The 144,179-nt window shown below is 39.7% G+C and overlaps 2 protein-coding genes across 2 annotated transcripts; both read right to left on the reverse strand.

Moving 5' to 3' along the window:
• Window positions 1–11,689: 11,689 nt before the first annotated feature.
• Window positions 11,690–82,045, reverse strand: LOC112865216 (beta-galactosidase-1-like protein 3). The gene is made up of 20 exons (XM_086676432.1): window positions 81,978–82,045; window positions 81,034–81,165; window positions 80,672–80,887; window positions 75,588–75,656; window positions 74,927–75,022; window positions 73,636–73,744; window positions 70,311–70,403; window positions 68,795–68,873; window positions 67,140–67,204; window positions 37,836–37,920; window positions 36,168–36,305; window positions 35,480–35,560; window positions 34,703–34,809; window positions 33,707–33,847; window positions 33,309–33,380; window positions 32,598–32,676; window positions 32,076–32,166; window positions 31,680–31,809; window positions 12,204–12,320; window positions 11,690–12,062 (listed from the first exon to the last, which is right to left on the reverse strand). Exons 1-20 carry the CDS (start codon window positions 82,043–82,045, stop codon window positions 11,997–11,999), a joined length of 2,034 nt encoding a protein of 677 aa, XP_086532558.1. The 3' UTR covers window positions 11,690–11,996.
• A 24,227-nt stretch (window positions 82,046–106,272) lies between these two features.
• Window positions 106,273–107,341, reverse strand: LOC147576847 (uncharacterized). The gene has a single exon (XM_086676433.1). The coding sequence runs from the start codon at window positions 107,311–107,313 to the stop codon at window positions 106,273–106,275; it is 1,041 nt and encodes a 346-aa protein (XP_086532559.1). The 5' UTR covers window positions 107,314–107,341.
• Between the last annotated feature and the right edge of the window lie 36,838 nt (window positions 107,342–144,179).

Here is a 144,179-nt window from a genome sequence, read left to right on the forward strand (position 1 = left end):
CAAATTTGTGTGTGCATGTTCATAGCAGTATTACTCACAATAGCCAAATAAGTGGAAATAACTCAAATATTCACCCACTGATGGATGGATAAACAAATGTGGTATCCATATAACGAAATTTTAATTAATCCCTAAGGAATGAAGTACTGATACATGCTATGACATGAATGATTTTTATAAGCCTTATGCCAAATGAAAGAAGCCAGTCACAGAGGGCCACATATTATATGATTCTATGTAAGTGAAATGTTCAGAATAGGTGAGCACATAGAGATAGAAAGTAGATTAGTGTTGCTAGGAGCTGGGAATGAGGGCAGGGGGGTAACAATGGGTACATGTTCAGAATGATGAAATATTCTGGATTTAGATGATGGTTTCACAACACACTACACTATGAACTTACTACATATTACACTAAAAACTACTGAGCTGTAAATTTTAAAAGGGTAGATATTCTAGTATATGAACCATATCTCAACTTCAAAAATTTTCTCAAGTGTAAAGTACTTCTATTTGTCTTTTTTTATGTATAGAACTAGAAATATTTGCTTTATATATTCTGAGGCTAAATTTTTAGGAACATACAACTCTAGAAACATATCTTTCTCGTGAATTTAATCTTTTATTACTCTTAGTATTCCTCTATACCTAGTAACACCTATTGCCATTCAGTCTGCTTGCCTGATATTAATATGGTTACTCTAGGTTTTTTTTTTATAAGAATTTGCATGATATGTATACATTTTTATTCCTAGTTAAAGTATAGTTGACATATTTTGTATTAGTTTCAGGTGGACAACACAGTAATTCAGCAATTATATACATTACAAAATGCTCACCACAATAAATATAGTTAACCATCCATCATACAAAGTTATTACAATATCATTGACTATATTCCCTATGCTGTGCTTTTCATCCCTATGTTTTATTTATTTTGTGACTAGAAGTTTGTGCCTCTTAATGCCTTTTACCTATTTTACCCTATACCTTCAGCCCCCTCTCCTCTAGCAACTACCAATTTGTTCTCTGTATTTATGAGTCTGTTTCTGTTTGTGCACTTATTTTGTTTTTTAGATTCCACATGTACATGAAATCATATGGCATTTGTCTTTCTTTGTCTTATTTCACTTAGCATAATACCCTCTAGGTCTATCTATGACATTGTGACTGGCAAGATTTCAACCTTTTATGGCTGCATAATACTCCATTGTATATTTACACCACTTCTTCTTTATACATTCATCTATCCATGGACATGTGCTGCTTCCATATCCTGGCTATTGTAAATAGTGTTGCAATAAACGCAAAGGTGCACATATTTCTTTCAAATTACTGTTTTTGTTTTCTTCAGGTAAATACCAAGTAGTGGAACTGCTGGATCATATGGTATTTCTATTTTAAATTTTTTTTTGAGGAGAGGGAAGATGGCGGCGTAGGAGGACGCTGGGCTCACCGCGCGTCCTGCTGATCACTTAGATTCCACCTACACCTGCCTAAATAACCCAGAAAACCGCCAGAGGATTAGCAGAATGGAGTCGCCGGAGCCAAGCACAGACGAGAGGCCCACGGAGGAGGGTGGGAAGGGCGGCGAGGCGGTGCGCGCTCCACGGACTGGCAGGAGGGAGCCGGGGCGGAGGGGCGGCTCGCCGGCCAAGCAGAGCCCCCGAGTCTGACTTGCAAAAAGCGGAGGGGCCTGACGGACTGTGTTCCAACAGCAAGCGCGACTTAGCGTCTGGGAGGTCATAAGTTAACAGCTCTGCTCAGAAAGCGGGAAGGCTGGAGGACAAAGGGAAGGAGAGCTGCTGAGCCCCCAGACAACAGAGCTCAGTTTGGTGGGGAACAAAGGCGCTCGCCAGTGCCATCTCCCCCGCCCATCCCCCAGCCAAAATCCCAAAGAGAACCAGTTCCTGCCAGGGAACTTGCTCGCTCCGCGCAAACACCCAACTCTGCGCTTCTGTGGAGCCAAACCTCCAGCAGCGGATCTGACTCCCTCCTGCTGCCACAGGGCCCCTCCTGAAGTGGATCACCTAAGGAGAAGCAAGCTAAGCCTGCCCCTCCTGCCCCTGTGCACCTTGCCTACCCACCCCAGCTAAGACGCCAGATCCCCAGCATCACAAGCCTGGCAGTGTGCAAGTAGCCCACACAGGCCACCCCACCCCACAGTGAATCCCGCCCCTAGGAGAGGGGAACAGAAGGCACGCACCAGTCTGACTGTGGCCCCAGCGGTGGGCTGGGGGCAGACATCAGGTCTGACTGTGGCTTCACCCACCAACTCCAGTTATACACCACAGCACAGGGGAAGTGCCCTGCAGGTCCTCCCCACGCCAGGGACTATCCAAAATGACCAAGCGGAAGAATTCCCCTCCGAAGAATCTCCAGGAAATAACAACAGCTAATGAGCTGATCAAAAAGGATTTAAATAATATAACAGAAAGTGAATTTAGAATAATAGTCATAAAATGAATCGCTGGGCTTGAAAACAGTATAGCTGACAGCAGAGAATCTCTTGCTACAGAGATCAAGGGACTAAGGAACAGTCACGAGGAGCTGAAAAACGCTTTAAATGAAATGCATAACAAAATGGAAACCACCACGGCTCAGATTGAAGAGGCAGAGGAGAGAATAGGTGAACTAGAAGATAAAGTTATGGAAAAAGAGGAAGCTGAGAAAAAGAGAGATAAAAAAATCCAGGAGTATGAGCGGAAAATTAGAGAACTAAGTGATACACTAAAAAGAAATAATATACGCATAATTGGTATCCCAGAGGAGGAAGAGAGAGGGAAAGGTGCTGAAGGGGTACTTGAAAAAATAATAGCTGAGAACTTCCCTGAACTGGGGAAGGAAAAAGGCACTGAAATCCAAGAGGCACAGAGAACTCCCCTCAGACGTAACTTGAATCGATCTTCTGCACGACATATCATAGTGAAACTGGCAAAATACAAGGATAAAGAGAAAATTCTGAAAGCAGCAAGGGGTAAACGTGCCCTCACATATAAAGGGAGACCTATAAGACTCGTGACTGATCTCTCTTTTGAAACTTGGCAGGCCAGAAAGAATTGGCACGAGATTTTCAGTGTGCTAGACAGAAAAAATATGCAGCCGAGAATCCTTTATCCAGCAAGTCTGTCATTTAGAATAGAAGGAGAGATAAAGGTCTTCCCAAACAAACAAAAACTGAAGGAATTTGTCACCACTAAACCAGCCCTACAAGAGATCCTAAGGGGGACCCTGTGAGACAAAGTACCAGAGACATCACTACAAGCATAAAACATACAGACATCACAATGACTCTAAACCCATATCTTTCTATAATAACACTGAATGTAAATGGATTAAATGCGCCAACCAAAAGACATAGGGTATCAGAAAGGATAAAAAAACAAGACCCATCCATTTGCTGTCTACAAGAGACTCATTTTAGACCTGAGGACACCTTTAGATTGAGAGTGAGGGGATGGAGAACTATTTATCATGCTACTGGAAGCCAAAAGAAAGCTGGAGTAGCCATACTTCTATCAGACAAACTAGACTTTAAATTAAAGGCTGTAACAAGAGATGAAGAAGGACATTATATAATAGTGACAGGGTCTATCCATCAGGAAGAGCTAACAATTATAAATGTCTATGCGCCGAATACCAGAGCGCCCAAATATATAAAACAATTACTCATAAACATAAGCAACCTTATTGAGAAGAATGTGGTAATTGCAGGGGACTTTAACACCCCACTTACAGGAATGGATAGATCATCTAGACACACGGTCAATAAAGAAACAAGGGCCCTGAATGAGACATTGGATCAGATGGACTTGACAGATATATTTAGAACCCTGCATCCCAAAGCAACAGAATATACTTTCTTCTCGAGTGCACATGGAACATTCTCCAAGATAGATCATATACTGGGTCACAAAACAGCCCTTCATAAGTTTACAAGAATTGAAATCATACCATGCATACTTTCAGACCACAATGCTATGAAGCTTGAAATCAACCACAGAAAAAAGTCTGGAAAACCTCCAAAAGCATGGAGGTTAAAGAACACCCTACTAACGAATGAGTGGGTCAACCAGGCAATTAGAGAAGAAATTAAAAAATATATGGAAACAAACGAAAATGAAAATACAACAATCCAAACGCTTTGGGACGCAGCGAAGGCAGTCCTGAGAGGAAAATACATTGCAATCCAGGCCTACCTCAAGAAACAAGAAAAATCCCAAATACAAAATCTAACAGCACACCTAAAGGAAATAGAAGCAGAACAGCAAAGGCAGCCTAAACCCAGCAGAAGAAGAGAAATAATAAAGATCAGAGCAGAAATAAACAATATAGAATCTAAAAAAACTGTAGAGCACATCGACGAAACCAAGAGTTGGTTTTTTGAAAAAATAAACAAAATTGACAAACCTCTAGCCAGGCTTCTCAAAAAGAAAAGGGAGATGACCCAAATAGATAAAATCATGAATGAAAATGGAATTATTACAACCAATCCCTCAGAGATACAAACAATTATCAGGGAATACTATGAAAAATTATATGCCAACAAATTGGACAACCTGGAAGAAATGGACAAATTCCTGAACACCCACACTCTTCCAAAACTCAATCAGGAGGAAATAGAAAGCTTGAACAGACCCATCACCAGCGAAGAAATTGAATCGGTTATCAAAAATCTCCCAACAAATAAGAGTCCAGGACCAGATGGCTTCCCAGGGGAGTTGTACCAGACGTTTAAAGCAGAGATAATACCTATCCTTCTCAAGCTATTCCAAGAAATAGAAAGGGAAGGAAAACTTCCAGACTCATTCCATGAAGCCAGTATTACGTTGATTCCTAAACCAGACAGAGACCCAGTAAAAAAAGAGAACTACAGGCCAATATCCCTGATGAATATGGATGCAAAAATTCTCAATAAGATACTAGCAAATCGAATTCAACGGCATATAAAAAGAATTATTCACCATGATCAAGTGGGATTCATTCCTGGGATGCAGGGCTGGTTCAACATTCGCAAATCAATCAACGTGATACATCACATTAACAAACAAAAAGAGAAGAACCATATGATCCTGTCAACCGATGCAGAAAAGGCCTTTGACAAAATCCAGCACCCTTTCTTAATAAAAACCCTTGAGAAAGTCGGGATAGAAGGAACGTACTTAAAGATCATAAAAGCCATTTATGAAAAGCCCACAGCTAACATCATCCTCAACGGGGAAAAACTGAGAGCTTTTTCCCTGAGATCAGGAACACGACAGGGATGCCCACTCTCACCGCTGTTGTTTAACATAGTGCTGGAAGTTCTAGCATCAGCAATCAGACAACAAAAGGAAATCAAAGGCATCAAAATTGGCAAAGATGAAATCAAGCTTTCGCTTTTTTGCAGATGACATGATATTATACATGGAAAATCCGATAGACTCCACCAAAAGTCTGCTAGAACTGATACATGAATTCAGCAAAGTTGCAGGATACAAAATCAATGTACAGAAATCAGTTGCATTCTTATACACTAACAATGAAGCAACAGAAAGACAAATAAAGAAACTGATCCCATTCACAATTGCACCAAGAAGCATAAAATACCTAGGAATAAATCTAACCAAAGATGTAAAGGATCTGTATGCTGAAAACTATAGAAAGCTTATGAAGGTAATTGAAGAAGATTTAAAGAAATGGAAAGACATTCCCTGCTCATGGATTGGAAGAATAAATATTGTCAAAATGTCAATACTACCCAAAGCTATCTACACATTCAATGCAATCCCAATCAAAATTGCACCAGCATTCTTCTCGAAACTAGAACAAGCAATCCTAAAATTCATATGGAACCACAAAAGGCCCCGAATAGCCAAAGTAATTTTGAAGAAGAAGACCAAAGCAGGAGGCATCACAATCCCAGACATTAGCCTCTACTACAAAGCTGTCATCATCAAGACAGCATGGTATTGGCACAAAAACAGACACATAGACCAATGGAATAGAATAGAAACCCCAGAACAAGACCCACAAATGTATGGCCAACTCATCTTTGACAAAGCAGGAAAGAACATCCAATGGAAAAAAGACAGTCTCTTTAACAAATGGTGCTGGGAGAATTGGACAGCAACATGCAGAAGGTTGAAACTAGACCACTTTCTCACACCATTCACAAAAATAAACTCAAAATGGATAAAGGACCTGAATGTGAGACAGGAAACCATCAAAACCCTAGAGGACAAAGCAGGAAAAGACCTCTCTGACCTCAGCCGTAGCAATCTCTTACTCGACACATCCCCAAAGGCAAGGGAATTAAAAGCAAAAGTGAATTACTGGGACCTTATGAAGATAAAAAGCTTCTGCACAGCAAAGGAAACAACCAACAAAACTAAAAGGCAACCAACGGAATGGGAAAAGATATTTGCACATGACATATCGGACAAAGGGCTAGTATCCAAAATCTATAAAGAGCTCACCAAACTCCACACCCGACAAACAAATAACCCAGTGAAGAAATGGGCAGAAAACATGAATAGACACTTCTCTAAAGAAGACATCCGGATGGCCAACAGGCACATGAAAAGATGTTCAGCGTCGCTCCTTATCAGGGAAATACAAATCAAAACCACACTCAGATATCACCTCACGCCAGTCAGAGTGGCCAAAATGAACAAATCAGGAGACTATAGATGCTGGAGAGGATGTGGAGAAACGGGAACCCTCTTGCACTGTTGGTGGGAATGCAAATTGGTGCAGCCGCTCTGGAAAGCAGTGTGGAGGTTCCTCAGAAAATTAAAAATAGACCTACCCTATGACCCAGCAATAGCACTGCTAGGAATTTATCCAAGGGACACAGGAGTACTGATGCATAGGGGCACTTGTACCCCAATGTTCATAGCAGCACTCTCAACAATAGCCAAATGATGGAAAGAGCCTAAATGTCCATCAACTGATGAATGGATAAAGAAATTGTGGTTTATATACACAATGGAATACTACGTGGCAATGAGAAAAAATGAAATATGGCCTTTTGTAGCAACGTGGATGGAACTGGAGAGTGTGATGCTAAGTGAAATAAGCCATACAGAGAAAGACAGATCCCATATGGTTTCACTCTTATGTGGATCCTGAGAAACTTAACAGGAACCCATGGGGGAGGGGAAGGAAAAAAAAAAAAAGAGGTTAGAGTGGAAGAGAGCCAAAGCATAAGAGACTGTTGAGAACTGAGAACAAACTAAGGGTTGATGGGGGGTGGGAGGGAGGAGAGGGTGGGTGATGGATATTGAGGAGGGCACCTTTTGGGATGAACACTGGGTGTTGTATGGAAACCAATTTGACAATAAATTTCATATATAAATAAAAAAAAATAAAAAAAAAATAAATTGAGATAGAATTGCAAAAAAAATAAATAAAAAAAATAAACTTTTTTTTGAGGAACCTCCATACTGTTTTCATAGTAGCTGCAAGAAATTCACCCTCCCATCAAAAATGCACGAAGGTTCCCTTTTCTCCACATCCTCACTGACACTTGGTACTTCTTGTTTTGTTTGTTTTTGATGCTAGCCATTCTGACTGTTGTAAAGTGATATCTCATCATGGTTTTGATTTGCATTTCCCTTGTGATTAATGATATTGAGCATCTTTTCATGTGTCTGTTGGCCATCTGTATCTTTCTTTGGCAAAACACTTATTTATGGTCCTCTGCCCATTTTTAAATCAGATCATTTGGTTTCTTGGTGTTAAGTTGTGTGAGTTCTTTATATATTTTGCAAATTAACTCCTTATCAGCTATATAATTTGCAAATACTTTCTCCCATTTAGTAGGTTGCCTTTTTTTTTTTTTTTTTTTTTTTGTCGTTTCCTTTGTTGTGCAAAAGTGTTTACTTTGGTAAAGTCCTGGTTGTTTATGTTTGCTTTTGTTTCCCTCACTTGGGGAGACATCTAGAAAGTTTACAACCTATGTTTTCTTTTAGTTTTATGATTTCAGGTCTTACATTTACATCTTTAATCCATTTTGCATTTACTTTTATATGTGGTGTAAGACAATGGTCCAGTTTCATTCTTTTGCAAGAAGCTGTCCAACTTTTCCAACATCATTTATAGAAGAGACTGTCTTTTCCCCATTGTATATTTTTGTTACCTTTGTTGTAAATTAATTGGCCATACAAGCGTGAGTTTATCTCTGGGCTCTCTATTTTATTCTATTGGTCTGTGTGTTTATTTTTGTGCCAGTTCCATTCAGATTACTATAGCTTTGTAATATAGTCTGAAATCTTGGATTGTGATATCTCCATCTTTGTTCTTCTTTCTCAAGATTGCTTTGGCTAGTTGGGGGTCTTTGTGGTTTCATAAAAATTTTGGGATTCTTGGTTCTAGTTCTGTGAAAAATGCTATCGGTATTTTGATAGGGACTGCATTGAATTTGTAGATTGGGCAGTAAGGACATTTAATATTAATTCTTCCAATTCATGAGCATGGTATATTTTTCCATTTATTTGTCTTCAATTTCTTTCATCAATGTCTTATAGTTTTCACAGTTCAGGTTTTTTGTTTCCATGGTTAAATTTATTCTTGGTATTTTATTCTTTTCAATGTCATTGTAAATGGGATCATTTAATTTTTCTCTCTGCTAATTCATGCATGGTATGTTTTTATCTTAACTTTCTATCATTTTGTGTACCAGGTTAAAGGTGTATCTCTTATAAATCTATTTATTTCATTTTTATTGTGTCTTACAACTTTTACCTTTTAGTTAGAGGATTTAGTACACTTACAAAATTTGCTGTGGTTGCTAATGTATTTGTATTTATTTCTACTATCTTAATATGTACTTTCTATTTGTACCTATTTGTTAATTTTTGTTTATCTTTGGGAGAAAGAGAGACAGAGGACAAGCAGGGGAGGGGCAGAGAAAGAGAGGGAGACAGAGAATCCTAAGTGGGCTCTGCACTGACAGCAGAGAGCCCTGTGTGGAGCTCACAAACCATGGGATCATGACCTGAGCTGAAGTTGGATGCTTAACCCACTGAGCCACGCAGGTGTCCCTCGTACTTAACTTTATTCACTCCTTTTTACCTTTTATTGGTTACATTTTTAGTTTTTTTCCCCTCATTCTATTTATACCCTTTAGATTTTTTTAAAGTAGGGTCCATGTCCAATATGGGGCTTAAACTCATGACTCTGAGACCAAGAGTCACATGCTTTACTGACTAAACCAGCCAGGCAGCCCCTAGATAATAAAGTCTAAAGTTAAGATCTGAGCATTACAGAAACTTTAGCGCTGTCTTTCTCTCTCTCTCTCTCTCTCTTTCTCTTTTTTGCAGTCACAGCATCTCACCTTAGATACTTTCTCCTGGTCTTATAATTTATATAGATTTTGCCCTCAAATTAGACATTAGTATATTTTTTTATTCAATTAATGTTTGTTTACATGTATTTGAATATTTGTCAACATCTTTCCTTACTTCACATTTTTTCTTGAACCTCAAACATTCCCACTGGGGTTATTTTCTTTCTGCTGACAGAACATGCCTTAGAATATCTTTTCTTAGCTGAGGTTCCCAGAGAGACTTAAGCTGTAATGCCCTAAGGCACCTGTGGTCTGTAAAGAATTAACTTTCCTAACATGCATCGATAAGAAATAAGAAATGATAAGGAACTAGTCATTGAAAACATTTTCTGTAAGGTGTTATGGAACCCCAATTGAGAAAATCTGCCTCAGAATTCCCTTTAGCACATGGCTTTTTCTTTTTTTTTTATGTTTACTTATTCTTGAGTGAGGGATGTGGGGGGCTGGGCCCCGGTGCCAGGCTGAGACCGGGTCGAGCAATGTTCCCCGTTGACTCAAGCCAACCCGGTGGTTCCCCCTCCCATTCATGTGGGAGGCCGCCCCGGCCCCAGGCTGAGACCGGGTCAAGCAACGTTCCCTGTTGACTCAAGCCAACCTGGTGGTTCCCCCTCCCATTCCTCCACTTTCAAGGGCATACGAAAGCCTTGTCAAGGCTGAGAAAGTTAATTCCTGAACCCTGTGGTCTGCAGGTGTTGGCAGTAATGCTACCTCCCTTTTTCTACCCCGAGTCAGATAGAAACAAACATGGGAATTGTGTTTTGCTAGCAATCTTATCAACAAGATCTTGTTGTGACCTGTCTAGAAAATGCACAAGAAACACAGAACTAAATGTTTTGGTTGGCAGCGATTATGTGAAACCTGTTTATTCTTAGAATGGCCTGACCCATAAGAGTCTGGATATAAAAGATTGTGTACAGCAACAAAGCCGTCACTTGGGCCATCAGCCCAGGGGACCCTCCTGTTCCCAAACTTTCTCTTCTCTTCTCTTTTCTTGCATTCCCCTACCCTCAGGACCCTGACCTCGGTGTTTGTCGCGCCGGTCGCGACAGAGGGAGAGAGTGTGAGCAGGGGAGGGGCAGAGAGAGAGACACACACGCAGAATTTGGAACAGCCTCCAGGCTATGAGCTGTCAGCACAGAGCCTGATGCAGGGCTCAAACTCACAAACCGTGAGATCATGACCTAAGCCGAAGTAGGATGATTAACCCACTGAGCCATTCTGGTGCCCAAATGGATCTTTTGATGATAAAACCTTTTGGCACTTGTCTAAAAGGTTTAAATTCTGTTTTGTTTTTCTTGGACAGTTTTGCTGGGTAAAGTGTTCTAAGCTGTGAGCACTTTTCTGTAAGCACACTGAAAAGATTACATCTTCTGGATAGTATTGTTGCATTAATATTTGGAAAAGACTGATGTAGATATGAGGCTGAGGTATAATAACAGAAGAACAGATGTAAATAGAGAGACATGTATTCAAACACTTCTTTGAACCTTGGTTTCTCCATATACAAAGTGGAAAAGCTACATGGTTGCTAAGATTAGAAATAATGTATATACCTCATCTGACATATAACACATACTATGATCTTCATGATTATTATTTCTGTTTTTCTCTCTTGGTCTATAGTATATCCACAGATTTTATGAGTTTGAGTTGACAGCCCAGAGAATAAAGTTTTATGTAGAAATTGTGTGGGTGCATGATAGAATTCTCCTTCAGTGAGCCAACCAGTCAGATTATTGAGAAAGAAAATCATCTGGCTCCTCTGTCCTCATCCCAAGTAAGCAGGTTCCTTTCTTCCTTTTGACACCAGATTATTTGCTAAATTTCTTAGAGGCCTTAGGCACCATATCTAAGTGATCAGATATTATTATAGTGCAATGGTTTGAATTTAGGTTTAGTGCTATAAGTTGATTATAAAAAATGTGATTAGTTTCCAATGGTATCATTTGAGGAAATTCACTGGACTAATATTTGTTCACTATGAGTAAGAGGTTTGACTATATACATATAGCTGAGGAATAAAAAGACACAGAGTACTCAATTCCAGGCTTTGCTGTCATACCCATGAGTACCCAGGAACCAAATTGCTATACCTTCTCTGGTTGGATGTGATCTACCATATCACCTTGGAGACACACAGGATGTAGGGAAATGCCTGAAGACATTGTTCCTGGTGCCTTGTATTCCTCCCACCTACATGCACACACACACACACACACACACACACACACACACACACCAGGAATTTGCCCATCAGCATATACAGTACTTTCTCTGACATAGAGCAGTAATCCTTATTCTCTCTTAGGCCAGAGACTCTTTTTTTTTCCCTCCCACCTGAGTAGGAACAAACATAAATAAAATTTTGTGCTATTTTATTCATATATGCCTAAAAGCACACTTGATTAGAGAATAAGAATATGCTAAGGATTAGGCATCTAACTGGGTCATTGAAGATGTTGAAGACTTGTTAAAGCCTAAAATAGGCATGACATGGATATAGTATAATACTTATAACAATTTCCCTGTTGAGTTTCTAGGTTCTTTTTACATTTCTGCTATTGTAGGCAACACTGATTTTCTCAAAATCAGTTTTTCTTCCTACAAAAAAAAAACTGCTTGTAGATGAGTTCCAACAATCTAAGAAATGTGTCATAACACAGTATTACAGCTTGGGTTCATCTATAGTTTGGATGTATGAACCACTCTTCCTTTTCTCAAACAGGATGATCTATGAAGAAAAGAAATGTTGACAGTAAGAAAGGGTAAGCCTATTCAGTACAGAATGGAAAAAAAACCCCGAATTGCATTCTGGGCATGAAGGCATATTTTAATGTTTATAAAACATAAAAGTAGGGATGGGGGGACTCACCTCATTGTCTCTTGGATGAAGCCAGGTACCAGGGAGGTAAAGTGTTTCCTGAGGTCCAATAATTGAATATCGCCCAAGGTTATGTCCATTGATGAACACAAACCCATAATTCCAGTTCTGAAAAGGATGGAATCTTGAGACATAGGAACAAATTCACAGCGATAAGGGAAAACCTAAGGCACTTTTGGGAGCGAGAGCAAGACTCAATGCTTTGTGGCACTGAAAGTGGAAGTGAGTTTAGACTGGGATATGTTCTAGCAAGCTGTAACTAGTTTAGTGATGACAGAGAAAAACACGAACCAACCCTTTAATGCCCCATGATATATTTTGCTGCAGTTTTGTTTTAAGCTGTTGTTCTGTTTCCAGAGGTAACTACTAGGTCGTAAAGATGAATACTAATGCTAAGAACAGTTATAAAAGCTACACATTTTTAAAAATCGGCTTGCAATACAATGATGAATGACAGAACTAACATCTAGGAAAAGAAAACTGAGAGACAAGAAGATATTGAGACAATTTTTCCACTAGAGGCATCTGCTTATTTAGAAAGAGGTGGCTGAGAAGCTGAGCAGAACCTTTCACAGCCTCACAAGTTTAGGGGAACAAAAGCTAGATACCATGGAATCTTACTAAGTAATTTACACTCTGGATTGTGATCCTGAGGGGCTACACCTGAGGAGAAGAATAAACAAGAAATAGTCCAGCCATTGGATGGAAGCCTTGATTCAAATCATTTCAGTCCTCATAATTTTAGTAAGGTGATTACTAGTGTAACTAATCAATACAGAGGTGGATGTAAACCCTCTAACATCATTTTAGGCTTTGAATTATTTTTAGCATTTTTCATATATAATTTCTGGAACTCAACAAAAAATAATCAAGCAGATGATGTGGGGAAGACAACAAAATAAAATAAAATAAAATAAAATAAAATAAAATACTATAAATACAACACAATACAAAAGAGGAACAAAAGACAATAAGAATAGATGCACAGGTGATGCAGATAATGGATTTACAAGTCACAGGCTTTAAAATAATTATACTTATTAAATTAGTATTTTCGTAGAGTTCAAAGAAACGACCTAGAATTTTGTAAAAAAAGGAAGCTATAAAAAACATCTAAAATTATATAATGAAAATTCTAGAACTAAAAATTATAATGATTAAAATTAAGGATTTAACAGATGTTTTGAATAGCAGATTAGATACAGTAAATAGAGAATATAGCTAAATATAGAATTACTAAACTGAATAATAGGAGAGAAAGTTTTCAAAATTAAGCTGAGAGGAAAGAAGAATGAGAAGCACACAAGACAGGAAGAGGCAAAAGGTATATGGCAAAATGGTCCAACATATAAAATTAGGGCCTCCGAAATGCTCCAGTTAAAAAAACTAAGATTTCTGGACTGCATGTTAAATAAAGCAGTTATATGATATTTATAAGAAAACAATCTAAACTATAAAGACATCAAACAAAATAAAAGAAAAAACATAAAAAGATAGAATAGATAAACCATAAGCAAAATGAAGTTGCTATGTCAGAAAATGTTGACCTTTAAGGTAAGGAGCACTACTAGAGGTAAAGTGAAACACCTCCTGATGATAAAAATCTTAATCTACTCTGAATGATAATGATATATTAAGAAGGTAAAAGTATAGATTCAGAATATATAAGCAAAATTGATGAAATAACAGGAGAAATAAAATTCACAACCATAGTCTAAAACATTCACACAATGTTTCAATAGCTAATAGGTAAAGTACACAGGAATCAATAAAGACACAATATTTAAAATAAGGTGATTAATAAAGTTGAACTAATTGACACATGTAGAAAATTGATCCAAAATACATGCAGAATATACATGTTCTTTCAAGTATACATAATAATCTTTATAAATTTTACCCCATGGTGGACTAAACAAGTGTTGTATTTTAAAGTTCTCAGACCACAATGCAAAAAAAAAACAATAGATAACAAAAAATAGTATAAAGTAGCCAAATATTTGGAAATTATGAAACATGTACACTTCTAAGTAACCCAGAGGCCAAAGCAAAAATCATGAGGGAAATTAGAACATATTTGAATTCATTGGTGTTGAAAATAAAACATATAAAAACTTAAAGCATATATATCCAGAATAGACAAATCCATTGACACAAGGAGATTATTGTTTTTCAGGGGCTGAGGGGAGGGGAAGATGGGGAAGTAACTGCTTAATGGGTACAGGGTTTCCTTTTAGGGTTATAAAAGTGTTTTGGAACTAGATGAGGAATGGTTGCATTCATTGTAAATGTACTAAATGCCTCTGAATTGTTCACTTTAAAATGGTTAATTTTAGGGGCACCTGGTTGGCTCAGTTGGTTGTCTGACTCTTGATTTTGGCTCAGGTCATGATCTCATGGTTTGTGAGTTCAATCTCTGCATCAGGCTCTGTATTGACAGTGTGGAGCCTGCTTGGGATTCTCTCTAACCCTCTCTCCTTGCCCCTCCCCTGCTTACACACATGCACTCATTTATCTATCTCTGAAAATAACTAAACTTAAAATAACTTTTAAAATGGTTAAACTTATGGGATACAGCCAGATTCATATTTAAATGAAAAATAATTTCAATTCATATGTTAAAAAAGAATAAAAAGAAAGAAGATAACTACTAAGATAAAAAGTAGAACAAACAAAACACTTTACACTTTCAGAATGGCTATTATCAAAAAATTTAAAAAACAAACAAGAAATAGCAAGTGTTGCCAAGGATGTGGATAAAACAAAACCCTCATGCACTGTTGGCAGGAATGCAAATTGGTATAGCTACTCTGGAAATCAGTATGGAGTTTCCTCCAAAAATTTAAAATGGAGGGGCACCTGGGTGGCTCAGTGGGTTAAGCATACAGCTCTCGATATTGACTCATGTCATGATCTCACACTTTGTGGGTATAAGTCCCCTGTCTGGTTCAGTGCTGGCAGTATGGAACCTGCTTAGGATTCTCTCTCTTCCCTCTCTCTTTCTGCCCCTCTCCCACTTGCACTGTCTGTCTCTCTCAAAATAAATAAATAAACTTTTTTAAAAAAGATTTAAAATAGAATTACTATATGATCCAGTAATTGCACTACTAGGTATTTACCCAAAGAAGACAAAAAATTAATTAAAAAAATATATGCATCTCTATGTTTATTACAGCATTATTTATAATAGCCAAGATATGATAGCAACCCAAGTACCCATGGATAGGTGAATGGATAAGGAAGTTGAGTAAATGGAATATTACTCAGCCATAAAAAAGAATGATATCTTACAATTTGCATCAACATGGATGGACCTAGAAGGTATTAATGCTAAGTGAAATAAGTAATACAGAAAGATACCGTATGATGTCGTTCATATGTGAAATTTAAATAACAAAACAAATTAACAAAGAAAAATAGATACAAGTGAGAAAACAGACTATTACATACAGAGAACAAACTAGTGGTTGCCAGAAGGAAGGTGAGTGGAGGAATGGGTGAAATAGGTGATGGGGATTAAGAATACTCTCATCTTCATGAGCACTGAGAAATGTATCTAATTGGTGAATCATTATATTGTACATCTAAAACTAACATGACACTGGATGTTAATTATACTTGAATAAAAATCTTTAAAAAGCAAAACAATAGAACTAGGTGATGGGAAATTATTAGTATTTAGAATTTGGAACATTAAAGTAATATATGTTAGAAAAATATTTTTAAATGCTTAATATTTTATTTTATTTTATTTTATTTAGGTTTATTTATTTTTATCATGTGAGTGGGGGAGAGGCAGAGTGAGAGGGGGACAGAGGATCCAAAGTGGGCTCTTTGTTGACAGCAGACATCCTGACATGGGGCTTGAACCCATGAACTGCAAGATCATGACCTGAGCCAAAGTCAGATGCTTAACTGACTGAGGCACCTAGATGCCCCAATATATTTTTATTTTAAAATAGTTTCAGATTGGTTTCCTGGGTGGCTCCATCGGTTAAATGTCTGACTTTGGCTCAGGTCATGACCTCATGGTTCGTGAGCTTGAGCCCCACATTAGGCTCTGTGCTGACAGCTCAGAGCCTGGAGCCTGCTTCAGATTCTGTGTCTTCCTCTCTGCTCTTCCCCCACTCATGCTCTGTCTCTCTCTCTCTCTCTCTCTCTCTCTCTCTCTCTCTCAAAAATAAATAAACATTAACAAAAATTAAAAAATTAAATAGTTTCAGATCTATAAGAAATTTGCAGATAGTACAGGATTTCACAAAAGAACAAAATAATAATAATAATAATAATAATAATAAAGGTAATGGAAGAAATGAAACAGAAAAGAACTATATAATACAGTAAAAGTCACAGCCAACCATTGATTCTTTGAAAGATTAATAAATTGGTAATATTCCAGTGAAACATAAAAAGGAACAATCAAACATAATACATTGAAAATTCAGATGAAATGGAAAAATTCCCAGAAAAACAAATTTTATGAAAGCCAACTTTTAAAGAAGCAAAAATCTGAATAGTACTTTAATCTTGAAGGATTTTAATTCACACTTACAAACCTTCCCGCACACACACAAAAATGTTAGCCCTACATGGTTCAACTAAGGAAATCTACCAAACATGTAAGAAATAATACCAGGCTTACACAAACTTTACTTCCCAAATCATTTCTGGGGGTCTTAAAACTTGGTACCAAAATATGACTAAGATATTTCAGTCATGAATATAAACACAAAAGTAGTCTTAATATTTATAGTAGTCAGAGATAGAAGATAGAGGCATAGGAAGACGCTGGGCTCACCTCGTCCAGCTGATCACTTAGATTCCATCCACATCTGCCTAAATAACCCAGAAAATCGCCAGAACACTAGCAGAACGGACTCCGCTGAGCCAAGAGGCCGACAGAAGAGGGTAGGAAGGGCAGAGAGGCAGTGTATGCTACACAGACTGGCAGTAGGGAACCAGGGCAGTGGAGGGGCAGTCCGCCCAGCAAGGCAGAGCCCCAAAGTCTGGCTCACAAAGGTGGAGGGGCTGGATTCTGTGGGTCTGACAGCCAGCGGGACTTAACATCTGGAATGTTAAAAGTCAATAGCTCTGCTCTCAGAGAGTGGGGAGGGCGAGAGGATACCAGGAGGGAAAGTTGTTGAGTCCTGGAAGACAGAGCTCAGTTTGGCAGGTGAACAAAGGCGCTGGCAAGTGCAATCTCCCTCTCCCATCCCCCAGCCTAAATTCCAAAGGGAACCAGTTCCCATCACTGAACTTGCTTGCACTGCAAAAATGCCCAACACTGTGCTTCTGTGGATCCATCCCTCCGACCAGCCTGCCTCTCTCCGAATGCTGCAGGGCTCCTCATGCAGGGGACCACCAACAGCAAAGCCAGCTGTGCCTGCCCCTCCCACCCCTGTGCACCTTGCGGACCCACCCCGGCTAATACACCAGATCCCATAGAAGCAGCACCACAAGCCTGGCAGTGGGCAAGTGGCTCAGACAGGAGCCACACCACTCCACAGTGAGTCCTTGCCCCTGGGAGAGGGGAAGATAAGGTACACACCAGTCTGACTGTGGACACAGCGGTGGGCTGGGGGCAGACATCGGATCTGACTGTGCCCCACCCACCAACACAAGTTACTCTGGACAGCACAGGGGAAGTGCCCAGCAGTTCGGAGCCACAGCAGGGACTACCCCAAATAGTGAAACGGAAGAATTCTCCTAAAAAGAAACTCCAGGAAGTAGCGACAGCTAATGAATTGATAAAAAACGATTTAGGCAATATAACAGAACAAAAATTTAGAATAATAGTCATAAAATTAATCGCTGGGCTTGAAAAAAGCACAGAGGACAGCAGAGAGTCTATTACTACAGAGATCAAGGGACTAAGAAATAGTCATGAGCTAAAAAATGCTATAAATGAGATGCAAAATAAAATGGAGGCAGCCGTAGCATGGATTGAAGAGGCAGAGGAGAGAATAGGTGAATTAGAAGATAAAATTATGGAAAAGAGGAAGCTGAGAAAAAGAGATAAAAAAATCCAGAGTATGAGGGGAGAACTAGAGAACTAAGTGATGCAATCAAATGGAACAATATCCATATCATACGAATTCCAGAAGAAGAGAGACAGAAAGGGGCTGAAGGTGTACTCAAAAAAATCATAGCTGAGAACTTCCCTATCTGGGGAAGAAAACAGGCATTGAAATCCAAGAGGCACAGAGAACATCGTTCAGACATAACTTGAATCGATCTTCTGCATGACATATCATAGTGAAACTGGCAAAATACAAGGATAAAGAGAAAATTCTGAAATCAGGTATGGGGGATCCTGGGAAATGGCGGCATAGGAGGATTCTAGGCTCACTGCACGTCCTGCTTATCACTTAGATTCCACCTACACCTGCCTAAATAACCCAGAAAACCACCAGAAGACTAGCAGAATGGAATCTCCGGAGCCAAGCACAGATGAGAGGCCCACAGAAGAGGGTAGGAAGGGCGGCGAGGCTGTGCATGCTCCAGGGACTGGTGGGAGGGAGCCGGGGCAGAGGGGCAGCCCGCCAGCCAAGCAAAGCCCCCGAGTCTGGCTTGCAAAATCTGGCCAGAAGTCTGGCCAGATGGAGTGTGTTCCGACAGCAAGCGGGACTTGACATCTGGAAGGTTATAAGCTAACAGCTCTGCTCAGAGAACGGGAGGGCTGGAGGACAACAGGAGAGAGAGTTGTTGAGCCCCAGACGACAGAGCTCAGCTTGGCAGGGAACAAAGGCGCTTGCCAGCGCCATCTCCCTTGCCCATCCCCCAGCCAAAATCCCAAAGGGAACCAGTTCTTTCCAGGGAACTTGCTTGCACCACACAAACACCCAATGCTGTGCTTCTGCAGATCCATCCCTCTGGCGGGTCTGACTCCCTCTTGGTGCCCCAGGGCCCCTACCAAAGCGGATCTCCGAAGGAAAAGCCAGCTGAGCCTGCCCCTCCGCCCCTGTGCACCATGTCGATCCACCCCAGGTAATACGCCAGATCCCCAGCACCACAAGCCTGGCAGTGTGCAAGTAGCCCAGATGGGCCACACCACCCCACAGTGAATCACGCCCCTAGGAGCGTCTGACTGTGACCCCAGTGGTGGGCTGGGGGCAGACATCAGGTCTGACTGTGGCCCTGCCCACCATCGCAAGTTATTCAAGACAGCACAGGGGAAGGGCCCTGCAGTCCTGCACCACTCCAAGGATTATCCAAAATGACAAAACGGAAGAATTTCTCTCACAAAAACGTCCAGGGAATAACAACAGCTAACAAACTGATCAAAAAATGATTTAAACAATATAACAGAAAGTGAATTTAGAAAAATAGTCATAAAATTAATCACTGGGCTTGAAAACAGTATAAAGGACAGCAGAGAATCTCTTGCTAAAGAGATCAAGGGGCTAAGGAACAGCCAGGAGGAGCTAAAAAATGCTATCAATGAACTGCAAAATAAAATGGAGACAACTACGGCTCGGATTCAAGAGGCAGAGGAGAGAATAGGTGAACTAGAAGAAAAAATTATGGAAAAAGAAGCTGAGAAAAAGAGAGATAAAAAAATCCAGGAGTATGAGGGGAAAATTAGAGAACTAAGTGATGCACTAAAGAGAAATAATCTACGCATAATTGGTATTCCAGAGGAGGAAGAGAGAGGGAAAGGTGCTGAAGGTGTACTTGAAGAAATAAGAGCTGAGAACTTCCCGGATCTGGGGAAGGAAAAAGGCATTGAAATCCAAGAGGCACAGAGAACTCCCTTCAGATGTAACTTGAATCAATCTTTTGCATGACATATCATAGTGAAACTGGCAAAATACAAGGATAAAGAGAAAACTCTGAAAGCCGCTAGAGATAAACGTGCTATAACATATAAAGGGAGACCTATAAGACTCGTGACCAATCTCTCTACTGAAACTTGGCGGGCCAGAAAGGAATGGCAGGAGATCTTTAATGTGATGAACAGAAAAAATATGCAGCTGAGAATCCTTTATCCAGCAAATCTGTCATTTAGAATAGAAGGAGAGATAAAGGTCTTCCCAAACAACAAAAACTGAAGGAATTCATCACCACTAAACCAGCCCTACAAGAGATCCTAAGGGGGATCCTGTGAGACAAAGTTCCAGAGACATCACTACAAGCATGAAACCTAGGGATATCGCAATGACTCTAAACCCATATCTTTCTATAATAACACTGAATGTAAATGGATTAAATGCGCTAACTAAAAGACAAGGGTATCAGAATGGATAAAAAAAACAAGACCCATCTATTTGCTGTCTACAAGACACTCATTTTAGACCTGGGGACAACTTCAGATTGAGAGGGAGGGGATGGAGAACTATTTATCATGCCACTGGAAGTCAAAAGAAAGCTGGAGTAGCCATACTTATATCAGACAAACTAGACTTTATTTATTTTTTTATTTTATATATGAAATTTATTGTCAAATTGGTTTCCATACAAGACCCAGTGCTCATCCCAAAAGGTGCCCTCTTCAATACCCATCACCCACCCTCTCCTCCCTCCCACCCCCCATCAACCCTCAGTTTGTTCTCAGATTTTAACACTCTCTTATGCTTTGGCTCTCTCCCACTCTAACCTCTTTTTTTTTCCTTCCCCTCCCCCATGGGTTCCTGTTAAGTTTCTCAGGATCCACATAAGAGTGAAACCATATGGGATCTGTCTTTCTCTGTATGGCTTATTTCACTTAGCATCACACTCTCCAGTTCCATCCACGTTGCTACAAAAGGCCATATTTCATTTTTTCTCATTGCCACGTGGTATTCCATTGTGTATATAAACCACAATTTCTTTATCCATTCATCAGTTGATGGACATTTAGGCTCTTTCCATAATTTGGCTATTGTTGAGAGTGCTGCTATGAACATTGGGGTACACGTGCCCCTATGGATCAGTACTCCTGTGTCCCTTGGATAAATTCCTAGCAGTGCTATTGCTGGGTCATAGGGTAGGTCTATTTTTAATTTTTCGAGGAACCTCCACACTGCTTTCCAGAGCGGCTGCACCAATTTGCATTCCCACCAACAGTGCAAGAGGGTTCCCGTTTCTCCACATCCTCTCCAGCATCTATAGTCTCCTGATTTGTTCATTTTGGCCACTCTGACTGGCGTGAGGTGATACCTGAGTGTGGTTTTGATTTGTATTTCCCTGATAAGGAGCGACGCTGAACATCTTTTCATGTGCCTGTTGGCCATCCGGATGTCTTCTTTAGAGAAGTGTCTATTCATGTTTTCTGCCCATTTCTTCACTGGGTTATTTGTTTGTCGGGTGTGGAGTTTGGTGAGCTCTTTATAGATTTTGGATACTAGCCCTTTGTCCGATATGTCATTTGCAAATATCTTTTCCCATTCCGTCGGTTGCCTTTTAGTTTTGTTGGTTGTTTCCTTTGCTGTGCAGAAGCTTTTTATCTTCATAAGGTCCCAGTAATTCACTTTTGCTTTTAATTCCCTTGCCTTTGGGGATGTGTCGAGTAAGAGATTGCTACGGCTGAGGTCAGAGAGGTCTTTTCCTGCTTTCTCCTCTAAGGTTTTGATGGTTTCCTGTCTCACATTCAGGTCCTTTATCCATTTTGAGTTTGTTTTTGTGTATGGTGTGAGAAAGTGGTCTAGTTTCAACCTTCTGCATGTTGCTGTCCAGTTTTCCCAGCACCATTTGTTAAAGAGGCTCAGACAAACTAGACTTTAAATTAAAGGCTATAACAAGAGATGAAGAAGGGCATTATATAATAATCACAGGGTCTATCCATCAGGAAGAGCTAACAATTATAAACGTCTATGCGCCGAATACAGGAGCCCCCAAATATATAAAACAATTATTCACAAACATAAGCAACCTTATTGATAAGAATGTGGTAATTGCAGGGGACTTTAACACTCCACTTACAGAAATGGATAGATCATCTAGACACACGGTCAGTAAAGAAACAAGGGCCCTGAATGATACATTGGATCAGATAGACGTGACAGATATATTTGGAACTCTGCATCCCAAAGCAACAGAATATACTTTCTTCTCAAGTGCACATGGAACATTCTCCAAGATAGATCACATACTGGGTCACAAAACAGACCTTCATACGTATACAAGAATTGAAATCATACCATGCCTACTTTCAGACCACAATGCTATGAAGCTTGAAATCAACCACAGAAAAAAGTCTGGAAAACCTCCAAAAGCATGGAGGTTAAAGAACACCCTACTAACAAATGAGTGGGTCAAACAGGCAATTAGAGAAGATATTAAAAAATATATGGAAATAAATGAAAATGAAAATACAACAATCCAAACGCTTTGGGATGCAGCAAAGGCAGTCCTGAGAGGAAAATACGTTGCAATCCAGGCCTATCTCCAGAAACAAGAAAAATCCCAAATACAAAATCTAACAGCACACCTAAAGGAAATAGAAGCAGAACAGCAAAGGCAGCCTAAACCCAGCAGAAGAAGAGAAATAATAAAGATCAGAGCAGAAATAAACAATAAAGAATCTAAAATAACTGTAGAGCAGATCAACGAAACCATGAGTTGGTTTTTTGAAAAAATAAACTAAATTGACAAACCTGTAGCCAGGCTTCTCAAAAAAAAAGGGAGATGACCCAAATAGATATAATCATGAATGAAAATGGAATGATTACAACCAATCCCTCAGAGATACAAGCAATTATCAAGGAATACTATGAAAAATTAAATGCCAACACTCTGGACAACCTGAGAAATGGAAAAATTCCTAAAAACCCACAAGCTTCCAAAACTCAATCAGGAGGAAATAGAAAGCTTGAACAGACCCATCACCAGCGAAGAAATTGAATCGGTTATCAAAAATCTCCCAACAAATAAGAGTCCAGGACCAGATGGCTTCCCAGGGGAGTCCTACCAGACGTTTAAAGCAGAGATAATACCTATCCTTCTCAAGCTATTTCAAAAAATAGAAGGGGAAGGAAAACTTCCAGACTCATTCTATGAAGCGAGTATTACTTTGATTCCTAAACCAGACAAAGACCCAGTAAAAAAAGAGAACTACAGGCCAATATCCCTGATGAATATGGATGCAAAAATTCGCAACAAGATACTAGCAAATTGAATTCAACAGCATATAAAAAGAATTATTCACTATGATCAAGTGGGATTCATTCCTGGGATGCAGGGCTGGTTCAACATTCGCAAATCAATTAACGTGATACATCACATTAACAAACAAAAAGAGAAGAGCCATATGATCCTGTGAATCGATGCAGAAAAGGCCTTTGACAAAATCCAGCACCCTTTCTTAATAAAAACCCTCGAGAAAGTCGGGATAGAAGGAACATACTTAAAGATCATAAAAACCATTTATGAAAAGCCCACAGCTAACATCATCCTCAATGGAGAAAAACTGAGAGCTTTTTCCCTGAGATGAGGAACACGACAGGGATGCCCACTCTCACCGCTGTTGTTTAACATAGTGTTGGAAGTTCTAGCATCAGCAATCAGACAACAAAAGGAAATCAAAGGCATCAAAATTGGCAAAGATGAAGTTAAGCTTTCACTTTTTGCAGATGACATGATATTATACATGGAAAATCCGATAGACTCCATCAGAAGTCTGCTAGAACTGATACATGAATTTAGCAAAGTTACAGGATACAAAATCAATGTACAAATCAGTTGCATTCTTATACGCTAATAATGAAGCAAAAGAAAGACAAATAAAGAAACTGATCCCATTCACAATTGCACCAAGAAGCATAAAATACCTAGGAAGAAACCTAATCAAAGATGTAAAAGCTCTGTATGCTGAAAACTATAGAAAGCTCATGAAGGAAATTGAAGAAGATATAAAGAAATGGAAAAACATTCCATGCTCATATATTGGAAGAATAAATATTGTCAAAATGTCAATACTATCCAAAGCTATCTACACATTCAATGCAATCCCAATCAAAATTGCACCAGCATTCTTCTCGAAACTAGAACAAGCAATCCTAAAATTCATATGGAACCACAAAAGGCTCCGAATAGCCAAAGTAATTTTGAAGAAGAAGACCAAAGCAGGAGGCATCACAATCCCAGACATTAGCCTCTACTACAAAGCTGTCATCATCAAGACAGCATGGTATTGACACAAAAACAGACACATAGACCAATGGAATAGAATAGAAACCCCAGAACAAGACCCACAAACGTATGGCCAATTCATCTTTGACAAAGCAGGAAAGAATATGCAATGGAAAAAAGGCAGTCTCTTTAAAAAATGGTGCTGGGAGAACTGGACAGCAACATGCAGAAGATTGAAACTAGACCACTTTCTCACACCATTCACAAAAATAAACTCAAAATGGATAAAGGACCTGAATGTGAGACAGGAAACCATCAAAACCCTTGAGGAGAAAGCAGGAAAAGGCCTCTCTGACCTCAACCGTAGCAATTTCTTAATTGACACATCCCCAAAGGCAAGGGAATTAAAAGCAAAAATGAACTACTGGGATCTTATGAAGATCAAAAGCTTCTGCACAGCAAAGGAAACAACCAACAAAACTAAAAGGCAACCAATGGAATGGGAAAAGATATTTGCAAATGACATATCGGACAAAGGGCTAGTATCCAAAACCTATAAAGAGCTCACCAAATTCCACACCCGAAAAACAAATAATCCAGTGAAGAAATGGGCAGAACATGAATAGACACTTCTCTAAAGAAGACATCCAGATGGCCAACAGGCACATGAAAAGATGTTCAGCATCGCTCCTCATCAGGGATATACAAATCAAAACCACACTCAGGTATCACCTCACGCCAGTCAGAGTGGCCAAAATGAACAAATCAGGAGACTATAGATGCTGGCGAGGATGTGGAGAAACAGAAACCCTCTTGCACTGTTGGTGGGAATGCAAATTGGTGCAGCCACTCTGGAAAACAGTGTGGAGGTTCCTCAAAAAATTAAAAATAGACCTACCCTATGACCCAGCAATAGCACTGCTAGGAATTTACCCAAGGGATACAGGAGTACTGATGCATAGGGGCACTTGTACCCCAATGTTCATAGCAGCACTTTCAACAATAGCCAAATTATGGAAAGAGCCTAAATGGCCAACAACTGATGAATGGATAAAGAAATTGTGGTTTATATACACAATGGAATACTATGTGGCAATGAGAAAGAATGAAATACGGCCCTTTGTAGCAACGTGGATGGAACTGGAGAGTGTGATGCTAAGTGAAATAAGCCATACAGAGAAAGACAGATACCATATGGTTTCACTCTTATGTGCATCCTGAGAAACTTAACAGAGACCCATGCGGGAGGGGAAGGAAATAAACAAAAAGAAAAAGATGTTAGAGTGGGAGAGAGCCAAAGCATAAGAGACCCTTAAAAACAGAACAAACTGAGGGTTGATGGGGGGTGGGAGGGAGGGGAGGGTCGGTGATGGGTATTGAGGAGGACACCTTTTGGGATGAGCACTGGGTGTTGTATGGAAACCAATTTGACAATAAACTTCATATATTGAAAAAAAATGAAAGCAGGTATGGATAAATGGGCCCTAACATACAAAGGTAGACACATAACGGTAGTAGCAGACCTATCTACTGAAACTTGGCAGGCCAGAAAGGAATGGCAGGAAATCTTCAAAGTGATGAACAGAAAAAATATGCAGCCAAGAATCCTTTACCCAGAAAGTCTGTGATTCAGAATACAAGGAGAGATAAAGGTTTTCACAAACAAACAAAAACTGAAGGAATTCATCACCACTAAACCAGCCCTACAAGAGATCCTAAGGGGAATTCTGTGAGTGAAATGTTGCAAGGACCACAAAGTACCAGAGACATCAGTACAAGCATGAACCCTACAGATATCACAATGACTCTAAACCCGTATCTTTCTATAATAACACTGGATGTAAAGGGACTGAATGCTCCAACCAAAAGACATAGGGCATTAGAGTGGATAAAAAAACAATACCCCTCTATTACTGTCTACAGGAGACTCATTTTAGACCTGAGGACACCTTCAGATTGCGAGGGAGGGGATGGAGAACTATCTACCATGCTACTGGAAGTCAAAAGAAAGCTGGAGTAGCCATACTTATATCAGACAAACTAGACTTTAAATTAAAGCCTGTACCAAGAGATGAAGAAGGGCATTATATAAGAATTACAGGGTCTATCCATCAGGAAAAGCTAACTATTATAAATGTCTATGCGTGGAATACAGGAGCCCCCAAATATATAAAACAATCACAAACATAAGGAACTTATTGATAAGAATGTGGTAATTGTAGGGGACTTTAATACTCCACTTACAACAATGGATAGATCATCTAGACACAGGATCAGTAAAGAAACAAAGGCCCTGAAATATACATTGGATCAGATAGACTTGACAGATATATTTAGAACTTTGCATCCAAAAGCAACTGAATATACTTTCTTCTCGAGTGCACATGGAGCATTCTCTAAGATAGATCACATACTGGGTCACAAAACAGCCCTTCATAAGTATAAAAGAGTTGAGATCATACCATGCACACTTTCAGACTGCAATGCTATCAAACTTGATATCAACCACAGGAAAAAGCCTGGAAAACCTCCAAAAGCATGGAGGTTAAAGAACACCCTACCAAAGAATGAATGGGTCAATCAGGCAATTACAGAAGAAATTTGAAAATACATGGGCACAAATGAAGATGAAAATACAGCAATATAAAAGCTTTGGGATGCAGGAAAGGCAGTCCTGAGAGGAAAATACATTGCAATCCAGGCCTATCTCAAGAAACAAGAAAAATCACAAATATAAAATCTAACAGCACATCTAAAGGAAATAGAGTCAGAAGAGCAAATAAACCCCAAACCCAGCAGAATAGAAATAATAAATATCAGAGCAGAAATAAACAATATAGAACCTAAAAAACAGTAGGAAGATCAATGATACCAAGAGTTGGTTTTTTGAAAAACAAAAACAAAAACAAAAACAAAAACAAAATTGATAAACCTCTAGCTAGGCTTCTCAAAAAGAAAAGGGAGAGAACCCAAATAGATAAAATCATGAATGAAAATGGAGTTACTACAACCAATCCCTCAGAGATACAAACAATTATCAGGGAATACTATGAAAAATTATATGCCAACAAACCGGACAACCTGGAAGAAATGGACACATTCCTAAGCAACCACACACTTCCAAAACTCAAACAGGAAGGAATAGAAAACTTGAACAGACCCATAACCAGCGAAGAAATTGAATCAGTTATCCAAAATCTCCCAACAAATAAGAGTCCAGGACCAGATGGCTTCCCAGGGAAGTTCTACCAGACGTTTAAAGCAGAGATAATACCTATCCTTCTCAAGCTATTCCAAAAAATAGAAAGGGAAGGAAAACTTCCAGACTCATTCTATGAAGCCAGTATTACTTTGATTCCTAAACCAGAGAGAGACCCAGCAAAAAAAAAAAAAAAAAAAAGAGAGAACTACAGGCCAATATCCCTGATGAATATGGATGCAAAAATTCTCAATAAGATACTAGCAAATCGAATTCAACAGCATATAAAAAGAATTATTCACCATGATCAAGTGGGATTCATTCCTGGGATGCAGGGCTGGTTCAACATTCGCAAATCAATCAATGTGATACATCACATTAATAAAAGAAAAGATAAGAACCATATCATCCTGTTAATCGATGCAGAAAAGGCCTTTGACAATTCAGCATCTTTCTTCATAAAGACACTTGAGAGAGTGAGAGTCGGATAGAAGGAACATACTTAAACATCATAAAAGCCATTTATGAAAAGCCCACAGCTAACATCATCCTCAATGGGGAAAAACTGAGAGCTTTTTCCCTGAGATCAGGAACACGACAGGGATATCCACTCTCACCAATGTTTTTTACATAGTGTTGGAAGTGCTAGCATCAGCAATCAGACAACAAAAGGAAACCAAAGGCATCAAAATTGGCAAAGATGAAGTAAACCTTTTCCTTTTTGCAGATGACATGATACTCTACATGGAAAACCCGACAGACTCCAGCAAAAGTCTGCTAGAACCAATACATGAATTCAGCAAAGTCACTGGATACAAAATTAATGTACAGAATCAGTTGCATTCTTATACACCAATAATGAAGCAACAGAAAGACAAATAAAGAAACTGATCCCATTCACAACTGCACCAAGAGTCATAAAACACCTAGGAATAAACCTAACCAAAGATGTAAAAGCTCTGTATGCTGAAAACTATAGAAAGCTTATGAAGGAAATTGAAGAGGATACAAAGAAATGGAAAAAACATTCTGTGCTCATGGATTGGAAGAATAAATATTGTCAAAATGTCAATACTACCCAAAGCTATCTACACATTCAATGCAATTCCAATCAAAATTGCACCAGCATTCTTCTCAAAGCTAGAAAAAGCAATCCTAGGGGCGCCTGGGTGGCTCAGTCGGTTAAGCGCCCGACTTCAGCTCAGGTCACGATCTCACGGTCCGTCAGTTCAAGCCCATGTCGTGCTCTGGGCTGATGGCTCAGAGCCTGGAGCCTACTTCCAATTCTGTGTCTCCCTCTCTCTCTGCCCCTCCCCCGTTCATGCTCTGTCTCTCTCTGTCTCAAAAATAGATAAACGTTAAAAAAAATTAAAAAAAAAAAAAAGAAAAAGCAATCCTAAAATTTGTATGGAACCACAAAAGACTCTGAATAGCCAAAGTAATATTGAAGAAGAAGACCAAAGTGAGAAGCATCACAATTCCAGACTTTAGCCTCTACTACAAAGCTGTAATCATCAAGACAGTATGGTATTGGCACAAAAACAGACAAATAGACCAATGGAATTGAATAGAGACTCCAGAATTGGACCCACAAATGTGTGGCCAACTAATCTTTGACAAAGCAGGAAAGAATATCCAATGGAAAAAAGACAGTCTCTTTAAAAAATGGTGCTGGGAGAACTGGACAGCAACATGCAGAAGAATGAAACTAGACCACTTTCTTACACATTCACAAATGTAAACTCAAAATGGATGAAGGATCTGAATGTGAGACAGGAAACCATCAAAACCCTAGAGGAGAAAGCAGGAAAAAAACCTCTCTGACCTCAGCCGCAGAAATTTCTTACTGGACACATCTCCAAAGGCAAAGAATTAAAAGCAAAAATGAACTATTGGGACCTCATGAAGATAAAAAGCTTCTGCACTGCAAAGGAAACAATCAACAAAACTAAAAGGCAACCAACGGAATGGGAAAAGATATTTGCAAATGACATATTGGACAAAGGGCTAGTATCCAAAATCTATAAAGAAACTCACCAAACTCCACACCCGAAAAAAAAAATAATCCAGTGAAGAAATGGGCAGAAAACATGAATAGACACTTCTCTAAAGAAGACATCCAGATGGCCAACAGGCACATGAAAAGATGTTCAGCGTCGCTCCTTATCAGGGAAATACAAATCAAAACCACACTCAGGTATCACCTCACGCCAGTCAGAGTGGCCAAAATGAACAAATCAGGAGACTATAGATGCTGGAGAGGATGTGGAGAAATGGGAACCCTCTTGCACTGTTGGTGGGAATGCAAACTGGTGCAGCCACTCTGGAAAACAATGTGGAGGTTCCTCAAAAAATTAAAAACAGATCTACTCTGCCCCAGCAGTAGCACTGCTAGGAATTTTCCCAAGGGATACAGGAGTGCTGATGCATAGGGGCACTTGTACCCCAATGTTTATAGCAGCACTTTCAACAATAGCCAAATTATGGAAAGATCCTAAATGTCCATCAACTGATGAATGGATAAAGAAGTTGTGGTTTATATACACAATGGAATACTACATGGCAAAGAGAAAGAATGAAATATGGCCTTTTGTAGCAATGTGGATGGGGCTGGAGAGTGTTATGCTAAGTGAAATAAGTCATACAGAGAAAGACAGTTACCTGATGTTTTCACTCTTATGTGGATCCTGAGAAAACTTAACAGAAGACCATGGGGGTGTAGAAGGGTGGGAGAAAAAAAGGACAGAGAGGGAAGGAGTCAAACCATAAGAGACCCTTTAAAACTGAGAACAAACTGAGGGTTGATGGGGCGTGGTGGGAGGGGAAAATGGGTGATGGGCATTGAGGAGAGAACCTGTTGGGAGGAGCACTGGGTGTTCTATGGGAACCAATTTGACAATAAATTTCATATTAAAAAATAAAATATATATATATATAGTAGTCAAACACTAGAAATAATATAAATGTCTATCAACAGTAGAATGATGGTTGAAGATTAAATAAAGTATGGTATTTTATAAAATGGAATCCTATACAACTATGAAAATGAATAAAGCCCCACAACATCATTTAATGGCTGAATCTCAGCAACAAAAAAAGCCACGCGGGGGGGGGGGGGGGGAAGGCAGTTCAACTTACATGAAGTCTAAAGAAGAAGCACTGAATTGGAGTGTTAGAAGTCACGATAATAGTTAGAGAGGAGAGGCAGTGATTGGGAGGGGTGCTGACAATATTTTATTTTTTTATTTCAAATAAATTACATGGTGTTCACTTTGTGATAATTTATTGAACTGTCCATTTATTTTGTGCATAATATTTCATGCATTTATGTCATTATGTGTGTGTGTGTACATATATATATATATATATATATATATATAGCTATACTAGGTAAAAATTACTGCCCCCCCAAAGTTGCAGAATATAATTTAGGGAATGATCCCCTTCCTATTAATGGAATAATTGTGTATATGTTTTGGCAAAGTTATATATGAAATTGCACAAACTGTTGATATCACCAGCCTAATCCCCTGAACTCAGGAAATTTCTTATAGAAGTTTCTGTCTGTAAATATTACCTTTTAGGAACTAAACTCCTAGAAGCTTCTACCTAGCTGTCAATCTTACCTTTAGAAAGAAACTAAGGTACTGCTGGAATAGAAAAAGAAATATTTGAGGACCACACCTGTGCAGAGGAACCAAAAATTGCCAGAAGTGACCTCAACCTCATGATAATGCTAAAACCCCTTCCGAATATCCATTCCAAGCCCTACTAAAAGGAGTCTGCTTTCCCATCTTTAAGGGGACAGGCTTTGGAAATTATTTTTCATGATCTCCTTGTAGGCAACTCCACTTGTTATAGTCTCTATCCATAACTCACCAAGGAGTGGCCCATTTTGGTCCAGTGACATGGGTAATGTTTAGTCCGGAGAAATAGAAAGGAATTGGAATAGGGAATAGATTAGAAGGAGAAATTTCATCATTTTCATTCTATAGCTTCCTATTATTTCGAATTTTCCATTGTGTTCTGATTTATTATTTTTTTACTAATGATAAATTAGGAAGATTAAGAAATGTCAGAAGTCTTGTTCCAAATGAGAAAGAGAAAAACAAATAGAATAGGGAGGTATTCCTTCCAGGAACACTATAGCTTTGCTTCAAAACTCTTTTGAAAAGAATAGGTGGTTGGGACACCAGAAGAGATTAGGTCAGCTCACTTACAAGTAGTCTCAGGAAAGTGTCCTTGGGTGAAGAGCCAGCCTTCAAGGTACCAAGGTAGAAGGCAGGGCCTGAATAGTTTTTTCGGACAGGCTTCCAGGTGGCATAGCGGAGCCTAGAGAAAGAGCAGAGACTTGAAGAAGACCTCCTCCTCTTTCTAGTGCCAACGTTTCCCCACTCAGAGCCCAGAATTCTGATATCAGGGAGATATATTAGAAGCATTAAATCAGGAGTCAGAAGACTAGTTCTGGGGTTCTAGTCCTGACCTTAAAGCACTCTATAATCAGGGGTAAATCATTTCACTTTTCTGAATCTTGGCTCGTCATCTACAAAGTGAAGAGTTTGACATCTGTAAGCCCCCTGATCCCTCCAAATGTTTTTTTGGGCATAAGTAGGAACATACCTTTCAAGAAGCTCATGGTCATCTCCAGAGAGTAGATAATAAAACCGTTCAAGGGAATGTTATCAATAGTGACAGATCCAGTTAATCCTGCAAGTGGGGGTAGGAAAGAATGTGGACAGGGACCAGACATTCTTCAGTGTCTGGAAAAGAAATGCAGACTGTATATGCCTATGACAATGGCTCAGACAGGAGGGCAAACACTTGTCTGGCCTGCTATAACTGAAAGTTTCTTGTATGTTTCCATATTACCAAGAAAACGTCGACTTAGTATCAGAACTTTCTCTGAAATTCCCAATGGGAGACTGGGCCTTGCTCCACAATAGGCCAAGACCCAACCTAACTGCTGTGCTTTCCTACCAGGAGAAGGCAGGACCAGGGAGAGGGAAGGAATTTGAGTCTTTGGTTCTGGGACCTAGGTATCCCACTGCTCAAGGGTTTAATTTTTTCCTCCCAAGTGCAATACTGCTTCAGTATAGGATCCAATTAACCATAAAGAGAGATTACAGCCTGTTTCCCACCTTTCCACTGATCTTGAATTTTCCATGAGAAATTGACTCGTCCTTGATTCTCCACCAGGATTCTTAGAAGTTGACATTCCTAAGAAGAAGCAGAGGGACAGGGAGAGAGAAAGGAGAGGGTGAGGAGGCGGAGGGAAAAGGAGGAGGAGAAAGAGGAAGAGGAGAAGGAGGAGGAGAAGTAGTTGTTGACATTCCTGCTTGGGATAGACCAGTTCACAGAGACTACATGGCTACGTAGAGTTTTTACTCTAGAACCCATTCTATTCTCTGAGTCCCAGATGGAAGTACAAGTAAATGGGAGAAAATGGGCTCTACTCTAGAGCCCAACAATCCTCCTCTCTCATGAGGACTCTTTGTGTTCCTGTTCCAAACTCAATCTTTCGTTTTCCCTGCTGACTTGCCTTGGGAAAGAATTTGCCTTGACTCAACTGTGTGCCTTTGATCAGAGACCTAACCAGGGGCAGATGATTGACTCTGGGCCTAATGGAGAATTTCCATTCACACTGAAGCGTGTATGCTGCAGCTCTGCTAAACTTGGACCTAGGAGATGCATTTATGCTTATAGCCCTAAATACTTGCTGCTGGAAACCCAAATGAGGAACAATACCAAAGGACAGTGGCATAAGAAGGAGGTAGTCTATCTCAGGACCAGGCTATTACTACATTTGAGTCAGAGGTCTAAGGAAGCACCCAGACTCTTGAATCACATACCCTGATTTTAGGAATGTTCAACTTCTTAATACCATCACCCAGAAGTCCTATATTTTTCTCATTCAAAAACACCTGCAAAAGAAGAGCCAGCATCAGACTGGTAGGTGTACCTGAAGAAAGGAAAAGAGAGGCTCTGGTTTAGGGAACAGATCATTATGAAGTAAGGGACTGGCCTTGGTGATCACAGATGGATAGAAGCTAACCAGGAGGCTTTCATACACTTAATTTGTGATAAAGCAGAAAGCAAGTTTCTTTGGTTTGACTTTATATTCCCAGTGCCTCACAGATAGTAGGTGCTTGAAAATATTATCTAACAGTAAAGTGACCATTGACAATCCTTCCCAATAAGTCAGGCTAAATGTTCTGCTTACCTCCATAGACAGCCTGCTGACCCCTACCTGTGCTGTATCTTGAACATTAGCATGGAGAGAACCTCCACAGCAGATAAAAGTCTCATAAAGCACTAATCCATAGGACTGGCCATTCCCATTGTTTATAGGGAGGCTCTCCATGTTGACTGGTGTATGAGATATAACAGGCTGTGAGAGAAACATTGCAGAAACAGGAACCAGGATGATGAGAAGTTGGGATCCTTCTTCCACAGGCTCTTGTCATTTTTTGTTGTACCTCTTAATTGTCCCCAACAGATATTTGGATGATAAATACTAAAACCAATGCAATGTGATAATGCTCTTTTGCATCATCTCCACGTCTTCACTGTCTGAAAAACTCAAGGGATGGTGGGAGCATGGTAGAGGGAAAAATTACTGCAATCATGCCATTAATGGAGTGAATAAGTTGTATTTCAACATAAACTAAGTTAAGTAAAGAATTATGCACTAAAACAAACATTTAGTTAGCATCTACAATGTGCCGATCATGACTTTTTATCTAAAACAGTGATAGCAGAGGTGAAACTAATATGAATTCAAGAGTTAAAATTTTTCAAATAATTTTAACCTTTTCTTCAAAATAGTCCAAGTAATATAATTTTAAAGGGAGAGTATGAACCCATAAAAGTTCAGTGATTTGGCCTATTTGATTGTAGAGTCAAACTCGGTGTCATGGGTTCCTGGCTCTTAGTCTTTCCCATAGGAATCATGTAGTCCCACACAAGAGCATCTATCAGATGGGTTCATCTGAGCTGGCAAAGAGGATCCTCCAATATCTTGCCTCTCCCCCACCCTCATTCATTCTTCAGGTTGAAGCCTCTTCACAGTCTACCCAGAAAGTTTGTGGTTCTTACCCCATAATTCTAAATATGGGCATCCAAAGGATTTATTTTCACCCTTCCCAATAAAAAGTTCTTAAAGGATTCTCTACTCTGTGGCCTAAGGCCTTGTCCCCATGCCCCCAATGGTCACTCCTCCATTCTAGTGCCAGGCAGCACTCACCTTATTTAAGTACTGTAGAACATCCCACAGTGGCAAAAAAAGGGATGGTTTCACAGCGGGATACTCAGCCTTGGGAGAGAGCTTGGGTAAAGGGGGCAGATGCACTGCTGAAATGAAAATGAGTCATGGGGCAAGAAGTGCCTGAAATAACTACTGCCTTCTCCAAACTTCCTCAGCCCTACCCAAGAACTCTTGTACCCCAGAGCCAACAAGAGAAACGGGTCCTATCCTAGCATACGCGATACTTCTCCAAGAGTGATGAGAAACTGTAAATAACAGTTGGAACTATTTTGTATGCACAGATAGCTGATAGACACACACCTCTACAGGGTAATGTTGATCATATAGACTAAAGGCTCTCAGGGAACAAGAACTGTACCTTATGCCTTCTGGCAATGCCAGTGCTCACTTACTTTCTAGAACATAGTAGATGATTGACTTTATTTAAACAAGTAAAATGAAGTAAGATAGCTTTTGCTATTGTATGTGAGGGTACTATGTCATCATATTAAGAGCTCTACAAATAGTAACTTAATTTTCACAGTCACTATAGGAGTCAAATATCATTGTCTTTATGTTTCAATGAGGAAACAGGTTTATGGGCTTAAAATACTCATGCAAAGCCACTTATCTTTTAAGTGGGAAAACTGGGATTTGAACTTAAGTTTGCCATAGGTCTTAAGTCTCCAAGTTTCTGCCCATGAGGGAACCTTCCCTTGCCTTACCCTTCCACTTCATCAGGAGAACCTCCCTCAAGTTAAAAATGTTTCTGAGTACCTACAACAGATCCAAAGAGTTTTCGAAGCTTGAAATATTTTTCTGTGTAATCCCCAGCCTCTGTCAGCACAGCATCATAGTCTGCAAGACACCAGGATATTGTCATTGGCAGGAAACCCTCCATAATAGACCCTGTTTCAGCACTTCTGTCATGAGACAGGTCAGGACTACCAGAGGGAGACAGAAGATACATCTTCCCCACCCCCTGGACCAGTCCATCCCAGGCTGGGGCGGGGTGGGAGGGTGCAAGTAATGCCACTTTGGGAGCATTCCACAAACACTTCCTGAGGATCTGAGGCTGCCAAGACACTGGACTCATCTTTCTGTTTTACTTTCTAATGGACACTCCCTTCTTCCCTCAATCTGGATTGCCTTGGTGTGTCTATCAGTGACCACACAGCAGTCACTATTTGTATTCTGTGTGTCTTAGAAGGTTCAACTCAAGGGATAAGTATATATGATGAGTGAAGCAGGGCTCTAGGTCTGAGGCACCGCATCTATTCAATTACAGCCTGTTGGGGGCATTATGAACATCACAAAAGAAAGGAAATTAGACAGGAAAATCCTGAATGCTCAGCATAAATTATAGGTCAAGAATTCATTGATGCTCAGGGCATGCTTTTGGAACCTCCTCTGTAGAGCTCCAGTACCACTATGCCAAGAGGTGACCATACCAGTGAGCACTTGCCATAACTAGTGACAACACCTCTGTGTTTCCCAAAATATGTGGCCCCATTCATGAAACCGAAGTTGGTTCCACCATGGAACATATATACATTGAAGGAGATTTCAGATGTGATAAATTTGGACACAGTATCCTCAACATCTGTAAAGGAGGAAGATAAGAACACAGAGAAAATTAAAAATTAAGACAGAAGTCTCTGATAAAATCTTATCATTCTCAAACCCCTCCCCCACATAATCAACTTAATTATTTTGTTCTCCAACCTCCGCTAAGATTCTAACCAGAAAATAGGTGGAATTAACCACAACTATTCCAGGAAACCAAGTCTTATCAATACCAAAAGACTTTTAAAAAATTATTTTTCTCAGAATATTTAATAATGGCCCAAGAACCTTTATGTCACTTAAGTATCTAATGTTCATTAAATTTTTTGAAATTGTACAAATAAATTAATATAACCTCATTACTCCATTCCAGGATTACTATCTCTTGAGACACTCATTTAAAACCACTGCAATAGTCCACAAGCGGCTATTCCCAATATTTAGCCACAGAAACTCTTATTTTGTCACCATGATTTAAAAGGTACGATCATCTTTCTACTGGCCATCATGGGGAACATGTGGAATTCAATCCTGGCTGTGCTTTTTAATATTTGCATGAATTGGACAGCCTATTTTTCTCTCAGAGCCTCCTTCTTTATCTACTAAATGAAGGTCCTAATTCCTACTACTTCATAGTATTGATGACAGAATATACATAAGAAACATGGCATAGTGCCTGACATGAAAGTGATCAGAAAACTTTGGTGGTGGTGGTGGGTTTTTTCGTTTTGTTTTGGTTTGTTTCGGTCCAAGTGGGCTTTCCTCAGTTACCTGGTATTTTTTGTTGGTTTGCTTTACTTCTGGTACAAGTGAGCTTGTTTTCATATCAACAGCAAAATATCTTTAGTAGCAAAATATTTTTATTAAGTCAACAACATCTGCCAGGCACTGTTCTGAGTGGTTTATCTAATTAAATCCTCACAACAAGCCTATGAGGTAGGTTACTTGATAATTCCTGTTTCAGGTGAGGGCACTGAGACTTAGCAGACAAGGAAAGCTGCCTTGGGTCACACAGCTAGTTATGCAGACTAGCAGAGTTAAGACTGAAATCCTTATCTCTTTGGTTCCAGGATCCATGCTTTCAACTATCATCGCATATTGTCTTCTGATAATTACTACCATGTAGTTGACAACACCATGGCAATGGCCTGTGCATTTACCAGAGACGATTAAGACTTTTAGCAAATGCATCCCCTTCTTCAGAGATGTTGTCTTTCCAAGACCCTTTCCATGACCACCTCGCCTTACGTCTGCAGGCCTGTCCCTGTCTTTTCTATCACTGCACCTGTTTGTTTGCTTCAAAGCACTTTTCATATATGGAACTCTTGATCATTTCTTAACTGTCAATTATACTAAACTCTTAATTATTTTTCATCTCTACCCTGAGGGTAGGAACCAGGTCATTTTTGTTCATCAATGCACCCTCAAGCCTACCCAAATCCCTGTACCTAATAGGTATTGAATAATATTTGTGGTTGAATGAGCTAATTAATTAGCAAATAAATGTGTGAATGATCCATGACTCAGGGCCACCTCTACTTGGGGTCAAACACTGCAAAACACTTACCTTCAGCATTTTTAATCATATGTTTACCTCCCCATGTGTCAAACCAGCCAACCCAGAATTCCATGACCATAATGGGTTTATTCCTCTAAAAACAAACAAAAGCAAATATCAAGCCTGAGAAGATGTAAAAAGAATATCAGAAAAATTGAATACAAGATAAAAACTTTAAATAAAAAGTTAAAAATGAGTTGGAGGTAAAATTGAGGAAATTTCCTATAAATAGTAAAAGTCAACAGGATATAAAATATGAGACAACTTAAATATCTTATAAGATCAATTTAGGATGCCCAACACCTTACTAATAAAAGTTATGAAAAGAGGACAAAGAACACAGAGGAAAGGAAATTACAAATAACTAACATGAAAACTTCCTTTAACTGAAGGATATGTATCTCTAGATTGAAAATGCCCCTCAAATGGTCAACACAATAAATGATAAAATTATTTCAAAGGTTTCTTTTGGTTCTCTGAGTATCCCTTTTTCTTAATATCTTACTCTTGTCTCATGTATAAATAATATTATCCATATATTTATGACTATTAATAAGAATTTTTATATTATATTCTGTTTCCTGAATTAAATCCATATTACCTGGCTTCCATTTTCTTCCTTTTTGGTAGTTTAATTACTTTTTCATTGGAAACTTTTACTACACAAATGCCATTTGTATTAAAGAGGGAAGACTGATTTCTGGTATTAAAGTGTTACTGTGCTATTGGTGCATTTGATATTCTCCTCTTGGATATCCTCAAAACCAAAATGAAGAATGAGAAATGGAAACACAAACAACATCTTCCATGAACCTAGCAGACATCTGAAACTTCAAAATATAAATTAAAAAGAACGAGTGCCAAAGTACTGAAGTTTTATCATGTATTAAACAAATGAAGAAAGAAGATGCTTTTTGTTGATGATTTTAGGAAAGGGTGCCAGCACAAATTTCTCCCAAATATAAAGCATATCCTATAGTGAAATATCAAAAGTTTTTTTTATTTTTAATTACAAAATGGGGCACATGAGCTGGCAAAAGGAGTACACTTTGCATAACAAAATGTATCAGAAGCTTGAAAGAAAGCAATTATCGCAGAATCACAGATAAAAACTATTAGTGGAAAGAAGTCTGCTTGTGAGGCATCTGAGAGCAGATTTCAACTGCTTCCCTTGGTCAGCCAAAAATGGGAAAAAGGAGGTAGGTAAAGAAAAGAATTCATCCCTACATAAAACAATGTGTCATTAAGATTGTTAGCCTGAGATACAGTCATGTACTCTATCTCATAGAACGTCACTTAAGTTTTTGAACCAATAAAAACTGATCTTAACTAAAGAGTAATAATAAAAAAGGAATAAGAACAGAATACGTTTTTTAATTACCATAAAAACAGGGAGAAAAAAAGGAAAGAAATTACAAAAGATAAACATCAAACACTTGCCATGGGACAGTCAAAATTGTGGCCCAAAAATATTGTTGTGAAGTTAAGAATCTCAATGAAACAGTTACCTCTATAAACTCAGGCATTAAACACAACTAAAAGTGCTCAAGGAAGACAGAATAAGAAAACATAAGAAGCTAAAATATTAACCTGGTGCCTTTAAATAGATGCAGAAAAAGCATTTGACAAAATACAGCATCCTTTCTTGATAAAAACCCTCAAGAAAGTAGGGATAGAAGGAACATAGCTTAACATCATAAAAGCCATATATGAGAGGCCCACAGCTAATATCATACTCAATGGGGAAAAACTGAGAGCTTTCCCCCTAAGGTCAGAAACACAACAGGGATGTCTACTTTCACCACTGTTGTTCGACATAGTATTGGAAGTCCTAGCCTCAGCAATCAGACAACAAAAAGAAAAAAGGCATCCAAATCAGCAAGGAATAAGTAAAACTCTTCGCAGATGACATGATAGTCTATATGGAATACCTGAAAGATTTCACCAAAAAATTGCTAGAGATGACACAAGAATTCAGCAAAGTTGCAAGATATAAAACCAACGCACAGAAATTGCCTGCATTTCTATACACCACTAATGAAGCAGCAGCAAGAGATATCAAGGAATCAATCCCATTTACAATTGCACCAAAACCCATAAAATACCTAGGAATAAACCTCACCAAAAAGGTAAAAGATCTGTATGCTGAAAACTATAGAAAGTTTATGGAAGAAATTGAAAAAGACTCAAAGAAATGGGCAAACATTCCATGCTCATGGATTAGAAGAAAAAATATTGCTAAGATATTGATACTACCCAAAACAATCTACACATTCAATGCAATCCGTATCAAAATAACACCAGTATTCTTCACAGACCTAGAACAAACAATCCTAAAGTTTGTATGGAACTACGAAAGACCCCTCAATAGCCAAAGTAATGTTGAAAAAGAAAACCAGAGACACCTGGGTAGTTAAATAAACACCATAATGTAATAACGTTAATAAATAAAGGTTTAAAAATTTGTAAAATAAAAGAAAAACAAAAACAAAAACAAAAAGAAAACCAAAGCTGGAGGCATCACAATTCCAGACTTTAAAATGTATTACAAAGCTGTAATCATTAAGACAGTATGGTACTGGCACAAAAAGAGACACATAGATCAATGGAATAGAATAGAGAACCCAGAAATAGACCCACAAATATATGGTCAACTAATATTTTACAAAGCAGGAAGGAGTATACAATGGAATAAAGACAGTATTTTCAGCAAATGGTTCTAGGAAAAAAGGACAGCCAAATGCAGAATGAATCTGGGCCACTTTCTTATACCATACACAAAATATTTCAAAATGAATTAAAGGCCTGAACGTGAGACAGGAAAATACCAAAATCCTACAGAAGACAAGCAGCAACTTCTTTGACCTTGGTCACAGCAACTTCTTACTTGATATATCTCAGAAGACAAAGGAAATAAAAGCAAAAATGAACTATTTGGACTTCATCAATCTAAAAAGCTTCTGCACAGTGAAGGAAACAATCAACAAAACTAAAAGGCAACCAACAAAATGGGAGAAGATATTTGCACATAACATATCGAATAAAGGGTTAGTATCCAAAATCTATAAAGAACTTACCAAACTCAACACACACACAAAAAACCAAATAATCCAGTGAAGAAATGGGTAGAAGACAATACAGACTTTTCCAAAGACATCCAGATGGCTAACAGACACATGAAAAGATGCTCAACATCACTCATCATCAGGAAAATACAAAAACCGCAAAGAGAATGCACACCTGTCAGAATGGCTAAAATGAACAAGTCGGGAACTCGGGAAACAATGTTGGCAAGGATGCAGAGAAAGGGGAACACTTTTGCATTGTTGGTGGGAATGCAAAGTGGTGCAGCCACTCTGGAAAACAGTATAGAGGTTCCTCAAAAAATTGAAAATAATTGTCCTACAACCCAGCAATTGCACTACTAGGTATTTAGTCAAATGGTACAAAAATGCTGATTTGAAGGGGCACATGCACACCAGTGCTTATAGCTATGCTATCAACAATAGCCAAACTATGGAAAGAGCCCCAAATATCCATCAATTGATGAATGGATAATATACATATATATATATAATACTATATATATATATATAATACATATATTTATGTATTTCCATATATATAATATATACATATATTATATATACAGAATACTACTATAATACTACTATAATACTATTCTATATATAGAGTATTCATCACTACTCAGTGATGAAAAAGAATGAAATATTTTCATTTACAACAATGTGAATGGAACTAGAAGGTATTATGCTAAGCAAAATAAGTTAGTCTGGAAAATATTGATATCATATGATTTTACTCATATGTGGAATTTGAGAAACACAACAGATGAACATAGAGGAAGGGAAGGAAAAATAAGATAAAACAGATAGGGAAGCGAACCAGAAAAGACTCTTAAATATAGAGAAGAAACTGAGGGCTGCTGGAGGGGAGGTGGGCAGGGATATGTGTTAAGTGGGTGATGGGCATCAGGGAGGGCACTTTTTGGGATGAGCATGGGTGTCATGTGTAAGAGGTGAATCGCTGGTTTTTACTCCTGAAGCCTGGACTACACTTTATGTTAACTAATTTGAATTTACGTTTAAATAAATAAATTTAATAAATAAATTTAAATTTAATAAATTTAACTTTCAATAAATAAATTTAAATAAATAATAAATAAATTTAAATAAATAGAATCTGGTGGAGTAAAAAAACAAAAATATAGGTAAAATAAAAAATATTAAGTCAAAGCCGAAAGCAGCTAAAAAGAAAATAAAAGTAGTGAAAAGTAAAAAAAAAAAGTAAATGGAAATGAACATAAAGTAGAAAGGATTCTAGAGAAATGGATGAGAGACATGTGGAAGACAGAAGAATTTTGCACTATACACAACTTGTGTCCCTGAACTGAATAAACCAAATAATAAACTAAGAAACATACTAAAAGATATAACAGAAGACTTTCAATCTCCAGTAATGATGATCTATGTTATTTGGACTCACCTTCTCACTGAGGACAAAATGATGGTGGATAAAACAGATGATCTTTGGGTGCCTGGGTGACTTAGTCAGTTAAGCAACCCACCAACTTTTGATTTCTGCTCAGGTCCTGATATCATGGTTCCTGAGATCAAGCCGCCTGACAGCGGGGATCCTGCTTGGGTTTCTCTCTCTCTCTCTCTCTCTCTCTCTCGCCCTTCCCCCCTCTCAAAATAAATAAACTTAAACAAAGTACAGATTATCTTAGATACAGCTGAAAAGAGAATCAGTACACATTAGAATGTGAAGATAGATCAGAAGAAAATATCCACAGGCAACATAAGAAGAAAAAATACACAAACTAATATATATACAGAGAACACATGAGAAGGTCTAACATAATTGTAGTTGGAATCCCAGAATGAACAGAGTGAGACAACAAGGCAGGAGCAATATTAAAGCGATACTAGTGGAGAATATATATGTCCAAGAAGTTCCAAACTGGAAAAATAATAAATAAATACATTCAGTTCATAAAGTAAGTTTAAGTGAAAAAATACTAAAGACAAAAAAAAAAAAAATCTTAATAGCAGACAACAGAGGAAAGATTACCTTCAGAGGATTAAGCCTGACAGAGGACTTCTCAAATGCAACCATAAACGTAGCAGACTATGTCCTGAAAGAAAGCAACTACCAAATGAGAATTGTAGAGTCAATGAAAGTCTGAGGTGCTAAAAAAACAAAACAAAACGAAACAAAAACAAAAACAACAGTTTGCCATAGGCAGATATCACTAAAGAAATTTGTAAAGGATATACTTCAAACAGAAAAAAAAGTAACCTAAATAGAATATCTGGGATATAAAAAATAAATAGCAAAATATGATACAAATGAATATTGATTGCATACAAAATATATAATAATACTTTTTAGTTATCAAAAAATATAAGTCAAATACAAGATTAAAACATAACATGTGGGGTAACCTGAGTAGCTTAGTTGGTTTAACATCTGACTTTGGCTCAGGTCATGATCTCATGGTTTGTGAGTTTAAGCACTGTGTCGGGTTCTGCACTCACAGTGCAGAGCCTGCTTGGCATTCTCTCCCTCTCACTTTCTCTCTGCCCCTCTCCTGCTCATGCTCTCTATCTCTCTCTCTATCTCAAAATAAATAAAAACAAAAAATGAAATAAAATAAAATAGAATGTCTGTCTGAGGAAGTAAACTCAGTCAAAGTGTTCTAAGACACTTTTACATTCTAGGTAGAGAACAAAGATATTGCTTAATTTTAGATTGTGGCAGGTTACATACTTATGTTAAATTTTCAAGAATAGCTTTTAAAACATAAAATTATAGCTGATAATTCCCATTTTGGTACAGGGAAAAACAGGAATATGATTTTCAAAAATAGTCAAATCTATTTTTAAAAGCCAAGATTTTAACGAAAAAGATGAAAAAGGACAAAAACAAGTCACAAAGTAAGATGGTAAATGAAAACTCAATATATATCAATAATTATATTAAACATAAATGATTAAGAGCTCCGAATAAAATATTAATTGTGTCAGACTGAGATAAAGAATATTCAAGTAATCTCTGCTTACAGGAGACATGTTTTAAAAAGTTATAGCAAAATTAAAAGTAAAATGACAACACAAAAATGATACACTATATATTAAACAAAGAAACCTGGTATGGCAATATCAATAACAATTGAAACTTACCTTAAGATAAAAAGTAGTGCTACACAAGATAAAAAGAAATAGAGTCTGACATCAAAAACACAAAACGTAGGTGAGGGTAATAAAAATGTAGTTTTAGGATGCATTCAAACTTAAGTTGTTACCAACTTAAAAGACTGTTATAAATATAAGTTGTTCTATGTATGCCTTGTGGTAATCAAAAAGCAAAAACCTATGGTGAGCACATGAAAGATAAAGAGAAAGGAATCTGAGCATAGCATTAGAGAAAATAATCAAATCACAAAAGAAGGGAACAAGAAAAGAAGAAAGAAACAAAGGAATTATAAAACAGCCAAAAAAAAAAGAAAAAATGGCAATAAGTGCATAACTATCAATAATTACTTTTAAAGTAAATTGATTAAGGGGCGCCTGGGTGGCGCAGTCGGTTAAGCGTCCGACTTCAGCCAGGTCACGATCTCGCGGTCCGTGAGTTCGAGCCCCGCGTCGGGCTCTGGGCTGATGGCTCAGAGCCTGGAGCCTGTTTCCGATTCTGTGTCTCCCTCTCTCTCTGCCCCTCCCCCGTTCATGCTCTGTCTCTCTCTGTCCCGAAAATAAATAAACGTTGAAAAAAAAAAAAAAATTTTAAAGTAAATTGATTAAAATCTCCAATCAAAAATCATAGAATAAAAAATGGATAAAAAATTTAGATCCATCTATATGATGCCTACAAAAGACTTACTCCACATTTCAGGACATACACAGAATGAAAGCAAGGGATGGAAAAGATATTCCATGCAAATAGAAATCAAAAGAAATCTGGAATAGTTATACTCACATCACATAAAATAGACTTTAAGACAAACACTGTAATAAGAGACAAAGAAGGTCATTATATAAGGAGGTCATAATATAAAGAGGTCAATTCAAAATGAGGATATAGTATTTGTAAATATTTATGCCCCTTTTTAGTAGCACCTAAAAAATAAAGCAAATATTAACATATCTAAAAGGATAAATGGATTGCAATACAATAATAGTAGAGGGTTTAATACCCCACTTTCATCAATGGATAGATAATCCAGACAGAAAATCAGTAAAGAAACATCGACCTTGAAGACGCATTAGACCAGACAGACTTAACAGACATAAAGAAAACATTCCATCCAAAAGCAATAGAACACACATTCTTTTTAAGTGCACATAGAACATTCTTCAGGATAGATCACTTGTCAGGCCATAAAATAAGTCTTAATAAATATAAGAAGACTGAAATCACATGAAGCTCTTTTCCAGCCACAATACTATAAAATGAGAAATTAGTTACAAGAAGAAAATTAGAAAATTCAAAAATATATAGAGATTAAACATGCTACTGAACAAACAATGGGCCAAAAGAGAAATCAAGAAATCTGGAGACAAATGAAAATGGAACTACATACCAAAACTTAAGGGATGCATCAAAAGCAGTTCTAAAAGGTAAGTTTGTGTGATAAATTCCTACATTAAAAACCAAGAAAGATCTCAAATCAACAACCTAACATTATATGTCGAGGAACTAAAAAAAGAACAAATTAACCCAAAGTTAATAGAAGAAAGGCAATATTGGGGCGCCTGGGTGGCTCAGTCGGTTAAGCGCCCGACTTTAGCTCAGATCACGATCTCACAGTTTGTGAGTTTGAGCCTCTCATCGGGCTCTGCACTGACAGCTCAGAGCCTGAAGCCTACTTCAGATTTGATTCTCTTCTCTCTCTCTCTCTCTCTCTCTCAAAAATAAGATAAAAACATTTTAAACGTTTTTAAAAAGAAGAAAGAAAATATTAAAGATCAGAGTAGAAATAAATGAAAGACTAAAAACACAATAAAAAGATCAATGAAACTAAGAGCTGTTTTCTTTTTCAAGATTGACAAAATAGAAAAACCTTTGGCTAAACTTACCAAGAAGATAGAGGACTCATATAAATAAAATCAGAAATGAAAGAGGACATACAATTGATAGCACAAATATACAAGGAAAACAAGAGACTGCAATGAACAATTATATGCTAAAAAATTGGACAACCAAGATGAAATACATAAGTGTCTAGAAACATACAACCTGCCAAGGCTGAATGATGAAGATATAGAGAATCTAATACATCCCAATAAACAAAAGTCCAGAACCAGATGGATTAACTGGTGAATACTTCCAAACATTTAAAGAATAACTAATGCAAATCCTTTTCAAACTCTTCCAAAAAATATAAGGAGGGAATATTTTTAAAAACATTTTCCAAGGCCAACATTACCCTGATATCAAAACCAAGCATACTTCAAGAATAGAAAATAGTAAGCCAATATACTTGAAGAACGTATATCCAAAAATCTTCAACAAAATATTAGCAAACTGAGTTCAACAATACATTAAAAGAATCACTCACCATGATCAACTGGGATTTATCCCTACAATGCAAGAAGGTTTAACAACCACAAATCAAACAATGTAGAATAGAATTGAGAGCCCAGAAATAAATCCATGCATATATGGTCAATTAATTTATAACAAAGGAGCCAAGAATACAAAACGGGGAAAGAATAGTCCCTTTGATAAATGGTGTTAGGAAAACAGGACACCAACATGTAGAAGAATGAAACTGGACCCCTATCTTATAACTTACACAAAGGCTAACTCAAAATAAATTAAATACTTGAATGTAAGACCCAAAACCATGGAATTCCTAAAAGAAAACATAGGCAGTAAGCTCCTTGACATTGGTCTTGGCAATGATTTTTGGATCTGACATCAAAAGCAAAGGCAACAAACACAAAAATAAACAAGTGGGATCACATCAAACTAAACAGCTTCTGTTCAGCAAAGGAAACCATTAATAAAATTAAAAGGCAACCTACTTAATGGGATAAAATACTTGCAAATCATCTATCTGATAACATTTAATATCCAAAATACCTAAAGAACTCATACAACTCAATAGCAAAAAAAAAAAAAAAAAAAAAAAAAAACAAAAAAACACAAAAAACCAAATAGCTGATTAAAAACTGGGCAGAAGTTCTGAATAGACATTTTTCCAGAGAAGAAATATAGATAGGGAACAAATACATGAAAAGATGCTCAACATCACTAATCATCCAGGGAAATGTGAATCAGAACAACAATGAGATATCATCTTGCACCTGTCAATAAAACAAGAAATAAGTGTTGGTGATTATGTAGAGACAAGGGAACACAGTGTTGATGGGAATGTAATATCTGTGGAACCACTATAGAAAACAATGCAGAGATTCCTCAAAACATTAATAATAGAAATACCATATGATCTAGCAATTCCACATCTGGGTATTTATCATAAAAAAATTAAAACACTAACTCAAAAAGATATACACACCCCCATGTTTATTGCAGTATTATGCAAAAGCCAATGTATGAAAACAACCTAGGGGTCCATTGATGGATGAATGGATAAAGAAGATGTGCTATATATAAGAGAATTTAAATATTTCAGCCATAAAGAAAAATGAAATCTTGCCATTTGTGACAATATGGATGGACCTGAGCGCATTGGACAAAGTGAAGTAAGTCAAATAGAGAAAGACAAACACCACATGATCTCACTTATATGTAGAATATTTTTTTAAAGAGTTAAAAACCAACAACAAAAAACAAAGCTCAGAGATACAGAGAACATACTGCTGGTTGCCAGATTGTGGGGAGGGATGTAGTTGGGGGGTTGGGTGAAATAGGTAAAGGGGGTCAAAAAGTATAAACTTCTAGTTACAAGACAAATAAGTCATGGGGATGTAACACACAGCATGGTGACTATAATTGATAATACTGTATTCATATATGAACATTGCTGACAGTAGATCTTAAAAGTTCTCATCACAAGAAAAAAAATTGTTACTAAGTGTGATATCGCATGTTAACTAGACTTATTATAGTGATTTTTTTCACAATATATAAAAAAATCAAATCATTATGTTATATACATGAAACTAATATAATATTATATGTCAATTATGCCTCAGTAAAAAAAAGAAATCATAAAGGAAAAAAACAACCAAAAAATAATAATGAACACTTAGAAAAAAAAGAGGGGGAGAAAAATCTATGAGCACCCTTAAATGGGTAAATCCTAAACTGATACAATGATAGTTTTATCCTGAGTATGGTTATTCTTTTATCTTCAGTCATTTCTCATTGCCTTTTTAAAGATGTTCGAAAGAACATAGGGAAACATATTGAGCTAGCATCCCTGGGGGCCTGTGTGAGGTGGATCTTACACCTTTTTTTGGTAATCTTTATTTATATTTGAGAGAGAGAGAGCACAGGTAGGGGAGGGGCAGAGAGAGAGAGAGGGGGAGACACAGAATCTGAAGCAAGCCCCTGGCTCTGAACTGTCAACACAGAGACTAATATGGGGCTCCAACTCACAAACCATGAGATCATGACCTGAGCAGAAGTCGGACACTTAACCAACTGAGCCACCCAGGCACCCTGGTGGGTCTTAGGCCTTTATGAAGGTTTTACCTACACAAATTCCACCACATGTTCTGAAGGAAAATTGGGGAGAATCCTCAACTTTCTGTTACAGGTGAATTGCCATCCCTCAATTCATATATTAAGGTCCTAACTTCCAGGACCTCAGAATGTGACTATATTTGGAGACAGGATTTTTAAAGAAGTAATTAAGTGAAAAAGAGGTCAGTAGGGTAAGCCATAATCCAAAATGAGTGGTGTTTATAAAAAATGGAAATTTAAATACATACAAGAATAGAGGAAAGACCATGTGAAGACACAAGGAGGAGAAGATGACCATCTACAGGCCAAGGAGAGAATCTCAGATAGAAACAACTCTGTGGGCACCTTGATCTTTGACATCTAAGCCTCTAGAATTTTGAAAAGATACATGTCCATTGTTTAAGCACATAGTCTGTCGTGTTCTATTATTGCAGGCCAAGGAAACTAGTACAGATTTTGGTACCAAGAAATGGGGTACTGCAGTGACTTGTTATTAGTTAACAAATACCTAAAGATATGGAAGTGGCTTTGGAACTGGGTAATGGGTAGAGGCTGGATGAACCTTGAAGTATATGCTTTAAAAAAAAAGCCTAGATTTCCTTGAAGGGAATGTAAATAGAAATATGGAGTTAAAGGCAATTTTGGTGAGAGCTCAGAAAAATATGAAGAGAGCTGGAGAGAGAGCTTGTATCATCATAGAGAATAAAAATGTCATCATAAACAGATTGTTGTTAGAAATATGAATGTTAATGATGCTTCTGATGAGATCTCAGGTGGAAATGAGTAAATGTTATTAGAAAATGGAAAGGAAAGTTGATCCTTCTTATAAAATGGCAAATAACTTGGATAAATAGAGTTCTAATATTTTGTGGAAAGCAGAACTTGCAATTGATGAACCTCAATATTTAGATGAGGAGATTCCTAAGAAAATGTTGATGGGCATGGCCTGGTTTCTCCCTGTTCCTTATACTGAAATATAAGAAGACAGAGATAAATTGAGGAAGGAATTTTTTTAATATGAAATATATTGTCAAATTGGTTTCCATACAACACCCAGTGCTCATCCCAACAGATGCCCTCCTCAATACCCCTCACCCACACTCCCCTCCCTCCCACCCCCCATCAACCCTCAGTTTATTCTCAGTTTTTAAGAGTCTCTTATGTTTTGGCTCCCTCCCTCTCTAACCTTTTTTTTTTTTTTCTTCTCCTCCCCCATGGTCTTCTCTTAAGTTTCTCAGGATCCACATAAGAATGAAAACATATGGTATCTGTCTTTCTCTGTATGACTTATTTCACTTAGCATAACACTCTCCAGTTCCATCCACATTGTTACAAAAAGCCATATTTCATTCTTTCTCATTGCCAAGAAGTATTCCATTGTGTACATAAAACACAATTTCTTTATCCATTCATCAGTTGATGGACATTTAGGCTCTTTTCATAATTTGGCTATTGTTGAAAGTGCTGCTATAAACATTGGGGTACAAGCGCCCCTATGCATCAGCACTCCTGTATCCCTTGGGAAAATTCCTATCAGTGCTTTTGGTGGGTCATAGGGTAGATCTATTTTTAATTTTTTGAGGAACCTCCACACTTTTCCGGAGTGGCTGCACCAGTTTGCATTCCCACCAACAGTACAAGAGGGTTCCTGTTTCTCCACATCCTTGCCAGCATCTATAGTCTCTGAATGAAACTAGACCACTTTCTTACACCATTCACAGAAATATACTCAAAATGGATAAAGGACCGGAATGTGAGACAGGAAACCATCAAAACCCTAGATGAGAAAGCAGGAAAAAACCTCTCTGACCTCAGCCGCAGCAATTTCTTACTTGAAACATCCCCAAAGGCAAGGGAATTAAAAGCAAAAATGAACTATTGGGACCTCATGAAGACAAAAAGCTTACTCACTGCAAAGGAAACAATCAACAAAACTAAAAGGCAACCAATGGGATGGGAAAAGATATTTGCAAATGACCTATTGGACAAAGGGCTAGTATCCAAAATCTATGAAGAACTTACCAAACCCAACACCCGAAAAACAAAGAATCCAGTGAAGAAATGGGCAGAAAACATGAATAGACACTTCTCTAAAGAAGACATCCAGATGGCCAACAGGCACATGAGAAGATGCTCAATGTCACTCCTCATCAGGGAAATACAAACCAAAACCACACTCAGATACCACCTCACACCAGTCAAAGTGGCTAAGAGGAAGGAATTGTTAAGCAAAAAAGGAACATGGGGCACCTGGGTGGCTCAGTCAGTTAAGCTCAGGTCATCATCTCACAGTCCATGGATTCAAGCCTCACATCAGGCTCTGTGCTGACAGCTCAGAGCCTGGAGTCTCCTTCGGATTCTGTGTCTCCTTGTCTCTCTGCCTCTGCCCCACTCATGCTCAGTCTCTCTCTCTCCCCCTCTCTCTCTCAAAAATAAATAAACATTAAATTTTTTTAAAAGGAACCAGAACCTGAAGATTTGTAAAATTCTTGGCCTATGTATATTGTAAAACACTGAGAAAGTGTGATTACAGAATATTGAGGATGTGGCTGGACAATCATTTGCTACAGAGGTTGTTGGTGTATGGCTGATGGATCCATTCAGCCATATCAACAGACGCCAGAAATAGAGATGGAGCTATCTAGGAAAGATGTAAAGATGACCCCTCTTGTCTAATGGCTTGGACTCCCATGAATTGTATAGGAGGCCAACAGATTTTTAAAACTTTCATTCTAGCAGAAATGCTACTTGCTTGGACTGAAGGTGGCAGAGCTGAGACAAAATGAAGGAAAGATGTCAGACTTCTGGGATTCTACAGGATGTGTCAATAGAGCTTGTCACAGACTTTGAGTCTGGAGTTCTCTCTTGTCCAGCAAGAGAGCAGATGCAGAATTGAATACGAGAGAGGCTAATGTCTGGGAGGAGACAAGAGCCCCAAACTGGGGTTTTGTCTCTGTAGTTATTGAGCTTTCAAGGTTTTACATTTGTGGTGAACATACAGAAGAAAACAAATAAGATAGTGACTATTAACTTGTGTGTGTAAGAAGCAAAGGGTTTTGGGGCGGGCGGGTGGTGACCGGTGTTTGAAGTTGAGATTAAAGCACAATGATATATTGGCACCAGATGCCAGATGGACAGTTTCTCTGTGGGCGATACAGCCAAGTAGCTGTTATCTCTAAAGTTTAAGATTGCAGAGAGAGGGAAGATGGCGGCCTAGGAGGACGCTGGGCTCACCGCGCGTCCTGCTGATCACTTAGATTCCACCTACACCTGCCTAAATAACCCAGAAAACCACCAGAGGATTAGCAGAACGGAGTCGCCAAGCACAGACAAGAGGCCCACGGAAGAGGGTAGGAAGGGCGGCGAGGCGGTGCGCGCTCCACGGACTGGCGGGAGGGAGCCGGGGCGGAGGGGCGGCTTGCCGGCCAAGCAGAGCCCCCGAGTCTGGCTTGCAAAAAGCGGAGGGGCCTGACGGACTGTGTTCCAACAGCAAGCGCGACTTAGCGGCTGGGAGGTCATAAGTTAACAGCTCTGCTCAGAAAGCGGAAAGGCTGGAGGACAAAGGGAAGGAGAGCTGCTGAGCCCCCGGACGACAGAGCTCAGTTTGGTGGGGAACAAAGGCGCTCGCCAGCGCCATCTCCCCCGCCCATCCCCCAGCCAAAATCCCAAAGAGAACCAGTTCCTGCCAGGGAACTTGCTCGCTCCGCGCAAACACCCAACTCTGTGCTTCTGCAGAGCCAAACCTCCGGCAGCAGATCTGACTCCCTCCTGCTGCCACAGGGCCCCTCCTAAAGTGGATCACCTAAGGAGAAGCAAGCTAAGCCTGCCCCTCCTGCCCCTGTGCACCTTGCCTACCCACCCCAGCTAAGACGCCAGATCCCCAGCATCACAAGCCTGGCAGTGTGCAAGTAGCCCACACAGGCCACCCCAACCCACAGTGAATCCCGCCCCTAGGAGAGGGGAAGAGAAGGCACGCACCAGTCTGACTGTGGCCCCAGGGGTGGGCTGGGGGCAGACATCAGGTCTGACTGCGGCTCCGCCCACCAACTCCAGTTATACACCACAGCACAGGGGAAGTGCCCTGCAGGTCCTCACCACGCCAGGGACTATCCAAAATGACCAAGCGGAAGAATTCCCCTCAGAAGAATCTCCAGGAAATAACAACAGCTAATGAGCTGATCAAAAAGGATTTAAATAATATAACAGAAAGTGAATTTAGAATAATAGTCATAAAATGAATCGCTGGGCTTGAAAACAGTATAGCTGACAGCAGAGAATCTCTTGCTACAGAGATCAAGGGACTAAGGAACAGTCACGAGGAGCTGAAAAACGCTTTAAACGAAATGCATAACAAAATGGAAACCACCACGGCTCGGATTGAAGAGGCAGAGGAGAGAATAGGTGAACTAGAAGATAAAGTTATGGAAAAAGAGGAAGCTGAGAAAAAGAGAGATAAAAAAATCCAGGAGTATGAGCGGAAAATTAGAGAACTAAGTGATACACTAAAAAGAAATAATCTACGCATAATTGGTATCCCAGAGGAGGAAGAGAGAGGGAAAGGTGCTGAAGGGGTACTTGAAGAAATAATAGCTGAGAACTTCCCTGAAGTGGGGAAGGAAAAAGGCATTGAAATCCAAGAGGCACAGAGAACTCCCTTCAGACGTAACTTGAATCGATCTTCTGCACGACATATCATAGTGAAACTGGCAAAATACAAGGATAAAGAGAAAATTCTGAAAGCAGCAAGGGGTAAACGTGCCCTCACATATAAAGGGAGACCTATAAGACTCGTGACTGATCTCTCTTTTGAAACTTGGCAGGCCAGAAAGAATTGGCACGAGATTTTCAGTGTGCTAGACAGAAAAAATATGCAGCCGAGAATCCTTTATCCAGCAAGTCTGTCATTTAGAATAGAAGGAGAGATAAAGGTCTTCCCAAACAAACAAAAACTGAAGGAATTTGTCACCACTAAACCAGCCCTACAAGAGATCCTAAGGGGGACCCTGTGAGACAAAGTACCAGAGACATCACTACAAGCATAAAACATACAGACATCACAATGACTCTAAACCCATATCTTTCTATAATAACACTGAATGTAAATGGATTAAATGCGCCAACCAAAAGACATAGGGTATCAGAATGGATAAAAAAACAAGACCCATCTATTTGCTGTCTACAAGAGACTCATTTTAGACCTGAGGACACCTTTAGATTGAGAGTGAGGGATGGAGATCTATTTATCATGCTACTGGAAGCCAAAAGAAAGCTGGAGTAGCCATCCTTATATCAGACAAACTACACTTTAAATTAAAGGCTGTAACAAGAGATGAAGAAGGACATTATATAATAGTGACAGGGTCTATCCATCAGGAAGAGCTAACAATTATAAATGTCTATGCGCCGAATACCGGAGCGCCCAAATATATAAAACAATTACTCATAAACATAAGCAACCTTATTGAGAAGAATGTGGTAATTGCAGGGGACTTTAACACCCCACTTACAGAAATGGATAGATCATCTAGACACACAGTCAATAAAGAAACAAGGGCCCTGAATGAGACATTGGATCAGATGGACTTGACATATATTTAGAACTCTGCATCCCAAAGCAACAGAATATACGTTCTTCTCGAGTGCACATGGAACATTCTCCAAGATAGATCATATACTGGGTCACAAAACAGCCCTTCATAAGTTTACAAGAATTGAAATCATACCATGCATACTTTCAGACCACAATGCTATGAAGCTTGAAATCAACCACAGAAAAAAGTCTGGAAAACCTCCAAAAGCATGGAGGTTAAAGAACACCCTACTAACGAATGAGTGGGTCAACCAGGCAATTCGAGAAGAAATTAAAAAATATATGGAAACAAACGAAAATGAAAATACAACAATCCAAACGCTTTGGGACGCAGCAAAGGCAGTCCTGAGAGGAAAATACATTGCAATCCAGGCCTATCTCAAGAAACAAGAAAAATCCCAAATACAAAATCTAACAGCACACCTAAAGGAAATAGAAGCAGAACAGCAAAGGCAGCCTAAACCCAGCAGAAGAAGAGAAATAATAAAGATCAGAGCAGAAATAAACAATATAGAATCTAAAAAAACTGTAGAGCAGATCAATGAAACCAAGAGTTGGTTTTTTGAAAAAATAAACAAAATTGACAAACCTCTAGCCAGGCTTCTCAAAAAGAAAAGGGAGATGACCCAAATAGATAAAATCATGAATGAAAATGGAATTATTACAACCAATCCCTCAGAGATACAAACAAATATCAGGGAATACTCTGAAAAATTATATGCCAACAAATTGGACAACCTGGAAGAAATGGACAAATTCCTGAACACCCACACTCTTCCAAAACTCAATCAGGAGGAAATAGAAAGCTTGAACAGACCCATCACCAGCGAAGAAATTGAATCGGTTATCAAAAATCTCCCAACAAATAAGAGTCCAGGACCAGATGGCTTCCCAGGGGAGTTCTACCAGACGTTTAAAGCAGAGATAATACCTATCCTTCTCAAGCTATTCCAAGAAATAGAAAGGGAAGGAAAACTTCCAGACTCATTCCATGAAGCCAGTATTACTTTGATTCCTAAACCAGACAGAGACCCAGTAAAAAAAGAGAACTACAGGCCAATATCCCTGATGAATATGGATGCAAAAATTCTCAATAAGATACTAGCAAATCGAATTCAACGGCATATAAAAAGAATTATTCACCATGATCAAGTGGGATTCATTCCTGGGATGCAGGGCTGGTTCAACATTCGCAAATCAATCAACGTGATACATCACATTAACAAAAAAAAAGAGAAAAACCATATGATCCTGTCAATCGATGCAGAAAAGGCCTTTGACAAAATCCAGCACCCTTTCTTAATAAAAACCCTTGAGAAAGTCGGGATAGAAGGAACATACTTACACATCATAAAAGCCATTTATGAAAAGCCCACAGCTAACATCATCCTCAACGGGGAAAAACTGAGAGCTTTTTCCCTGAGATCAGGAACACGACAGGGATGCCCACTCTCACCGCTGTTGTTTAACATAGTGCTGGAAGTTCTAGCATCAGCAATCAGACAACAAAAGGAAATCAAAGGCGTCAAAATTGGCAAAGATGAAGTCAAGCTTTCGCTCTTTGCAGATGACATGATATTATACATGGAAAATCTGATAGACTCCACCAAAAGTCTGCTAGAACTGATACACGAATTCAGCAAAGTTGCAGGATACAAAATCAATGTACAGAAATCAGTTGCATTCTTATACACTAACAATGAAGCAACAGAAAGACAAATAAAGAAACTGATCCCATTCACAATTGCACCAAGAAGCATAAAATACCTAGGAATAAATCTAACCAAAGATGTAAAGGATCTGTATGCTGAAAACTATAGAAAGCTTATGAAGGTAATTGAAGAAGATTTAAAGAAATGGAAAGACATTCCCTGCTCATGGATTGGAAGAATAAATATTATCAAAATGTCAATACTACCCAAAGCTATCTACACATTCAATGCAATCCCAATCAAAATTGCACCAGCATTCTTCTCGAAACTAGAACAAGCAATCCTAAAATTCATATGGAACCACAAAAGGCCCCGAATAGCCAAAGTAATTTTGAAGAAGACCAAAGCAGGAGGCATCACAATCCCAGACTTTAGCCTCTACTACAAAGCTGTCATCATCAAGACAGCATGGTATTGGCACAAAAACAGACACATAGACCAATGGAATAGAATAGAAACCCCAGAACTAGACCCACAAACGTATGGCCAACTCATCTTTGACAAAGCAGGAAAGAACATCCAATGGAAAAAAGACAGTCTCTTTAACAAATGGTGCTGGGAGAACTGGACAGCAACATGCAGAAGGTTGAAACTAGACCACTTTCTCACACCATTCACAAAAATAAACTCAAAATGGATAAAGGACCTGAATGTGAGACAGGAAACCATCAAAACCTTAGAGGAGAAAGCAGGAAAAGACCTCTCTGACCTCAGCCGTAGCAATCTCTTCCTCGACACATCCCCAAAGGCAAGGGAATTAAAAGCAAAAGTGAATTACTGGGACCTTATGAAGATCAAAAGCTTCTGCACAGCAAAGGAAACAACCAACAAAACTAAAAGGCAACCAACGGAATGGGAAAAGATATTTGCACATGACATATCGGACAAAGGGCTAGTATCCAAAATCTATAAAGAGCTCACCAAACTCCACACCCGAAAAGCAAATAACCCAGTGAAGAAATGGGCAGAAAACATGAATAGACACTTCTCTAAAGAAGACATCCGGATGGCCAACAGGCACATGAAAAGATGTTCAGCGTCGCTCCTTATCAGGGAAATACAAATCAAAACCACACTCAGATATCACCTCACGCCAGTCAGAGTGGCCAAAATGAACAAATCAGGAGACTATAGATGCTGGAGAGGATGTGGAGAAACGGGAACCCTCTTGCACTGTTGGTGGGAATGCAAATTGGTGCAGCCGCTCTGGAAAGCAGTGTGGAGGTTCCTCAGAAAATTAAAAATAGACCTACCCTATGACCCAGCAATAGCACTGCTAGGAATTTATCCAAGGGACACAGGAGTACTGATGCATAGGGGCACTTGTACCCCAATGTTCATAGCAGCACTCTCAACAATAGCCAAATTATGGAAAGAGCCTAAATGGCCATCAACTGATGAATGGATAAAGAAATTGTGGTTTATATACACAATGGAGTACTACGTGGCAATGAGAAAAAATGAAATATGGCCTTTTGTAGCAACGTGGATGGAACTGGAGAGTGTGATGCTAAGTGAAATAAGCCATACAGAGAAAGACAGATACCATATGGTTTCACTCTTATGTGGATCCTGAGAAACTTAAGAGAAACCCATGGGGGAGGAGAACAAAAAAAAAAAAAAAAAAAAGAGGTTAGAGTGGGAGAGAGCCAAAGCATAAGAGACTGTCGAGAACTGAGAACAAACTAAGGGTTGATGGGGGGTGGGAGGGAGGAGAGGGTGGGTGATGGGTACTGAGAAGGGCACCTTTTGGGATGAGCACTGGGTGTTGTGTGGAAACCAATTTGACAATAAATTTCATATATAAATAAAAAAAAAATAAAGTTTAAGATTGCTGGAGCATGCTGCCTCAAGGTTAACAAGGCACCCTTTTCACTAGCTAATCTTGGGTGCTTTTGCCCCATAGCTTTCTACCTCTAATTTTTCTTGGACATTTTCATCCTGGGGAGGCGGCTTTTCACCCTAAGCCTTGTTTTACTTGATGACTAACCTTGGGCGCTTTTGCCCTGTGGCAGTTTTCTGCTGTAAGCCTTGTTAACCCATTGGTGCAGGCATACAGAATTCTTAAACTTATTTCCCACAAGAGCTATGGGGCTACAAACATGCATTACCCTTCAAGAAAAAAGAGGAATGACCCTGAAGGTGGTTGAGAGGTCACCAGGCCAGCATTACTACTGTGGGAACAGAGGGCATAGGCTCAGTGGATGAGGATGTCATGTCTTTTTCTTGGTTCCAGAGGAGTCAGGACCACTGCGCAGGGCTGAGGATGTGGGGCTGTCACCCAGGTGGACCTGAAAGGAGGCCCATACTGGTAGACACAGAGAACAGAGAATTATTATTGTCTTAAAATCTAATTATTATTCTGAAGCCTTAAAATCTAATGTAATTGACCCTACAAGGTTTTGTACTTGTTTAGGAACCGTGACCCCTTTCTTCTTTTCAATTTCTCCCTTTTCAAATGAGATTTTCTGTCCTATGTCTGTCCTACATTGTATTTTAGAAGCAGATAACTTGCTACCTGGTTCCACAAGTTCACACTTGAAGAAGCACTTTACCTAGGATGAATAATATCTGGAGTATCATCTCTACCTGATTTAGATGATATTTAGATGAGATTTTGGACTCAGAACTGATGCTGAAATGAAAAAAAAAAATGGACGTTGGGTCTCCTGGGATGAGGTTAATATATTTTGCATGCAGAAGGACCTGAATCTGGGTGAGGGCAGAAAGTTATGGGCTGAATTGTGCCACCACCTCCCCCCATTTATACTGAAATTCTAATCCCTAGTACCTCGGAATATGACTATATTTGGGAAAAGTGTATTTAAACAGGAAAATGTTTAATTTTAGGTTAAATGTTTTGGAAAATATTTAGTTAAGATTAAATGAAATTATTAGGGTGGGCCCTAATCCAATACCACTAGTATCCTTATAAGAAGAGATTAGCATTCAGACATACACAGAGGGACAACTTTGTGGTGATGCAGGGTGAAGTCAGCCACTTACAGGCCAAGGAGAACAGCCTCAGAAGAAACAAATCCTTCTGACACCTTGATCTCAGATTCTAGCCTCCAGAACTGTGAGAAGATAAATGTTGTTTAAGCCACCAAGTCTGCAGTACTTTGATTTCATTCCTGGTACTGGTTGGGGAAGGGGAGCAGCAGCCACTGCCAAATCTCCCACAGCCCTCATTTCTAGGGAACAAAAGCCTTAATCTGCAGAGACAAGAGCAAGAAAAGCTGTCATCTTAGGGCACTGGTGAAAACCTGCTTCCTGGAAACAGAAGCAGGAAAAAAACCTACAAAACAAACCACTAGTCTTGGGAGAAGAGTAAGAAACTGTGCGGGGCCTGGAACTACAGCTCAGGGAGAAACAGGAGCACTTGCAAAGGTCAGCCCCTCAGACCCAGGCACATGGTGCCTAAGACCAAGGCTCAACCAGAACATCAGGGAATGCATTCCTTCCCTCACCATCAGGCTAACCAGTGTAGAGAATAGATAACACGCAGTAGAGCTAGCAGTGCTGAGAAGAACAGACTCTCTCTGGGGTACAATGCAAAGGGAAGAACCAAAGCCAAGGGGAGCTCAGACATAGAGATGGTAATAGAGGAATTTGAAGCCTATGATGCAAGGAGGATAAACTTAGCAATAACAAACTTCAAATTTAGCCCAATTCCCGACTAAATTAACACAAAATCCCCACATTAAAAGCCTAGCAGGGGGCACCTGGGTGGCTCAGGCGGACTCTTGATTTTGGCGCAGGTCATGATCTCATGGCTCATCAGTTCAAGCCCCGTGTTCGGCTCTGTGCTGACAGTGCACAGCCTGCTTGGGATTCTCTCTATCCTTCTCTCTCTGCCCCTCCTCCATGCATTCTCACTCTCTTTCTCTCTCTCTCCCTCTCTCTCAAAATAAATAAATAAACTTAAAATAAAAAGCCTAGCAGAAAGACATGCTTATGTCCAAGACAATATCTATGTCCCACACAAGATGTTCCATTTTCATTAAAAAACTATGAGCCATACGAAAAGGCAAGGAAAAAAACATACTTTGAAGAGACAAAGCAATAATCAAGAACAGTCTCAGGACACAGATGTTGTAATTAAACAGTGAATTTAAAATAGGCATTTATCCACGGGAGACAGGTGTGCTGGTTCGAAGGGACACATACACCCCCATGTTTATAGCAGCACTATCAACAATAGCCAAAGTATGGAAAGAGCCCAAATGTCCATCAATGGAATAATGGATAAAGAAAATGTGGTATATATATATATATATATATATATATATATATATATATATATATATATAATGGAGTATTACTCGGCATTCAAAAAGAATGAAATCTTGCCATTTGCAACTACGTGGATGGAACTGGAGAGTATTAGGCTAAGTGAAATTAGTCAGAGAAAGACAAAAATCATATGACTTCACTCATATGAGGACTTTAGGAGACAAAACAGATGAACATAAGGGAAGGGAAACAAAAATAATATAAAAACAGGGAGGGGGACAAAACAGAAGAGACTCATAAATATGGAGAACAAACTGAGGGTTACTGAAGGGGTTGTGGGAGGGGGGGATGGGCTAAATGGGTAAGAGGCACTAAGGAATCTACTCCTGAAATCAATGTTGCACTATATGGTAACTAATTTGGATGTAAATTTAAACAAATTTTTAAAATGTTAAAAAAATAAAATAATGATGGTTAATATGATAAAGGTTGCAATAGAAACAGGTAGATACCATGCAAAATAATATGGGTAATTTTAGCTGAGAGATGGAAGCTATAGGAATGGAATTGAAAAACTAGAAATCAAAAACACAGTAACAGAAATGAGGAAGTCCTTAAGTGAGCTCACTGGTGAAGTCAACAAAGGAGAGGAATGAATCAGTGTACTTAAAGAGAAGCTAATAGAAATCAACCAAACTGAACTGAAAAATAAAAAGAAAAAGAGTAGGGGGAAAAACAGCATCCAAGCAGTTTGAGACAATATTAAATGATCTAATGTACACATAATTGGACCTGCAGAAGAAGAAAGAGAGAAGAAAGGAAATATTTGAATAAGTAATGGTTGAGAATTTTCTAAAATCAATTACAGGCACCAAACCACAGATCCATTCTGTGAGAATATCAAGCAGGATAAACTCTAAGAAGCAAACCACACCTAAGTATATTATACTCAAGCTTCTAAAAGCTACAGACAATGAGAAAATTCTGAAGGCAGTCAGAGACTAAAAGACAAATTACCTGCAAAAGCCACAGATAAGAATTAATAGAAACCATGAAAACAAAAACAAAAACAAAACAAACAAACAAAAAAACCCCACAATAGAATGTCATCTTTAAAATGAGTATTTAGGAATATATTATTGTAAGATATTATTACTACATGTGAAGCAGTTCACTATTTGAAAGTACTTTCAGATTAATTTAACATGTATATTTCAAATCCTTGGGCAACAGCTAAAACTTAAAACCTGAGAAAAGAAATTAGTCCATAGAGGAGATAAAATTTAATCATAAAAAATGCTCAATTAACTGAAGGGGGATAAAAAAGGAACATAACAAATGGGACAAATAGAAAAGAATTAGAAAGATGATAGATTTTAATCCAACTATATCAATAATCACTTTAAATGTGAATTATCTAACCATATCAGTTAAGAGACAAAAACTGTCAGGTTGAATCTTTAAAAATGTAATACAGAGGTGCCTGCGTGGCTCAGTCGGTTAAGCATCCGACTTCGGCTCAGGTCATGATCTCGCAGTTCGTGAGTTCGAGCCCCACGTCAGGCTCTGTGCTGACAGCTCGGAGCCTGGAGCCTGCTTCACATTCTGCGTCTCCCTCTCTCTCTGCCCCTTCCTGCTCATGCTCTGTCTCTCTCTGTCTCAAAAATAAATAAACATTAAAAAAATTTTTTTTAAATGTAATACATAATTATATGTTATCTACAAGAAATCCACTTTAAATACAAATACTTTAAAAAAAGGTAAAAAGTAAAAGGATAAAGAAAGATACAGAATGCAAACACTAACCAAAAGAAAGGTAGAATAGCTATATTTATATCAGCCAAAGCAGACCTCAAAACAAGGAACACAGGGACGCCTGGGTGGCTCAGTCAGTTAAGACTCCAACTCTTGATTTCAGTTCAGGTCATGATCTCATGGTTCATGAGATTGAGGCCTGTGTCAAGCTTTGCACTGACAGCATGGAGTCTGCTTGAGATACTCTGTCCCCTTCTCACTCTGCCCCTCCCCCACTCACTCTCTCTCAAAATAAATAAACATTTTTTAAAAACAACATTAAAGGAATTCACCCAAGAGATACATGAGTGCTGATGCATAGGGACACTTGCACCCCAATGTTTACAGCAGCACTTTCAACAATAGCCAAATTATGGAAAGAGCCTAAATGTCCATCAACTGACAATGGATAAAGAAGATGTGGTTTATATATACAATGGAATACTCCTTGGCAATGAGAAAGAATGAAATCAGGCCATTTGCAGCAATGTGGATGGAACTGGAGGGTATTATGCTAAGTGAATCAGGCAGAGAAAGACAGATACCATATGTTTTCACTCCTATGTGGATCCTGAGAAACTTAACAGAGAACCATGGGAGAGGTCGGGGGGGGGGGAAATGTTACAGAGAGGGAGGGAGGCAAACCATAAGAGACTCTTAAATACTGAGAATAAACTGAGGGCTGATGGGGGGTGGGAGGGAGGGGAAAGTGGGTAATGGACATTGAGGAGGGCACCTGTTGGGATGAGCACTGGGTGTTGTATGGAAACCAATTTGACAATAAAATATAAATAAATAAATAAATAAATAAATAAATAAATAAATAAATTTACAAAAAAAAAGAAAAAGAAAAAGAAAAACAAGGAAGGCGTGCACCTGGGTGGCTCAGTTGGTAAGCAGCTGTCTTCGGCTCAGGTCATGATCTCATAGTTTGTGAGTTCGAACCCCAATTCAGACTCTCTGCTGTCAGCACAGAGCCCTCTTCAGATCATCTGTCCCCTCTCTCTCTACCCCTCCCCTGCTTGTGCTCTCTCGGTCTCTCTCTCTTAAAAATAAACATTTTTTAAAAACCAAAGGTAGCCATTAAATAATAATAAAGGGGTGAATTCTCCAAGAAAAATATAATTCTAAATGTGCATACACCTAAAAACAGAGCTTCAAAATATAGAAGACAAAAATGGATAGATCTGAAAGGGCGAATAAACAAATCTACAATAATATTTAGAGATATCAACACTCTTAGTAGTTAATAAAAAAGTTAATAAAAAAGTGGGTAGAAAATCAGTAAGAATAGCAATTACCTGAACAGTAAAATCAATCAACTTGAGTCAATGGAAATTTACAAACAAATGCAAAATACACATTCTTCTCAAATATACATGGAACATTCACCAAAATGACCATATTATGAGCCATAAAACAAACCTTAAGAAATGTAAAAAGAACAGAAATCATATAAAGTATACTCTCAGATTTTAACAGTATTAAAGTAGAAATCAATAACAGAATAATACCTGGAAAATCCTCCAGGATTCAAAAATTAAGCAACATACTTCTGATACATACAATAAAGATTAAGCCTCAGGGGAAATTTTAAAATGTTTTGAAAATGTTTTGAAACATTTTTGAGTATGAAAATACAGCATATCAAAATTGGTGGGATATAGCAAAAATAGTGCATTCAGGGAAATTTATAGCCATAAGTGCTCATATTGGAAAAGAAAAAAGTCTCAAATCAGCAATCTAAGCTTCCACTAAACAAACAAACAACACCTAGAAATAGTAAAGCCAATTCAGTCCAAAGGATGCAAAACAGAAAATGTGAAAGATCAGAGAAATAAATGAACCAGAAAACAGGAAAAAATGAAGCGAAAATTAAAAAAAGCCAAAAAACTAGTTCTCTGAAGAGACTAATAAAACTGGTAAACTTCTAGTTACACGGACCAAGATAAAAAGATGAAAAGAGAGAAGACACGAAGTTACTAATATGGGGAATGAAAGAAGGGCCACCACTACCAACAACAAAGACATACAAGGATATCAACAGAATATCTGTGACCATTAATTCTGTGACCATTAATTCATAAACTTAGATGAAATAGAATAGAATAAATCCTTGAAAGACATAAACTACTAAAACTTGCTCAAGAAGAAATAATCTAAATGGTGCTACATCTATTAGAGAAAAGAAATTTCTAGTTAAAAGTCTTTTATTTTTATTTTTTTTTAATATATGAAATTTATTGTCAAATTGGTTTCCATACAACACCCAGTGCTCATCCCAAAAGGTGCCCTCCTCAGTACCCATCACCCACCCTCTCCTCCCTCCCACCCCCCATCAACCCTTAGTTTGTTCTCAGTTCTCGACAGTCTCTTATGCTTTGGCTCTCTCCCACTCTAACCTCTTTTTTTTTTTTTTTTTTTTTGTTCTCCTCCCCCATGGGTTTCTCTTAAGTTTCTCAGGATCCACATAAGAGTGAAACCATATGGTATCTGTCTTTCTCTGTATGGCTTATTTCACTTAGCATCACACTCTCCAGTTCCATCCACGTTGCTACAAAAGGCCATATTTCATTTTTTCTCATTGCCACGTAGTACTCCATTGTGTATATAAACCACAATTTCTTTATCCATTCATCAGTTGATGGCCATTTAGGCTCTTTCCATAATTTGGCTATTGTTGAGAGTGCTGCTATGAACATTGGGGTACAAGTGCCCCTATGCATCAGTACTCCTGTGTCCCTTGGATAAATTCCTAGCAGTGCTATTGCTGGGTCATAGGGTAGGTCTATTTTTAATTTTCTGAGGAACCTCCACACTGCTTTCCAGAGCGGCTGCACCAATTTGCATTCCCACCAACAGTGCAAGAGGGTTCCCGTTTCTCCACATCCTCTCCAGCATCTATAGTCTCCTGATTTGTTCATTTTGGCCACTCTGACTGGCGTGAGGTGATATCTGAGTGTGGTTTTGATTTGTATTTCCCTGATAAGGAGCGACGCTGAACATCTTTTCATGTGCCTGTTGGCCATCCGGATGTCTTCTTTAGAGAAGTGTCTATTCATGTTTTCTGCCCATTTCTTCACTGGGTTATTTGCTTTTCGGGTGTGGAGTTTGGTGAGCTCTTTATAGATTTTGGATACTAGCCCTTTGTCCGATATGTCATTTGCAAATATCTTTTCCCATTCCGTTGGTTGCCTTTTAGTTTTGTTGGTTGTTTCCTTTGCTGTGCAGAAGCTTTTTATCTTCATAAGGTCCCAGGAATTCACTTTTGCTTTTAATTCCCTTGCCTTTGGGGATGTGTCGAGTAAGAGATTGCTACGGCTGAGGTCAGAGAGGTCTTTTCCTGCTTTCTTTTAAAAAAGAAAACTTCAGAGGCGCCTGGGTGGCTCAGTTGGTTAAGCATCTGACTTTGGTGTAGGTCATGATCTTACTGTTTCGTGGGTTCAAGCCCCGCATCCAGCTCTGTGCTGACATCTCAGAGCCTGGAGCCTGCTTCAAATTCTGTGTATTCCTCTCTCTCTGCCCATCCTGATTCATTCTCTCTCTCTCTCTCGCTCTCTCTCGCTCTCTCAGATAAATAAACATTTAAAAAATTAAAAAAAAAAAAAAAAGGTTTCACTGGTGGATTTTACCAAACATTAAATAAGAAATGCTATCAATTCTGTACAATTTCTTCCAGAAAATAGAAAAGGAACCCATTACTCTGATTCCAAAATAAAGACATTTCAATAAAAGAAAACCAAAAACCAATATTCCTCGTGAACATGGAAGCAAAACTTCTCAATAAGACATGAACGAATTGAATCCAGCGGTATATAAAATGATAATACAATTGAGTAGGATTATTCCCAGGAATACAAGACTGAATCAAACTTTAAAATTAATGTTAGCCATATTAGTTACAAAGAAGGACATATGAGAAAAACTGCATGAACTTTGGCTTTGTCTATGACCTTAGACATAGGATACAAGAGCATGATCCACTTGGCTATCAAAAGGAATCAGGTACTGATTCATGCTACAGTACAGATGAAAATCACAAACATCAAGCAAGAAGCCAGATGCAAAAGACTAGTAACTGTACGATTCCATTTATATTAAATGCCTAGAAAAGACAAATTTATAGAGATGGAAAGCAGACCAGTGTTTGCCTAGGGCTGGAGATGGCAACAGGGGATTTACTATAAATGAAGATGAGAAAATTCTTTAGATTGTGGGAATGGTTATAAAAATCTATATATTGAATTGTATATTTATAATGGGTGAATTTAATGGTGTATAAATTATATTTCAACAAAGCTACTTTAAAAAAAAAGTGACAAGAGAAAAAGAACCAACAGCAAAAAAGAGACTTATTACAGCCATTAAAAACTAGATAACCATAGATCCAGCTCTGGCAGAGTCCCGTCTTTTTACTAGGTCAAAATCTGTGTAGAAATTAGTAAGAAGAGGAAATAAGATCAATTTGTTCTTTAATTAAAACTTGTGTAGGAGGGTATAGGGCACTGGAGGAAGCACCATGGGGCCAAGTGCCATACTCTGCAGGACTGAAGAAGGATTTCCTGTATAAGCGAGAAGAACAGAGAGGGCTGGGCCTGGAAAGGAAGATTGCATCAGGTCACACCAGGCTTTGCAGGCCATGGCATGGGTTTTGGATTATGCTGGGAACAAAAGGAGACCCAGGAAAGTATGTTAAGCAGAGGAAACTATAATCACATTTGGTCTGTAAGAGCTCGATCCAGCTGTTATGTGGAGAAAGGATATAATCCTCAAAGGCATGGACTGTGGTTTGTCCATCTTTGAAACTATTACAAGGGACCACCCACTGAGAGGAAACTGGAGCTACTCAATCCATGGTTGTTAATGAATTCATGTACAATAGTCATTCATTCCCATAATTTGCAGAGTCTGGCTGAAAAAGGCTGACTCTGACAAAGCTATGTATGAGCCCTCTGTCAGCAATGTATTCAGCCCATTTCTGAGGCCTGTCTTTGGAGAGGAAAAAGAAAATCATCTCCCTCTGACTTATGTCACATAATCCCCTCTTCCTCCTTCTGATCATCTCCATAAGATGCTTCACTAACAGTGGTGATAGAAGCAGGACTTACTCCTCATTCCCCATGACAAAAGGCATAAGCTCCTCAAATTGTTTTGGAACCCAACTGAGGCTCTGGGGAGATGGGGAGCAAGGAAGCAGAAGTATTTTTGCCAAGCCTGCTGTTCTCACTCAGTACCAGCTGCACAGGCTAAGGAGATTTGGGCAGGCAAAGGAGCAAAGACTCTTCATCTTTAAGACATCCTTACCTGCACCTGGGAAAGCTGCTTGAAATCATTTATCTGAAATGTGTTCATATTGAGGGTGGCCAGAACTATAGAGAGAAGAGACAGGTGCTGAATGAGGTACTGTGACAGTGCCACCAGGGAATGGTTGGAGGCCCACACCTTGTACACAGAAGGAAGTTGGGCCAAGTAGTAAGGATGAGACACTACTTTTATTCCACTTTGCAAAGTACAAAAGGCTGCCACATATGTCCTGATATCACTGGACACTTGTAAGGACAATGCAAGATAAGAAGGGTAGGTAAGGGGTGCCTGGGTGGCTCAGTCAGTTAAGTGTCCAACTTTAGTTCAGGTCATGATCTCACAGTTTGTGGTTTTGAGCCCCAACTTGGGATCCATGCTGACAGTGCAGAGCCTGCTTAGGAGTCTCTGATTGTCCCTCTCCCACCTGCACTTTCTCTTTCAAAATAAATAAATACACTTAATTTTTTTTAAAGGCAGTTAAAATTAACCATATTTTTTGTAGAAAACTAGAACAGGACAAGATCATATAACTTGATTAGACCTAGGAACTGAACACAGGTTTGCTGACCCAAGTTCAGCACACTTCCCAGTGTACTATAATAATGTGGAGAAGAGGGGCTCAGTTGGTTAAGTGTGCAACTCTTGATTTGGGCTCAGGTCATGACCTCACAATTCTGTGAGTTGGAGCCCACATCGGGCTCTGTGCTGACAGTGCAGAGCTTACTTGGGATTCTCCCTCTTTGCCCTTCCCCTGCTTGCACTCTCTCTGTCTCTCTAAGAATAAATATATAAACTTAAAAAATAAATTCTTAGAAAAATAATGTGAGGAAGAGCCACCAAAAAGGAGGGGAGAACAGTGGTATAAAGAAGTAGCTAGTCTTGAACTATGGACTACCTAACAGATACTCCCCTGGGCTCATCTGGCTGTTTATAATACCTTGGTCACTTCCCTCACTATCATCATCTTATGATTCTGGTCTGAACTGTTCTGTTACTCGACTCTCTAGTATGACAGACTGGGGCTTGGCCTAGGCAGCCTTCCTGACACACATCTATCTTCTGTTTCTCCATGTGGCTCTCCATGTTAGTGGAGAAGACCTGGATTCTAAGCCATGCCCAATACCAATATGAATTCTTAGCCCACAGAAAAATTATGAAAGACAAAAAAGTGTATTGAGGCCAGAAGAGCTTGTCTGTTTAAAGACAAGAAGGGCAAGGGAGAGAGTTGGGGTTGGTAAGTGGACTCTTCACTTGGACCTTGAGTCCTCGTTCATTGTAATACCAAATTTCTGGAGTCCACTTCAATGAACATGGGAGAGACATCAGAGATATAGTTGGTTCTTTCTGAGGCTTGTTGAATATTCAAGCTGGCTGGCGAAGAGCCTCAATTCTTACTCAAAATGAGTCTAAATTTATACCTCCTTCTATGTAGCCTTTTAAAAATTTTTTTTTTTTTAACATTTATTTATTTTTGGGACAGAGAGAGACAGAGCATGAACGGGGGAGGGGCAGAGAGAGAGGGAGACACAGAATCGGAAACAGGCTCCAGGCTCCGAGCCATCAGCCCAGAGCCTGACGCGGGGCTCGAACTCCCGGACCGCGAGACCGTGACCTGGCTGAAGTCGGACGCCCAACCGACTGCGCCACCCAGGCGCCCCCTATGTAGCCTTTTAGCATGTGTTTTGCATCATCCGAGGTCATGAGCAGTTCCACAATCCCTCTTTCCAGCAGGGCCTGTTGGGAAAACTGACAAAATGAATCTACTTCCTTTGCTCCCATGGGAAGAAGGAAACATAAGGAAATTAGGAAACAAATACAGCTTGGGCTCGCTTGGACAGCATGTGAGCTAGAGAGAGGTTTGAGTTTAGAGTTTGACCATCTGCAATTCAGTAAATTAGGGGAATGTTGTTTGGTCTCTGTCTCAGCCTGTGTTGATCCCGGGAACCACAAGAGCAGCTAAGCATGGGTTCTGACAGCCATGGCCACTGCCTCAAGGGGAAAAGCAAAAGGCTGAGTTTTATGAGGAAACACTTGAGGGAAACTCTAAATCCAAGAGAAAAAGAGAAGGCTTTCTCTTGAAGGGGAGAGTCCAAGGCTGTGGGGATCGCAGATAAATTTTGTAAAGTTTGGGTCCTATCCAGACACTAAAAGGAAGCAAGGAAGCCTGCCATGGCTTCAAAGAAGGGGGAATCTAATTTGCAAATTATATCTACTAAAGGCAGAGGAGCAGACCCGTGGCCAGAGAGCAAAAGGACTCTGTGTTTTCTTTGTTAACTTCATGCCTGGCCCTGGGAGAAAAGTCAAGTGGCAAATTCTGAAAATCAAGAAAAAGCAATGCTAGCTGAATGTGATTAATTTGGGGAGATCTGATGTGATGCCCCTGAGAAAAATTAGGGAGGGGAATCCCTCACAGAACTTGTCCAGCACCAGAGGCTACAGCTGCAGGGCCAGAGCCAGGATGTATGGGAAGCCCAACCCTGCCTTCCTTCCTCTCTGGTCACCTTCTTGTTCTTTCTTTCCCAGCTGGCAACTCCTCCCCACTGCTTTCCAGACCATCCCACCCAGGGGGTTCTGTGTGGACACAGCCAACATGCGACCCCAAGTTCTGCTCACCAACCTGGAGAGGAGGTCCAGTTTATATAAAACTCATCAGCTTCTTCACTGTGGGAAGTTAGGGACAGGAAGGGGCCCGAACCATCAGAAAGGCAACCAGGCAGGACTGCAGTTATTCCCTGGCCTGAGACATTCCCCCCATGGAGAAGCAAGGGCAAGCATGCATTTCTGAGGAAAGAGTGTTAGCACTACAGGTCAGGAAGCCACAAGATGAGAGCCATGTTATTAAGTTCATGAAGCATTATTTATTTACTATGGATGTAAATTCACCAGCACCCAGATTTAAGGAGAATTGTGGGACATAGAGATAGCAACAGGAAAGAATCAACTTTCCACATCAATTTTTATCTCCTAATGAAGTTATTTGAGGAAACCCTGACAGCTGTGGCAATACTGAAGATTCACAGAGACACTGAACTTGATCTCACATATTCTCATCACCCACAGCACCTACCACAGGATCACCCATGCAACAGGGCCTCAGAAATGCATGCTTGTAAAAGTGTCAGAGTGAGGAAGAAAGCATGTAAATATGGGGACAAATCAAATGTTTCTTACCTTCTGAATATAAGGCATGTAATCTTTATCCTCGGCAAATGAACCATATTCATTCTCCACCTGCACTGCAATGATGGGGCCTCTCTTGCGATACTGAGAGACAAGCAGATCAAGGAAAAGTGTGAAGCTACTGGTGGAAAAAGCCTGGAGTCTCTGGGTTTCCTGCTAAGATCACATACCTGGTGCAGTAAGCTTTGATCCAAGTAGTTACCTCAAGTTCCCTCGGTACTCCCTCTCCTCCTGGGCCCAGAGTCAGTCACCTCCAGTTGCCTCAGCTGTTGCACAGAGTTCCACCTTCCCTAGTCTTTGGATATAAGCAACTCCTACAGTTTTCCCTCTTTTTCTCATACTAATTATCTGCTTAAATATGAATCCTAAGCCTACAAACTCCCCTGCTTCCATGCCCACCCTATCCACTTTCCCCAGCATATGAAAGGGGCATCCCTCCCTCCTCCTGTCTTAGGATAATGCCACCACTCATGTGTGGAGTCCCACTGCCTCCTACCACCTGCTTGGGAACTTGGCTCTCTGCTCTGTTCCCTCTACCTTCTCTACTTTCAACCTTTCCTTCCAAACCAACTGCCCTCCATCATCATGGAAATTTACTCTGAACCATCACACTAGAGAGAGGGAGAGTAAACATGGACCCCAATCCTGTTCCCCCACCCACAGTTCTCTTGCTTTCTCATTTTGAAGAACGCTGTTTCTTGAAAGAATTACCAGTTGTCTACACTCACTTTCTCTGCTTTCTCACTTTGACTCCACTCCTCAAACCACAATGGTAAGTGTTCCAATGCCATCTTGCCACCTGTCATCAAGAGTGACCTAGTGCTACTGAAATTATAAGTTTGCAATGTTTAACTTAATCTTTCAATGTTCTTCCACACTCAAGTGCAGAAGTCTCTCTTGATACTGAAGGCAGAGTGAGCTCTTGACAGCCTGACCACTTCACCCACCACATGGCTCCTTATTGCCTATGGAGTAAATGCCAATTTTAGAGTGATATTCCCTTTTGTACAATGGGACCCTAGCCCCTGAATTGGAACAGAAGAGAATGAGTATGTGTAGTGGGTTTTCCTCTACAGCTTCACCTTTTGCCTCTTCCCACCTCAGATTCTATGCTCCACACCAACTGCACTTCCTCCAGCTCTTCAGACTCTTCATTCTATCTCTTGTCCTCTGGTCTTCACCCGTGATGGAGACTCCTGACCATTGCTAATGCCTGCCCACCCTTCAGGTCACTGTTTAAGTTACTTTTTCTGGAGAGCATGCCCTGAACCTTCCTTTCTCCTTGGCTGCTTACCCCTATGAGGGGTGTCCTGCACTTCTTCCACTGAAGCAACTATTCCTCAATTTGTAAGTGGTCATTGCCTCCATGGGACAGGGACAATGTCTGTCCTTCTCTCCATTGGAAGCTAAGCTCCTACACAGCAGCTGGCACATAGCAAGTGTTCAATAATTACTTGTTGAGTGAACCTAAGTATTCCTCATTGATGAAGTGAGAACAGTTGTTTGTATTATTGAACCATATCTTCTCCCCAACATGAAGGGTGAGATTTCTAAAATCCCCGTCACAGGAGAATTCACAGCTGACCTTACAAAACAAACAGGTTGAGAAGAATGAAAGTCCCAAGTAAAAGAGTAAATACACTCTAAAAATTATTTAAATACAGTAATTAAAACAATGAAGGTAACCAAATAGAAAACATTAAAATACTAACAATTTAGTAATAATAGGCCTTTTAAATTTCATTTGCACTTATAATTCCTTGCTTCTTAAAAATTTCCTAAGATTTCTCACCTCATGATTTCAGTGGGATATTTATATATTTGCTTTGCTTGCTGCATCTGCACTAATGCTACATGGCATTTGTACTTGTGCTTGAACTTCTAGCCAAACATTCAAAGTCTTTCTAATTTTAAGGCTCAAAGATTTTTGCTCCTACATCAGGCCCCATCTAAATGCCAGAAACATATGGCTTTCAGCCTTTCTTGACTCTGCATAACAGACCCAGAGTTTAATTCTAAAGATGATGCCTTCTTCCCTGCAGCATTGCTCATCTCTCCTGAAGCTATACTACAGAGACATTATTCTTAATCTGTCTTTCCCTTTATTTCTATTCCTAATCTCCTGTTTCTTTTCTCAATAATTATTCCAATAGTAACTCACAATTCACAATTGAGAAGTAGTTATAAAGGGCTAGGTCCGTATCATATTTCCCCCAAAAAGAAGACTCTAATAAGCTCTTTATTGGTATTTATAAAAACATAATAACTGGTTTTTATCCCCACTCAAGTTATATCAAGAGATATACTCTTAAAATAAGATATATTTTTATTTAAATAATAACCATGTGTCTCCTCTTGTTTGTAAGAAAGTTGTATTTAAAAAAAAAAATGTAATGACCAAATAATTGCTGCCTTATAAACTTCAGAGTATAATATTTGTTCTTTGTTTTTATAGACTGGTCTTTGGGCTGTGGGTACCTTGCATAAGATGAGGAGACTCCATGAAGAAAGGAAAATGCATGGTGTCTGTACTCTTTACACTTATGAAACTTAAACAAACTGGAATGTGAGCAAAAGAAAATATATCCACACAGGTACAAAGTGATATGTGAACCAAGTTATGCATTATAGCATAAATTTAAAAAATCAAATGTCCATGACAAGGTACTAGTTAAGTGAATTATGATATATCCATTTGTGGAATGCTATGCAGTCCTTAAAAAGAATGGGTTCCAAAAATGTATTTTTAAGTTACAAAAAAATTTTCAGTGGAAATTACATATTTTTTATTAAAAAGTATGCATACATACACATGTGTAAGTGTGTGTATAAATAATTTGTTTCTATATGTGTAGAAATCCTCTGGAAAGACACAAAAATCTAGCAAAATTGTCTCCTGAAAAGACAATGAATGGCTTTGGTTCAGGGTAAGAGGGGAGACTTATTTCACCATAAACTCTTTTGTACTCTGTTGAGCTTTATCACCAAGGGCTTGTATTAACTATTTAAAACAATAAAGATAATTTAAGGGTAAAAATAAGCAGTATGAATATCAGTGAGTTTAATGAATATCGAGTACATTCAGAACAATGACAACCACAAATGAACACCCTTCATCAGTCCCTTCTAAGATGTGTGTCTTTCTAGAAACCTTGAGGTAAAGGCTGCACTTAAGACAAAGGTCTAGAATTGAAAATTGCAAGAATATCAGTTTAAATTCTCACAGAGACTAGGCATGGCCTATTCTGTGAACAAGCCATAAAAATTATTTTCCTAGAGCAAAGATAAGAAAGAAGGAAAGAGAAATTTGCTTTACCTGGAGAGGAGCAACTCTGGAAATGAGGTGGTCAAAATACTTATTAACTGCTTCAACAAAGCCCTTGTAGGTTGTTCTTAATATCATCTTAGGGTCTTGCAGCAACCAGCTGGGGGTGAAAGAGGACAAGCTCAGTTCTGAGTTGAGAATGCAGAGGTGCGGGGGGCTGGGCCAGGCATGACAGCCTGCCCCTTTCCAGATCTCTCTTGGGCAGTTTTACATCCTCTGATCATGTCCATGATCCTGGAGAACTCAGGGGTCCTGAAGGGATGTGTCTGTGTCAGCTTTTTGGACCATCCCACAGATTTAGAAGAAAAGATACCACCTCCATCGACATGATATTTACAACTTACCATCAAGATTTGTACACCCACATCTTAATACCTTCCTCCATTCTTGTTCAGTTTATTTAAAACATTTTTCTTGCACACAGTGTATGTACTTTAGGCAAATGGTTACATTTCCTCCAAGACCTAAGATTTCCAGCACAAAGGAGGAGCTTACAAGTAAGTAAGCTTGTCCCCAGGTCAACTTGTAAGGTGCTGGGCATGGCTTCCAGCTAACTGCACCATGAATTGCTGCTTCTCAAAATCTCCCTCTTCTTGCAAGGGTCAGGCATTTTCTGCTCCAGAGCTGGAAAGTGAAAACTAGCTCACCTTGGAGAAAAGCAATACCTTTACATGACAAAGGGGAGTAAAAGTACTCACCTGGGGGCAAAGCCATGAACTAAATGGGCATTCCTATCAGCTTTTGGAGATAACAGAAGAGCATTCTTAAATTCTCACCCTGAACCTTAGTTGTTTGGATTAAAAGCATGCATCACAGATGAGAGAAAAAGGCAAAGAAAAATGAGAGGGAGGGGAGGGAATCTGAAGGCGCTTAGTACAAGAGAACTTGGTCTTTCACTGACAAAATAAAAGAACAATCAGACATCATCAGAACAAGCCCATCCATCACTGTCTAAAGCTTCTGTTCCCATTCTTCCCACTACTGGACAGAGTTGGGCATAGCTCTCTCCAGTGGGGCAAGAAGACTATGATCATCCCAATGCTTCCTCTTCCCCTGCACACTCTTGGCACATGCCTAGAGCACTAGGAAGATGTGTCATCTGTAAAATGAGGATTACAAGAGCACCTATACCTCACCCTATTACTGCAACCATTGTCTGAGACAATGTGTGTAAAGCACATAACAGTGCAAGACACAGCGGATGTGCTCATTTGTTATTAGACTGAAGTTTTATGTTTAGTAAAGCCAACAACTTTACTACACTGGACTCAGCACCGCTCACCTGGGCAAGCCCCCGAGGTCCATCTCACTGCAGATGTAGGGCCCTGGACGCAGAATCACCCACAACCCGATCTCCGCAGCCATCAGCACAAAGGCCCTAGGGAGGTCAGTGTCAGCAGCTCTCAAGACATCAGGGGGGAGGGGTGGGGATGAGTCTGACACACATCACAAGGTGGTGGATCTGCCTGGTTCCTCCTCTCCCTGCCTTCAGATGCCCTGCGAGCTGGGTTCTCCCCTGCTCCCAGCCCAGTACCTTCTGCATACCTCCACTGGGGGCAAGAGGACCAAGGGCATCAGACAGGATACGGGGAGGGGTGGAGGTGGGGTCCTAACAGTGAACCTGACCCCAAGTGCCTTACTACCCTAGAGAGGCAAGCCTTGACCCAGACCAGATGGCTGGACCACACTGCAAAGCAAGGCAGACACGGGATTAGGCACCTCCGAGCTGCAGTGAAAAGGTCTGAGCTCAGATGAGGTAAACCCAGACCCCTGAGAGTAACAAGTTCATGACTAGAGAGCATTTGGGTCTTGAGAACAAGGTTCCAGGTCCCAGCCTCTCTCTGGTTCTCAATGCAGAACCAAGATGGCCTAATCAAACCCAAGGGGCCACCTCTCTGTCTCCCCACCTTGGACCAGGCCACAGAAGCAGTGACAGCACTTACTCCAGGTCCAGGTTTCCAGAGAAGTCAAATTTGCCTCTTTGCGGCTCATGGAGGTTCCATGGAACATAGCTGTAATAGGGAAGGGGAAGTACAATAATCATCTTTCAATTTCTTTCTTCTAAATTTCGAGATCAGTCCCAAATCCATGCTAACACCTGGGATAGTTCTATTTGGGAATAAGCTGAAGTTTCCAATGGCAATTAAATCTGTATTACATGAACAATGACTATTGTCAATAGTTCTTTTCTTTATTAACCAGTTGTGATCCACGCTGCCAATAATCCTATGATTCTAGGTTCCTTGGATTTATATACATTAATTATCCCACTCACCACCCCATTCTCTGTACTAGCCAGTAAGAAAATAAAGAAAATTACAAACCCCACAAATGTTTATATAGGCCCAATAAATGTTTGGTAAGAATTAATCAAAATAAGAATAGAGGAGGATTTTCTATAAGGATAATGGAGATAGAATAAAGAAAAATAACACATATAGATTTAGCAAGAAGGACCCATCCAGGCCCCTCCCCTATAGGGCTGAGTCTATAGGGCCAACGGGACATGTGTAAAATTTTTGTTAGGTGCTATTTTTATTAGTGACTATCTTTTTTGTGTGCATCACCAACAAATTTCTTGAGTGTTGTGCCCCTAACCTCATGTTTGCCATTAGCCCTGTAGTTCTTGTTACACAATTGTACACAATGCAGATTTGTAAGAATGCATATGTTGCATTATGGCAGAACTGACTGTATTTCAAGATCTTCTGTTGTAAAGAGGAATGAAGAGTTGGTTTGCTAAAAACTTAAATATGCATGATAAAGTTTATAAGCTGTACACTGAAAGAGCAGAATGAAAACATTTTGCTAAATGAGGCTTACAAGTGACTTACTTCAAAAAATATTGTTGGATAAAGTTGAAAACAAAAAGATGGAAAAAGATATATATGAGGCAAAATTATTCTAGCAAATCTTACATAGGAGGCAAGATGGATTTTAAGGCAAAAAAATCCCTCACAAATAGATGTTGATAGGCATCAAATAATAAAAAAGGAAATGATCCATCAAGAAGATATAGTAATCATGGCCTTATGTGCTCCATAAATATGGCTTCAAGTAAGGGAGGAGTTTACTGAATCAGAGAAGGGGACAAATCCATAGTCATAGAGGGAAGATTTAAAATACTTCCCTAAGAAATAATAGCAAAAAGTTGTAAGGATATATATTTGAATAACACAAATGAAAGGCCCAATCTAAGAAATACATAGAAACCTCAGTAGCCAACAGGTGGAGTACATACATTTTTAAAAAACACATGCAACAGTTGTAAAATACAAAATAAATCTCAACAAATTTCAAAAATGTCCGTGATCCCAAGGCAATTGCTACACTAGAAAATTATGCTTGAAAATGGTAAAAAGTTAAATAAATAAATAAACCAGAAAGCATATTCCCAAATAGCTGAAATGTTTGAAAACAAATGACATTCAAAGTATTACACAGCAAAATGTATGGGATATGTGGCCAAAGCAATAATTAGAGGTACACTCATATCTCTGAATAAATATATTAGAAAAAGCAAAATCCTGGAAAGAAAGTGAGCTCAACTATTCAACTCAGGAGACAAGAAGAAAAGAAGAAGAAAGAGAAGGAGAAGGAGGAAAAGAGGAGGTGGAGAAGGAAGAGAAGAGGAGAGGGGAAAAAATGCTAAACTAAATAAGGTAGAAGAAAGGAAATTATACATAATTCAGGAACTATCAAATAGAAAACAAAAAGATACAGAGAATATTAATAAAGTTACAAGCTAGTTCTTTGAAAAGACTAAACATTTAAAGATTAAAGGGGAAAAAAAGGCTGATACACCATATGATGTGCAAGAAAGAAAGAATTTTTTTAATATATGAAATTTATTGTCAAATTGGTTTCCATACAACACCCAGTGCTCATCCCAAAAGGTGCCCTCCTCAATACCCATCACCCACCCTCCCCTCCCTCCCACCCCCCATCAACCCTCAGTTTGTTCTCAGTTTTTAACAGTCTCTTATGCTTTGGCTCTCTCCCACTCTAACCTTTTTTTTTTTTTTTTTTTTTAGAAAGAAAGAATTTTTAAAAGTCCCAGTCAATCCACAAGAAGAAGAAAGAAAAAGAAAAAAACGACATATAGAATAAAAATAGTATATACACTAGGAGAAAAAGCAATAACCATTCAACAAAGTTATTCTACCCCAAAAAACTTCACCTCACAACCACAAAAGACAGTAATCACAGAGGTTTTATAGGTGAATTTTAAGAAACATTCACGGTAAAGATAATTCTTTTGCAAGATAGTTTCAGAGAAGAGAAATATATACATATATAGTCACTTGATGAGTTTATTATAAGATTGATATCAAAAGTGGGCAAGATACTAACAGAAATACAATTTTAAATCCATTTCAGTTATAATCATAAACACACATATCTGAAATAAAACATGAGTATGTCAAGTCTAGCAATCTATGTGTGTGTATGTGTGTTTGCACATTCACATGTTCATGTCTCCTAATCAAATAGAACTTATTGCAGAGTCGTGGATTGGTTGAATATCAGAAAAAGATGTCCATATAATTTACTATTTCAATAGATGAGTGAAGAAAAACCATATAATTTCTTCAATAGATGCAGAAAAGCCTCTAAATAAAACTCAATGATTATTTATTATTCAATTATTTGTATATTAGATAAGCCAATAATTAATTATTATTAATTAATAATTCATTATTGATTATTAATTATAATTATTATTAATTAATAATTAGATAAGCCAGCTTCATATTCACTCTTTAGTATCAGCTTTGCAATAATGGAGCCAGCCCTTGAAGCATTTTCTCCTTTATAGTGAGTACCACCTTTAGCTTTGCCACAAGAGGGCGGTGGAGGGACATTCAGGAGGAAAGGGGCTTCTGTGATCTCCAGTGCAGTTTTTGTATTACTATGGTCCTGCTATATATCTGGTCAGTGGTGTAGGTGTGTGAGGACATCTGGTGGTTCTTTCTTTTTAAAAAAATCAATGCATCGTAAGTATACTTTGTAACAACCAATGTAGAATTAACCCAGAAAGGGAAGGGAACTCAACTATTTTGGAATTAACGTAATTAATATAGCTACAGATGTAAAACATTAAATTACATAGCCCATAGCATTTTGCTAACACTTTTCTGCTCTTTCCCTTCATATAATTTAATTTTAAGCCTTTCAGAACTGCCTTTACTTTTTCCTGATGTTAACTAATAAAACCCCACAGCTTGACCATGAAGGCAACAGACCCTTCTAATCGCTGGTGACAAACCAAATGTCTCATCAAAAAACAGAAAAATACATTCTGCATCGTAAAATGATAAAATGCCCTGCAAAGGGGACTTAGACTTTACAAGAGTTTACAAGCAGGGTTGCAAAGCTCTGTGAATGTCCTCCTCAATCTCTAAGTAAAGTCCACAATTATGAAAGACAGTTGAATTGCTTAGCAGCTGGAACCAGGTGCTGGGCTGAACTCAAAGCATAGCTCCACAGTTACTAACCCTGTGTCTTCAAGAAAGTGCCTTAACCTCTCTCTGCCTGAGTTTTCTCACCTACAAAAGATAGTGATAATACTATTCACCACATAGTATTGCTATAGTGATGAAGTGAGTTAATATCTTCCAGGGTTTAGAACATGCCCAACTGAGTGTAAATACTATATACATGTTCTCTGAATAACTAAAACTGGTTGACTTACTTTATAGCGTAGATATATTTAAGTCAGAATTTCCATCCTCTATCAAAGGTGGTATCCTTACACTAAGGGTGGGCGTTCCCGCCTTTTCTCTGACTTCAGAAACACCATTCCCATACACCTGTCACAGTTCTGCCTTCCACGGAATTGTTTCTTTGGGCTCACCCTTCAACACACCTTTCTTGACTCCCAATTTTTTGAGTCTCAAGACTTTTCTGTAAACAGGTCTGTTATGAAAGGATCTCCACTGTTCCTAATTCAAATGTGATTTTTATTTTGGGCTAGTTTTTATGTGACTGGCCATCTGTGCACAGGCAGGAGTCTATGCCTAGGTATGACTTTGGTGACATCCTCATTCACATCTGCATGGTCACACCTTGAGGCGATTGTGGGAGGAGACTCACCCTGAGCAAGCTAGTTAAGCCCTCTATTCTTCTGTTATTGTCCCCCACACAGTAAGAATGACACTATCCAGTCCACAGGACAGCTAGTTGGAGGATTAAATGATTTTGTGAAAATGATTACAAATGCCCAGCCATCAATACACCCTAAATGCATGGTATGTTTTGTCACTATACACCTAATCATGTTAAAGATCACGCTAAATTTATCATGTTAAATGTACATTTAATCATTTTACATTTATGTTTAAATTCTTCTGATTGACTAAACTAGGTTTGTATTTCTTTTTGCCATCATAATGAGTACTGGCAATGTGATAGGCATTTTTCACATATGTAAGGTAAGCACTTTATCTCATTTAATCATCAAGACAAACTTGAAGCAATTTTTATTTTGTTTACTTATGGATGAAGAGGACATCAGGGCTCTGGGAGGCAATGGTTTGAGGCAGAGCTGGGACTGAAGACAGGTCTTTCTGAATCTCTATGCTTTTAATTATTAATGACATTAAACTTCACTTGAGTGATACTGGTATTTCCTTACATGTTCATTTTATTCATGCTATTATTCCTTTACGAGCTCACTTTAATTACATAAAAATTGTTTTTAAAATACCACATATTTATCTGTAAATATACTTTAAGCATTTGTCATTAAGCTGAGTGCTCCTAACGGACCAAGTGACTCTCCTATTAGAGAGATTACTGTGGAAATCACTTATTCCTTCTGTTTCTCTCATTAACCCTTATCCAAGGCTGTGACCACAGCAAACTGTGAGATGTGACACTTAAAGGGCACATGCTAGAAATGACTATTCAGAAGGTAAATTCTCAGACAGGCAATCCCAAAACCAGAGGCTCGGAGCCTGGATGCAGACATCAGGAGTCCCTGTGGGGTAGAAAGGTCACAGAGAGCTAGGGGGCCAGCACTCACGTGGTAAGGGTGTTGAAGCCACAGACCTTCAGCTTCAGCAAGCGGTCCCTCCAGTACTCCCTGGGCACCCAGAAATAGTGGATGGAGCCCCCGAAAATCAGGAACTTGTGACCCCCGAGGGTGAAGTACGGCTTACTTCCAACTCTGCTTTCAGTCTGAAGTCCCACAGATCTGTCCGTCAGCTTGAGGGGGGTCAGGTGAGACCAATTAAACATGCTGAGAGACAGAGAAAGAGAGGAGAGGCTGCCATAGCCTTGCCAGAGAAGGAAGTTCTTGTAGCAGAAGTTGCTGTGGGCATGCTTCTGATATAATTCTCTCCAAAAAAGGAGAAAAGGCTCCCCTCCCTCCCCACTCAGGCAAACCTGTACTGGGCTGGCTGTAGCTGTGCATTTGCAAATATAAGATCCTCTTTATCTTTCACTTGAGGAGCAAAACCTGATAAGATAACTGGCAGGAAAAAGATGCACAGGATTCTTTTCCAGGAGAAACACAGGCTGAAAGAGAAAAAATGACAATGAAAAGGGGAAAACACTGGACTCATCAAGCTGTAAGGACCAAAATGCCACTCTAGAGGCAAGTTAGAGGCAAAAGCCACAGAGGCTCACATCAAGGCAGGTCTCTGAGGTTAGCCTAATGTGCAGGGAGGCTGGGGCTTTATCTGAGTCCACTGAGGTCCCCTGCACCACCAGGGCTGTCCCAGAGCCCACCTCAGTACATCTAGAAAGCTGAGGATAGACTGAGTCCTAGAAGCCTGCAGCCAGGAACAGGACAGGACAGGCATGGCACCTGGGCCACGGGATCCTGGGAAAAGCTGGAAGAAAAGTAAGGGAGGAAGGGTAAGGAAAAGCTCAGGGACAGGGGGAAGCACTCCATCCACCAAGTTCAGAAAGGCTGCAGGGCCTGATCACTGGAGGACTATGTCACCATCCACACGCTGATTCTTTTCTCTCTTGGGCAATGGATAGACTCTCACCAGGACCGGCTTATCTAAGGTGTGGGCAGAAGAAAGAACTGGAAGAGAGAAAGTTTGAAAGGGGAGTCGATGAGGAGAGGCTCAAGCAGATAGGAGGACCGACGGGGGCGTCCCAGTCCAAAGGGGCCCTTGCTCCACGTATTGCCCCCAGTGCCCAGCGAAATAAATGCCTGTGGATGACTGGCTGACTAACAGAACGAAGAGGGAGGTCCAGGAGGCCTCCAGGGTTGTGCGCTCAGGGCGATCCGGCAGGCGAGCTGGGCGCGAAATCCCCGGCGCCTGGAAAGGCAGGCGGGACTGTGGGCCGGCCAGGGCAATGGTGCCGAAGGTCACCTGAAGCGCTGCAGGGAGCCCATCACGCGCCGCTCAGAGAGCCTAGTCCAGCGCTGCTCCCGCCGCATCTCCGCGGACCCAGACTCCGCGCACCGGGGCCAGGGAGCCTGCCAGGCAGTGCCCAGTAAGTCTCAGGCTCTGGGTGGCGGGAGAGGCAGAGCTCCGCATCGGACCCAGTGAGTCCGAACTGCCTGTGGGCGCAGATGCCTTTCAGCCTGTGCAAGTAACGTGGGAGGGTCTTGAGTTATCGCCATGACCTTGGTTTTCCTATACTGTGCGTCACCAGACTGACGGGACGGAAAGGCAGAGGTAAGTGGGAGGAAAAGAGGACAAGTTAGCCTACGCGTGTTCCACGGGCTCAGGGACTGTGGTGAGTGTCCCTGTGGCTGCAGACAGCGCGTTCAGAGCAATGGGTGGGGTGTGAGCACAAAGGAATAGTTTCAAAATGATGGGCAAATGCCAAAATACAGGTTCCCCCGGGTACTTGTCTAGGTGAGGGACACCAGCTACGCTGGAGTATAGTTTAACCAAACCGAATCTGTAAAATGAGAGTATTATTTACAGCAAAGAAGGGAGTGCTGTTCCTACCAGTGGGTCAGCTTGAAAGTGTCTACATAGGATATGCAAGAACTACAGCTTGGAATTCCTTGGTTACAAACCAGCAGGAGACAGGGCTGGAGAGATCAGATTGGGAGGAAGCAGGCCAGGAAGGGCAGTGGAAGCAAATGCTAAGCAGCTCAATCTCTTCTCAGAAACTAAGTCAGATATTAATTTTCTTGAGATTAGGTGATTGCAAGATGTAGGCTAGATGGGAAACAGACAAGTCACCCGCATAGACCTAGTGATCGCAGGATAAGAGCTGGGGGTGTTCTCATGGTGGTAAGCAAGAGGATGGAGTTGATTTAAGAAAATTTGGGGAAGTAAAACTGGTAGGTTTTATTAAGTGATTGAATGAGGCAGATGATACAGAGAGGAGTCTGGGATGACACTGTGTGTCAGCCTAAGTGACAGGTGACAGCCTAAGGGTAGGTGGTGGTGACATTTATTGAGATGAGAAACACAGGAAGTGGCAAAAGTTTGAGTTGATGAACCCAATTTGAAACCTGCCAGATTTGAAGTCCCTGTAATGAAGAGAAGTCTTCTGAGTTTTCTCTTTGAAGTCATTGCTTTTTCTCTCCCATTTGAAAGAACAAAGCCTGTGGCATTAGGTTGAAATCAGACTATAGTTTTCAGAGTAAATTATGGGTTTTCCTCTCTTGTCTCATTCTTTACACGTATAATTTGTCAGGAACTTTGTAGATTATCCATTGTTTCTCATTCTTAGGTTGGAAGCAATGGACTCTTGGGACTTCCTACATCTTACACAGAAGCATGATATTCAACTTCTTTGAATATATCCTGTTTTATAAATGTGGTTTTAACAGCTACAAACCTTTATTCTTCTTTGCCAAGATCTTTTTTAAGCTACATTAATTTATTTTTTTATATCATTTATTGACAAGTTAGCTAACATACAGTGTATACAGTGTGTTTTGGACTTTGGGAGTAGATTCCTGTGATTCATCCCTTACATAACTATTCTAAGGCTTGTGCCTTTCCATATAAAATGTAGGAAAAGCTTGTCTATTTCTACAAAAAGCCATGCTAAAACACAGATAGGAATTGCAATCGACCTACAGATCCAGTTATGGAGATTTGGCATCTTTACAATGTTTAGCCTTCAAATCCTTGAATGTGGTATGTGTCTCCATTTCTTTTGGTCTTCTTTCGCTTTTTTAAGTAAGAATTTTGTGATTTTTTTTTTTTTTTTTTGCACACAGATCCTCTGCATGTTTTGTCAGGTTTATACCTCAGTGTAGCAACTTATTTTGAGTGATTTTAAATGGTATTATATTTTTAACTTTGGTTTCAACATGTTTATTCTTAGCATCTAGACATTCTATTAGGTTTCTTGTATTGATGTTGGATTCTGTGACCTTGGTAAACTCACTAATTCTAACAGGCAGTTTGAGGAATTGAAAATCCAATTCATTGGGATCTTCTGCAGATGCAATCATGCCATCTGCAAATACAGAAATAAAAAGAAAGTTTTATTTCTTTCTTTCCAATCTGTATGTCTTTTATTTCTTTTTCTTATCTTATTGTGGCAGCTAGAATTTCTAGTACTATGTTGAATCGTACTTTGTTCCCGGACTTGGGCAAAAAATGTCCAGTCTTTCACCATTAAATATGATGTTAGATGTGGGGTTTGTGTATATGTTGTTTATCAAGTTGAAGTAGTTCTCTCTATTCCTAATTTGCTGAGAGTATTTATTATGAATGGTGTTGGATTTTGTGAATTACTTGGATCCTGTCTTCATTTTCTATAACATTACTATCTTAATTTTCTCCCAAAACATATTTTTGCCAGATATAGAATGTGCAGATGTGTGATATTATATGATATAATGAGAAAAATATGTTTGGTCTTCATTCCTAGTTCCTGCCACAAAACTCCTAAACACTTAGAATTTCCTGAGTGAAAAAGATAAGAAGAGCAATTTTTGTTACTCATAGCAAGCCTTTTTCAAACATGTCTGAATTTATGTTAATGAAGCAACTTTTGGAAAGCTCCTAAAGATAAGGAACTGGTTACCAGCAGACCAAACCATCTGATTAGAGAGTTGGGAATTTCAGAATCCCCCCACCCACCCAACTCTAACCTCTGAGGAAAGGGTAGGGGAGGAGGCAAAGTTTGACTTAACTACCAATAGTCAATGATTTAATCAACCATGCCCATATAATGAAGCCTGCATAGAAACCTTAACTGAAGGGGTTCAGAGAGCTTCCACATTGATGAACACATCAAGGTGCTGGAAGGGTGGTAGCCTCAGAAAAAGCATGGAAGCTTGATCCTCCTTCCCATATCTATCCCTATGCATCTTTTCCACCTGGCTGTTTTTGAAGTGTATCCTTTATAATAAACTGGTAAACCTAAGTGTTTCCTGGAGTTCTGTGAGTAGTTCTAGCAAATTAACAAGCATAGGAGAAAGTCAAGAAGAATTCTGATTTATAGCCAATCAGAAGAACAAGTGACATCCTGGGACAGGCATCTGAAATGGGGTGAGTGGAGGACAATCATGTGAGACTGAGCCCTTAACTTGTGGAGTATATTCCTTGGATTGTATAAACATTATTGTTTCAAAAACTCTTTCAACCCAACTTTCTTTTTCTTTTTAAGTTTATTTATTTTGAGAGAAAGAGAGAGAGCACAAGCAGTGGAGAGGCAGAGAGAGAGAGGGAGAGAGAGTATCCCAAGCAGGCTCTGCACTGTCAGGACAGAACTCCATGCAGGGCTTGATCTCATAAACCATGAGATCATGACCTGAGCCAAAACAAAGAGTCAGACACTTATCTAACTGAGCCACCAGGTTCCCCAACAGTCCAACTTTCTTTTTCCTCTCCTTCTGGGACTCCAAATGATATAAATGTTAGATATTTTTTATTATTTGTTTCCCACAGGCCCCTGAGTTTCTGTGTTTTATTTGGTTTTGTTTTTGTTATTTAACTTATTTGCTCTCTGCTGTTAATATTGGGTGAAATCTTTTATTCTCAGGTTCTTGGATCTTTCCCTCTGTCCCTGTTGTGATTATATTCCTGCCTGTCTTGGTGTCTTTGGTGTCCTTGAACAGAAGAGGAGTGTCTCAGGACTGCAAAGAGAGAGAGACTCCCCAAAGTGGCCCCTGCGGTTGGAAGCTATTGCTATTGTGCCTGCCTTGGTGTCACTGGGTGAGGAAAGGGAGTCCATGTTCTAAATGACAGCTTGGTATTTTATTTGGAGTATTAGTATTGAAACCTAAACCTAAAAGAAATGTGCACACAACCTGTCACACTTTCAATTTTGAAAGAACTATCCTGCACATAGAAATTAAAAAGTAAAAAGAGGTTAGAGTGGGAGAGAGCCAAAGCATAAGAGACTGTTTAGAACTGAGAACAAACTAAGGGTTGATGGGGGGTGGGAGGGAGGAGAGGGTGGGTGATCGGTACTGAGGAGGGCACCTTTTGGGATGAGCACTGGGTGTTGTATGGAAACCAATTTGACAATAAATTTCATATAAAAAAAAAAAAAGAAATTAAAAAGTAATAGGGTACCTGGTTAACCATCCAACTTCGGCTCAAGTCATGCTCTCATGGTTGTGAGTTCAAGCCCTGCATAGGGCTCTGTACTGACAGCTCAGAGCCTGGAGCCTCCTTCAGATTCTGTGTCTCCCTCTCTCTCTGCCCCTCCCCTACTCACACTCTGTCTGTCTCTCACTCTCAAAAATAAACATTAGAAGAAAAAATAAATTAAAAAGTAGTTACACCAAGATATAAGCAAGGATAATAAAAATATTTAAAACCATAACTTCTAGAACAGATTATATCATCTGGTGATGTCTCAAAAGTGAAACTCATGTATTTGGTTGCAGAAAAGAAAGTAGATTTTTAGCTTATTCAGGTTGTATTCAGGAGGAAAAGATAGATAGAAGAAATAAAATGCTATAATGATCTTAAGAAATAAGAAATGGATGGGGCGCCTGGGTGGCGCAGTCGGTTAAGCGTCTGACTTCAGCCAGGTCACAATCTCGCGGTCCGTGTGTTCGAGCCCCGCGTCGGGCTCTGGGCTGATGGCTCAGAGACTGGAGCCTGTTTCCGATTCTGTGTCTCCCTCTCTCTCTGCCCCTCCCCCGTTCATGTTCTGTCTCTCTCTGTCCCAAAGATAAATAAACGTTGAAAAAAAAATTTTTTTTTTAAAAAAAAAGAAAGAAATAAGAAATGGAAATAATCTGTAATAGAAAATGTGCCAGATGCCTTTGTATTGGTGGGAAAATATTAGAGTAGAATACCTATAATGAATCTAGGGCATAGTTTCTCTCACTATGCTACTAATACCTGCAAGAAAAAATTTAAATACAATAAAAGATCTATGGTATTTGTTTTTCTGGATAAAAATACATTAGTACCTGAAGCATCAAAATCATAACTAACAAATTATATTATAGTGCATTATATATATTATATTGACTATGCTGATCATACAACTTTTATTTAACGTTATTACTTAACATTCTAGAAAAATTCAGGCTTTTTGCCTGGTTCTTATATTTATATATTTTTTTCCAATTTCTGAAAACTTCTTATAAATTAATACAGCACTCTTAATTATCTCTACTATAGCAAAAAATATATATTATTCAGTTTTTCATACATATCCTTCAGTAAATTTGGGCATTTAAGTAAAATAAAAATTAGTTTCCATAATCTTAAAATCTAAATAGAGGACTTTATCCAACAAGATGTAACATGTAATGGAACAGACTTACCCTCTTGCCTTAAAAATCTAGAAAACCAGACCAGACAAAAATATTTCAGTGTTTTTCAGATTTGGACAGAAGGCAGCACAGGATGTGATCCTTGAGATAAGGGAAGCCAAAAAGATAAGCCCTATGACTGCATGAGCTTACTGCCTAAAATCAGTTTCCAGGGTATAGCACAGTGAGAGCAATACAAATAAAGCCCAGTATCCTTGCTAAGTTGAAGAGATAGAGATCCAAATTCAGGAGGACCAAGGCAGGTAAATTGTACTAAGGCAAATACTTTATAGAACAAAGTACTGAAGAGAAATCTGCAACAGGGTGTTCCAGAGATCTACAGAAATGATCCCATGGGTCTTTGACTGAGTTCTGAACTGGGAATATATATGCAAAAACTACCAAGGCCACGGAAAGAACCACTAAAAAGGATTAAGCAGGAAAAAAAAATCCTCAGGTTTGCATAGGGTTAGGAATAGTTCACATTTCACCAACCAGTGTGGGAAGACAGTCTCTTAATGCCTGGAGAACCTGGTAAAGTCCTAATAAAGATATTGCAATACATACTTCCTCTAACAAAGCTTATAAACAATCCTTGAAAGGATTGAATTAATCCCAAGTAACATAGTGGTATCCCATAACAAAATCCAAAAATATCTAAAGAATAACAGCAAATCCAGCAAACAACATGAAATTGACAATGTCCAGCACAATAAAAAATTACCAGCCATACAAGAATAAGGAAAGTGTGATGCATAACCAGGAGAACATCTAATCAGTAGAAACATACTTACATGTGACATAGATAAAGGAGCTAGCAGAAAATGATGTTAAAATAGCTAATACAGTTATACTCCATGTGGTCAAGATGGTTGAGGAAAACATGAGCATGATAAAGAGATAAAATAAAAATTTGAATAGATCTAAATGTAATGTCCAGCAATAAAAATACAATATATGAAATTAAAAATACACTGGGTAAATGAACAACACTACAGAATATATCAGTGAACCTGAATAGCAAGAGAAATTATCCAAAATGAAGGACACAGAAAAAAAAAAAAAAACACTAAACAAAGCATTAGTATCCTTTGGGACAATACCAAGTGGTCCAGTATATGTGTAATTGGAGTCCCAGAAGAAGGGAAACAAAAATATTTTACTTGAAGAAATAATGGCCAAAATATTTCATATTTGGCATAAGGTGTTTACCTCAGATTCAAGATGTTTAATAACCTCTAAGGAAAAAAAATCATAAGGAAAACTGCATCAAGATCAAATTGCCTAGGGGCATCTGGGTGGCTCAGTTGGTTAAGAGTCCAACTTCATCCCAGGTCACGATCTCATGGTTTGTGAGTTTAAGCCCTACATTGGGCTCTCTGCTGTCATCACAGAGCCCACTCCAGATGTCTCTCTCTCTTTCTCTCTCTGTCCCTCCCCTGCACTCTCTCTCTCTCAAAAATAAATAAGCATTAACAAAAAAAGATCAGTTTGCCTAAATCACTGATAAAAATTTGTACTTGTTCAGAGCAGTTTAAATGTTTGTTTGTGTGTTTGTCTTAAGGAGAGAGAAGGAAGCATGATCAGGGGAGGGGTAGAGAGAGAGGGAGAGAGAGAATCCCAAGCTGGGTCTGAACTGTCAGCACAGAGTCCAATGCAGGGCTCAATCTCACAACTGTGCGATCATGACCAGAACCAAAATCAAGACTGCAATGCTTAAGTGAGTTGCCCAGGTGGACCTGTTCAGAGCAGTTTAATAAATAATAGCCAAATAACAGGAAACAAACTGAAAACCTATTAGCTGGTGAATGGGTAAACAAATTGTGGTAGCTTCAGATAATAGAATTCTATGTAACAATAAAAGTTTTTAAATTACTTGATATATATATATATGTATATTGTAATATGTATATATATTGGAATACTATATATAGTATTATATATGTATATATATGTGTATATATATATATATATATATATCAGAATATATATCGGAATACTACTCATCCATAAAAAAATGAATGAAATCTTGCCATTTGCAATGATGTGGATGGAGCTACAGAGTATTATGCTAAGCTTAAAAATAACTCAGTCAGAGAAAAACAAATACCATATGATTTCACTCCTATATGGAAGCTAAGAAATTTAAAAAAAATGAACATGGGGGAAAAAAAGAGAGGCAGATCAAGAAACACACTGTCAAGTATATAGAACAAATTGATGGCTACCAGAGGGGAGGTAGTTGGGGGGATGGGTTAAACAGGTGATGGGTATTAAGGAGGGCACTGATTGTGAAGTACACTGGGTATTGTATGTAAGTGATGAATCACTAAATTCTACACCTGAAACTAATATTGCATTGTATGTTAACCAGCTGAAATTGAAATAAAAACTTAGAAAAAAGATTAAAATTTACTGATATACATAATATGAATACATCTCAAGGCACTTTGTTAAATGAAAAAATTCAGATGTAAAAGAAAACATATTGTATCATTCTGTGTATATACATTCTAGAAAATGCAAAACTATAGTAACAGAAAATCAATGGATTCCATGTCCAGAACAAAAGGAACTATAATCAGGTATGAATATGTTCAGTTAAATGCAAAAAGAAATGTCTGCTGTGATTCCCTTAAAATAAAGGGAGGAACACTGTGATAAGTGACAGCACATCCAGGCCATACTTAGCCCCTGCTGAACCCTAGCAACCTGGTGGCTATCCCAGAGTTCCAAGTGACTCCCTGCTAGGCTCTTGTTCTGCCCCTAGCTCTGTAACTCCATGGCTTTTGCCTGGAGATAGGTTGGAGATAGGTTTTGGAACTCTGGTATTCTGTTTCAGAGTCCATGTTTTTAATCACTGTGCCAGAGATTTAACTATATTTGAAAATTTAGACACTTATGATAAAAATAACTATTACTAATTAATAAACTTACTGATCATTTGTTATTGGACATTTTGATGAGTGCTTCATATGAATTTGCTAATTTTAACCTCACAACTATGTGAGGTAGCTATTAATATCATCCCAACTTTACATGAAGAAATGGAAACATAGAAAGGAAAAGTAACTTACCTTAAGTCACACAGCCTATAGGGAGCCCAACTTGGGACCCAAACCCAAGTGTATCTAACAACAAGTCCATGTTCTTAAACACCAAAATGTCTTTCCTTTGAAAGAAGTGTGGTAGAAAATGGCCTATTCAAGAAATGTTACTAAAACTTGATCCCAAACTCATTCCTTACAACATCATAAGTTTCACATATATCACAGATTCATGAGTAAAAAACAAAATCATAGAAATACTACAAGAAAAAAAATGCAACAAAAACTGAAAGATGATAGATAGTAAATTCACAAAAGAAGAAATAAAAGGGTTCAAAATATGTGGAGAAGTTAGCCTCATCAGTAACAAAGAAATAAAAATTAAATATCATTTACATGAAAAGTTTCTACATGCTGACAACAGTTTTTTGAGAATATGAGTTAATTGTCATATGCTCTTTTTGATTCATCTCTCTGTAGAAATTTACTTTAAAATGTTAGTCACATAAATGTGAAAAGACATTAATATCCAAGGATAATCATCAAAGTATTGCTTATCATAATACAACTTTGGAGATGATCCAAATGATCATCAGTGTGCCCATGGTTAAGAATACATATATACAGGGACACCTGGGTGACTCAGTCAGTTGAGCGACCAACTTCAGCACAAGTCATGATCTCACAGCTCATGAGTTTGAGCCTCGCACTGGGCTTTGTGCTGACAGCTTAGAGCCTGGAAGCTGCTTCAGATTCTGTACTTCCCCCTCTCTCTGCCCCTCCCTACTCACACTCTCTGTCTCTCTCTTTCAAAAATAAATAAACATTAAAAAATTTAAAAACAAGAACACATATATACAATAAAATATGATGCAAGTGTTTAAAAGGTTGTAGATCTATATTGACTGACATGAAGTTTATCAACCTCTCATTTTTCTGTGGAAATTAGGCATTAAAGAATAGATAAAGAGAAATAATCCAATTATATAAAATGGAATATGTGTGGAATACTGATTATCACTATTTTAAGAATGCTTTTCTTTGGATGGTGGAATTTTGAATGATTTACTTCTTTCTTATGTTTTTGTATGTGGTTTAAATTTTGTTAAATAGTTTTAAAACACAAAAAAACAAGAGAGAATTACACTATTCTTTTCCATCTTTGTATCTTTCATAGACAATATTGGTGAGGTTGGCTTCTACCTGAACTGAACACTGAGTATCACAGCCACTTATCTGATGTCTGCATCCACAGACACCTGTAATGTTGATGTGCCTTACGTAAAGAAATAACGAATATGCCAGCACCCAGTATTTTCTGTGGAGTCAGATGAGAGATTTTCCAAGAGTGGAGGGCTCATAAACTGAGTTATTAGTTCATTTTAAGAAGGACTGATCCCTGGGGCACCTGGGTGGCTCAGTCGGTTGAGCATCCGACTTCGGCTCAGGTCAGGATCTCGCAGTTTGTGAGTTAGAGCCCCGCGTTGGGCTCTGTGCTGAAAGTTCAGAGCCTGGAGCCTGTTTCACATTCTGTGTCTCCCTCTCTCTGCCCCCTCCCCGCTCATGCTCTGTCTCTCTCTGTCTCTCAAAAATGAATAAACGTTTAAAAAAATTTTAGAAAAAGGACTGATCCCGAGCTGTGAGCTGACCCCCAGAGTGCCCTGCTGCAGGTGCAGCTGTACCTGACCGTGGCCGCCTTGCCTTGAAAGCACGTCCTAGCAGATTTGTAAGAAGTTGTTCAGCATTGGAAGAGGGGCCAACATGGCAGAGAAATAGGGGGATCCAAAGTTCTCTCGTCTCACAAACAAAGCAGTGTTGAAACTAAAGGACTTTGAACTCTGAGAGTCTTGGAAGAAAAGAGTAGCGCTTCCAGGGACCCACTGGGACAACCTGACAGGCATTATTGCAAACTGGGAGAGATAAAATGAGAACTGGGAGAAATAAAATGAAAGGAGGGGAGGGATCCCCTTCTGCAGAGAGACAAAAGGAAGAGAAAGAGATACTGGGGAAACATAGGACTGTATCTGGACAAGAGAAAAGCCACGGACAGGGTCAGAGAAAGAGCCAATCTCTAACTGAGGGGCTTTCTCCAGACTGAGGCCAGCTGCCTGGATCGCGCACCTGAGGAGGAGGGGAGCCAGGCCCTGCTCAGTGACTGGCTCAGGGGTGTAGTGTGCAGTAGGAGACAGTGATTCCCTCCCTATGGTGCTGTGGGACATAACAAAGCCTGCCTATGCCTGCCAGCCAGGAAACACATATTGGGCAGTGCAAGGCGGTGCTTCCCCAGTAGAGGGGCACACAAGAGCAAGAGTTTGAATCCCAGCCAAGCACCAGGGCATGGGAGTCAGCAGAGCAGGACAAACCACCTTGTTTGTACCTGTGGCAGAGTGAGGACAGCTCGAACAAAGTGGTTTGGGATGCCTTGTCCTTGGAGGAGAGACTGGGGTGTCGCCATTTTTCTCCCCATCACCAACAAGGAGTGACAACAGGGCCCACAGTGGAGGCAGCACCCACCTACACCAAAACACGCCCCTCCTTACCTCGTAACTGTGTATCTACTGGAGCAGGATTGATGCTGATGAACCAGATGGCCTGTCCTCCAGACCAGCGCTATTGCATTGCCTGATTTAATCCTCAGACAGTTATTATATAGATATATTCTTCCTTCCTTTTCTCCTTCTTATCTCTTCACTCCTCTAGTCTGGTTACTCTGGTTGTTAGTTTGTTTAAGCAGACATATTTAATCCATTCTCTTGATGCATGTTCCACACCTCCTTCTTTATCCTCCTTTCTCTCTGGATTAAGCCATATAGTTTATCTGTCTAGATAACTTTCTTTCTTTTTCTTTTCCCCCACCTTTTTATATTCCTTTCTCTCTCTCTGGATTAAGCTGTATAGTTTCTCTGGTCAATTTTTATTCTCCCCCCCCCCCCCACGCTGTAATTTCTCTCTTTATGGGATAATGCCTCTTCCATCATCACCACCTCCACCCTGTTGTTTACTTGTAGCTGGTGTTTCTGGTTTTGTGTGTGTGTGTTTGAGTGTTTTTGTTTTCTGTTTCCTTTTTGTTGGTTTGCTTGTTTGTTTTCCTTTTCAGGGCTACTTAAAGGAACAAATGAAAGCACACCTAGTAGAAGGTTCAAAATATCGAGTAGGGAGATAAAGTAACTGAACTCACAACAACAGAGAACAAGTAACACTTTCCAAAAAAAAAAAAAAAACAAAAACAAAAACAAAAAACCTCCTAAAGGGCCAGACTCAGGACAGTGTATGACCCCTCTTTAATATAGTGGTGCTCGCAGGTGAAGGACACATAACAAGCTTTTCAAACACATAAGGGACAGAAAGCTAGCCAAAATGATGAAATGGAAGAATTCTCCTCAAAAGAAATTCCAGGAAGAAATGGCAAATGTTTTATATAAAAACATATAAAAATATAACTGAACAAGAATTTAGAATAATAGTCATAATGTTAATTGATGGACTTGAAAAAAAGCATAGAAGACAGCAGAGAATCTATTGTTACAGAGATCAAGGAGCTAAAAAAAGAGTAATGATGAATTAAAAATGCTATAAATGAGGTGCAAAATAAACTAGAGGTGGTGAGAGCCAGAATTGAAGAGACAGAGGGGAGAATAGGAAGTAGAAAATAAAAATATGGGAAAGATAAAGATAAGAAAAAGAGAGAAAAAAATTCTGGATCATAAGGGGAGAATTAGAGAACTATGTGACTCAATGAAATGAAACAATATCCATATCATAGGAGTTACAAAAGTAGAAGAGAGAGAGAAAAGGGCTGAAGGTTTGCTTGAACAAATCATAGCTGAGAACTTCCCCAATCTGGGGAAGGAAACAGACATTGAAATCCAAGAGGCACAGAGAACTCCCTTCAGATGTAACATGAATTGATCTTCTGCATGACATATCATAGTGAAACTGGCAAAATACAAAGATAAAGAGAGAATTCTGAAAGCAGCCAGAAATAAATGGGCCTTAACCTACAGGAGTAGACACATAAGGGAAATAACAGGCCTATCTACTGAAACTTGGCAGGCCAGAAAGGAGTGGCAGGACATTTTCAATGTAATGAATAGAAAAATACACAGCCAAGAATCCTTTGTACAGCAAGCTTGTCATTCAGAATAGGAGAGATAAAGATTTTCCCAAACAAACAAAAATTGAGGGAATTTATCACCACTAAACCAGCCCTACAAGAGAACCTAAGGGGGAATCTGTGAGTATTGTAAACACTATAAAGGACCAGAGACACCATTACAAGCATGAAACCTACAGGTAACACAATGATTCTAAACACGTATCTTTCAATAATAACACTGAATGTAAATGGACTAAATTCTCCAATCAAAAGATTCATGGTATCAGAATGGATAAAAAAACCAAGACCCATCTATTTGCTGTCTACAAGAGACCCATTTTAGACCTGAGAACACCTTCAGATTGAAAGTGAAGGGATGGAGAACCATCTATCATGCTACTGGAAGTCAAAAGAAAGCTGGAGTAGCCATACATATATCAGACAAACTAGATTTTAAACTGAAGACTGTAACAAGATATGAAGAAGGGTATTATGTAATAATTACAGTATCTATCCATCAAGAAGAGCTAATAATTATAAATGATTATGCACCAAATTCAGGGGAACTAAATATATAAAACAATTAATCACAAAGTTAAGCAATCTTATTGGTAAAAATGTAATTGCAGGGACTTTAATACTCCACTTACAACAATGGACAAATCATCTAGAGAGAAAATCAATAAAGAAACAATGGCTCTGAATGATACACTGGAACAGATGGACTTGACAGATATATTTAGAACTTTTCATCCAAAAGCAGCAGAATATACATTCTTCTCGAGTGCACGTGGAACATTCTCCAAGATAGATTACGTAATGGGTCACAAAACAGCACTCAATAAATGTAAAAGAATTGAGATCATATCATGCACACTTTTAGATCACAATGCTATGAAACTTGAAATCAACCACAGGAAAAAGTTTGGAAAACTTCCAAATGCATGGAGGTTAAAGAACATCCTACTAAAGAACAAATGAGTCAAACAGACATATAAGAAGAAACTAAAAAACATATGGAAACTAATGAAATTAAAACACAACAACCCAAACCCTTTGGTATGCAGGAAAGTAGTCCTAAAAGGAAAATATATTGCAATCCATAAATTAATCCATAAATTAGAAAAATCCCAAATACAAAATCTAACAGCACACCTAAAGGAACTAAAGCAGAACAACAAAGAAACCCCAAACCCAGCAGAAGAAGAGAAATAATAAAGATCAGAGCAGAAATAAACAATATAGAATCCAAACAAAGAAACCACTAGAACAGATCAATGAAACTAAGAGTTGATTTTTTTAAAAAATAAATAAAATTAATAAACCCCTAGCCTGACTTCTCAAAAACAAAAGAGAGAAGACCCAAATAGATAAAATAAAATGAAAATGAATTTATCACAACCAATCCCTCAGAAATACAAATAATTATCATGGAATACCATGAAAAATTATTTGACAGCAAACAGGACAACCTGGAAGAAATGGACAAATTCCTAGACACCCACATACTACCAAGTGGGAAGAAATAGAAAATTTGAACAGACCCATAACTAGTGAAAAAATTGAATAAAAAATCTCCCAACAAATAAGAATCCTCGACCAGATGGCTTCCCTGGGTAATTCTACCAAACATTTAAAGCAGACTTAATACCTATCTTTCTCAAGCTGTTCCAAAAAATAGAAATGGAAGGAAAACTTGCAGTCTCCTTCTATGAAGCCAGTATTACCTTTGTTGCTAAACCAGATAGAGATCCCACAAAAAAGGAAAACTACAGGCCAATATCCCTGATGAACTTAGATGCAAAAATCCTCAACAGGATCTAGCAATTCAAATTCAACAGTGTATAAAAATAATTATTCACCATGATCAAGTGGGTGGATCAAGTGGTTTCATTCCTGAGCTACAGGACTGGTTCCATATTCTCAAATCAATCAATGTGATACATCACATTAATAAAAGAAAGGATAAGAACCATATGATCCTGTCAATAGATGCAGAAAAAGCATTTGACAAAATACAGTATATTTTCCTAATAAAAACCCTCAAAAAAGTCTGGATAGAAGGAATATACCTAAACATTATTAAAGCCATATATGAAAAGCCTACAGCTAATATCATCCTCAATGTGGAAAAACTGAGAGCTTCCTCTGAGATCAGGAAAATGACAGTGATGTCCATTCTCACCATTGTTGTTAAACATAGTGTTGGAAGTCCTAGCCTCAGCAATCAGACAACAAAATGAAATAACAGACATCAAAATTGGGAAAGAAACGTCAAACTTTCACTTTTTGCAGATGACATGATACTCTACATGGAAAACCTGAAAGACTCCAACAAAAGATTCCTAGAACTGATACATGAACTCAGTAAAGTTTCAGGGTACAAAATCAATGTACAAAAACAAGTTGCATTTTTATACACCAATAATAAAGCAACAGAAAGAGAAATAAAGAAACTGATCACGGGGTGCCTGGGTGGCTCAGTTGGTTAAGCGTCGACTTCAGCTCAGGTCATGATCTCACAGTTTGTGAGTTAGAGCCCCTCGTCGGGCTCTGTGCTGACAGCTCAGAGCCTAGAGCCTGTTTCAGATTCTGTGTCTCCCTCTCTCTCTGATCCTCCCCCGTTCCTGCTCTGTCTCTCTCTGTCTCAAAAATAAACATTAAAAAAAAGTTTTTTAAAGAAACTGATCCCAATTACCATTGTACCAAGAACCATAAAATACCTAGGAATAAACCTAGCCAAAGATGTAAAATATCTGTATGCTGAAAACTATAGAAAGCTTATGAAGGAAATTTGAGGAAGACACAAAGAAATGGAAAAACATTCCATGCTCATGGATTGGAAGAATAATGTTGTTAAAATGTCATTACTGCCCAAAGCAATCTACACATTCAATGCAATCCCAATCAAAATTTCACCAGCATTGTTCTCAAAATTTGAGTAAACCGTCCTGAAATATTTACAGAACCAAAAAATACCTCAAATAGCCAAAGTAATGTATAAAAAGAAAATCAAAGTGGGAGGCATCACAATCCCAGACGTTAGCCTCTACTACAAAGCTGTAATTATCAAGACAGTATGTTATTGGTAAAAAAACAAACTAACAAAAAAACCAGACACATAGACTAATGGAATAGAATGGAAAACCAAGAATTGGACCCACAAACATATAGCCAACTAACCTTTGACAAAGCAGAAAATAGCATCCAATGGAAAAAAAGACAGTCTCTTTAGCAAATGGTGCTGGGAGAACTGGAGAGTGACCATCAGGAGAACGAAAATAGATCACTTTCTTACACCATACACAAAATAAACTCAAAAGGGATGAAAGAGCTAAATGTGAGATAGGAAACCATTAAAATCCTAGAGGAGAAAGCAGGCAACAATCTCTTTGACTTCAGCCGCAGTAATTTCTTACTTGACACATCTCCAAAGGCAAGGGAATTAAAAGCAAAAATGAAGTATTAGGACCTCATCAAGATAAAAATCTTCCACACTGCAAAGGAAACAATTGAAACGCCCAGAGTCTAAGAGACCCCAAAAACGAACCACCAGAGTCCAGAGTCAAAGCTAAGGCAGCAAGGGTCATTTATTGCAGGTTCGAACCTGGACCTCTGCGCACTCGTTGCCGGTGATGCTAAGAGGTCCCGAGAGAGGTTTTTACAGCCCTTTTATAGACAGGTACAAACAAGTCATGGGGAAATCAGGGATTTTCCACAGTTACAGAGCTGCGATTGGTTGATGTTTAAAGTTGGACACTTAGCAGTATTCGATTGGTTCCTGCCTTTAGGTCAGACCACAACTGGGGGGTACGGGTATCTCAATGATTGATCAGGAATACACGGGTGCGCCAAGCAATTGTACAGAAGCGGAACAAGCTGGTTAGGCTTGGTTAGGTTTCAGTTTCCCGTAACTTAAGCTTTTAAGTTTCAGTTTCTTAGGCCTCTCATTCCCCCCTTTCTCAAGTACCTGAGGAACCAATCTTGGGTCCTACAGTGTTACCTAATCAAGCCTGCTTTCCATGTCTAGGAGCTGATACTGTGGCCTAAGGACCATAACCTGAATGATGTTTAGTCTGTCCCTTTTGGAGCTGTTTAATTTTGGTCTGAACTATTCCTGATTTATTGGCATAAAAGCAACATTTTTCTTGTAGGGCTAAGCAGATGCCACCTTGTTCTGCGGTTAGCAGATCTAACCCTGTTCTATTTTGTAACACCACTTCTGCTAGGGAATCTAGCTGATCTTGCAGATCCTGGATTGTCCCTGACAAGGCCTCGACATCATTAATTAGTTGCTGAGAGAGTCGCAGATAGGAGTGTATGGAGATTCCGAATCCTGCTGTCCCGGTAGTTAATGCGCCTGTAATTCCTAGGCCTGCCAGGAGGGCGATAACAGCCACAGCTCGTTTGGATCTACCAGTTGCAAAGTCCAAACTAGGAATGGGCATGGGAGTTCCAGCAGATGGCGGCTCCAACTGAGCCACGGCAGCCAGCCTGAAGTTGCATATTATTATCACTGGCTATTGCTGCCCTGTTACTCTGTAGGATGGCTGTAAAGTAGGTAGTGGAGTTGTCTGACCCTATACATTGCTGATGGGAGTTATAACAAGAGCTGTGCACCGACTCCTGAAAAGTGGAGCAAGGGCATTCTGTCATGGGAGGCAGGGGCTTGGGTTTGTCAACACATAACCACTGCTGTTTTTGGGGTCCTGTGATGTCATAGGTCTGGGTTAAGTAAGCAGTTGTGGTCCCACAGTCTTGGGTTTGAGTGTATCTTCGCTGTAGACCCCCTCTCCCTACAGAGCCGGCTACTATTCTTTTACTATTTGGCAGGGCAATCGTTCTAACCATGCCACCTCTGCAATCACAGGGCCTTCCATACAGAGCTTCGTACAATTTCTGTTTGTCAACGGGGGCATTTAGTCCTCCCTCCAGGAGTTTGAGGTTGAAGGCTAGTAGGACAAGGGTCACTATCCTGAACATGTTTAGAGGAGGCACGGTGCAAGGTTAGTTTGAGGGTTTTTTTCTTACTACGGTCTACAGTCCAAGTAGTATTTTTATCAGTGTGTCCCACGAGGTCAGACAGCAGGTCGACAGTATAACGTGGGTGTCGTGAATCCAGGTGGGGAGGTTATCTACCTTGATGGCGGTGGGAGTCACCAGGATGATTTGGTAAGGTCCTTTCCACCTGGGTTCAAGGTTCTCCTGCCGTTGTCACTTGACGAGGACCCAGACTCCTGGACGATACTGATGAGGAGAGGGTGGGGGCCCCGTCTCATACAGTTCTTTTAGTTTAGGCCACACGGCCTCATTAACCCGCTGTAGAGCCCTGAGAGAAGACAAGAGGCTGTTGTCTTGGTCTAATTGAATGAGGTTTGACTTAAGATTAGGTATGGAGAATTCCGGAAGATGGCGGCGTGGGAGGACGCTGGGCTCACCGCACGTCCTGCTGATCACTTAGATTCCACCTACACCTGCCTAAATAACCCAGAAAACCACCAGAGGATTAGCAGAACGGAGTCGCCGGAGCCAAGCGCAGACGAGAGGCCCACAGAAGAGGGTAGGAAGGGCAGCGAGGCGGTGCACGCTCCACGGACTGGTGGGAGGGAGCCGGGGCGGAAAGGCGGCTCGCCGGCCAAGCAGAGCCCCCAAGCCTGGCTGGCAAAAGCAGAGGGGCCTGACGGACTGTGTTCCGACAGCAAGCGCGACTTAGCGTCTGGGAGGTCATAAGTTAACAGCTCTGCTCGGAAAGCGGGAAGGCTGGAGGACAAAGGGAGGGAGAGCTGCTGAGCCCCCGGACGACAGAGCTCAGTTTGGTGGGGAACAAAGGCGCTCACCAGCGCCATCTCCCCCGCCCATCCCCCAGCCAAAATCCCAAAGAGAACCAGTTCCTGCCAGGGAACTTGCTCGCTCCGCGCAAACACCCAACTCTGTGCTTCTGCGGAGCCAAACCTCCAGCAGCGGATCTGACTCCCTCCTGCTGCCACAGGGCCCCTCCTGAAGTGGACCACCTAAGGAGAAGCAAGCTAAGCCTGCCCCTCCTGCCCCTGTGCACCTTGCCTACCCACCCCAGCTAATACGCCAGATCCCCAGCATCACGAGCCTGGCAGTGTGCAAGTAGCCCAGATGGGCCACGCCACCCCACAGTGAATCCTGCCCCTAGAGAGGGGAAGTGAAGGCACACACCAGTCTGACTGTGGCCCCAGCGGTGGGCTGGGGGCAGACATCAGGTCGGATTGCGGCCTCGCCCACCAACTCCAGTTATACACCACAGCACAGGGGAAGTGTCCTGCAGGTCCTCACCACGCCAGGGACTATCCAAAATGACCAAGCGGAAGAATTCCCCTCAGAAGAATCTCCAGGAAATAACAACAGCTAATGAGCTGATCAAAAAGGACTTAAATAATATAACAGAAAGTGAATTTAGAATAATAGTCATAAAATGAATCGCTGGGCTTGAAAACAGTATAGCTGACAGCAGAGAATCTCTTGCTACAGAGATCAAGGGACTAAGGAACAGTCACGAGGAGCTGAAAAACGCTTTAAATGAAATGCAAACAAAATGGAAACCATCACGGCTCGGATTGAAGAGGCAGAGGAGAGAATAGGTGAACTAGAAGATAAAGTTATGGAAAAAGAGGAAGCTGAGAAAAAGAGACATAAAAAAATCCAGGAGTATGAGGGGAAAATTAGAGAACTAAGTGATACACTAAAAAGAAATAATATACGCATAATTGGTATCCCAGAGGAGGAAGAGAGAGGGAAAGGTGCTGAAGGGGTACTTGAAGAAATAATAGCTGAGAACTTCCCTGAAGTGGGGAAGGAAAAAGGCATTGAAAGCCAAGAGGCACAGAGAACTCCCTTCAGACGTAACTTGAATCGATCTTCTGCACGACATATCATAGTGAAACTGGCAAAATACAAGGATAAAGAGAAAATTCTGAAAGCAGCAAGGGGTAAACGTGCCCTCACATATAAAGGGAGACCTATAAGACTCGTGACTGATCTCTCTTTTGAAACTTGGCAGGCCAGAAAGAATTGGCACGAGATTTTCAGTGTGCTAGACAGAAAAAATATGCAGCCGAGAATCCTTTATCCAGCAAGTCTGTCATTTAGAATAGAAGGAGAGATAAAGGTCTTCCCAAACAAACAAAAACTGAAGGAATTTGTCACCACTAAACCAGCCTACAAGAGATCCTAAGGGGGACCCTGTGAGACAAAGTACCAGAGACATCACTACAAGCATAAAACATACAGACATCACAATGACTCTAAACCCATATCTTTCTATAATAACACTGAATGTAAATGGAATAAATGCGCCAACCAAAAGACATAGGGTATCAGAACGGATAAAAAAACAAGACCCATCTATTTGCTGTCTACAAGAGACTCATTTTAGATCTGAGGACACCTTTAGATTGAGAGTGAGGGGATGGAGAACTATTTATCATGCTACTGGAAGCCAAAAGAAAGCCGGAGTAGCCATACTTCTATCAAACAAACTAGACTTTAAATTAAAGGCTGTAACAAGAGATGAAGAAGGACATTATATAATAGTGACAGGGTCTATCCATCAGGAAGAGCTAACAATTATAAATGTCTATGCGCCGAATACCGGAGCCCCCAAATATATAAAATGATTACTCATAAACATAAGCAGCCTTATTGATAAGAATGTGGTAATTCCAGGGGACTTTAACACTCCACTTACAGAAATGGATAGATCATCTAGACACACAGTCAATAAAGAAACAAGGGCCCTGAATGAGACATTGGATCAGATGGACTTGACAGATATATTTAGAACTCGGCATTCCAAAGCAACAGAATATACTTTCTTCTCGAGTGCATATGGAACATTCTCCAAGATAGATCATATACTGGGTCACAAAACAGCCCTTCATAAGTTTACAAGAATTGAAATCATACCATGCATACTTTCAGACCACAATGCTATGAAGCTTGAAATCAACCACAGAAAAAAGTCTGGAAAACCTCCAAAAGCATGGAGGTTGAAGAACACCCTACTAACGAATGAGTGGGTCAACCAGGCAATTAGAGAAGAAATTAAAAAATATATGGAAACAAACGAAAATGAAAATACAACAATCCAGACCCTTTGGGATGCAGCGAAGGCAGTCCTGAGAGGAAAATACATTGCAATCCGGTCCTATCTCAAGAAACAAGAAAAATCCCAAATACAAAATCTAACAGCACACCTAAAGGAAATAGAAGCAGAACAGCAAAGGCAGAGAAGCAGAAGAAGAGAATTAATAAATATCAGAGCAGAAATAAACAATATAGAATCTAAAAAAACGGTAGAGCAGATCAACGAAACCAAGAGTTGGTTTTTTGAAAAAATAAACAAAATTGACCAACCTCTAGCCAGGCTTCTCAAAAAGAAAAGGGAGATGACCCAAATAGATAAAATCATGAATGAAAATGGAATGATTACAACCAATCCCTCAGAGATACAAGCACTTATCAGGGAATACTATGAAAAATTATATGGCAACAAATTGGACAACCTGGAAGAAATGGACAAATTCCTGAACACCCACACTCTTCCAAAACTCAATCAGGAGGAAATAGAAAGCTTGAACAGACCCATCACCAGCGAAGAAATTGAATCGGTTATCAAAAATCTCCCAACAAATAAGAGTCCAGGACCAGATGGCTTCCCAGGGGAGTTCTACCAGACTTTTAAAGCAGAGATAATACCTATCCTTCTCAAGCTATTCCAAGAAATAGAAAGGGAAGGAAAACTTCCAGACTCATTCTATGAAGCCAGTATTACGTTGATTCCTAAACCAGACAGAGACCCAGTAAAAAAAGAGAACTACAGGCCAATATCCCTGATGAATATGGATGCAAAAATTCTCAATAAGATACTAGCAAATCGAATTCAACAGCATATAAAAAGAATTATTCACCATGATCAAGTGGGATTCATTCCTGGGATGCAGGGCTGGTTCAACATTCGCAAATCAATCAACGTGATACATCACATTAACACACAAAAAGAGAAGAACCATATGGTCCTGTGAATCGATGCAGAAAAGGCCTTTGACAAAATCCAGCACCCTTTCTTAATAAAAACCCTTGAGAAAGTCGGGATAGAAGGAACATACTTACACATCATAAAAGCCATTTATGAAAAGCCCACAGCTAACATCATCCTCAATGGGGAAAAACTGAGAGCTTTTTCCCTGAGATCAGGAACACGACAGGGATGCCCACTCTCACCGCTGTTGTTTAACATAGTGCTGGAAGTTCTAGCATCAGCAATCAGACAACAAAAGGAAATCAAAGGCATCAAAATTGGCAAAGATGAAGTCAAGCTTTCGCTTTTTGCAGATGACATGATATTATACATGGAAAATCCAATAGACTCCACCAAAAGTCTGCTAGAACTGATACACGAATTCAGCAAAGTTGCAGGATACAAAATCAATGTACAGAAATCAGTTGCATTCTTATACACTAACAATGAAGCAACAGAAAGACAAATAAAGAAACTGATCCCATTCACAATTGCACCAAGAAGCATAAAATACCTAGGAATAAATCTAACCAAAGATGTAAAGGATCTGTATGCTGAAAACTATAGAAAGCTTATGAAGGTAATTGAAGAAGATTTAAAGAAATGGAAAGACATTCCCTGCTCATGGATTGGAAGAATAAATATTGTCAAAATGTCAATACTACCCAAAGCTATCTACACATTCAATGCAATCCCAATCAAAATTGCACCAGCATTCTTCTCGAAACTAGAACAAGCAATCCTAAAATTCATATGGAACCACAAAAGGCCCCGAATAGCCAAAGCAATTTTGAAGAAGACCAAAACAGGAGGCATCACAATCCCAGACTTTAGCCACTACTGCAAAGCTGTCATCATCAAGACAGCATGGTATTGGCACAAAAACAGACACATAGACCAATGGAATAGAATAGAAACCCCAGAACTAGACCCACAAACGTATGGCCAACGCATCTTTGACAAAGCAGGAAAGAACATCCAATGGAAAAAAGTCTCTTTAACAAATGGTGCTGGGAGAACTGGACAGCAACATGCAGAAGGTTGAAACTAGACCACTTTCTCACACCATTCACAAAAATAAACTCAAAATGGATAAAGGACCTGAATGTGAGACAGGAAACCATCAAAACCTTAGAGGAGAAAGCAGGAAAAGACCTCTCTGACCTCAGCCGTAGCAATCTCTTCCTCGACACATCCCCAAAGGCAAGGGAATTAAAAGCAAAAGTGAATTACTGGGACCTTATGAAGATAAAAAGCTTCTGCACAGCAAAGGAAACAACCAACAAAACTAAAAGGCAACCAACGGAATGGGAAAAGATATTTACAAATGACATATCCGACAAAGGGCTAGTATCCAAAATCTATAAAGAGCTCACCAAACTCCACACCCGAAAAGCAAATAATCCAGTGAAGAAATGGGCAGAACATGAATAGACACTTCTCTAAAGAAGACATCCGGATGGCCAACAGGAACATGAAAAGATGCTCAGCGTCGCTCCTTATCAGGGAAATACAAATCAAAACCACACTCAGGTATCACCTCACGCCAGTCAGAGTGGCCAAAATGAACAAATCAGGAGACTATAGATGCTGGAGAGGATGTGGAGAAACGGGAACCCTCTTGCACTGTTGGTGGGAATGCAAATTGGTGCAGCCGCTCTGGAAAGCAGTGTGGAGGTTCCTCAGAAAATTAAAAATAGACCTACCCTATGACCCAGCAATAGCACTGCTAGGAATTTATCCAAGGGATACAGGAGTACTGATGCATAGGGGCACTTGTACCCCAATGTTCATAGCAGCACTCTCAACAATAGCCAAATTATGGAAAAAGCCTAAATGTCCATCAACTGATGAATGGATAAAGAAATTGTGGTTTATATACACAATGGAATACTACGTGGCAATGAGAAAAAAATGAAATATGGCCTTTTGTAGCAACGTGGATGGAACTGGAGAGTGTGATGCTAAGTGAAATAAGCCATACAGAGAAAGACAGATCCCATATGGTTTCACTCTTATGTGGATCCTGAGAAACTTAACAGGAACCCATGGGGGAGGGGAAGAAAAAAAAAAAAAAAGAGGTTAGAGTGGAAGAGAGCCAAAGCATAAGAGACTGTTGAGAACTGAGAACAAACTAAGGGTCGATGGGGGGTGGGAGGGAGGAGAGGGTGGGTGATGGGTACTGAGGAGGGCACCTTTTGGGATGAGCACTGGGTGTTGTATGGAAACCAATTTGACAATAAATTTCATATATCAAAAAAAAAAAAAAAAGATTAGGTATGATAGGTGTGGGTCTGCCAAACATGATTTCATAGGGTGTAAGGCCCAACTTGTATGGGGAGTCATGAAACCTGTACAGAGCGTAGGGGAGTAACTCTACCCAATTAGCACCAGTCTCCATAGTCAATTTAGTAAGGGTCTCTTTTAATGTTCTATTCATTCTTTCTACTTGTCCTGAGCTTTGGGGCTGGTAGGCCCAATGTAATTTCCAATCTGCCCCAAGTATGGAAGACAATCCCTGACTTACCTTAGAGACGAATGCAGGTCCATTGTCTGACCCTATCATGACTGGAAAACCATACCTAGGCAGGATTTCTTCTAGGATCTTTTTGGCTACTATCTGCGCCGTTTTCTTCTTGGTTGGAAAGGCTTCAGTCCATCCTGAAAAAGTGTCTACGAACACTAGTAAGTATTTATAGCCATATTTGCCGGGCTTTACCTCGGTGAAGTCCACTTCCCAGTGGGCTCCTGGTATGGTTCCTCTTTTTCGGTGGCCTTAGGCTGTGGCGTGTGGGTGCACATTCTGAAGTTGACATGCAGAACAGGCTGTCACAACCTTTTCCGTCTGGTCAGAGATGTTTCTTAATACCAGTTTGGATTGTCTGAGGAGATCCTGAAGTTTTCGGGGCCCCAAATGGGTAGAGTGGTGTATTTTTGTCAGGATTGTGTGGCCCAATTTTTCGGGAAGGATAAGGCGGTCTCTGGAGTCCCTCCACCATCCATCTGTAACTCGGGTCATGGGGAACTTGTGCATCCAGATAAAATCATCTTCTGAGTATTCAGGCTGTGGGGGTAAATCTCGGGGCCCTGGGTCTGGTAGCTGCGCAGGTAGTACTTGGATGGGTTTTTGTGCTACCTGGCGTGCAGTTTGGTCAGCTAGGTTATTTCCTCGAGAGATTGGATCAGTTATTTTTTGGTGACCCGGGCAATGTACTATGGCCAGTTTCTTAGGGGCCAAAATAGCGGCCAATAGGGCCAGAATTTCATCTTTATTTTTGATGTCTTTGCCTTCAGCAGTGAGTAGTCCCCTCTCACGGTATATTGCCCCATGTATATGGGCTGTGGCAAAGGCATACCAGCTGTCTGTATATACAGTCACTTTGCGGTCCCGCCCCATTCTTAATGCTTGGGTCAATGCAATTAGTTCTGCCCTTTGGGCAGAAGTCCCTGGGGGCAGAGCCTCTGCCCATATCACTTCAGTCTCAGATGTCACTGCTGCCCCCGCGTACCTCTGTCCTTGATGGACGAAGCTGCTTCCGTCAGTGAACCAGGTGACCTCAGCATCAGGTAACGGCCGGTCCTGTAGGTCTTCCCTTGTTCCATGGATCTGCACTAGGATGTCAGCACAGTCATGGAGCGAGGAGTCCAGGTCAGGGTCAGGTAGCAGCGAGGCCGGGTTTAGAGTTTGGGGAGGGGTGTACGTGATCCGCAAGGGATTTAACAGGAGTCCCTGATAGTGGACCATCCGAGCATTGCTCATACACCTATCGGGGGGGCTGCTTGAGTACTCCTTCGATGGCGTGGGGTGTGGTGACATGTAACTCTTGACCCAGGGACAGCTTATCGGCGTCTTTAACCATTAGGGCTGCAGCCGCTATTATCCGGAGACAAGGGGGCCATCCTGAAGCTACAGGGTCCGGTTTTTTTTTTTTTTTTTTTGAGAGATAGGCCACTGGTCTGGACCACGGACCTAGATGCTGGGTTAGCACTGCCTTGGCTATGCCTTTATGTTCATCCACATATAAGTGGAAAGGCTTAGAGAAATCGGGCAGTCCTAGAGCTGGGGCCGATAGGAGAGCTCTCTTTATCTGTTGGAATGCCTGCTCAGCTTCCGCAGACCATTCAAATGATGGTTGGTTTTTAGAGACTGCATCAGGGGCAGCCTGGTTTACAAAAGACATTACAACAGTGGCCTGATTTTCAGGGGCCTCAGGGTCCATGGGAGTGTACTGCCTAAAGGCTTCCATTAATCTTTCTAAAAAGTTGGCAGGGCTCTCTGTCTTACCTTGTATTACCAAGTACACCTTGGCCAAATTGGTGGGCTTGCGTGCTGCAGCCCGGAGACCCACCATTAGAGTCTGGCGATAAATGAGCAGTCGTCCCCTACCTTCTGCCGCGTTGTAGTCTCAATTAGGCCGAGTCAGGGGAAACGCTGCATTAATGAGGTCAGGGTTAACAGTGGGTCGACCATCTTCCCCGGGGACCAGCTTCTGTGCTTCAAGTTGAATTCTCTCCCTTTCTTCCGTGGTGAACAGGATTCGCAAAAGCTGTTGGCAGTCATCCCAGGTAGGCTGGTGGGTGAACATTATGCTCTCTAGGAGGGCTATAAGATCTCTAGGGTTATCAGAAAACTGAGCATTTTGGGTTTTCCAATTATATAGGTCACTGGTGGAGAAAGGCCAATACTGGAGTCGGGGATTGCCCGTTTCATCGGGGGATCCTATTCTCCGCAGGGGTAGGGCTACAGTGGAGTTGGGGAGGTGAGAGCTTGGCTCAAGCTGAGTGCACCCGTGAGTTCGGCCAGCTAGCCCTTCACAGCTGGTTTCATTTTTAATAGGGCTTGGCGCGGATGCTGCCTGTAGCCTCCCTGGTTCCAGCACAGCTGCCGCTTCCTGCCTCCCCACCCCCCCGGTTCCCCTTGAGGGGCAAACCAGCGGGGCAACTGGTGGGGTGGCCACTGAGGGCAGGGCCTGGGGTGTGAGGGGAGGGGGAAGATAGGGTGGAGGGTTTTCAACAAGATCTTGCCAGACAGGATGTAGGGAACCTGGTCTGGGTGGCCCTCCCCTCCTGGCAGGAGGGTTTTGGCCCTGACCTTGGCAACTATAGGCAAACAAAAAGTGCCCTCAGTAGGCCAGCCCACCCCGAAAGTGGGCCACTCAGACCGGCAGAAAGTGATGAGTCTCGACCGGCGGATGTCCAGGCTTAGGTTATGGCCTCTAGCCTAGACATCCTTGAAATTAGCTAGAAGAAGGGAGAGAGGTGTACTCTGGTTCTGTCCCATAGTCTGTATAGGAAAAAATAAATGGGCCAAGTTAGTTTATGTTCTGGGAGCGAGCCGGATATACCTGCAGAGGAGAGGAGACAAGTTAAATCGCAAGCGCGGCGGCAAACAGAAAGTGCCTTGGAGAAGAGACCAGATATAGGACGGGTGTCCATAACCCGAACAAAGAGTTCTGATGGGCCAAAATGGTGCCCCAGACGGGTGCCAGAGGACGTCTCCTACTGGTCCCAACTGACTGCCCCATAGCGCGTCCGCCAGGGCTAGATCAGTCACTGATACAGATCCCGCGCGAGAGAGCCAGAAACGAACAAACAGAAACAGACAGAGCCAGCTCACTTACCAATCGGTCTCAGAAATGACCTGTTGACTTGGGTTCTGGTAGGTTTGGGGGTCATCCCGGACGAGCCCCCAATGAAACGCCCAGAGTCTAAGAGACCCCAAAAATGAACCACCAGAGTCCAGAGTCAAAGCTAAGCAGCAAGGGTCATTTATTGCAGGTTCGAAACTGGACCTCTGAGCACTCGTTGCCGGTGATGCTAAGAGGCCCCGAGAGAGATTTTTACAGCCCTTTTATAGACAGGTACAAACAAGTCATGGGGAAATCAGGGATTTTCCACAGTTACAGAGCTGTGATTGGTTGATGTTTAAAGTTGGACACTTAGCAGTATTCGATTCGTTCCTGCCTTTAGGTCAGACCACAACTGGGGGGTACGGGTATCTCAATGATTGATCAGGAATACACAGGTACACCAAGCAATTGTACAGAAGTGGAACAAGCTGGTTAGGCTTGTGATTGATCAGGAATACATGGGTGCGCCAAGCAATTTACAGAAGCGGAACAAGCTGGTTAGGCTTGGTTAGGTTTCAGTATCCCATAACTTAAGCTTTTAAGTTTCAGTTTTCTTAGGCCTCTCACAATCAACAAAAATAAAAGGCAACTGATGGAATGGGAAAAGATATTTGCAAACGACATATCGAATAAAGGGCTAGTATCCAAAAGCTATGAAAAACTTACCAAACTCAACAACCAAAAAACAAATAACCCAGTGAAGAAATGGACAGAAGATATCAATAGACACTTCCCAAGAAGACATACAGGTGGCCAACAGACATGTGAAAAGATGCTCAATGTCACTCAATATCAGAGAAATACAAATCAAAACCATACTGAGATACCACCTCACACTGGTCAGAATGGCTAAAATAAACAAATCAGGAAACTACAGATGCTGGCCAGTATATGAAAAAATGGAAACCCTCTTGCACTGTTGGTGGGAATGCAAACTGGTGTAGCCACTCTTGAAAACAGTGTGGAGTTTCTAGACTGGGAAGATGGCGGCATAGGAGGACTCTGGGCTCACCGCACGTCCTGCTGATCACTTAGATTCCACCTACACCTGCCTAAATAACCCAGAAAACCACCAGAGGATTAGCAGAACAGAGTCTCCGGAGCCAAGCACAGATGAGAGGCCCACGGAAGAGGGTAGGAAGGGCGGCGAGGCGGTGCACGCTCCACGGACTGGTGGGAGGGAGCCGGGGCAGAGGGGCAGCCTGGTGGCCAAGCAGAGCCCCTGAGTCTGGCTGGCAAAAGTGGAGGGGCCCGAAGGACTGTGTTCCGACAGCAAGCGCGACTTAGCGTCTGGGAGGTCATAAGTTAACAGCTCTGCTCGGAAAGCGGGAAGGCTGGAGGACAAAGAGAGGGAGAGATGCTGAGCCCCCGGAAGACAGAGCTCAGTTTGGTGGGGAACAAAGGCGCTCGCCAGTTCCATCTCCCCCGCCCATCCCCCAGCCAAAATCCCAAAGAGAACCAGTTCCTGCCAGGGAACTTGCTCGCTCCGCGCAAACACCCAACTCTGTGCTTCTGCGGAGCCAAACCTCCAGCAGCAGATCTGACTCCCTCCCGCTGCCACAGGGCCCCTTCTGCAGTGGATCACCTAAGGAGAAGCGAGCTAAGCCTCCTGCCCCCGTGCACCTTGCCTACCCACCCCAACTAAGACGCCAGATCCCCAGCACCACAAGCCTGGCAGTGTGCAAGTAGCCCAGACGGGCCACGCCACCCCACAGTGAATCCTGCCCCTAGGAGAGGGGAAAAGAAGGCACACACCAGTCTGACTGTGGCCCCAGTGGTGGGCTGGGGGCTGACATCAGGTCTGACTGCAGCCCCGCCCACCAACTCCAGTTATACACCACAGCACAGGGGAAGTGTCCTGCAGGTCCTCACCATGCCAGGGACTATCCAAAATGACCAAACGGAAGAATCCCCCTCAGAAGAATCCCCAGGAAATAACAACAGCTAATGAACTGATCAAAAAGGATTTAAATAATATAACAGAAAGTGAATTTAGAATAATAGTCATAAAATGAATCACTGGGCTTGAAAACAGTATACAGGACAGCAGAGAATCTCTTGCTACAGAGATCAAGGGACTAAGGAACAGTCACGAGGAGCTGAAAAACGCTTTAAACGAAATGCATAACAAAATGGAAACCACCACGGCTCGGATTGAAGAGGCAGAGGAGAGAATAGGTGAACTAGAAGATAAAGTTATGGAAAAAGAGGAAGCTGAGAAAAAGAGACATAAAAAAAATCCAGGAGTATGAGCGGAAAATTAGAGAACTAAGTGATACACTAAAAAGAAATAATATACGCATAATTGGTATCCCAGAGGAGGAAGAGAGAGGGAAAGGTGCTGAAGGGATACTTGAAGAAATAATAGCTGAGAACTTCCCTGAAGTGGGGAAGGAAAAAGGCATTGAAAGCCAAGAGGCACAGAGAACTCCCTTCAGACGTAACTTGAATCGATCTTCTGCACGACATATCATAGTGAAACTGGCAAAATACAAGGATAAAGAGAAAATTCTGAAAGCAGCAAGGGGTAAACGTGCCCTCACATATAAAGGGAGACCTATAAGACTCGTGACTGATCTCTCTTTTGAAACTTGGCAGGCCAGAAAGAATTGGCACGAGATTTTCAGTGTGCTAGACAGAAAAAATATGCAGCCGAGAATCCTTTATCCAGCAAGTCTGTCATTTAGAATAGAAGGAGAGATAAAGGTCTTCCCAAACAAACAAAAACTGAAGGAATTTGTCACCACTAAACCAGCCCTACAAGAGATCCTAAGGGGGACCCTGTGAGACAAAGTACCAGAGACATCACTACAAGCATAAAACATACAGACATCACAATGACTCTAAACCCATATCTTTCTATAATAACACTGAATGTAAATGGACTAAATGCGCCAACCAAAAGACATAGGGTATCAGAATGGATAAAAAAACAAGACCCATCTATTTGCTGTCTACAAGAGACTCATTTTAGATCTGAGGACACCTTTAGATTGAGAGTGAAGGGATGGAGAACTATTTATCATGCCACTGGAAGCCAAAAGAAAGCTGGAGTAGCCATACTTATATCAGAAAAACTAGACTTTAAATTAAAGGCTGTAACAAGAGATGAAGAAGGGCATTATATAATAATTACAAGGTCCATCCATCAGGAAGAGCTAACAATTATAAATGTCTATGCGCCGAATACCGGAGCCCCCAAATATATAAAACGATTACTCATAAACATAAGCAGCCTTATTGATAAGAATGTGGTAATTCCAGGGGACTTTAACACTCCACTTACAGAAATGGATAGATCATCTAGACACACGGTCAATAAAGAAACAAGGGCCCTGAATGAGACATTGGATCAGATGCACTTGACAGATATATTTAGAACTCTCCATCCCAAAGCAACAGAATATACTTTCTTCTCGAGTGCACATGGAACATTCTCCAAGATAGATCACATACTGGGTCACAAAACAGCCCTTCATAAGTTTACAAGAATTGAAATTATACCATGCATACTTTCAGACCACAATGCTATGAAGCTTGAAATCAACCACAGAAAAAAGTCTGGAAAACCTCCAAAAGCATGGAGGTTAAAGAACACCCTACTAAAGAATGAGTGGGTCAACCAGGTAATTAGAGAAGAAATTAAAAAATATATGGAAACAAACGAAAATGAAAATACAACAATCCAGACGCTTTGGGATGCAGCGAAAGCAGTCCTGAGAGGAAAATACATCGCAATCCAGTCCTATATCAAGAAACAAGAAAAATCCCAAATACAAAATCTAACAGCACACCTAAAGGAAATAGAAGCAGAACAGCAAAGGCAGCCTAAACCCAGCAGCAGAAGAGAAATAATAAAGATCAGAGCAGAAATAAACAATATAGAATCTAAAAAAACGGTAGAGCAGATCAACGAAACCAAGAGTTGGTTTTTTGAAAAAATAAACAAAATTGACAAACCTCTAGCCAGGCTTCTCAAAAAGAAAAGGGAGATGACCCAAATAGATAAAATCATGAATGAAAATGGAATGATTACAACCAATCCCTCAGAGATACAAACAATTATCAGAGAATACTATGAAAAATTATATGCCAACAAATTGGACAACCTGGAAGAAATGGACAAATTCCTGAACACCCACACTCTTCCAAAACTCAATCAGGAGGAAATAGAAAGCTTGAACAGACCCATCACCAGCGAAGAAATTGAATCGGTTATCAAAAATCTCCCAACAAATAAGAGTCCAGGACCAGATGGCTTCCCAGGGGAGTTCTACCAGACGTTTAAAGCAGAGATAATACCTATCCTTCCCAAGCTATTCCAAAAAATAGAAAGGGAAGGAAAACTTCCAGACTCATTCTATGAAGCCAGTATTACGTTGATTCCTAAACCAGACAGAGACCCAGTAAAAAAAGAGAACTACAGGCCAATATCCCTGATGAATATGGATGCAAAAATTCTCAATAAGGTCCTAGCAAATAGAATTCAACAGCATATAAAAAGAATTATTCACCATGATCAAGTGGGATTCATTCCTGGGATGCAGGGCTGGTTCAACATCCGCAAATCAATCAACGTGATACATCACATTAATAAAAAAAAAAAAAGAGAAGAACCATATGATCCTGTGAATCGATGCAGAAAAGGCCTTTGACAAAATCCAGCACCCTTTCTTAATAAAAACCCTTGAGAAAGTCGGGATAGAAGGAACATACTTACACATCATAAAAGCCATTTATGAAAAGCCCACAGCTAACATCATCCTCAATGGGGAAAATCTGAGAGCTTTTTCCCTGAGATCAGGAACACGACAGGGATGCCCACTCTCACCGCTGTTGTTTAACATAGTGCTGGAAGTTCTAGCATCAGCAATCAGACAACAAAAGGAAATCAAAGGCATCAAAATTGGCAAAAATGAAGTCAAGCTTTCGCTTTTTGCAGATGACATGATATTATACATGGAAAATCCGATAGACTCCACCAAAAGTCTGCTAGAACTGATACACGAATTCAGCAAAGTTGCAGGATACAAAATCAATGTACAGAAATCAGTTGCATTCTTATACACTAACAATGAAGCAACAGAAAGACAAATAAAGAAACTGTTCCCATTCACAATTGCACCAAGAAGCATAAAATACCTGGGAATAAATCTAACCAAAATGTAAAAGATCTGTATGCTGAAAACTATAGAAAGCTTATGAAGGTAGTTGAAGAAGATATAAAGAAATGGAAAGACATTCCTGCTCATGGATTGGAAGAATAAATATTGTCAAAATGTCAATACTACCCAAAGCTATCTACACATTCAATGCAATCCCAATCAAAATTGCACCAGCATTCTTCTTGAAACTAGAACAAGCAATCCTAAAATTCATATGGAACCACAAAAGGCCCCAAATAGCCAACGTAATATTGAAGAAGAAGGCCAAAACAGGAGGCATCACAATCCCAGACTTAAGCCTCTACTACAAAGCTGTCATCATCAAGACAGCATGGTATTGGCACAAAAACAGACACATAGACCAATGGAATAGAATAGAAACCCCAGAACTAGACCCACAAACGTATGGCCAACTCATCTTTGACAAAGCAGGAAAGAACATCCAATGGAAAAAAGACAGTCTCTTTAACAAATGGTGCTGGGAGAACTGGACAGCAACATGCAGAAGGTTGAAACTAGACCACTTTCTCACACCATTCACAAAAATAAACTCAAAATGGATAAAGGACCTGAATGTGAGACAGGAAACCATCAAAACCTTAGAGGAGAAAGCAGGAAAAGACCTCTCTGACCTCAGCCGTAGCAATCTCTTACTCGACACATCCCCAAAGGCAAGGGAATTAAAAGCAAAAATGAATTACTGGGACCTTATGAAGTAAAAAAGCTTCTGCACAGCAAAGGAAACAACCAACAAAACTAAAAGACAACCAACGGAATGGGAAAAGATATTTGCAAATGACATATCGGACAAAGGGCTAGTATCCAAAGTCTATAAAGAGCTCACCAAACTCCACACCCGAAAAACAAATAACCCAGTGAAGAAATGGGCAGAAAACATGAATAGACACTTCTCTAAAGAAGACATCCAGATGGCCAACAGGCACATGAAAAGATGCTCAACGTCGCTCCTTATCAGGGAAATACAAATCAAAACCACACTCAGGTATCACCTCACGCTAGTCAGAGTGGCAAAATGAACAAATCAGGAGACTATAGATGCTGGAGAGGATGTGGAGAAAAGGGGACCCTCTTGCACTGTTGGTGGGAATGCAAATTGGTGCAGCCGCTCTGGAAAGCAGTGTGGAGGTTCCTCAGAAAATTAAAGATAGACCTACCCTATGACCCAGCAATAGCACTGCTAGGAATTTACCCAAGGAATACAGGAGTACTGATGCATAGGGGCACTTGTACCCCAATGTTCATAGCAGCACTCTAAACAACAGCCAAATTATGGAAAGAGCCTAAATGTCCATCAACTGATGAATGGATAAAGAAATTGTGGTTTATATACACAATGGAATACTACGTGGCAATGAGAAAGAATGAAATATGGCCTTTTGTAGCAACGTGGATGGAACTGGAGAGTGTGATGCTAAGTGAAATAAGCCATACAGAGAAAGACAGATACCATATGGTTTCACTCTTATGTGGATCTTGAGAAACTTAACAGAAACCCATGGGGGAGGGGAAGGAAGAAAAAAGAGGTTAGAGAGGGAGAGAGACAAAGCATAAGAGACTCTTAAAAACTGAGAACAAACTGAGGGATGATGGGGGGTGGGAGGGAGGGGTGGGTGGGTGATGGGTATTGAGGAAGGCACCTTTTGGGATGAGCACTGGGTGTTGTGTGGAAACCAATTTGACAATAAATTTCATATATTGGAAAAAAATAAACTATTATAAGGATTCTAAAAAAAAAGAAAACAGTGTGGAGTTTCTCAAAAAATAAAAATAGAGCTACCTTATGACCCAGCAATAGGAATACTAAGAATTTACGCAAGGGATACAGGAGTGCTGATCCATAGGGGCATGTGTACCCCAATGTAGAGCAGCACTTTAACTAATAGCCAAATTATGGAAAGAGCCTAAATGTCCATCAACTGGTGAGTGGATAAAGACGATGTGATTTATACATTCAATGGAATACTACTTGGCAATGGGAAAGAATGAAATCCTGCTGTTTGCAGCAAAATGGATAGAACTGGAAGTTATTATGCTAAGTGAAATAAGTCAGAGAAAGACAGATAGCATATTTTTTCACTCATATGTGGATCTTGAGAAACTGAACAGAAGACCATGGGGGAAGGGAAGGGAAAAAGATAGATATAAATAGAGAGGGAGAGAGGCAAATTACAAGAGACTATTAAATGCAGAGAACAAACTAAGGGTGAATGGGAGTGGGGGGAAGAGGGAAAATGGGTGATGGGCATTGAGGACGGCACTTGTTGGGATGAGCACTGGGTGTTGAATGTAAGCCAATTTGACAATAAATTGTATTCATAAAAAAATTTTAAAAAGTTTTTCAGCATTTAGAAGGCAAATAGAGGTCAAGACAAATTAACTGAGATGTGACTAAATTCCTGACCTTGTTATCATGAGCCCCAGACTTTAATAAAATAAATTAACCAACCTAGTCAGTGGCTAATGAACCTGCATGATAAAATTCTTGGCCAGGGAATCATGATACAATCTTCATTTATCTTGACAGATTCAGCAGAGATCCAAATGTGAAAATATGTATTAGTAAGAGCTTTGGTTGAATGAGAATTTCACAGAGAATTTAAATTAAAAATAAATAATTTTTCTTTTAAAGTATGATTAGGGGCGCCTGGGTGGCGCAGTCGGTTAAGCGTCCGACTTCAGCCAGGTCACGATCTCGCGGTCCGTGAGTTTGAGCCCAGCGTCGGGCTCTGGGCTGATGGCTCAGAGCCTGGAGCCTGTTTCCGATTCTGTGTCTCCCTCTCTCTCTGCCCCTCCCCCGTTCATGCTCTGTCTCTCTCTGTCCCAAAAATAAATAAAAACGTTGGAAAAAAAAATTTAAAAAAAAAATAAATAAAGTATGATTAAAATAGGAAAAGTCAAGATGATAAAACAGCATGGAAGTTTTTTGTGTCTCGCATCCATGAATTGCAACCATATCAAAACGAAAGCATCTTGCACACCTAGAAAACTGATCGGAGGATTAACACAACAATCTGCACAACCTGAACCACAGAACTCAGCAGAGAGAAAATTTTTATTTTTATTTTCAATTTTTATTAAAAATATTTCTCTTTAACTTTTTTTCTACATTTTTTACTTTTTTGTATTTTTTTCAAATTCTATTTTCCTTACATCATTTCATTTTATTCTACTTCAGTGTACTCATTTTTTCAAATTTTCAAATGATTTCCTTTTGTTTCCCTTTCTTTCCCCTTTTTTTCTCTAATCTATCAAGTCCCTTTCAACACCCAGACCAAAACCCACCTAGGATCTAGCATCATTTATTTGATTGTGTGTGGGTGTGTGTGTTTTTGTGTTGTATTTAATTTTTTTATTTTAATTTTTTATCTCATTAATTCCTTTTCTCTCTTCAAAATGACAAAAATGAAGGAACTCACCCCAAAAGAAAGAGCAGAAAGAAACGACAGCCAGGGACTTAACCAACACATATACAAGCAAGATGTCTGAACCAGAATTTAGAATCAGGATAATAATAATACTAGCTGGAGTCAAAAATAGATTAGAATCCCATTCTGTGGATATAAAAGAAGTAAAAGCTAGTATGTATGAAATAAAAAATGCTATAACTGAGTTGCAATCTTGACTGGATGCCACGGCCGCAAGGATGGATGAGGCAGAACAGAGAATCAGCAACATAGAGGACAAACTTATGAAGAATAATGAAGCAGAAAAAAAAGAGGAAGACCAAGGCAAAAGAGCACGATTTAAGAATTAGAGAAATCAGTGACTCATTAAAAAGGAACATCAAAATCATAGGGGTCCCAGAAAAGGAAGAGAGAGAAATAGGGGTAGAAGCGTTATGTGAACAAATCATAAGGGAAAACTTTCCTAACTTGGGAAAAGACACAGACATCAAAATCCAGGAAGCACAGAGGACCCCGATTAGATTCAACAAAAACTGACCATCGAAAAGGCATATCATAGTCAAATTCACAAAATACTCAGGCATGGAAAGAATCATGAAAGCAACAAGGGAAAACAGTCCTTAATCTATAAGGGAAGACAGATCAGGTTTGCAGCAGATCTATCCACAGAAACTTGGCAGGCCAGAAAGGAGTAGCAGGATATATTCAATGTGCTGAATGAGAAAAATGTGCAGCCAAGATTTCTTTATCCAGCAAGGCTGTCATTCAAAACAGAAGGAGAGATTAAAAGTTTCTCAGACAAACAAAAATTAGAGTTTGTAACCACTAAACCATCCCTACAAGAAATGTTAAGATGGACTCTCTGAGGGGAGAAAAGTTGTATGAATAAATAAATAAATACATACATACATACATACCAAAAGCAACAAAGACTAGCAAGGACCAGAGAACACCACCAGAAACTCCAACTCTACAAGCAACATAATGGCAATAAATTCATATCTTTCAGAACTCACTCTAAATGTCAATGGGCTCAATGCTCCAATCAAAAGACATAGGGTAACAGAATGGATACACAAACAAGATCCATCTATATGCTGCTTACAAGAGACACACTTTAGACCTAAAGACACCTTCAAATTGAAAGTAAGGGGATAGAGAACCATCTATCAGGCTAATGGTCAACAAAAGAAACCCAGAGTAGCCATATTTATATCAGACAATCTAGACTTTAAATAAAAACTCTATCAAGAGATGAAGAAGGGCATTATATCATAATTAAGGGGTATATCCACCAAGAAGACCTAACAATTGTAAATATTTATGTGCCAAATGTGGCAACACCCAAATATATAAATCAACTAATCACAAACATAAAGGAACTCATTGATAATAATACCATAATAATAGGGGATTTCAACACCCCACTTACAACAATGAACAGACCATCTAATCAAAAAATCAACAAGGAGACAAGAGCTTTGAATGACACACTGGACCAGTTGGATTTAACATATATATTCAGAACATTTCATCCTAAAGCAGCAGAATATACATTCTTCTTCAGTGCACATGGAACGTTCTCCAGAACAGACCACATACTGGGACACAAATCAGCCCTCAGCAAGTACAAAAAATCGAGATCATACCGTGCATATTTTCAGACCACAATGCTATGAAACTTGAATTCAACCACAAGAAAAAAATTGGAAAGGTAACAAATACTTGGAGACTGAAGAACATCTTACTAAAGCATGAATGGGCTAACCAAGCAGTTAAAGAGGAAATTAAAAAGTATATGGAAGCCAATGAAAATGATAACACCACAACCCAAAAGCTCTGGGATGAGGCAAAGGCGGTCATAAGAGGAAAGTATATAGCAATCCAGGCCTTCCTAAAGAAGAAAGAACGATCTCAGACACACAACCTAAACTCATGCCTTAAGGAGCTGGAAAAAGAACAGTAAATAAAACCCAAAACCAGCAGAAGACAGAAAACAATAAAGATTAGAGCAGAAATTAATGCTATCAAAACCAAAAAAAAAGAAAAAAAACAGTAGAAAGATCAATGAAACCAATAGCTGGTTATTGAAAGAATTAACAAAATTGATAAACCACTAGCCAGTTTGATCAAAAAGAAAAAGGAAGGACCCAAATAAATAAAACCAAGAATGAAAGAGGAGAGATACAAGCAACACAACAGAAATAAAAACAATAATAAGAGAATATTATGAACAATTGTATGCCAATATAATGGGCAATCTGGAAGAAATGGACAAATTCCTAGAAACATATACACTACCAAAACTGAAACAGGAAGAAATAGAAAATTTGAACAGACCCATAACCAGTAAGGAAATCAAATTAGTAATCAAAAATCTGCCCCCCCCCCCAAAAAAAAAGAGTCCAGGGCCAGATGGCTTTCCAGGGGGATGCTACCAAACATTTAAGGAAGAGTTAACACCTATTCTCTTGAAGCTATTCCAAAAAATATAAATGAAAGGAAAACTTCCACACTCTTTCTATGAAATCAGCATTACCTTGATTCCAAAGCAGACAAAGACCCCACTAAAAAAGAAGAACTATAGACCAATTTCCCTGATGAGCATGGATGCAAAAATCATCAACAAGATATTAGCCAACTGGCTCCAGCAATAAATTAAAAAAAATATTCACCAGGACCAAGTGGATTTTATACCTGGGATACAGGACTGGTTCAATATTTGCAAAACAATCAATGTGATTAATCACATTAATAAAAGAAAGGACAAGAACCATATGATCCTCTCAATAGATGCAGAGAAAGCATTTGACAAAATACAGGATACTTTCTTGACAAAAAAATAAATAAAAATAAAAACCCTCAAGAAAGTACATATAGAAGGATCATACCTCAATATCATAAAAGGCATATACAAAAGACCCAACGCTAATACCATCCTCAATGGGGAAAACTGAGAGCTTTTCCCCAAAGGTCAGGAAGAAGACAAGGATGTCCACTCTCGCCACTGTTATTCAACATAGTATTGGAAGTCTTAGCCTCAGCTATCAGAAAACACAAAGAAATAAAAGGCATCCAAATCAGCCAGGAGGAAATCAAACTTTCAGTCTTCTCAGATGACGTGATACTCTATATTGAAAACCCAAAAGATTCCACCAAAAAACTGCTAGAACTGATCCATGAATTCAGCGAAGTTGCAGGATATAAAATCAATGCACAGAAATTGGTTGTATTCCTATACACCAACGGTGAAGCAACAGAAAGAGAAATCAAGGCATCAATCCCATTTACAATTGTATCAAAAACCATAAAACACCTAGGAATAAATATAACCAAAGAGGTGAAAAATCTATACACTGAAAACTATAGAAAGCTTGTGAAAGAAATTGAAGAAGACACACACAAAAAAATGGAAAAATTTTCCATGCTCCTCGATAGGAAGAACATATATTGTTAAAATGTCAATACTACCCACAGAAATCCACATATTCAATGCAATCCCTATCAAAATAGCACCAGCATTCTTCACAGAGCTAGAACAAACAATCCTAAAATTTGTATGGAACCAGAAAACACCCCGAATAGCCAAAGCAATCTTGAAAAAGAAAACCAAAGCAGGAGGCATCATAATCCTAGACTTCCAGCTATACTACAAAGCTGTAATCATCAAGACAGTATGGTACTGGCACAAGAACAGACACTCAGATCAATAGAACAGAATAGAGAACCCAGAAATGGACCCACAAATGTATGGCCAACTAATCTTTGACAAAGCAGGAAAGAATATCCAATGGAATCAAGACAGTCTCTTCATCAATTGGTGCTGGGAAACCTGGACAGCGACATGCAGAAGAATGAACCTGGACCACTTTCTTACACCATACACGAAAATAAACTCAAAATGGATGAAAGATCTAAATGTAAGACAGGAAGTCATCAAAATCTTCAAGGGGAAAGCAGGCAAAAACCTCTTTGATCTTGGCCACAGCAACTTCTTACTCAACACGTCTCCAGAGGCAAGGGAAACAAAAGCAAAACTGAACTGCTGGGACCACATCAAAATAAAAGTCTTCTGCACAGCAAAGGGAACAATCAGCAAAACTAAAAAGCAACCGATAGAATGGGAGAAGATATTTGCAAACAACATATCGGATAAAGGTTTAGTATTCAAAATCTATAAAGTACTTATCAAATTTAACACCCAAGAAACAAATAATCCAGTGAAGAAATGGGCAAAAGACATGAAGACATGAAGAATGAGACATGACTTCTCCAAATAAGACATCCTGATGGCCACCTGACACATGAAAAAATGCTCAACATCACTGATCATCAGGGAAATACAAATCAAAACCACAATGAGTTATCACCTCACACCTGTCAGAATGGCTAACATTAGCAACTCAGGCAACAACAGATGTTGGCGTGGATATGGAGAAAGAAGATATATTTTGCACTGCTGGTGGGAATATAAACTGGTGCAGCCACTCTGGAAAACAATATGGAGTTTCCTCAAAATATTAAAAATAAAACTACCCTATGACCCAGCAATTGCACTACGAGGTAGTTATCCAAGTGATACAGGTATGCTGTTTCGAAGGGACACATGCACCCCCATGTTTATAGCAGCACTATCAATAAAAACCAAAGTATGGAAAGAGCCCAAATGTCCATCGATGGATAAATGGATAAAGAAGATGTGTTATATATATACAATGGAGTAATACTTGGCACCAAAAAAGAATGAAATCTTGCCATTTACATCTATGTGGATGGAACTAAAGTGTAGTATGCTTGGCAAAATTAGTCAGTCAGAGAAAGACAAATATCATATGACTTCACTCATATGAGGACTTTAAGACACAGAACAGATGAACACAAGGGAAGGGAAGCAAAAATAATATAAAAACAGGGAGGCGGACAAAACATAAGAGACTCTTAAATATGGAAAACAGAGGGTTACTGGAGGGATTGTGTGAGGGGGGATGGGCTAAATGGGTAAAGGGCATTAAGGAATCTACTCCTGAAATCATTGTTGCACTATATGCTAATTAATTTGGATGTAAATTAAAAAATAAAATTAAAAATAAAAAAATAAAGTGCAATTAAAACAGATACTAGATATCTGCAAAAAAAAAAAAAAAAAAAAAAAAAAAAGGACTGATCCTATGCCTTTTTGCTATCTTTGGATTTCATCTGTCAATGGATATTCAATAGCTTCTACCATTGAATCCTGGAAGGAATTTGCAAGTTTCCCAGACTTCTATGTCAATTAAACCTGTAGAATTTCTAAAGAAGTACAAAGTGAAGCAAGATCTTGATCAGACAAAGTGTCAGTTTATGTCTTGAGATTAAGGAGTAAACCTCTGTAATAGACCAAATTGTGTTCTGCCCAAATTCATGTCTTGGACTCCCAATCTCATTATGACTGTATTTGTAAGGAGGGGCCTTTAAAGAGATAATTAAGGTTACATGAGATCATAAGGATGGGGCCCTATCAAGCGTGACTGGTGCCCTTATTAGAAGACATGGGGACACCAGGGATACAGAAAAGACCATTTAAAGAAGCAGCACGAGAGTGGCCATATTCATGCCAAGGAGAGTGGCCTCAGGCAAAACCAGACCTCAGGAGAAACATGTTGACACCTTGATCTTGAACTTTAAGCCTCCAAAATTGTGATAAAATAAGTTACTGTTTAAGACATCCAGTCCGTAATACTTTGTTATGGCAGCCTGAACAAACTAACATAGTCTTAAAAGAGAAAGATCAAACACGCAACATCCCAAATACAAATGAGCCAGTGGAGCTGGAGACCCACATTCCTGATACTATTTGTTAAAAAATTAAAATTTTCCTCTTCAGTTTCCATCCAGCAACTGATTATTGCAGCAGTTAATGACCCAAAGCAGGGGAGAATATCAAAGGGTTTGAGGACATGACCATGCAAACTTCCTTGCTGGTACTTTAATGGTAAGCACAATTCCCTCTCCTAAATTATTCTACTATATTAACAGCAACTTCCAGAAAAGATGACAGGATATTCTGTCACATTCATGAATGGTGCAATATGAATTAGCATATAAATATGAAATGTTAAGGTCTGGAGCTCCTGGGTGGCTCAGTCAATTAGATGTTTGACTTCAGCTCAGGTCATGATCTCATGGCTTGTGAGTTTGAGCCCCGCATCCAGCTCTGTGTTGACAGCTCAGAGCCTGGAGCCTGATCTGGATTCTGTGTCTCCCTCTCTCTCTTCTCCTGTCTCTCTCTCTCTCTCTCTCTCTCTCTCTCTCTCTCTCATATAAATAAACTTTAAAAAATATATTAAAAAAATAAGAAACGTCAAGGTCTGATTTCTTCTTAGGCTGTCCTCCTTAAAGAAACGTGCATAACATTTACAGGCATACCTCCTTTACTGCACTTCACTTTATTGCACTTATAGACCCTGCATCTTTTATGAAATGAAGATTTGTGGCAACCCTGCATTAAGCAAATCTATGGGTGCCATTTTTCCAACAGCATTTCTTAACTTCACGTCTTGGTGTCACATTTTGGTAATTCTCGCAATATCTCAAACTTTGTCATTATTATGTTTGCTATGGTCGTCTGTGATCAGTGATTATGACACACTAAAAGCTCAGATGATGGCTAGCATTTTTTAGCAATAAAGCATTTAATTAAGATTTGTATGTTGGTTTTTTAGACATAATGTTATTGCACAGTGAATAGACCACTGCATAGTGTAAACATAACCTTTATATACACTGAGGAACCAAAAACTTGATTTGACTGACTTTATGGTGACATTTGTTTTATTTTTTTATTTTTTTATTTATATATGGAACTTATTGTCAAATTGGTTTCCATACAACACCCAGTGCTCAACCCAAAAGGTGCCCTCCTCAATACCCATCACCCACCCTCTCCTCCCTCCCACCCCCCATCAACCCTTAGTTTGTTCTCAGTTCTCAACAGTCTCTTATGCTTTGGCTCTCTCCCACTCTAACCTCTTTTTTTTTTTTCCTTCCCCTCCCCCATGGGTTCCTGTTAAGTTTCTCAGGATCCACATAAGAGTGAAACCATATGGTATCTGTCTTTCTCTGTATGGCTTATTTCACTTAGCATCACACTCTCCAGTTCCATCCACGTTGCTACAAAAGGCCATATTTCATTTTTTCTCATTGCCACGTAGTATTCCATTGTGTATATAAACCACAATTTCTTTATCCATTCATCAGTTGATGGACATTTAGGCTCTTTCCATCATTTGGCTATTGTTGAGAGTGCTGCTATGAACATTGGGGTACAAGTGCCCCTATGCATCAGTACTCCTGTGTCCCTTGGATAAATTCCTAGCAGTGCTATTGCTGGCTCATAGGGTAGGTCTATTTTTAATTTTTCGAGGAACCTCCACACTGCTTTCCAGAGCGGCTGCACCAATTTGCATTCCCACCAACAGTGCAAGAGGGTTCCCGTTTCTCCACATCCTCTCCAGCATCTATAGTCTCCTGATTTGTTCATTTTGGCCACTCTGACTGGCGTGAGGTGATATCTGAGTGTGGTTTTGATTTGTATTTCCCTGATAAGGAGCGACGCTGAACATCTTTTCATGTGCCTGTTGGCCATCCGGATGTCTTCTTTAGAGAAGTGTCTATTCATGTTTTCTGCCCATTTCTTCACTGGGTTATTTGCTTTTCGGGTGTGGAGTTTGGTGAGCTCTTTATAGACTTTGGATACTAGCCCTTTGTCGGATATGTCATTTGTAAATATCTTTTCCCATTCCGTTGGTTGCCTTTTAGTTTTGTTGGTTGTTTCCTTTGCTGTGCAGAAGCTTTTTATCTTCATAAGGTCCCAGTAATTCACTTTTGCTTTTAATTCCCTTGCCTTTGGGGATGTGTCGAGGAAGAGATTGCTACGGCTGAGGTCAGAGAGGTCTTTTCCTGCTTTCTCCTCTAAGGTTTTGATGGTTTCCTGTCTCACATTCAGGTCCTTTATCCATTTTGAGTTTATTTTTGTGAATGGTGTGAGAAAGTGGTCTAGTTTCAGTCTTCTGCATGTTGCTGTCCAGTTCTCCCAGCACCATTTGTTAAAGAGACTGTCTTTTTTCCATTGGATGTTCTTTCCTGCTTTGTCAAAGATGCGTTGGCCATACGTTTGTGGGTCTAGTTCTTGGGTTTCTATTCTATTCCATTGGTCTATGTGTCTGTTTTTGTGCCAATACCATGCTGTCTTGATGATGACAGCTTTGTAGTAGAGGCTAAAGTCTGGGATTGTGATGCCTCCTGCTTTGGTCTTCTTCTTCAAAATTACTTTGGCTATTCGGGGCCTTTTGTGGTTCCATATGAATTTTAGGATTGCTTGTTCTAGTTTCGAGAAGAATGCTGGTGCAATTTTGATTGGGATTGCATTGAATGTGTAGATAGCTTTGGGTAGTATTGACATTTTGACAATATTTATTCTTCCAATCCATGAGCAGGGAATGTCTTTCCATTTCTTTAAATCTTCTTCAATTACCTTCATAAGCTTTCTATAGTTTTCAGCATACAGATCCTTTACATCTTTGGTTAGATTTATTCCTAGGTATTTTATGCTTCTTGGTGCAATTGTGAATGGGATCAGTTTCTTTATTTGTCTTTCTGTTGCTTCATTGTTAGTGTATAAGAATGCAACTGATTTCTGTACATTGATTTTGTATCCTGCAACTTTGCTGAATTCATGTATCAGTTCTAGCAGACTTTTGGTGGAGTCTATCAGATTTTCCATGTATAATATCATGTCATCTGCAAAAAAGCGAAAGCTTGACTTCATCTTTGCCAATTTTGATGCCTTTGATTTCCTTTTGTTGTCTGATTGCTGATGCTAGAACTTCCAGCACTATGTTAAACAACAGCGGTGAGAGTGGGCATCCCTGTCGTGTTCCTGATCTCAGGGAAAAAGCTCAGTTTTTCCCCGTTGAGGATGATGTTAGCTGTGGGCTTTTCATAAATGGCTTTTATGATCTTTAAGTACGTTCCTTCTATCCCGACTTTCTCAAGGGTTTTTATTAAGAAAGGGTGCTGGATTTTGTCAAAGGCATTTTCTGCATCGATTCACAGGATCATATGGTTCTTCTCTTTTTGTTTGTTAATGTGATGTATCACGTTGATTGATTTGCGAATGTTGAACCAGCCCTGCATCCCAGGAATGAATCCCACTTGATCATGGTGAATAATTCTTTTTATATGCCGTTGAATTCGATTTGCTAGTATCTTATTGAGAATTTTTGCATCCATATTCATCAGGGATATTGGCCTGTAGTTCTCTTTTTTTACTGGGTCTCTGTCTGGTTTAGGAATCAACGTAATACTGGCTTCATAGAATGAGTCTGGAAGTTTTCCTTCCCTTTCTATTTCTTGGAATAGCTTGAGAAGGATAGGTATCATCTCTGCTTTAAACGTCTGGTAGAACTCCCTTGGGAAGCCATCTGGTCCTGGACTCTTATTTGTTGGAGGATTTTTGATAACCGATTCAATTTCTTCGCTGGTGATGGGTCTGTTCAAGCTTTCTATTTCCTCCTGATTGAGTTTTGGAAGAGTGTGGGTGTTCAGGAATTTGTCCATTTCTTCCAGGTTGTCCAATTTGTTGGCATATAATTTTTCATAGTATTCCCTGATAATTGTTTGTATCTCTGAGGGATTGGTTGTAATAATTCCATTTTCATTCATGATTTTATCTATTTGGGTCATCTCCCTTTTCTTTTTGAGAAGCCTGGCTAGAGGTTTGTCAATTTTGTTTATTTTTTCAAAAAACCAACTCTTGGTTTCGTCGATGTGCTCTACAGTTTTTTTAGATTCTATATTGTTTATTTCTGCTCTGATCTTTATTATTTCTCTTCTTCTGCTGGGTTTAGGCTGCCTTTGCTGTTCTGCTTCTATTTCCTTTAGGTGTGCTGTTAGATTTTGTATTTGGGATTTTTCTTGTTTCTTGAGGTAGGCCTGGATTGCGATGTATTTTCCTCTCAGGACTGCCTTCGCTGCGTCCCAAAGCGTTTGGATTGTTGTATTTTCATTTTCGTTTGTTTCCATATATTTTTTAATTTCTTCTCTAATTGCCTGGTTGACCCACTCATTCGTTAGTAGGGTGTTCTTTAACCTCCATGCTTTTGGAGGTTTTCCAGACTTTTTTCTGTGGTTGATTTCAAGCTTCATAGCATTGTGGTCTGAAAGTATGCATGGTATGATTTCAATTCTTGTAAACTTATGAAGGGCTGTTTTGTGACCCAGTATATGATCTATCTTGGAGAATGTTCCATGTGCACTCGAGAAGAAAGTATATTCTGTTGCTTTGGGATGGAGAGTTCTAAATATATCTGTCAAGTGCATCTGATCCAATGTCTCATTCAGGGCCCTTGTTTCTTTATTGACCGTGTGTCTAGATGATCTATCCATTTCTGTAAGTGGGGTGTTAAAGTCCCGTGCAATTACCACATTCTTCTCAATAAGGTTGCTTATGTTTATGAGTAATCGTTTTATATATTTGGGGGCTCCGGTATTCGGCGCATAGACATTTATAATTGTTAGCTCTTCCTGATGGATAGACCCTGTCACTATTATATAATGTCCTTCTTCATCTCTTGTTACAGCCTTTAATTTAAAGTCTAGTTTGTCTGATAGAAGTATGGCTAGTCCGGCTTTCTTTTGGCTTCCAGTAGCATGATAAATAGTTCTCCATCCCCTCACTCTCAATCTAAAGGTGTCCTCAGGTCTAAAATGAGTCTCTTGTAGACAGCAAATGGATGGGTCTTGTTTTTTTATCCGTTCTGATACCTTATGTGTTTTGGTTGGCACATTTAATCCATTTACATTCAGTGTTATTACAGAAAGATATGGGTTTAGAGTCTTTGTGATGTCTGTATGTTTTATGCTTGTAGTGATGTCTCTGGTACTTTGTCTCACAGGGTCCCCCTTAGAATCTCTTGTAGGGCTGGTTTAGTGGTGACAAATTCCTTCAGTTTTTGTTTGTTTGGGAAGACCTTTATCTCTCCTTCTATTCTAAATGACAGACTTGCTGGATAAAGGATTCTCGGCTGCATATTTTTTCTGTCTAGCACACTGAAAATCTCGTGCCAATTCTTTCTGGCCTGCCAAGTTTCAAAAGAGAGATCAGCCACGAGTCTGTAGGTCTCCCTTTATATGTGAGGGCACGTTTACCCCTTGCTGCTTTCAGAATTTTCTCTTTATCCTTGTATTTTGCCAGTTTCACTATGATATGTCGTGCAGAAGATCGATTCAAGTTACGTCTGAAGGGAGTTCTCTGTGCCTCTTGGATTTCAATGCCTTTTTCCTTCCCCTCTTCAGGGAAGTTCTCAGCTATTATTTCTTCAAGTACCCCTTCAGCACCTTTCCCTCTCTCTTCCTCCTCTGGGATACCAATTATGCGTAGATTATTTCTTTTTAGTGTATCACTTAGTTCTCTAATTTTCCGCTCATACTCCTGGATTTTTTTTATGTCTCTTTTTCTCAGCTTCCTCTTTTTCCATAACTTTATCTTCTAGTTCACCTATTCTCTCCTCTGCCTCTTCAATCCGAGCCGTGGTGGTTTCCATTTTGTTATGCATTTCGTTTAAAGCGTTTTTCAGCTCCTCGTGACTGTGCCTTAGTCCCTTGATCTCTGTAGCAAGAGATTCTCTGCTGTCAGCTATACTGTTTTCAAGCCCAGCGATTCATTTTATGACTATTATTCTAAATTCACTTTCTGTTATATTATTTAAATCCTTTTTGATCAGCTCATTAGCTGTTGTTATTTCCTGGAGATTCTTCTGAGGGGAATTCTTCCGCTTGGTCATTTTGGATAGTCCCTGGCGTGGTGAGGACCTGCAGGGCACTTCCCCTGTGCTGTGGTGTATAACTGGAGTTGGTGGGCGGAGCCGCAGTCAGACCTGATGTCTGCCCCCAGCCCACCGCTGTGTCCACAGTCAGACTGGTGTGTGCCTTCACTTCCCCTCTCCTAGGGGCGGGATTCACTGTGGGGTGGGGTGGCCTGTCTGGGCTACTTGCACACTGCCAGGCTTGTGATGCTGGGGATCTGGCGTCTTAGCTGGGGTGGGTAGGCAAGGTGCACAGGGGCAGGAGGGGCAGGCTTAGCTTGCTTCTCCTTAGGTGATCCACTTCAGGAGGGGCCCTGTGGCAGCAGGAGGGAGTCAGATCCGCTGCCGGAGGTTTGGCTCCGCAGAAGCACAGAGTTGGGTGTTTGCGCGGAGCGAGCAAGTTCCCTGGCAGGAACTGGTTCTCTTTGGGATTTTGGCTGGGGGATGGGCGGGGGAGATGGCGCTGGTGAGCGCCTTTGTTCCCCACCAAACTGAGCTCTGTAGTCCGGGGGCTCAGCAGCTCTCCTTCCCTTTGTCCTCCAGCCTTCCCGCTTTCTGAGCAGAGCTGTTAACTTATGACCTCCCAGCCGCTAAGTCGCGCTTGCTGTCGTAACACAGTCCGTCAGGCCCCTCCGCTTTTTGCAAGCCAGACTCGGGGGCTCTGCTTGGCCGGCGAGCCGCCCCTCAGCCCCCGGCTCCCTCCCGCTGGTCCGTGGAGTGCGCACCGCCTCGCCGCCCTTCCTACCCTCTTCCGTGGGCCTCTCGTCTGCGCTTGGCTCTGGCGACTCTGTTCTGCTAATCCTCTGGCGGTTTTCTGGGTTATTTAGGCAGGTGAAGGTGGAATCTAAGTGATCAGCAGGACGTGTGGTGAGCCCAGCGTCTCCTACGCCGCCATCTTATCCCTCGCTCCTAATTTTAATATTTTGTTAATTTTAATTTTTTCATTTCAATTTTTCTACCTCATTAATTCCTTTTCTCCCTTTAAAATGACAAAACGAAGGAATTTATCCCAAAAGAAAGAGCATGAGGAAACGACAGTCAGGGATTTAACCAACACAGATACAAGCAAGATGTCTGAACCAGAATTTAGAATCAGGATAAGAATACTAGCTGGAGTCAAAAAATAGATTAGAATCCCTTTCTTCAGGGATAAAAGAAGTAAAAAATAGCCAGAATGAAATTAAAAATGCTATAACTGAGCTGTAATCACGGATGGATGCAGCAGCAGCAAGGATGGATGAGGCAGAACAGAGAATCAGCAATATAAAGGACAAACTTATAGAGAATAATGAAGCAGAAAAAAAGGAGATTAAGGCAAAAGAGCACGAACAATGAGAGAAGTCAGTGACTCATTAAAAAGGAACAACATCAGAATCATAAGGGTCCCAGAGGAAGAAGAGAGAGAAATAGGGGTAGAAGGGTTATGTGAACAAATCATAGCAGAAAACTTTCCTAATCTGGGGAAAGACATATACATCAAAATCCAGAAATCACAGAGGATCCCCATTTGATTCAACAAGAACCGACCAACAAGGCATATCATAGTCAAATTCACAAAATACTCAGGCAAGGAGAGAATCATGAAACAAGCAAGGGAAAAAAAAGTCCCTAACTTACAAGGGAAGACAGATCAGGTTTGCAGCAGACCTATCCACAGAAACTTGGCAGGCCAGAAAGCAGTGGCAGAATATATTCAGTGTGCTTAATCAGACAAATATGAAGCCAAGAATTCTTTATCCAGCAAGGCTGTCATTCAAACTAGAAGGAGAGATAAAAATTTTCCCAAACAAAAAATTAAGGAGATTGTGAACACTAAATCATCTTTGCAAGAAATTTTAAGAGGGACTCTCTTGAGGGGAGAAAAGTTGCATAAATAAATAAATAAATACCAAAAGCAACAAAGACTAGCAAGGACCAGAGAACACCACCAGAAACTCCAACTCTACAAGCAACATAATGGCAATAAATTCATACCTTTCAGTACTCACTCTAAGTGTCAATGGGCTCAATGCTCCAATCAAAAGACATAGGGTAACAGAATGGATACACAAACAAGATCCATCTATATGCTGTTTACAAGAGACACACTTTAGACCTAAAGACACCTTCAGATTGAAAGTAAGGGGATGGAGAACCATCTATCATGCTAATGGTCAACAAAAGAAAGCCAGAGTAGCCATATTTATATCAGACAATCTAGACTTTAAATAAAAACTCTATCAAGAGATGAAGAAGGGCATTATATCATAATTAAGGGATATATCCACCAAGAAGACCTAACAATTGTAAATATTTATGTGTCAAATGTGGCAACACCCAAATATATAAATCAATTAATCACAAACATAAAGGAACTCATTGATAATAATACCATAATAGTAGGGGATTTCAACACTCCACTTACAACAATGGACAGACCATCTAATCAAAAAATCAACAAGGAGACAAGGGCTTTGAATGACACACTGGACCAGTTGGATTTAACATATATATTCAGAACATTTCATCCTAAAGCAGCAGAATATACATTCTTCTTCAGTGCACATGGAACGTTCTCCAGAACAGACCACATACTGGGACACAAATCAGCCCTCAGCAAGTACAAAAAATCGAGATCATACCGTGCATATTTTCAGACCACAATGCTATGAAACTTGAATTCAACCACAAGAAAAAAAATGGAAAGGTAACAAATACTTGGAGACTGAAGAACATCTTACTAAAGCATGAATGGGCTAACCAAGCAGTTAAAGAGGAAATTAAAAAGTATATGGAAGCCAATGAAAATGATAACACCACAACCCAAAAGCTCTGGGATGCGGCAAAGGCAGTCATAAGAGGAAAGTATATAGCAATCCAGGCCTTCCTAAAGAAGAAAGAACGATCTCAGACACACAACCTAACCTCACGCCTTAAGGAACTGGAAAAAGAAGAGCAAATAAAACCCAAAACCAGCAGAAGACAGAAAACAATAAATACTAGAGCAGAAATTAATGCTATCAAAACCAAACCAAACCAAAGCAAACAAAACAAAATGGTAGGACAGATCAATGAAACCAGTAGCTGGTTATTGAAAGAATTAACAAAATTGATAAACCACTAGCCAGTTTGATCAAGAAGAAAAAGGAAAGGACCCAAATAAATAAAATCAACAATGAAAAAGGAGGGATCACAAGCAACACAAAAGAAATAAAAACAATAATAAGAGAATATTATAAGCAATTTTATGCCAATATAATGGGTAATCTGGAAGAAATGGACAAATTCCTAGAAACATATACACTACCAAAACTGAAACAGGAAGAAATAGAAAATTTGAACAGACTCATAACCAGTGAGTAAATTGAATTAGTAATAAAAAATCTCCTAAAAAATAAGAGTCCAGGGCCAGATGGCTTTCCAGGGGGATGCTACCAAACATTTAAGGAAGAGTTAACACCTATTCTCTTGAAACTGTTCCAAAAAATATAAATGGAAGGAAAACTTCCAAACTCTTTCTATGAAGCCAGCATTAGCTTGATTCCAAAACCAGAGACCCCACTATAAAGAACTATAGACCAATTTTCCTAATGAACATGGATGCAAAAATCCTCAACAAGATATTAGCCAACCAGCTCCAACAATACATTAAAAAAATTACTCACCACAACCAAGTGGGATTTATACCTGGGATGCAGGGATGCTTCAATAGCTGCAAAACCATTAACGTGATTCATCACATCAATAAAAGAAAGGACAAGAACCATACGATCCTCTCAATAGATGCAGAGAAAGCATTTGACAAATAAAGCATCCTTTCTTGATAAAAACCCTCAAGAAAGTAGGGATAGAAGGAGCATACCTCGATATCATAAAAGCCATGTATGAACAACACAACGTTAATATCATCCTCAATGGGGAAAACTGAGAGCTTTCCCCCTATGGTCAGGAACAAGACAGGGATGTCCACTCTTACCATTGTTATTCAACTTAGTATTGGAAGTCTTATTCTCTGCAATCAAACAACACAAATAAATAAAAGGCATCCATATCAGCCAGGAGGAAGTCAAACTTTCACTCTTCCCAGATGACGTGATATTCTATATGGAAAACCCAAAAGATTCCACCAAAAAACTGCTAGAACTGATTCATGCGTTCCTGCAAAGTTGTAGGATATAAATTCAATGCACAGAAATTGGTTGCATTCCTATACACCAACAATGAAGCGACCCAAAGAAATCAAGGAATCGATCCCATTTACAGTTGCACCAAAAGCCATAAGATACATAGGAATAAATGTAACCAAAGAGGTGAAAAATCTATACACTGAAAACTATAGAAAGTTTATGAAAGAAATTGACACGAAAAAAGAAAAAGACACCAAAAAAAATGGAAAAACATTCCATGCACCTGGATAGGAAGAACAAATATTGTTAAAATGTCAATACTACCCACAGAAATCTACATATTCAATGCAATCCCTATCAACGTAACACCAGCATTCTTCACAGAGAACAAACAATCCTCAAATTTGTATGAAACCAGAAAAGACCCCGAATAGCCAAAGCAATCTTGAAAAAGTAAACCAAAGAAGGAGGCATCATAATCCTAGACTTCCAGCTATACTACAAAGTTGTAATCATTAAGACAGTATGGTACTGGCACAAGTACAGACACTCAGATCAATGGAACAGAATAGAGAACCCAGAAATGGACCCATAAATGTATGGCCAACTAATCTTTGACAAAGCAGGAAAGAATATCCAATGGAATCAAGACAGTCTCTTTAGTAATTGGTGCTGGGAAACCTGGAAAGCGACATGCGGAAGAATGAACCTGGACTACTTTCTTACATTATACATGAAAATAAACTCAAAATGGATGAAAGATCTAAATGTAAGATAGGAAGTCATCAAAATCTTCAAAGGGAAAGCAGGCAAAAACCTCTTTGATCTCAGCCGCAGCAACTTCTTACTCGACATGTTTGCAGAGGCAAGGGAAACAAAAGCAAAACTGACCTACTGGGACCACATCAAAATAAAAGTCTTCTGCACAGCAAAGGAAACAATCAGCAAAACTAAAAGACAACCGACAGAATGGGAGAAGATATTTGCAAACAATATATCAGATAAAGGTTTAGTATCCAAAGTCTATAAAGAACCTATCAAAGTCAACACCCAAAAAGCAAAGAATCCAGTGAAGAAATGGGCAAAAGACATGAACAGACATTTCTCCAAAAAAGACATCCATATGCCAACCGACACATGAAAAAATTCTCAACATCAGTCATCATCAGGGAAATACAAATCAAAACCACAATGAGTTACCACCTCACACCTGTCAGAATGGCTAACATTAACAACTCTGGCAACAACAGATGTTAGCGAGGATGCAGAGAAAGAGGATCTCTTTTGCATTGTTTTTCAGAATGCAAGCTGGTGCAGCCACTCTGGAAAACAGTATGGAGGTTCCTCAAAAAACTGAATAAGAACTACCACCCAGCAATTGCATTACTAGGTATTTATCTAAGGGATACAGGTGTGCTGTTTCAAAGGGACACATGCACCCCAATGATTATAACATCAGAATCAACGATAGCCAAAGTATGGAAAGTGCCCAAATGTCCATCGATGGATGAATGGATAAAGAAGTGGTATATATATACAATGGAGTATTACTCGGCAATCAAAAATAATGAAATCTTGCCATTTGCAACTACGTGGATGAACTAGAGGGTAGTATGTGAGGCGAAACATAGTCAGTTAGAGAAAGACAAATTAGTCAGTTAGAGAAAGACAAATTAGTCAGAGAAAGACAAATTAGTCAGTTAGAAAAAGACAAATATGACTTCACTCACATGAGGACTTTAAGAGACAAAACACATGAACATAGGGAAGGGAAGGGAAGGGAAACAAAATAATATAAAAACAGGGAGGGGGACAAAGCATAAGAGACTCATAAATATGGAGAACAAATAGAGGGTTACTGGATGGGGTGTGGGAGTTGGGATGGGCTAAATGGGTAAGGGGCATTAAGGAATCTACTCCTGAAATCATTGTTGCACTACATGCTAACTAATTTGGATGTAAATTTAATAAACAAATAAATAAATAAATAGATAGATAAATATTTCTTGCAGGGCTGGTTTAGTGGTCATGAGCTCCTTTTGTTTGTCTTCAAAATTATCTCTCCTATTGTGAATGACAGTCTTGCTGGATAAATAATTCTTCACTGCATTTTTTTTTTTTTTTTGATTCAGCATGTTTCTTTGCATAGGTCTTCTGTGATCCTGATCTGTCTTCCCTTTTGGATAAGGAATTTTTTCCCCTTGTTGCTTTCATAATTCTTTCTTTGTGTATTTTGTGAATTTGACTATGATGCCTTGGTGATGGTCATTTTTTGCTGAATGTAATGGGAGTTCTTTGTGCTTCTTGGATTTGATGTCTGTGTCCTTCCCCAGATTAGGAAAGTTTTCCACTATAATTTGCTCACACAAACCTGCCCTTTTTTCTCTCCCTTCATCTTCCGGGACTCCTATGATTCAGATGTTATTCCCTTTTAGTAAGCCACTGAGTTCTGTAAGTCTTGTATTGTGACCTTTTGCCTTTGTTTCCCTCTTTATTTCTGCTTCAATATTCTCCATAATTTTATCTTTTATATCTGTGATTCGCTGCTATGCTTTATCCATCCTTGCCACCATGGAATCCATTCAAGATTGCAACTTGGTTATAGCATTCTAAATTTTGGCCTGACTAGATTTTAGTTCTTTTATATCATCAGAAATGGATTCTCTGGTGTCCTCTCTGCTTCTTTCAACCACAGCTAGTAATCTTTTAATCATGTTTTTAAATTCTAGTTCAGACATCTTACTTATATCTGTGTTGATTAAATTCTAGATTTCATTTCTTCTTCATCTTTCTTTTGGGGTGGAATTCTTTCATCTTGTCATTTTGGAGGAAGAAAAAATAATAAAATTAAAAATTAAAATTAAAAAATTAAAGACAAAGTGAAAAAATCAAATAAAGGATCCTAGGTGTGTTTTGGCTTGTTGTTTAAAGAGGCTTGATAGAAAAAGGGAAGTAAAGAAAAAAAATTAAGAAAATTTAAAAACTAAAAAAAAATGTACAGGGGCACCTGGGTGGCTCAGTGGAAGTTAAATGGCCAACTTCGGCTCAGTTCATGATCTCACAGTTTGTGAGTTTGATCCCTGCATTGGGCTCTGTGCTGACAGCACAGAACCTAGAGCCTGCTTCAGATTCTGTGTCTCCCTCTTTCTCCGTCCCTCCCCCACTCACACTCTGTCTCTCTCTCTTTCAAAAATAAATAAACATTTTAAAAATGTGTATAATAAAATAGAATAAAATTAAAAAATAAAAAAATAATTTACTTTCTTTATCCAAGAAAGAGAAAGAAAAGAAAGAAAAAAGAAAACAATCTAAGTAAAAACAGAAGTAAAGAAAACAAAAATAAATAAACAAACGAGCCAGCAAACAGAACAAAATCCGAATCAAGTTATATCCAGTTTCCCCTAGAACTGAAACTTTGAAGCACACTGTAGTCCAGTAGGTGGAAGGATTTGTGCTTGTCTTCTCGGTTGTGTGCAGTTGACAGGGGTTGGTGTAATGGCTCAATTCTCCACTAGGTGGTACTGCTTAGCTTACTGGGGTGAATCCATGTGCCGGGTAGAGGTGAAAATGGCTTCACCGAGCTCCCTAGTCTCTGGTACAGGATCTTTGTGCTCTCACCAATCTGAGATAAAGCACTCTTCCTTTCTCTCAGGCCTCTGTCCACTCCCCACCTCTACCCTGTTGGTGCCCAAGCTGTCCACCTGCCAGGTGAAACCTCTCTCCAGTATTTTATATCAAATGGGGCTGTGTTTCAAAACCTCATACTTGAGAGACCCCCACAGCTTACACCCTTTCCAAGCTTGTGGGGGAAGGTCTCGCTGAGCAATATCAGGCCAGCATGTGACAGAAAATGTGCGATTCCACAGTGGCAAAAGTTCAGAGATTATGGCAAATCACAACACACAAACTGCACCATGTTTCACTGCACTCTGATGCCTTTGTCCAATACCAGCAAAGGTGCTGCTTTCCAGGGTATGCTGGGACCTTTGCCTGCAGGGAAGCCACATGGCCTTTACTAAATGAGCTCCAGGCAGGGTAACCACTTCTTCCTGTGTGGCACATGGATCCCTTAGACCACACTGACTTCTCCTAGGTATTCACCCTACTTCCTCACCAGAGCATTGCCAGGCACTGAAATCCAAATCTGCAAACCCTGCACTCCACTGTTTATAGAATCCTGATGGTTTTGAAGCCTCCTTTCTCCTTCTCAATGGTTTTGGGGAACAGATTTCTTGTTCAGTCCCCTGCAAGTGTTTCTGTTTCTTTCTCTTTCTCTCTACTTGCAAGGCAAGTGCTTTTCTTGCAAAATCCCAATATGCTGCACTCTCCCCCTTTCTCTTTCTCTCTCTGTCCTCTCTCCACCAAAATAACTCCCTACCCTCTACAGCTTTTCTCTCCCCCAGTTCACTTCTCCGCACTACATATCTGCCAAGTTCTGTGACTCAAGTTATGCATATTGTTGCATTAATCCTCAGATCAGCTTCCTAGGTGTTCAAAATAGTTTGGTGCTGATCTAGCTGTGTTTCAGAGAGGCGACAAGCTCAGAATTCCCATACTCCTCCACCATCTTAACTCTGAGTCTGTGTGTCTCATTTTAAAAGTAAGAAAGTTTTCAGCAGACTTCACTTATGTCTCCTGGTTCATTATAAGAGCATAGGCCCACCTCCAAACCAATCACTGATAAACACAATAGGATTACCATAATTGGCTTAGATCAATGAGAATTTATTTCTGCCAGAAGTTGGGGCTATCCTTGTCTAAGGCATAGATTCCACAGCAAAACTTAAGTTTTGTACATCAGTAAGAGTGGAAGCATGGATATTCAGAAATGTTGTACAAAGGAATTCCAAACACACACCATTACTGCCACACAAAACATATACACATTAAGCATTACTGGGGACAAACACAACTGGCAAAGTAGTAGAATTTATACAATTTCTCCCTTTCCTCAACTCTTATCATCCCAGTGCTTAAGCCAACTGATCAGTATGCATCATAGGCCTAACCTATAATGACCTACACATTTATAGGTCAGGAAGGCAGGAAACATACACATGTCTATATAATAATGGAGGTTCTCTGGTTGAAGAAGTGACATTAAAAAGAAAAATCTTAGGCTGATAATCAGCTCCTATCAGCTTTCTGTTGACCTAACTCAGACCTAGTAAGCCAGCTTTCTGCTCAGCTAACTAGATGTTAGGAGAACAGAAAACTCCAGAGCCATTCATATTTATCACCTATAAATTCACTGCCATGTCCTTTAGGGAGCATTAAATATAATTATTATCTCTACTAGTTCTCACTGAGCACAGCATAGTGGTTTCCATAACTGTGTCTTAGAATGAGACATCCATAACAACGCATGGTCTGGGACAGATGAAAGTGACATATCCAGTATCATGAAATGTTTGCATAATGAATTACTGCCTATAACAGTAGTTATGGTTATTTGGGGCTATTAGTTCCATTTCTATAATAGGAAAAGAAAGTTTTTCACTCCACTTTTGTTCCATCCCACCTTTCAAGTTCTGACCTACATCTACCTAACTGACTGAAGTTTAGCATCCCCTCTTGGAAATCAGCCAGTCTTTTCCCCCAGAGAAATGAATTCCACAGTTTCCATGCTTTTATTACATGTGACCAAAGAAGCCAAAGAGGGCAGCCATAGGACAACCTAGGTAGTCAATGCCCAAGTTCAAGTTTTTCTAGGTGGATCTTGGTTCTGGCCAATGTGAACTGTCAGGCCATCCACTGAAGTCAAAGAAAGCATAGCCAGAAAACCGCCATAAGACTAGCAAAACGGACTCTCTGGAGCCAAGTGTAGACAAGAGACCCACGGAAGAGGGTAGGGAGGGCAGAGAGGTGGTGTGCACTACATGGACTGGTGGGAGGGAGATGGGGTGGTGGAGGGGTAGCCCGCCCGGCAAGGCAGAGCCCCCAAGTCTGATTTGCAAAAGCGGAGGGGCCAATGGAGTGTGTTCTGACAGCCAGCAGGACTTAACATCTGGAATGTTATAAGTCAACAGCTCTGCTCAGAGAGCAAGAGGGCTAGAGGACAATGGGAGGGAGAGTTCTTGAGCCCTGGAGGACACAGCTCAGCTCGGCAGGAAAAAAGGTGCTGGCCAGTGCCATCCCCTGCCAAAATCCCAAAGGGAACCAGTTCCCATCAGGGAACTTGCATGCACCATGCAAACACCCAACACTGTGCTTCTGTGGATCCATCCTTCCAATGGGTCGGCCTTGCTCCTGGTGCTGCAGGGCCCCTCCTGCAGCAGATCACCGAAGGCAAAGAGAGCTGAGCCTGCCCCTACCTCCCCTGTGCACCTTGAGGATGCACCCTGGCTAATACGCCAACTCCCATAGAAGCAGCACCACAAGCCTTGCAGTGGGCAAGTGGCCCAGACAGGGGCCACACCACTCCACAGTGAGTCCTGCCCCTGGGAGAGGGGAAGATAAGGTACACACCTGTCTGACTGTGGCCCCAGCAGTGGGCTGGGGGCAGACATCAGGTCTGACTGCAGTGCTGCCCACCAACACAAGTTACTCCAGAAAGCACAGGGGAAGAGCCCTGCAGTTCCACGCTACTCCAGGGACTATCCAAAATGACAAAACGGAAGAATTCTCCTCAAAAGAAACTCCAGGAAGTAGCGATAGTTAACAAACCAATCAAAAACGATTTAAGCAATATAGCAGAAAATAAATTTAAAATAATAGTCATAAAATTAATCGCTGGGCTTGAAAAAAGTATAGAGAGCAGAGAATCTATTGCTACAGAGATCAAGGGACTAAAAAACAGTCAGAAGGAGCTAAAAACTGCTATAAATGAGGTGCAAAATAAAATGGAGGTGACAACAGCTTGGATTGAAGAAGCAGAGGAAAGAATAGATGAATTAGAAGACAAAATTATGGAAAAAGAGGAAGCTGAGAAAAAGAGAGATAAAAAAATCCAGGAGTGTGAGGGGAGAATTAGAGAACTAAGTGATGCAATGAAACGTAATAATACCCATATAATAGGGACTCCAAAAGAGGAAGAGAGAGAGAAAGGGGCTGAAGGTGTACTTCAACAAATCATAGCTGAGAACTTCCCTGATTTGGGGAAGGAAAAAGGCATTGAAATCCAAAAGGCACAGAGAAGTCCCTTGAGAAATAACTTGAATCGATCTTCTGCATTACATATCATAGTGAAACTGGCAAAATACAAGAATAAAGAGAAAATTCTGAAAGCAGCTAGGGATAAACACACTCTAACATATAAAGGGAGACTGATAAGACTAGTGACGGATCTATCTGTTGAAACTTGGCAGGCCAGAAAGGAATGGCAGGAAATCTTCAATGTGATGAACAGAAAATATGCAGCTGAGAATCCTTTATCCAGAAACTCTGTCATTTAGAATAGAAGGAGATAAAGGTCTTCCCAAACAAACAAAAACTAAAGGAATTCATCACCACTAAACCAACCCTACAAGAGATCCTAAGGGGGATCCTGTGAGACAAAGTACCGGAGACATCACTACAAGCATGAAACCTACAGACATCACAATGACTCTAAACCCATATCTTTCTATAATAACACTGAATGTAAATGGACTAAATGCTCCAACCAAAAGACATAGGGTATCAGAACGGAAAAAAAAAAAAACAAAAAAACAAGACCCATCTATTTGCTATCTACAGGAGACTCATTTTAGACCTGAGGACACTTTCAGATTAAAAGGGGATGGAGAACTATTTATCATGCTACTGGAAGTCAAAAGAAAGCTGGAGTAGCCATACTTATATCAGACAAACTAGATTTTAAACTAAAGGCTGTTAACAAGAGATGAAGAAGGGCATTATATAATAATTACAGGGTCTATCCATCAGGAAGAGCTAACAATTATAAATGTCTATGCACCGAATATGGGACCCCCAAATATATAAAACAATAACAAACATAAGCAACCTTATTGATAAGAATGTGGTAATTTCAGGGGACTTTAATACTCCACTTACAACAATGGATAGATCATCTAGACACAGCATCAATAAAGAAACAAGGGCCCAGAATGATACATTGGATCAGATGGACTTGACAGATATATTTAGAACTCTGCATCCCAAAGCAACTGAATATATTTTCTTCTCGAGTGCACATGGAACCTTCTCCAAGATAGATCACATGCTGGGTCACAAAACAGCCCTTCATAAGTATAAAAGAATTGAGATCATATCATGCACACTTACAGACCACAATGCTATGAAGCTTGAAATCAACCACAGAAAAAAGCCTGGAAAACCTCCAAAAGCATGGAGGTTAAAGAACACCCCACTAAAGAATGAATGGGCCAACCAGGCAATTAAAGAAGAAATTTTAAAAATATATGGAAACAAATGAAAATGAAAATACAACAATCCAAACGCTTTGGGATGCAGTGAAGGCAGTCCTGAGAGGAAAATACATTGCAATCCAGACCTATCTCAAGAAACAAGAAAAATCCCAAATACAAAATCTTACAGCACACCTAAATGAAATAGATGCAGAACAGCAAAGACAGCCTAAATCCAGCAGAAGAAGAGAAATAATAAAGATCAGATCAGAAATAAACAATACAGAATCTAAAAAAACCTGTAGAGGAAATCAATGAAACCAAGAGTTGGTTTTTTGAAAAAATAAACAAAATTGATAAACCTCTAGCCAGGCTTCTCAAAAAGAAAAGGGAGTGGACCCAAATATATAAAATCATGAATGAAAATGGAATTATTACAACCAATCACTCAGAAATACAACCAATTATCAGGGAATATTATGAAAAATCATATGTCAAAAAACTGGACTACCTGGAAGAAATGGACAAATTCCTATGCACCCACAATTTCCAAAACTCAAACAGGAATAAACAGAAAACTTGAACAGACCCATAACCAGTGAAGAAATTGAATCAGTTATCAAAAATCTCCCAACAAATAAGAGTCCAGGACCAGATGGTTTCCCTGGGGAATTATACAAGATATTTAAAGCAGAGATAATACCTATCCTTCTCAAGCTGTTCCAAAAAATAAAAGGGAAGGAAAACTTCCAGACTCATTTCTGAAGCCAGAATTACTTTGATTCCTAAACCAGACAGAGACCCATCAAAAAAAGAGAACCATAGGCCAATATCCCTGATTAATATGGATGCAAATATTCTAAACTAGATATTAGCAAATCGAGTTCAATAGCATATAAAAAGAATTATACACCTGATTAAGTGGGATTCATTCCTGGGATGCAGGGCTGGTTCAACATTCGCAAATCAATCAATGTGATACATCACATTAATAAAAAAAAAAAGAAAAGAACCATATGATCCTGTCAATCGATGCAGAAAAAACATTTGACAAAATTCACCATCCTTTCTTAATAAAGACCCTCGAGAAAGTCAGGATAGAAGGAACATACTTAAACATCATAAAAGCCATTTATGTAAACCCCACAGCTAATATCATCCTCAATGTGGAAAAACTGAGAACTTCTCCCTGAGTGCAGGAACATGACAGGGATGGCCACTCTCACCCCTGTTGTTTAACATAGTGTTGGTAGTGCTAGCATCAGGAATCAGACAACAAAAGGAAAACAAAGGCATCAAAATTGCCAAAGATGAAGTCAAATTTTCACTTTTTGCTGATGACATGATATTATACATGGAAAACCTGATAGACTCCACCAAAAGTCTGCTAGAACTGATACATGAATTCAGCAAAGTTGCAGGATACAAAATCAGTGTACAGAAATCAGTTGCATTCTTATACACTAACAATGAAGCAACAGAAAGACAACTAAAGTAACTGATCCCATTCACAATTGCACCAAGAATCAGAAAATACCTAGGAATAAACCTAACCAAAGATGTAAAAGAGCTCTATGCTGAAAACTATAGAAAGCTTATGAAGGAAATTGAAGAAGACATAAAGAAATGGAAAAACATTGCATGCTTATGGAATGGAAGAATAAATATTGTTAAAATGTCAATACTACCCAAAGCTATCTACACATTCAATGCAATCCCAATCAAAATTGCACCAGCATTCTTCTCGAAACTAGAACAAGCAATCCTAAAATTCATATGGAACCACAAAAGGCCCTGAATAGCCAAAGTAATTTTGAAGAGGAAGACCAAAGCAGGAGGCATCAAAATCCCAGACTTTAGCCTCTACTACAAAGCTGTAATCAAGACAGCATGGTATTGGCACAAAAACAGACACATAGACCAATGGAATAGAATAGAAACCCCAGAACTAGACCCACAAAAGTATGGCCAACTAATCTTTGACAAAGCAAGAAAGATTATGCAATGGAAAAAAGACAGTCTCTTTAACAAATGGTGCTGGGAGAACTGGACAGCAACATGTAGAAGGATGAAACTAGACCACTTTCTTACACCATTCACAAAAATAAACTCAAAATGAATAAAGGACCTGAATGTGAGACAGGAAACCATCAAAACCCTAGAGGAGAAAGCAGGAAAAGACCTCTCTGACCTCAGCCGCAGCAA

This window comes from Puma concolor, chromosome D1 (assembly GCF_028749965.1).
Source record: "Puma concolor isolate L17-30 chromosome D1, mPumCon1.1.hap2, whole genome shotgun sequence".
NCBI lineage: Eukaryota > Metazoa > Chordata > Mammalia > Carnivora > Felidae > Puma > Puma concolor.

What these genes read in the sequence shown, in the direction of transcription:
- LOC112865216 (XM_086676432.1), bottom strand. Translation starts at nt 82,045, where the DNA reads ATGCGGCGGGAGCAGCGCTGGACTAGGCTCTCTGAGCGGCGCGTGATG. An exon ending in AGCAGCTTTCCCAGGTGCAG is followed by an intron (nt 37,921 to 67,139) that starts GTAAGGATGTCT and finishes GTTTGTTTTTAG; the next exon opens with AGGAATAAACCCATTATGGT. An exon ending in ACTCTTTGGATCTGTTGTAG is followed by an intron (nt 34,810 to 35,479) that starts GTACTCAGAAAC and finishes TTTTCATTTCAG; the next exon opens with CAGTGCATCTGCCCCCTTTA.
- LOC147576847 (XM_086676433.1), bottom strand. Translation starts at nt 107,313, where the DNA reads ATGTCACCACACCCCACGCCATCGAAGGAGTACTCAAGCAGCCCCCCC.